Here is a 135,778-nt window from a genome sequence, read left to right as displayed (position 1 = left end):
GGCAGCCCTGACCTCTCTTGGCTTGGACCAGGCTGCAGGATCCACAGTGGGAGCAGCTATGTCCCCAAGGGCCAGCAAGGACTTCCTGGAGCCCCCCCCGGCCACTCACCTGGCCTCTGAGGATGTGGGTTGAAGTGGGAAGCTGCTGTGGTAGCCCAGGACCTTGTCCCCTGGGCTTTGTCCACCCCTGTGCCATCTATGAGTCCTTTTGGGAAAGGGGGCGAGGAGAGAGTAGCAGCCAGCGCCCAGGGAACAGGCGAGCCCCATGCTCACCCTCCTCTGCTGAGTGCTCCTGAGGCAGCCTCCTTGCTCTCCAGCCTGGGCAGGGCCCCCACCAAACCCCCTGGTAAGGACCTGAGCACGCCATCTTCCCCCATTGGCCCATGGTGGCCTTGTCTGTGCCCTGGCTTTGGGCCCCGATCTGTCCTCCGCTCTGATTCCCCGGCATATAACTGTGGCAGGATTGCCCTCAAGTGCTAGTCTCTGGGGCCTGGGATGGTCAGGGCTGGCTTCCTGGGGTGGGGGAAGCAGGGGCCTGCTCTGCCTGGAGTAGGGGAGCCAGCCCCCACCCCCAAACGGCCATAGTCTACCTGAGTGTCAGCGTGCAGGCTCCAGGGCTGCCACACTGTCATGGGGCAGGTCGGAGGACCCAGGGCTTCAAGAGGTGCCAGCTCTTTGTTTTCGCCAACTGGGCTTGCCTGCTCTGCCAGCCAAGTGGCATGTCCGGGGGGGGCCGTTTCCCAGCCAGTGATGCCACCGACTTCTGTGGAAATTCTAGGGGCTGTGTCCTCAAGGGCCCTTTATTTCCCCAAGACAACAGATCACTTGTGCCTTGGACAATGCTGTTCTCATTCCTAGCCCGCACATGGGGCCAGCCTGGCCACTGCCCCACTGGCCACCTTCCTGCATCAGGCACCGTGGGCCAGCGGCGGGCCCGCTGTTCATCTGCACAGTGGCCGGGGGCTCTCATCTTGTTCGGGCCTCCGCTTTCTCACTGGGTGATCCTGGGCCAGGAACTTGGTCACTCTGGGCCAAGTGGCCACCAGCTGTACAAGGCGAGGGATAATATGAACATTTGCTCCTGGGATGGTCCTGAGAACGCAGTCACAAAGCTTTCAGGGCTGGGCCTGGCCCGAGGTGCTGAGGAGATTGTTGGCTAGGCCAGGGCAGAGTTGATGGGACCAAGGCTGGCAAGGGAGGGAGGGGATGGGGGTGGCCATACAGGGCAGAGCCCAGAAGGGACCCTGCTGCTCGTTTCCTGTTCCATTCCCAAGGGCATACGCATCATGAGCCAGCCTCTCCAGCCTTGGCCAGGTCCCCATGGCCATGTGGGAAGGAGGTGAGGGGTTGGGGGTGTGGGTGGTTAGCGTGGGTGAGAGCCACAGGCCCTTGTCCATCTCCACCTCTTTCCATCTTCTCCGAGGTCGGCTCGCAGTCTTCTGTTGGGCACCTACGTTGTCAAGAGAACACCTGCCTTGTTATCCCAGGTCATGGAGGCCAGGTCACATGGTGGTTTGAGGGGAGAGGAGAGGCCTGACTTGAGGGGTTTTGAAGGATGAGCAGGAGTTTACCTACTACTCCGAGGGTCAGGATGCCCCAAATGGTGGGAGAGGAGGAGGCTGGACCCAGATCCCTGAGCTTAGCTCCGGATGCAGGAGACGTGGCTTCAAATCCTGACGAACGACTTTCCAGCCAGGTGGCCCTGGGCAAGTCACAGTCTGGTGAGCAAGGTTGGGAGGTAGGAGCAGGCCTGCAAACAGGCACATGCTCACGGTGCCTTGGGCTCGGCATTCTCCCGCTTCCTCTTGTAAAGGTTACATGAGACTTGTGTGAGGTGGTGCACATCGAGGGCTTTCTTAGGACAGACTCATTAAACATTCTTCTTATTCTTGGTCTTCTGGGGGCTGCCTTATCTGCCCCTTCCTCCGCTGGCCTGAGGATGGTAACCTGGGTGGGGGGAGCTGTGGAGGAAAGGCAGGCAGGGAGGGGAGTGGGCTTTTGAGAGGATGGCAGTGAGGGCCAGCTTCCTCAATCAAGTGCCATCTGAGGGACCACACCAAGGAGGGGAGGGCAGACACCAGGCAGGTACTTGGGCAAGAATGTCCAGGCAGCATGTCCCTGTTTAGCTCTGAGTTCCAGCGAGGAGGCCCCTGTGGCTGGAGCAGAGTGGGTGAGGGGGAGAGAGGGAGGGCAGGGAGGGCATGGGGCAGGTAGTGCAAGGCTCTGTGGGCCTCTGGGAGGATTTGGACTTTTGCCTCTGGGAGGTGGGAGCCCTGGAGGGCTGTGGGCAGAGCAGTGGTGGGAGCCATTCAGGTGCTCACGGGCGCCCTCTGGTGGCCTCCAGGAGAACAGCCTGGTGGTTGGCTATGAGAGTAACCACAAAGGACCCCAGGAGAGGTGCCAGTGTTGTGGCCCCGTGGGGGGGGCAGTGAAGGTGGTCAGAAGCCGCGGGAATTTGGCCATGCACATATACAACTTTCCATCAAGGAAAAACTTAACTGGGGCGGTGGGTGAGCAAACCTACAGCCCCTGTGGCTTTCCACTGGACAGACCCACCCTTGGGTGCCAGAGCCCGAGGCCCACACGTGGGGGTCCATGTGGCTTCTGCCTGGGGTGTCTGGTCAGATAGCCGTTGTGTTGTTTCTTCTCTGCTGCACATATACCCACGCGTACATGGGCAGCTCACACACTGTGCAGACACAGACGTGAGACTCCAGTGTGCCCTGGGTCTAAGGACAGCATCTTGGGCTCACACTCCTCCTGGACCAGCTCACGTGGCCCTGCCACAGAGCCTGGGGCACCTTGGCCCCTAGAGGCAGTGCTTCTCTGGCTGGGGCAGAGGAATACAGGGAGAGACTGGAGGGGCCTGTCCTGCCCTGCTCAGGCGGACTCTGTGCTCTGGATGTCTCTGCAGGAAGGGCTGACTCTGGGGGCGTTGGGGTGGCAGGCTCTGTGCCTTTGCAGATGCATCTAGAGGGCACATTCCTGTTCCGCATGAGCCAGCTCTGACGATGGATGCCGGGGCTGAATGTGGGTTTGCTTGCGGCAACCCTCCATGAGGAAGCAGCGGGTGGGCGTGGGGGGGAGGCTTCTCATTTCCTGACTTAGAGCTCCAGAGACAGACCCCTGTAGGTAGGAACCTAGCAATAACTGTTCCCTGCCTGCCTTTGCATGCTAGATGCTAGTGGAGTTCTGATCCTGCCTTTTCTCCTCGAGTCCCCCTTCTGCAGAAAAGGCAGCCCGGAGAGGTTAAATGACTCGCCCAAGGTGGCCCAGCCCTGAAGCTTTCTTGGCGTCCAGGCTGCAGGGGAGGTTCAGGGGTTGATAAGATCCCCACTCTGCCTACCCGCCGGGATGTCTGGGTGCATACATCGGCACTAGGGCAGCCCTGCTCTGAAGGACCGGAGACAGCGGGGTGTTGCGCTGTCCACAGCGGCTGGATTTCCCGAAGCCCTGAGCCTGTGCTTGCTCTGCACCAGCAAATGTGGAGCCTTGGGCTCCAGGACAGCCCCACTGCTCTGACGGTGGCTTTCAAGTTTGTGCAGCCCCCAGGGTGCCGCTGGCGGTCCTGCAGGTGGGCGTGGGTGGTATATGGGCCTTGGCTCGGGGAGGCCAGCCTGCAGAGTCTCACCTGTCTCCCTCCTGCCCCCAAAGTGGTGCTTATTGGGGACTCGGGTGTGGGGAAGAGCAACCTGCTATCACGCTTCACCCGCAACGAGTTCAACCTGGAGAGCAAGAGCACCATCGGCGTGGAGTTTGCCACCCGCAGCATCCAGGTGGACGGCAAGACCATCAAGGCGCAGATCTGGGACACCGCCGGCCAGGAGCGCTACCGTGCCATCACCTCCGCGTGAGTGACGGGGCTGGGGCGATGCAGGAAGCCATGGGTGTGGGGCCGGTGGGCCCAGAAGGATGGGCAGGAGGTGGGCAGGAGAAGAGGGGCAGCAGCTCCTTGGCCCAGGATGGAGGAACAGGACCTCCAGGAGCTATGGGACCGTTGGGAAGACCAGTGCCCAGTCCTGGCCATGCTGTGACCTTAGGGTAGACATGTCCTACGGTTCCTCTGAGCCCTTGAGTCCCTGTCCCTTGAGGCACTGTGGTTTCACCGAAGCTGGCTGCACCGTGAAGGCTGTTACCCCGGACTGGCTTTGGCCCCTCTGCCCGCTCCCCAGCCCTGCCTCCTCGCCTGCCCTGCCTGTCTTCCCTCAGCTTCCCTCTGCGCTTCAGCTCAGACCCTGTCCCACCCTCGCCCTGTCCTCCCACATAGGCCTGGCATCCCTCGCCTCCCTGTGGTCCCCCGCTACCAGGACCCACTGGGGCTGCCTCTCCCTAGACCCTCCCAGCATCCCGCCACTTTCAGTCAGTCACTTGCGCCCTCGGGACTCCCTCCACTGATGCCTGGCCACCTTCTCATGTCCCTAATCCCTCGGGGTGGATGGGTGTCTGTCAGTCGCCTTGGTGGTCAGACTGGCCAAGCCATGGTGGGCATCAGGGCTTTTGCCCAGCAGCGGCCCTTTCCTTCCCTTTTGTGACTGACCCCGTGAGGGTCTGCTGACCCCAGGTCCCAAACTCCTTACTCTGGCCCCATAGTCCAGAGATGAACCTGGGGAGCAGAGCCAGAACTTGGGGGACACACACCCCACCCTCGAGGCCCCAGTGGCCACCCCTCGGGCAGGCTCTGTGCCTCCTGCCCCATGTGTGGGGGCCAAGGAGCTGCTGCCCACCGAGCCTGGGAGGCCCCTGTGGGTAGCTCACGCACTGCCCCCATAGGTACTACCGTGGCGCAGTGGGCGCGCTGCTCGTGTATGACATCGCCAAGCACCTGACCTACGAGAACGTGGAGCGCTGGCTGAAGGAACTGCGGGACCACGCCGACAGCAACATCGTCATCATGCTGGTGGGCAACAAGAGCGACCTGCGCCACCTGCGGGCCGTGCCCACTGATGAGGCTCGTGCCTTTGCAGGTGAGTCATGCCGGGCCGGAGCAGGTGTGGCTGGGTGGGGGGAGGGGTGGTGTGGGTGTCACACGGGGCCGCATGCCCGGGCCTCCCCCGGGGGCCACATTCCTGAAAGTGGGACTGTGACTGAGGCATCAGAGAACCATCTGGAAGGCAGACCCCTGCCAGCTTCCCCTTCCTGAGGTGTGGGCATCTCAGTCCTGTCTCTTTGGCTCCCACCATTCATTTCTTGGGCCAGGCAAGTGGGAAGCAAGCAGGGTCCCTGGGAGGATGCAGGGTAGCCCTCCCCCCCACCCCCACTGCTCACCTGAGCAACATTCTTTTTGTTCCAGAAAAGAACAACTTGTCTTTCATTGAGACCTCAGCCTTGGATTCCACCAACGTCGAGGAAGCTTTCAAGAACATCCTCACAGGTGGTCACTGGGCCTGGCTGGGGCCACAGTAACCCCAACATGCCCACTGTGGGTGGGCCTGGGAAGGGCACGGTCCACCCCGGTTGCCTGCTCCAGAACACAGTCCCTGAAGCTTTATTCTTGAAACCTGCAAGCCGGTCTGGACATGAGGACAGACACGGTGTGCTTCCTGGGATCAGGCCAGATCCTGAGGACACAGAGACCCCCCTCTGCCGTGGCCGCACCCCAGAACAGCCAGCTGGGTCAGCGGCGGGGGCCCAGGGCCCCTGGGCTCCTGGGCGTTTATTCTGAGGAGGAGGGGCCTCTGATCTTACAGGAGAAGAGGCGGGGCTGGGGGGGTTAGCTCTGTGACCAGACGTGGGTCCCGGCCTCGCTGAGCACCCAGCCAGCACTTGGTGACCGGGTGGGAGCCTCCAGGAGCCCAGCCCCTGCTGTCTTTCCCCCCGACATGATGGGGGGACACACGGGGCACAGAGGGGGGGCCTTTAAGAGGGGTCTTGGGCTCAGCCTGGGGGGGAGCTCCCCAGAGGGCACTGAGGTCCAGATGTGTCACCCCGCATTCCCCCACCCGCAGAGATCTACCGCATCGTGTCACAGAAGCAGATCGCAGACCGCGCAGCCCACGATGAGTCCCCCGGCAACAACGTGGTGGACATCAGCGTGCCGCCCACCACCGACGGACAGAAACCCAACAAGCTGCAGTGCTGCCAGAACCTGTGAGCGCCCCGCGGCCCGCCCGCGTGCGCGTGCACGTGCGCGTCCCCGTCCTCCGCCCGCCCCGCCCCGCGCTGCGCTCCCCTGCCCCGCCCTCTCCGTCCCTCCCACCGAGCTCCGCATGGCTGGCCGCGGCCCCGGAAGAACAGGAAGAACAGGAGTCGTCGAGTGGCAACTGCCGTCCCGGCTCGAGGAAAACCAGACCAGACGCCCGGGTCGCCGCGCCTCCTCTTCTCGGGTCCCAGGGTGCATCTCGGCGGGCCAGGGAGGGTGGCAGGCTGGACAGGGCCGGCCAGAGGCGAGGAGGAGGGGCGTGCCGAGCGGGCTTCTCCAGTTTTCCCCGGCAGACTCCAGGGAGCGATCGCTTCCCTCCCTCTGTGGCCAGTTGGCCCCACTGACCCCCCCCTCCGCCCCCAATCCGCACCCAGAACCCCCTTCCGAGCTGATGCTCGAAGAGCAAGGCGCCAGGGGGCCGGGGCAGGCGGACACTCTTGGCTCCCGGCCCCCTTGCTCCCCCACGCACAGCCAGCAGCGGCACACGCCTTCGACCTCTCCTGTGCGTGCGCGACTCCAGCTCCTGCCTGTAGATTTATGCTGGGACAAGAGCCCTCTCCCCCCTCACCCTCCTTTTGCACGCAGCGCGCTCTCCAGCCCCTTGGGCCCCTCTGTGTCTTGTCTCCCGTCTGGTCAGGAACCTGTTTGCAAGTGAAGCAATATCTCCGTGTTTTGTATATACAACCGCTCTTGTAGCCTTTGGTTTTTTTGTTATTGTAGAGAAACACAGATTCTTTATACACTTTGTAAGATTGACGCCAAACCCCAGCTCTCGACCTCTTATTCTCCCTGTGGCCCCCGCACTGTTGCCCCGATGCCTCATTTCTTCCGCCCGTTACTAAAATGTATAATCCGACTTCCTGTACAGAAACCTGCCGCTGCGCCTTTGTCTTCATTCTCTCCGCCAGGCGGCCACGGCTGGGCCAGGGCTTCCCGAGGCACACGTCCCACTGCGGACTGCGTCGGCCCGGCTCAGCCCCGCAGGGAGCTAGAAGAGCAGGTCCAAGCGCCACCCGGGACAGTGCGGAGGCCCGCGAGCTGACCACAGGGGCCTTGGCCTGCGGGGGAGGGGTGGGTGCCCTCTCCAAGCTGCCCCTGTGGCTGGGGGATGTTATTCAACTTCTCGGCCCAGGAGCTGAGGGTGCCTCCTGGCAGGGGCTGACCTGTGCCCGCTGCTCCCCATTCCCAGCCCTGGGGTTGGGCTGTCCTCACTTCCATCTGCTGCCCACGGCCGCGGCCTCCCCTGGGGTCCCGTCAAGGACAAGCAAGAGGGGCGCGACCAGGGGATGTTGGTGATACCGGCGCCACCCCAGCTCTCCCCATGCCAGGCTGCCCTTTAAGGAGGGCCCAATGGGAGGACGCTGGTGACAGAGGGGAGGCAGGCGGCCTGGAGTTCCTCTGCCTCTCCCCAGGATCCAGCTTCTCCCCTGGTCCATGTAGGCAGAGCTGGCCTGAGGGCCATTTGCCACTATGGTGGAAGTGTTGCTGTCCCCCTCCCCTCCCAGGCCTGTGTGGATCCCTCCCACCCCCAACCCTGCCCTGACCATGTGACCCAGTAACTCCTCTCTCACCTGAGTGCCTGCAGCTGTTCTAGAAGCTCTACCCTCTCGCTGAAGCCACTTATGCCCTTGACCCCTTGAAGAGCCACCAGAGATGGGGGTCTATGTCTCCCAATGTCAGGCTTTGGCCACCCTGCCTGGAGAGCTGGGCAAACCCAGGCAGTCTTTCCAGAAGAGTCCTGAGCCACAGGGGGCTGTTCCCATAGGGGAGTTGGAGTGAGGCAGGGTGTGTGCTCCAGGCCAGGGGGCATCCTGAGCCAAGGCCAGCAGTAGGACAGCGGGGGATCTGGTGGGGCCACAAACACTCCAGGGGCCATTCACTCAGACCCTGGGGGTGCCGAATCTGGATTTGGGCAGGGTGGGCATGGGGAGGACAGAGGGTGGGCAGAGGCTTAGGCAGGCTGGGTGAAGTAATGAGGCACCCTGCAAGGTTTCAGGCAGTCCAAAGATCAGATCTCTCCTGAGCCTCCGTGGATTGGCCGGGCCCGAGGCACATGCCAGGGAACGAGACTGAGATGACATTGTCCCCTTGGGGGTTACAGTCCAGCGATGCTGTTTCAGTTACTCTGATTTCAGTGATGTAGTAAGCCCAGCATGTTCACTCAGTGCCAGGCACTGTTCTTAAGTCTGTTTTTTTTTCAATGGTGATAGAATACACAACATTAAATTGGCCATCTTGACCACTATTCTGTGTACAGCTCAGTGGCATTAAGTATATTCAGTGTTGAGCAACCATCCCCACCGTCCGTCTCCAGAACTCTTCATCTTGCAAAATTGAGACACTGTCCCCGTGAAGCACCATCTCCCCACCCCCTGCCCCATCCCTGGCTCCCATCATCTACTTCCTGTCTGTGCATTTGACTCCTCTAGGGACCTCTAAGTGGAATCCTACAGTATTTGTTCTTTTGTGACTGGCTTATTTCACTTAGTATAATGTCTTCAAGGTTCATCCACGTTGTAGCAGGTGTTAGAAGTTCCTTTTTAATAAAAGGCTGAATGATAACCCGTTGTATGGATAGTCCGCTCCTTGCTTATCCATTCATCCATCGATGGATATTTGGGTTGCTTCCACTTGTTGGCCATTGTGGAGCATGCTGCTGCGAGCACGGGTGTACAGATAGAGGTGTTCAGGTCCCTGCTTTCAGCTCTTTTGGGTAGATAGCCAGAAATGGAATCGCTGGGTTATAGGGTAACTCTGTGTTTAATTTTTCCACAAACTGTGTTAACCTAAATGAATTATGTCATTTAAAATTGGAGAGAGGGGCGCCGGGGTGGCTCAGTCGGTTAAGCGTCTGCCTTCGGCTCACGTCATGGTCTCAGGGTCCTGGGATCGAGCCCCAGGCTGGGCTCCCTGCTCCGCGAGGAGTCTGCTTCTCTCTCTCCCACTGCTCCTGCCCCTGCCACTTATGTTCTCTGTCTCTCAAATAAATAAAATCTTTAAAAAATAAAAGTGGAGAGAATAGTCTAACTCCCATAAGCCCACTACCCAACTTCAACCAATCTGGTTTCACCCCATTCTCTTCCTGTGTGCAAATCCTGGACATATCCCCCCCCCTAAATATTTTTTTTTAAGATTTTATTTATTGATTCGACAGAGCACAAGCGGGGAGAGCAGCAGGGAGAGGGAGAGGGAGAAGCAGGCTCCCTGCTGAGCAAGGAGCCTGATGCGGAGCTTGATCCCAGGACCCCGGCATCATGACCTGAGGCGAAGGCAGGCACTTAACCAACTGAGCCACCCAGGTGCTCTCTTTTTTTAAGGAGATTTTTTTTTTTTTTAATTTTATTTGACATAGAGAGACACAGCGAGAGAGGGAACACAAGCAGGGGGAGTGGGAGAGGGAGAAGCGGGCTCCCCGCCGAGCAGGGAGCCCGATGCGGGACCGGATCCCAGGACCCTGGGATCATGACCTGAGCCGAAGGCAGACGCCCAACGACTGAGCCACCCAGGCGCCCCCATAAGGAGATTTTTAAAAAGATTTTATTTATTTGAGAGAGAGAGAGAACAAGCAGGGGGAGGGGCAAAGGGAGAGGGAGAAGCAGGCTCCCAGCTGAGCAGGGAGCCCCACACGGGGCTGGAACCCAGGACCCTGGGATCATGACCTGAGCCAAAGGCCGACGCCCAACTGACTGAGCCACCCAGGCACCCCATTCATTTAAAAATGTACATCCAGTGGTTTTAGTACATGCACAAGGTTGTGCAAACACCACACTGTAATTCAGAATTTTTTTTCATCACTCCAAAAAGAAATCTCATATCCATTAAGCAGTTCCTCCCCATTTCCCCTTCTCCAGTCCCTGGCAACCACCAATCTGCTTTTTGTCTCTATGGACCATGGTGTTATTTCCCATGTGCCTTTGTCCCCTGCATTTCCTGTAAATGAATAGTTAGATCTAGAGATTGATCAGATTTAGGGCTGAGTGCTCTGTAGGTGGTGTGTGCACACACCAGGAGACAGATGATGTCAGCGTGTCTCTTATTTGTGATGTTTGCAGCTGCTGCAAAGCATCACCTAGATTCACAATCCATTAGGGGTTATGAAATTCAAAATCTAGCTTTCTGCATTTATTTCTGGAATACATCTATAAAGAGAAGTTTCCTTTCATCTAATATGGTTACCCTGAGGTACAGATTGTAAAGGTCAGCATAAACACTTAATTCTTTCTTGTCAATTTCCGAATTTTGTAATTTTCAAGATTTTGAGTTGGTTCCCGAGAGGCCTTCAAAAATGACTGATTATTCTTTTAGTAAAATGCATGGATTCAGCTCCTTTGTTGGGGCCAAGCTTTCAACCAATGTGCCCAATGGGAGTGGAATTCGGTAGGAGGTATATATCTGGGACTGAGTTTTTTTTAAAGATTTTATTTATTTATTTATTTGACAGAGAGAGCACAAGTAGGCAGAGAGGCAGGCAGAGGGAGAGGGAGAAGCAGAGTCCCCACTGAGTAGGGAGCCCGACGTGGGGCTCGATCCCAGGACCCTGGGATCATGACCCGAGCCGAAGGCAGCCGCTTAACCGACTGAGCCACCCAGGCGCCCCTGGGACTGAGTTTTGACGAGTGTATCTAGGAGTTAGGTTTCACATGGGGTGGGGGGAGTGGAAAAATGAGTAAATGCATTTAGGATCACAGGAGTCAGGGAAGGAAGTTAGAAACGTGAAGTGTCTGGGATAAACTTTGGTGTTGGTTTAGAATTAGGGGCATTGGTGTGCACTCATGGTTTTAAAGATGGATGGGTGATGGATGGATGGACAGATAGATTATAGGTAGATAAATGTCTATATATAGGTACATACACATGATTTAGAATGAGGAAAGTAAGAATTGATAACACGATAGCTGTGAGCACACCTAGCACCCAGATCTTGGTTTTTAAATATTGTTCCCCATTAAAACCAGGGCTCCTTAGAGAAATGGTTGTTTCCAGAGCTGAGGCAGGTAAAAATACAAGAAAAAGCCACCTTGGAACATTTTGTTGAGCCAGTATAAAAGGAAAAAAATCATCTTTTGGCAACCATTATCTGATAAAAAAAAAAAGAGAGAGAGACAGCCATGGCTAACACCTCCATGCCACTCCCTTCTTCCTGCCTTGATTGAGGATGTGATGCCTGGAACCACAGCAGCCATCTCACTACCATGAGGAAAAGGCCAAGAGACTCTCAGAGTCATCATTTGACCAAGCCAAAGCCAGCAGCCGTCCTCCTGCAGAATTCTTGTAAGTAAAAATAAAACCCTCTTTGCCAAAGTAATCGTAACAACAACAACAAAATTAAAACAAAACAAAACATTGATTCAGTCAAGTGTCATCAATGGTTAATAAACCTAGTGGGTGAAGGTTTGTTGAGGAACCAGATATTTAATTTAAAGTATTTTCCCATAAAGCACTATTGACAAGTACAACATACTATCTCAGGCTGGAGACCTGGCAGACACCATTTTATTTTATTTATTATTTTTAAAGATTTTACTTATTTGTCAGAGAGAGAGAGAGAGCATGTGAGCACAAGCAGGGGGAATGGCAGGCAGAGAGAGAAGCAGGCTCCCTGTTAAGCAAGGAGCCGGATGCAGGATTCGATCCCAGGACCCTGGGATCGTGACCTGAGTCAAAGGCAGACACTTAACTGACTGAGCCACTCAGGCATCCTGGCAAACACCATTTTAACCAGGCTAGCATACTCAGTAATGGAAGAAATCAACATTCTATTCTTCCTTGCATCTGCACTGAGAACACGTTATCACTTCTGCAGTTCCTGTTCCAAATGCACAAATCCTGACAAAACATTAGACAAATGCAAATTGAGGAACTTTCTACAAAATAACTAGCTTATACTCTTCAAAAGTATCAAGGTCATGAAAGACAAAGATTGACGAACTATTGCAGCGTGAATGACACTGGGAGTAGAAAAATACAAAGTGTGATCGGGAATGGATGCTGGAACTTTAAAGGACTTCATTGGAAACTTTGAATGGGATTTGGGAACTATGTGGTAATATTGGATCAATAATAATTTCCTGATTTTGAAGGTGGTACTGTGGTTATGTGGAAGAGTGTGCTTATACTTTTTTTTTTTTAAAGATTTTATTTGTTTATTTGAGAGAGAGAATGAGAGAGAGAGAGCATGAGAGGGAAGAGGGTCAGAGGGAGAAGCAGACTCCCTGCTGAGCAGGGAGCCCGATGCGGGACTCCATCCCAGGACTCCAGGATCATGACCTGAGCCGAAGGCAGTCGCTTAACCAACTGAGCCACCCAGGCGCCCGAGTGTGCTTATACTTGAGAAATATACACTGAAAAACAAAGAAAAATATACAGTGAAGGGGTTGCCTGCCTGGCTCAGTCGGCAGAGCATGCAACTCTCGATCTTGAAGTCCTGAGTTCAAGCCACACATTGGGGGTCGAGATTACTTAAAAGTAAACAAACAAACAAATTTAAGAAAAAAAGAAAATATTTTAAAAAATCAAAGGGGACGCCTGGGTGCTTCAGTTGGTTAAATGTCTGCCTTCGGCTCAGGTCATGATTCCAGGATCCTGGGATGGAATCCTGCATCCGGCTCCTTGTTCGGCAGGGAGCCTGCTTCTCCCTCGCCTGCCGCTCCCACCGCTTGTGTTCTCTCTCTCTCTCTCTCTGACAAATAAATAAAATCTTTAAAAAAATAAATAAAATAAAGGATTCAGGGTGCTTGGCTGGCTCAGTCCACAGAGCTTGTGACTCTTGGTCTTAGGGCTGTGAATTCGAGCCCTACATTGGTATGGAGCCTACTTAAAGATTTAAAAAACAATTTAATAAAAATAAAAATAGGGCGCCTGGGGGGCTCAGATGGTTAAGCGTCTGCCTTCAGCTCAGGTCATGATCCCAGGGTCCTGTGATCGAGTCCCGCATCGGGCTCCCTGCTCCTTGGGAGCCTGCTTCTCCCTCTGCCTCTCTCTCTCTCTCTGTCTCTCTGTCTCTCATGAATAAATAAATAAAATCTTTAAAAAAATAAAAATAAAAATAAAAATAAAGGATTCAGAAATACTAAAAATTGGGGCATCTGGGCAAAGGGTCTATGGGAGCTCTGCGTATTACTTCTGCAACTTTTATGATGTAAATTTGACATTTTTTAAAAAAGTAAACTCTAGGGGCACCTGGGTGGCTCAGTTGGTAAGGCGACTGCCTTCGGCTCAGGTCATGATCCTGGAGTCCCCGGATCAAGTCCCGCATTGGGCTCCCTGCTTGACGGGGAGTCTGCTTCTCCCTCTGACCCTCCCCCCTCTCATGCTCTCTCTCTCTCTCAAATAAATAAATAAAATCTTAAAAAAAAAAGTAAACTCTATGCCCAATGTGGGACTTGAACTCACGACCCCAAGATCAAGAGTGACATGCTCGGGCGCCTGGGTGGCTCAGTTGGTTGGGCGACTGCCTTCGGCTCAGGTCATGATCCCGGAGTCCCGAGATCCAGTCCCACATCGGGCTCCCGGCTCGGCGGGGAGCCTGCTTCTCCCTCTGACCCTTTCCCCTCTCATGCTGTTTCTCTCTCTCTCTCAAATAAATAAATAAAATCTTTAAAAAAAAAAAGAGTGACATGCTCTACCAACTGAGTCGGCCAGGCGACCCGACATTATTTAAAGAATTTTTAAAAACCCCGGTAAATGGATTTTTTTAAGGTTTTATCTTATTTTTTTAAGGAATCTCTATACCCAACGTGGGTCTTGAACTTGCAACCCTGAGATCGAGATTCACATGTTCTACCAGCTGAGCCAGCCAGGTTTCCCCCAGTAAATGGATTTAAACATTTCATGTGTTTAGATCTACTGCACCCATTACCCTTACTGAAGGGCAAATTATCCCACTTGTGGCCAGTGAGAGCTTTTTCTAGTTGACTCCTACTGACACTACCTTACTAGGTAATGTCTTTGAGAACACCTGTGCTTTCTGGTGTATCAGATTGTGCCAGGTTCATCTTGTACATTTCCTGCCCCAGACCCAGAATCAGGTATTTCCCTGGTTCATTCAATTGGAAGTGATATTTAGAGACTATGATCTGGGCTTAAGGAGTGCTGATGGCAACAAAGTCAGTCTTTGTTTCAGACCTTTTCAGTGGACAGAGCTAGGAAATGTTTGCTTTTTTGCAAAGATAAAATATATTGTGATGCTCCCAATTCAAGTTCAAGATTATAGGGTTTTTACTCACATAATCAACCTTATGTCTGTACCTCCTTCACTCCCTCTGAAAACCCCAGTCCTTAACATGAACGTATTACCCTGGGTGGCTCAGTCATTGGGCATCTGCCTTCGGCTTGGGTCATGATCCCAGGGCCCTGGGATTGGGCCCCGCCTCGGGCTCCCTGCTCGATGGGGAGCCTGCTTCTCCCTCTCGCACTCCCCCTGCTTGTGTTCCCTCTCTCGCCGTGTCTCTCTCTGTCAGATAAATAAATAAAATCTTAAAAAAAAAAAAAACTAAATATGCAATAGGCCTGGAAAAACAATTGCAACATCACCATCAACAATATAGTAGTGGTATGTAGGGTTAAATTGTCGTTTTAAAGTCACTAGACGTTCATCTCTCTGTTGTTTTGTCACCAACTGGATACAGAAGTTTCTCTGTTTTATTTTCGTTTTTAGGGCTACCTTTACACTTTAAAATTTGTTTTATAATTATAAACAATATTTTACATGGTTGTAAAGCCAAATATATAAAACAAGGTATATTTTTAAAAGTCTGCTTGTATCTCTGTCCCCTTCCTCCTTCTTCTAACCTTTTAAACAATGTTATGATTTATCTTTTCACTTTTGAAAAATAAAGCTAGTACAACACAACAGAACGTAACTGAGTTAATCGAATTGCTTCATATGTTTCATAAAGGCAGGGCAGGAGGGGAGAGGAGTACTGAGGGAATTCTCCATCCTACCTCAGGCCCTTCGCATGTGCCTGAACTCTCTGCCTGGGATACTTCTCCCCTCTTTTTTCTTAGTTCACCTCTGCTCTGTCTCAGTTGTCAGTTCAATTGCTTTTTCCTTAAGGAAGTAGTTTTGGACTTTCCAAATTATTCCATGATATGTCCCCCTCACTTGCTACAATTCATTACTTTTGTAATTAAGAATTAATTACAGGGCACCTGGGTGGCTCAGTCGTTAAGCGTCTGCCTTCGGCTCAGGTCATTATCCCAGGGTCCCGGGATCGAGCCCCGCATCGGGCTCCCAGCTCCGCGGGAAGCCTGCTTCTGCCTCTCCCACTCCCCCTGCTTGTGTTCCTTCTCTCGCTGTGTCTCTCTCTGTCAAATAAATAAATAAAATCTTCAAAAAAAAGAATTAATTACACAATTGGTTAATTCCCTAGGGTAAGGTCCACGAAGGCAACAGTATTTGTCTTACTCAACCCTGTGTCCCCAGAGCCTAGTACAGTGCCTGGCTCATAACAGGCCCTCTTTTTGATGTTTATTACATCTAGTGAGTGAACCTATTGCCTGAATGAATGAGCAAGTGAATGATGAACAAATGATGTTGGCTTTAGGCTCTTCCACGGCCCCCTAACCTCTCTCGGCTGCCGTTTTCCCTCTGTAAAGTGTGATCATACGGTTCCTCTCTCTTTCCCTCCCAGAATTAATGAGAAGCATATGGGAGGTGATGAACACTTACAAATCCCTTAGCTGGGTGTCACGTTCAAGTCTTTAACAGTTAGCTAGCACTGGTCGTCGGCAGGTGGCGCCATCAACTCCGCTCGTGCCCCCCGCCGGGATGGGGCGGGATCAGGGTTGGGGGTGGAGCCGGAGCTGGGGGCGGAGTTAAGACGCGGTGGGGGCGGAGCCAGCAGCTGCGGCGCCGCGGGGCCTGTGCGGCCCAGGACGTCCCTGTCGCCTCCGGCCCCGCCTCCCAGGGCGGGACGTGCACGGGGATTGGCTAGTGCGGGCGACAGGCGGTCGCCATTGGTCCGTGGCACCGTCGGGTCGGCGGGCGGTGTCCGGACGCAGGTGCCGGCCGGAGCGGAGCTGGCGGCGCTGACGGGACCGGCCGGGCCGGGACCGGGGCCGGGGCTAGTGGAGGGGCCTGCGCGGCCGCCCGGCCCGGCCGCGGGTCAGGTAGGCACGGGCGGGCGGGTGGGGTTGGGGGGGGGGGGCGCGGGTCCGCGGGCCGGCCCCGGGTTCGAGGCCCGAGCCTGGCTCCCGAGCGGGACGATCAGGTTCAGACCGTCGGCCTCAGCCTTCTCCGGAACGGGGTATCGCAATTACCGTCTCGAGGACGGCGGGAGGTCCCCAGGACCCGGCACACAGTAGGTGCCTCTCCGAGCCTCGGTTTCCTCAGCTGTGAAACCGGGTCATCCCAGCGCCAACCTAATGGGGCTTGTTGGGAGAATTCAGAAGGTGGCGGATGAGGAAAGACCCTTGCACAGAGTAGACTGTCAGTAAGCGCCTTCCTCAACCTCCTTCCAGCGGGGCTCTGCCTGGAAAATAGTAAATATTATAATGACCCAGGGACCGTCTACAAAGGACTTGCTTAGCGGAGTGCCTGGCTGTTAGTGGGTGCTCAAAACGGGGTAGCCAGAATTTATATGATTCTCTTATTTAGTCCTCTAGGGACCTTAATAGGTGGAAGTACTAGAAATGTTCCCTGTTAGATGAAGAAATTGAGGCTCAGAGAAGTCTTTTCTCTTGGGGCCATACATCCAAGGAGAGCAGAGCTGGGCTTAAACCTGGCCTCCAATGCAGGGCCATGCAAGGACTGCAGGACACACAGGAGCCTCTCTCTGGTGAGCGAGGAGGAACGAATGCATTTTACAGGCTCCACATTTCTTCTAAAAATAATAGCAGCATTTAGTGCGCACTTACTGTGTGCCAGGTTCTGGCTGTGCCTTGTCTCATCAAACCCTCTAACAGCTCTGTAAGCTGATGACAGTAATCGTTAAGAAGAGCTAATATATTTACTGACTTCTTAATAATTAGGGGTGTACGAGCGGGGTATGGTTATGACCTTCATTTTACAGGCGAGAAAACTGAGGCCCAGAGAGTGAAGCAGTTTGCCTGAATGGGCACCGTTAGGGCCCTCTGACTCCTCTTCCTGTAGTTTCTTGCCCTCAGGGAAAGGACGCTGGACAGGTTGCTTTGCCTCAGCGCCACCCCAGGTGGGCCTAGACAAGGACAAGCTTTGCCGGAGGAATTGAGCCTGGGGGCTCCTTCTCAAGAGTCCCTCAGCAAAGTCCATCAGCTCCATCAACTTACTTGACAAAAGAGAAGGATGAGGCCCAGAGAGGCCAAGTGGCTTGTTCCTGGACACACGGCATCAGTGACAGAGTCAAGATTTTAAAAAATCCCGGTCCTCTGAGTCCTAGACCCACTCACTGGTCTAAGTTCAAATCTTGGTCCTGTCCCTTCTGAGCTGTGTGATCTTGGGCAAGTAGCTGCCCCTCTCTGAGCCTCAGTCTCTTCACCTGTCAAATGAGGGTAATTATTAGATTTATGTCATAGATTTGTTGTGAAGACTCAGTGAAATCTATCCCCAGGCATTGGGCCAAGTTCACTTGAGGCATCGGCTCACTCGCAAAGCCCAGCAGCCCCACAGCTGAGTCCGGCCTTGAGTTTAGCCCCTTCCAAGCCCAGGCTTCTGTGGTTTGCACAAGCCTCTAGCCTCTAGACATCCTTGATTTCCACCATGGGCCCTGGCAGACCAAGGTATGGGGGTCAGGAGGGTCCTTCGCCCTTGCTCTCACAGAATAGGGGCTGAGAAATGAAACGCAGCAACTTTGTGCCCAACACAGGGCAGACGCCAGGGACGACAGAGTGCATGTCCAACCTGGTCCCCCCTTCCCAGAGCTCACCGAGAGTGAAGAAATAAGAGCGCTTCAGGGAGGGGCACATTCCACGAACACAATAATGTGGTCACCAATGGCACTTTGGCCAGGATGGTCAGGGAAGGCCTCTCCAGGCAGGTGATCTTTGAAGGGGATGCTTAGGGCAACTGTTTAGAGTTCAGCGAGCTTCTCAGTACCCAGCATGCGGTAGGTCCTTAACGAACTGTAGCTGCTGTCATAATTTTGATTTTCAGGCCTTGCTTTAGCAGATTTACTGATGAATCTCCCCCCCCCCAATAGTAACAGAAATGGCAGAGCTTAATATATGGGAGCTGTGATGATTCTCGGAATGCCCAATTCCTTGCAGGAATGTTAAGGCTGATGCTTGGAGGGGTGAGAAGAATGGATTCCCCTCTATGAGCCCAGAGGCTTCCCTGTTGACCTCTGAGCTGGAAGTTCCTCGAGAGGGATAGGAGTGCACACAACATGCCAGGCCCCCCGCCACCGCTGCCCTGGGGATGTTATCTGGGCCAAGCAGTCTTCCTCCCTGCTTCTCCTGCCTCTGGGCTGATATTTGCTTATCTGGCTGGCAGCGGCCCAACTGTGGAGGCTCCGGAGGGCACGGTGGGCCAGGAAGGCTTCTGGCTGAACTGTTCAGAGGGTGCTGCTCCGTGGGCAGATGATGGCCTTGGTGCAAAGAGTTAGTCAATCACTTACTCTGGCTTTTCCCCTTCTGTCTTAGGTGTCAGATTTGGCCGGCAGGGGTTGGTAAAAGCTGACTAGGGGGTGCCTCACTGAGTGTTTCTGGCATCTCTGGACTGCAGCTCCTGGAGACAGAGGCCTGAGGATAAGACCTCAGGGACCCTTGGCTCCAGGGTTCCTGTGTTGCCTCTGTTACTTCCAGGAAGTTCTCAGGGGAAACACACAAGGTCTCACTGGCTCCTTCTGGGACGGGGGTGGAGGCTGCCAAGGGTTACTTTTGGCGGAACAGACCCTAGAGTAGGGGGGAGAATAGTGCTGAAACCCCCCACCCAGAGAAGACTTGAGGTCGCTGCCTAAGTCTCCGGCCATCTCCCACTGCTTCTCCTTGAGGACACGGGCATGGCTTGGATTACCTGCTCCAGTAGGAACAGAGGCTGCCCGAGTCCTTCCCAGCCTGCGTCGTTTTCCTGAAGGCCTGAGGTGTCCAGGAGATATCAAACCAGGATGCCCCATCCTGGTCTGTTTGCCCAGGTTTCTAGCTCAGTTCTGCCCAACTCCAAGGCAGGCTCACATGCTGTGAGCTCAGCCGTGGAAATCCAGTCCAAGGAGAACAAGTGTCTAGGTGGTCAGCGGGCAGGGTTCTAGCCCACAAAAGCCCCAAGCACAAGGCCTGGCACACAGCAGGCACTCAGTAACTGTTCGGGGCCCTTACCGGGTCTGGAGAGGTGATGCTGGGGGTGGCCTACAGGCCTTGAGGGCTGAACCTGGCTGGCCCTTCCCAGGAGGGTTAGAGGTAATAAAACCAAGCCCCTACTGTGCGTCAGGCCTAGGCTGAGTTACAAGTGGCATCTCATTGAATCCCCCATTTTACAGATTGGGCGACTGAGGCTCCGAGAGCTGCATTCAAACCCCGGTCAGCGTTTGGCTCGATATCCTTGCCCTTAACCTCCCTACCGGCCTCTCCCCAGGCTCCTGGGACCATGGGCCTCAGGCCCTGAGGACGCAGGGCTCCCTGTGGCCATGACGACGGGTGACTGCTGCCACCTCCCTGGCTCCCTGTGTGACTGCTCGGGCAGCCCTGCCTTCTCCAAGGTCGTGGAGGCCACTGGCCTCGGGCCACCCCAGTACGTGGCGCAGGTGACTTCAAGGGATGGCCGGCTCCTCTCAACCGTCATCCGAGCCTTGGACACGTCAAGGTGAGTGGCGCCCGAGCAGGGGTCTTTGCCTTCACTCGCTTTACTCTCTGGGCCAAGTGATTTTCTTCCAGTCTGGGGTCAGAAATCCAAACATCTAGAGGGACCAGGTGGGCGAATAAACCAAGGAAAGGGGCCCCAGTCATAACTGCAGTGCAGATACAGAGGCCCCGGCTGGCCAGGTCTGGTTCTCCAGGAAAAGCGGAAATTCCAGATTGTCAGGTGGAATCTGAAGATTAGATGGTGGGAAGTAGCTCATAGTTTGGAGAGGCATGATAAGGAAGTGGTTCACGGTACAGGCTGTGGATTCGCAGCACCTGGGCTCAAATCCTGCCCTGTAGCCCCTCTCCCTCTGGGACCCGGGACAACTTACTTTACCCTCGTCTCTTGGAGGTGGGGACACCTTCCTCATTGCATTGTTCCGAGAGTCCCTTGCTGTGGTCCATATACGGTGTCTGCCCACAGTTTGCCACCTCGTATACATTCGATAAAAGTACTGTATTTAAGCCCTGGTGCGGGCCTTCCAGAACCCCATGTGAGCTGCCCCTGCCTGGTTTGCCAATTTGTCATCATTTCCAAGGAAAAGAGTTTGAGGTAAACCCTTCAAATCTGAATCTGAATCCATTTTCACTCATGTGGATTTAAAACAGCCACCAGGTTGGCTAAGGGAACAAGACTCTGAGTGATATCTTTTTCTTTTTAATTTTTCAAGTTTTTCGCATTGTCATCAGGTTTATCTACTAAGATTTCATTCCTAAGTTCTTTTTCAGTTTTGTTTTTTAATTGTGGTAAAATATAGATAAACTAAAATGTTCCATTGTAACACTTTTTAAGTATACAGTTAGTTCAGTGGTACCCTCACACTGTGGTGCAACCACCCCCACCACCTGTCTCTAGAACTTTCTCCCCAAACTGAACCTCTGTCCCCATGAAACACGGACTCCCCGCCCCCTCCCCCACCCTGCGCCCACCATTTCCTCTCTGTCTCAGCAAATGTGACTCCTCCAGGGAGCTCCTAGAAGTACAATTGCATGGTATTCATCTTTCTGTGACTGGCTCGTTTCACTGAGCTTCATGTCGTCAGGATTTATCCGTGTTGTGGCCTGTGTCAGAATTAATTCATAAGCTGTTCATTCCAACATCCAAAGAAGCAGATGGGAGGCCTTGCAGTGCTTTGGAGGGAGCTCACTGCCATTCACCCTCCGAGTCTTTGCTTGGCGTCACTTCCGGCAGGAAGCCTCGCTCAAGCCCAGATGATATGGAGAGTTTTCCTGGGCCTCCTCCGGGGTGTGGGTTTTTATGCTCGCATCTCCATCAGCCTCCTTGAAGGCAAGACAGAGTCTGTGCTGGGCAAACCAGGCTGGGAGCGAGGGGACATTTGGTAGGGTAGGGGGCCTGGGAAGAGGCTGACCAAGGCTAGGGTGTCCCTACCTGGAGTGCCTGAGGGGCACTGAGTGAGCTGACCCCGCTTTGCCCCACCCTCCTTCCTGACACCTGGGAAAACTGAGGCCCAGAGGGAGGCAGACACCTGCCAGTGTCACTGAGCATTGCTGAAGCTTGAACCCGGGGCTCCTGCTTGGGTTGGAAGGGGAGAAGCTCGTTCAGTCCCACCAGCCAGTCTTGCAGTCCTCAGAGGCAGGGCAAGAGGCAGGGAGCAGAGAGTCCCTCAGTGACCCCCCTGATGGTAAGGACAGCCATGCCCGCAAGACCACCAGGCCCTCTTGATCTGCTCCTTGGCCTCTTTGCTCATGGCTTCTCCCCTCTGATTTTTTTTTTTTAAGTCATCTCTACACCCAATGTGGGGCTCAAACTCATGACCCTGAGATCAAGAGTCACAGGCTCCACTGACTGAGCCCGCCACGTGCCCCTCCCCTCTGAGTTTTGATAAAACTCATCCCAGACCTGCCCAGGCTGGGGACCAGGGCAGAACCACCCTCCCAGAGAGAAGGCTGCTGTTTGTCCAAAGGGTTCTCATCCTCTTGAGCCTTTGGCGCTCTGCCTACCAGCCCGTGAGCGAGCCCAGGCCCTCCTCGAAGCTTCCCAGAGCACATCTGCACCCTCAGCCCTTCCTTCCTCCTGGCCTTCCCCTGCTGCCCTTTCCACGTGGCTTCTGCTGGCTTCCTTGCCCACACTCCCCCCTCTCTTGCTCTTGGAGTGTGCCCTGGGCAGCCCCACTAAGGCTCCCCCTGCCCCACTCCTGGTCCATTTCCTTCTCATCTGTGCCATTTGCGTTATTTTCCTGCCAGAACTTCATGAGTGAAGGCCGTTTCTCTTGTCCTGCTGTCTGGAACGGTGTAGGCAGCGTAGCATGGCCACTGAGGGGGACCCAGGCCCCAGCTTTGTGGGCTACTAGCCGTGTGAGTTCACGCAAATGGGGTCACCCCTTGCTGCCTCAGTTTCCCCATCTGTGAAAGGAGGGCAAAATAGCCCCTTCCTCGCAGGTTCCCTGGGAGAATAACAGATTCGTCCACGTGCTGCCCTTGGAACAGGGTACGGTCCTTAATCAGTGCTCGGCAAGAAGTCAGGTTTCATTTTGTTTTGTTTTCTCTGAAGTGGTTTTTCGAAAAAAGTAGGGTTCCCCGGGACAAACCCCAAACTGACATGGCCCTTCCTCAAGGTTCTGGTTCCTTCCACTTCCTGGGGTTGGCTTCCAGAGCAGGGATTCCTTTCCTGTTAACTCTGGGCAGGGGTGCTGTGGGATCAGGGTGGAGCCCGGTACAGCCTTTTGACATCATAGGGGACGGCACAGGATTGACAAGAAAGTAGCCATGAGAGGTCCGCTCAAGGTTTTGGCTTCAAAGCAGCCAGGCTCTGCCCCACAGCGGGAGACGCTGAGGAGGCAATAGAAAACAGTTTCTGAGGGGAAACTGGTGTTATCTGGAAAATGGCCCTCCTGCTCTGCCTCCTTCGTGTGTTCCTGCAGTCCACTCTCCGGGCAGAAATGTTTGGAAAACAATGACTCATGTGCTGGACAGCCTCTGTGCCCACCAAGGCCACACCCCCAGCCCTGAGCTGGCCCCCCAGGAAGGACCCAGTATCCCTAGAGACCGGGCTGGGGCTGAGGCTTCCCTGAAGTGGCTTCCTGTGGAAGCTTGTTATGTCTGTCTTCTGAGCCTACCTAGGACACAGGAGCAGGGGAACTACTCTCCCTGGATGCACATGTTTCTCAAGTAGTGTGGCCTTCAGGTGAGGCTAGATCCAGGGCCTCTGGTGGTGTCCTTGAGAATCTGTCTTTCCCTGTCGCTTGGCTCTGCTTTCCTCTGTTTGGCATCATTCACAGACTCCACATGGGGACCAGACTGCTGCCATCAGCTCCAGACTTACATCAGCCTTGCTGTCTCTAGTTCTGGAGTTGAGGGGGCGGGGAGAATTTCAAGAATTAATCACAGTGACTCTGATTGCTTCACACATGCCTTTCCCTGAATCAGTCCTGGTGACCAGGGGTGTGTGGTGTTCTAATCGGTCAGGCCTGAGGTCATCAGGGGTGTTGTCAGCTCTGCTCTAGTCCTTGAGGACCGAGACTTGAGAGGGGTTTGGTTGCCCGGGACGGTTAGGGGAGTATTGCAGGGAAAGGAGAAACAGACACTAGATGGGCAGCTGAGATGCTTGCCCTGGGCCTAAAATGTGCCACAGGACCCCTGGGGAGGGAGCACATTGCTGCACTTTTGGGAATTTGGGAAAGCTTTACAAAGGAAAGGAGGTCTGGAGCTGGGCGTTGAAGGATGAGTAGGAGTTTGCCAAGTGGCAGCGCAAAGGCAATGCTGACCTTATGATCCAGTGGGCAGCGAAGCAGGCATAGGCAGGAAGCTTGGTTGTTGCTCATGCGCTCTATCTCTGTGTCTAGCGATGGTCCCTTCTGCCGGATCTGCCACGAGGGAGCGAATGGGGAGAGCCTGCTCTCTCCATGTGGCTGCACTGGCACGCTGGGTGCCGTTCACAAGAGCTGTCTGGAGAGGTGGCTCTCCTCGTCCAACACCAGCTACTGTGAGCTGTGCCACACGGAGTTTGCAGTGGAGAAGCGGCCGCGGCCCCTCACAGAGGTACGCCTGGGGGCCCCAGGTCGGAGCGGGCAGGGGGCAGGCAGACAGGCCTGGGGCTGGAGGAGGGAACTGCCCGGGAGGATCCCTCTCTATGGAGTGGACCTCCTTCTCCCCCACCCTCATGGTAGATTCTGTGGATGGGGATGGGGAACCAGGCCGAGACCCCCTTGTCCCCTCCCTATTCGGTCACCCCTGAAGCTGAGACCTGAAGAATGAGGAGCCAGCAATGCCAAGGACCTGAGCTGGGGGAGGGCAGTCCTGGCAGAGGGCACAACAAGTGCAAAGGCCCTGAGGCCAGGAAGAGTTCGGCATGCTTGATGGTCCATGTGGCTGGAGAGGTGGCTCTCCTCTCGAGTTGCAGGAAGAGGAGAGTGGCCTGGAGGAGGTATTGGCAGCTACTCTGGGCTTTGTGGGCTGTGCCCAGGAGCTTAGACTTTAGCCTGAGCGGCATGGGTCAGGCCCGAGATGAGCATTCTCGGGCGTGGTGGCTGCCGCCCTGTTCTCCGGAGCCCTGCTTGGCTGCACGGGTGCCCTCCGGACTCCTCCGGGCCTGCTTGGAAGGGGGCAGCTGAGCGCTGTAGAGTCATGTCGCTGGGCTGGGGGTGGGCTCTTGGAAAGGCCCCTGGCCCGCCCCGGGGTGGCTGGGCGTTTAGGAGAACAGTAAGGTGGGAGAGGCAGCGCCTGCCTCCACCCCTTCCCCCTTTGCCCTCGCCCTCCAGCCACATGGGCCTCCTCCCTGCTGTACTTTGCCCAGGCCACATACTCCCATATCAGGGCCCCACATTTGCTGTTCTGCAGCCTGGGGCACCGTCTCCCCCGTTCTTCATATGGCTGCTTCTGCTCATTCCGTTCAACTCACGGTCTCCTCCTCAACAAGGCCGTCCCCTCCCCGACGATCCACCCCATTTCATATCTCTTGCACTAGCATGGGAGCTCCAGGAGGGCAGGGACCCTTCTGTTCCGTTGACTGGAATTACCATGAGTGAAGCCCACTTCTCTCACCCCTTCATCTGCGGGGGCCCTGCGACAAGACCCCCCCAGCCAGACCCCCCCCCCCCGGCTTGCAGTCCTGGCTCTGTGGGTGACCAGTGAGTTTGCACAAATGAGTCCGTCCCTCTGTGCCCTCAGTATCCCCCGTCCGTACAATGGGGGCACCTAGCAGGGCCCAGGAGCTCATCATAGGCTCAGTAAGTATGTGAGGGAAGGAAAGTACAGAGGGTGGTGCCCGGTCGGAGGCTGGTCCTGCGGGGCCTTTCCATCCAGATGGGTGTCTGCAGGTAGAGGCGCAAGGCCTGGAGGTCCCGCACCCCCATCCCCAGGCCGGGGCTTGTGGGAGGGCGGTATGAAGCCCGCCTCAGCAGCTCCTCCCCCCACCCCTGCAGTGGCTGAAGGACCCGGGGCCTCGGACAGAGAAGCGGACGCTGTGCTGTGACATGGTATGCTTCCTGTTCATCACGCCACTGGCTGCCATCTCGGGTTGGCTGTGCCTGCGCGGGGCCCAGGACCACCTCCGGCTGCACAGCCGGCTCGAGGCCGTGGGGCTCATCGCACTCACCATTGCCCTGTTCACCATCTACGTCCTCTGGACGCTGGTGAGTGGCTGCCAGCTGGAGGCATCTGGGGGTCTCTGGTTCAGAGCAGGCTGGCCAGGGCTTTGGGCAGAGGCTTGGGGGCCTCCCTGCCTGCCTCTGCCCAGGTGGAAGCGATTCCCAGCATCTCACGGAGCTCCAGATTCTGAGCCCAGCCAAGGCCCAGGGAAGCCATGGGTCAGGGGTGAGAGATGTCCCCATCTACTCCTGAGAGATGAGGACACCTGACTGGCAGTATTGACTGGAGGCCTGCCATCCACAAGCTCAGCAAGACTAGCTGGGGTCAGGGGAGAGGGAGGCTGGGAGGGAGAGAGGAAGAGCGAGACCACAGAAGCCTGGGAGAGAAAGAGCGGGAGAATGAGAGGGACAGACCGACAGGAAGCTGAAGAGCTGGAGAGGGAAGGCCGCTGGGGTCGAGAAGGACCGGGCTGGCAGCCGTTAGGACCCTCGTCCCAAGAGGAGCCCCCCGGCGTCATCTCTTACGTCTAACCACTGTCGTCTAGCTGCGGGAGCGTTCCCGGCTCAAAAAGGATTGGCATCCACTAGCAGGTTTTTTCTTATTTTTTTTTAAAGCAAATAGTATGAAACCATAGGTACTGCTTCGTAGTCTGCTTGCTTTCGCTTTGCTGATGTCCTTTTTTTAATTTTTTTTTAAAGATTTTATTTATTATTTATTTGAGACAGAATGAGAGAGAGAGAGAGAGCATGAGAGGGAAGAGGGTCAGAGGGAGAAGCAGACTCCCTGCTGAGCAGGGAGCCCGATGTGGGACTCGATCCCGGGACTCCAGGATCATGACCTGAGCCGAAGGCAGTCGCTTAACCAACTGAGCCACCCAGGCGCCCCTGCTGATGTCCTTTAAAAAAAAAGGCAGCCACCCAACAGTTATTCATGGTCTGGATGTACAGTATTTATTTAACTAATCCCTTTCGATGGACACCGGGATTCTTTCCAATATTTTCTTCCTCTTCCTTTTTTTTTTTTTTTCCTGTTATGAACAGTGCTTTGAGCACCGCCTGTGCACACGCCTTCTTGGAACTCGCTTGATCAAAGACCCTGAACCATTGACATTGGTTTAAAAAAATTTTTTTTATAGACTTTATTTATTGGGTCAGTTTCAGGTTCACAGCAAAATTGAGCAGAAGATACAGAGAGTTCTCGTATAACCCCATCCCCATCCCCGGCCTCCCCCGCCATCAGTGCGGCATCAGAGGGGCACCGCCATTACAACAGAGGAAACCTACATCGACACCTCACTATCCTCCAGAGCCGCCGTGGCTTACATTAGGGTTCACACTTGGTGCTGTACATTCTATGGGGTTTGGACAGATGGATGATGAATGTAGCCACCATTATGGTATCGTACAGAGTAGTTACACTGCCCTAAAAGTCCTCTGGCTCCGTCTGTTCATCCCTGCCCCGCCGCCAGCTCCTGGCACCACTGATCCTTGTACCCTCTCCATAGTTTCATCCTTACAGAATGTCACAGAGCTGGAATCATGCAGTCTGTAGCCTTGCAGCCTGGGTCCTTTCCCTTCGTGACCTGCATTTGAGGTTCTTCCATGTCTTTTCATGGTCGGAGAGCTCATTTCTTTTTTTAGCACTAATATTCCCTTGTCTGGATGTCCCGCGGTTTATTTGTCCACTCACCTCCCAAAGAACATCTTGCTGGCTTCCGAGTTTGGGCAGTTCTCTGACCCGGTGACATTTAATCCCTTCCAAGAGGCTGTACCACTTCAGTCCCATCCTGGGAGAAACAGAAAGGGAGCTCCTTGCTCCCTGCCGCCGAGCCCTGCACTTTGCAGGGTCCCGAATGCTGGTGGCGAGTTTTTCCAAGTGAGTGAATGGGTATGTGTACACAGCCCGTGTGAGAGATGTATGAACGCTGTCTCTGCTTCTGGAAGCATGAGCCTGGCCCTGGTTTGGGCCAGAGCAGGTGCCACCTGGGCTCAGTGTCCCTCCCCTGGGGTGGAGACCAGTGGCTGGCACTCCCACCCACCCCCACCCTACCCTGCAGGTCTCCTTCCGCTACCACTGCCAGCTATACTCTGAGTGGAGAAGGACCAACCAGAAAGTTCGCCTGAAGATCCGGGATGCAGATGGCTCCGAGGACGCCCAGCACTCCTCACTGGCAGCAGGACTCCTGAAGAAGGTGGCAGAGGAGACACCCGTGTGAAGGCCGGGCCAGCAGGGCCAGAGGCAGCTGGTGACGCCCTGGTATTTGGAAGGACAAAACCGCCCGACCCTTCCTGCACGGCCGGAATGCTTCTTAGGCCAAGAGACACCAAGCGAAGCTGATTTCTGTGATCCCACGTGAAGATACTGTCCAGCTCTTTTGCACACTGTGGTACATGAGGACAGATGGACGTGGCCCTGAGCTGCGGACAGAGCAGGCACCCTGATCTCGTTCTGAGGCCCACCCGGCCCCCTTGGGGGCCAGCAGCCATGGCCGTAGGTGAACCAGGGCGCCCACGGGGCTGGGAGGTTCCGCAAGCTTCTTGCACTTCTCTGCACCTGACAGGCTCGCTTTCCTGGCACCCCTCGACTTTATAAAGTTGCACTGCGTTTCAAAAAAACCCACCCCCGAATGAATAAAAGGAACCCTTGCTGGACAAAACGGACTTGTCAGTTACATTTCTGAACCGAGGCCTCAAAGGGAGGCCCCTGAGACCTGAAGGGAGTCAGGTTAAAAAAAACAAAACCGGCCCCTTAGCTGGTTTTGAGGGATCTGTTGTGTAAGCCTGGAAGAAGCAAAGCCTGGGTTTTTGAGTGAAGAGCAGGTAGCAGGGTTATATAATAAATGATTTAAAGTAAACACACGTAAGAAGAACAGTTTCCATTTACTTTGCATCTAGAGTGGGCCAGATATTATGCTGGGCCCTTTATTCTCCTAGTCACTACACTTAGCGAGGGTTCCCTGGTTCTGAGCCTTCACAGGTGTCCTCCCTCTGCCCATCCTCAGTGGCAGGAATGGCTGTCACCTACAATTTACAGAGAAGATTGAGGCTCAGAGCAGGGAAGCCTTTGTCTGAGGCCCCACGGCTCTAGGAGGCAGAGTTAGGGTTGACCCCCTGGTCCACATGGCTCCAGTGTGGAGCGTTCTGTGTCCCCTTCCGGGAGGACTCAGGAAGAGAAGAATATGGTCATGCTAGTAATAGCATCTACTTCTTTTTTCTTTTTTTTAAGATTTTATTTATTTATTTGAGAGAGAGAGAATGAGAGATAGAGAGCACGAGAGGGAAGAGGGTCAGAGGGAGAAGCAGACTCCCTGCCGAGCAGGGAGCCCGATGTGGGACTCGATCCCGGAACTCCAGGATCACGACCTGAGCCAAAGGCAGTCGCTCAACCAACTGAGCCACCCAGGCGCCCAATAGCATCTACTTCTTGAGCTCTTTCTGAGCTTTGTACATTTGAGGGTTCCTTGCATTGAGCCACATTTATTACTCAGAGCAGATCCAAAAGGTGGGTTCTGGGGTTCTCTTATGAATCCCATTTGCAGATGAGCAAACGGAGGATCAGAGCACTGGGGTTACTCACCCGAGATTCCACATCCTGGTTGGGCCTAGCACAGTATCTGGCATGTTCTCTTGTTTACTGCATGAATGCCCGTCTGCTGTGTGGCTCACCCAGAGAGGGAGAAAAACCCTTTCTGCCCTAGATGAAGAACATGGGGGAAGCCAGCCTGGCCACAGCGGGGGAGGAAGAGCAAAGGGCAAAGGCCTGGAAGCTGGAAACTACATGGCCTGTGGGAGGAGCAGCAGGGCAGCTGAGCCACGCTTGGAGCCCTGAGATTCAGGGGCAGAGGGGCGGGAGAGAGGCAGCTGGAGAGATGAGCAGGTGTCTGCAGAACAGGAGCATACCCGGTGCCCCAGCTCAGCTGGCACTCAGGGCCCTTCTCATCCTTGTGGCTTTTTACGCTACACAGGCCTGGCACCCACCTCTCCAGGCCGACTTTGGAACGTGCTGTCGCTGGAGAGAGTGCAGAGGCCCCAGGATGTGCCATCATGAAAAGAGAAAGCTTTTTCCTTTGCAGATCTCTTCTAACACTTTTATTTTATTTATTTATTCTTAAAGATTTTATCTATTTATTTGACAGAGAGAGATACAGCGAGAGAGGGAACAGAAGCAGGGGGAGTGGGAGAGGGAGAAGCAGGCTTCCCGCCGAGCAGGGAGCCTGACGCGGGGCTCGATCCCAGGACCCCGGGATCGTGACCTGAGCTGACAGCAGACGCTTAACGACTGAGCCACCCAGGCGCCCCAAACACTTTGATTTTTTAAAGATTTATTTATTTGAGAGAGAAAGAATGCATGTGCATGCAAGCTGGGGAGAAGCAGAATGAGGGAATCCTCATGCAGACTCCCCTCTGAACGGGGAGCCCCGATGCAGGGCTGGATCCCAGGACCCTGAGATCATGACCTAAGCCAAAACCAAGGGCTCGACACTTAACCACTTAACCGACTGAGCCACCCAGGTGCCCCGCTTCTGACACTTTCAATTACAGTGAGGAGAAAGTTGTAGGTTGGTGCTAAGCAGTCTTTAATGACCCTTAACTCTAGCAAAAGAGAGAGCAAGTCTTGGGTTCAGAGCTGTTGCTGTGTACACAACTGAATTTCTACTTTAATGGCATCATCCTCTTATTTTTTACAAGAAACTATTTACAGCAAGTTTTCGATATGTAGTGTTATGTAAGGCACAATTTAAAAACATTTCTTTAAAGGAAAAAAATGGGTGTCAAAGGAAAGTATGAAGAAAATCACAGTTCAGGAGATGGCAAAACCCAGGAATGTGGGCACTGTTGGGTTAAGTCAACCAGCCCATAGGAACCTAGCCTGAAGTTTGTCTCCTCAGCCAGGGCCTGGCTTGTTCCTGATTTCCAGTCACACTCACTGCACAGGAAGGGACTGGAGAGACAGGTGGCTTCATGTCCCCACTGCTTTGCATTTGGACTCTTTTCACTCATTCTGACAGACTGTTGTGGCCTCTTCCATCATCTCTGAGCCTTGCTGAGCAAGGGGATTCAGAGGTTCGGTGAGGCTCTGTCTGCCCCAGGGACCCCTCCAGTCTAGGAAAGGTCTAAGGGAGAGGAAAGTAAGCTTAGATACCAGTGCAGCCCCGGGAGAAGAGCTGGTGTGCACAGGGGATTTTAGTAGAGCAGAGGGGCTGTGGGAGGAGGAGGGCCTTGGAGATGGCTGATAGAAGGAAATTCTATGAGACAGAGGAGTTTGGGGAGTATGTGGGAATGGGGGCCTAGCCCCCGTGTCAAGCTGGGCTACTGGATTTCTTCTCTGGACCTGGAATTCTCAGCCTGGGTCAGAATCGCCAGGCTGAATTAAGCACCTAGGACAGTGTGGCAGATGAGATATTCCCCCAGAGCCTGATGATATGTAGCCATTCTGTGGGAGAGGGGGTAAAGAAAACCTTCCTTTTGTAAACCTAGAGAGAGTTCAGTGGTTGGATGGGAACTTCTCCAAGATTCAGTGAAGCCTTTCAAAGTTCGAGAGACACTGGGGAGGGGGGTGCTTTGGGAAAGGGAGCTGGAGGCCTCTGAACGCTTTCCTGGGCTCTGGTTTCTTCCCAGGCCAACGCGGTTGCCCCAGGACACAACCTGTAACAGCCCTTGAAAACCTGTTTCTGGACAGAGCCAATTCTTCAGGACAAAGGGATCCAGGGGCAGACAGAAAGGAGCCCCCGTTAAGGTTAATGGGCTCTCCTGGCCTGTGACTCGTTTCTTCTATCATGTTGGGATTATTGCTTGTTCATTCACTCCAGAAACATCCGTGAGCACATACTAAGTCCCCAGCTTCATGTTTCGGTTGTTGGTTAACGGGTTCAGTGAGAGGAACTTAGGCCATGAGCTCTGCCCTCAGGAGCTCCCAACCCAGTGGGGAGGCAGGCCAGACAGAGCCCAGGTATTCTTGGTGCAGGATGATACTTGCTTAGGGAGACAGCATTTTGCACAGCAGTCCTGTCAAGCCCGGCCAGTGTCCTGCCTTCCTTGTCTAGCTAACTCCTTTATATTCTAGTAAACAAAACTTTCGCAGCCTCTCTGCGCCAGCTCTGATTACAGGAAGCTGGGAGCGAGTAGGTCCGTGTAAGGAGGTGGGGAGGTGCTTCCCCTCCCCGACTTCGAGAGTGGGTGGAGTATCCAGTAGGTGCCTAACGCAAATTGCTTGCGGTAATGAATGAATAACAGCTGCGGGTCCGCGCTTGCGCGCGGCGGAGGCGTGGCCCCGAGCAGAGGCGTGGCCCGTGGCCGGAGGGGACGAGGCGGGAGCGGGCCGCGGCGCGCGCAGGCGTTACTGGTCGCGCCGAATCACGTGAGCGCGCAGGCGCAGCGGCTTGCATCCCGCTCCCTCACACAAAGCCCAGACGCGGAGAAAATGGCGGCAGGGGTCGAAGCGGCGGCCGAGGTGGCGACGACGGAGACCAAAATGGAGGAGGAGAGCGGCGCGCCCGGCGTGCCAAGCGGCAACGGGGCTCCGGGCCCGAAGGGGTGAGTATTACACGGCTCCTTGTCCCGGGCCGGGCACCTTCACGGCGGCTGCCTGCGGCTCCGTTAGGTCTGTTGGCGGCCTCCCACCGGCGCGGCCTCGGCCTGGGCCTTCCCCGCCGGTCCTGCCGAGGGTGGGGGCGGCCAAAGCCGTGAGGAGTGAAGCCGAGTGGCCCCGTGAGCGCCTCAAGGATCGCCCCCTCCTCCCAGGCCGCGGACTTCCGCCCCGCCGGCGCCTGCAGGCCGGGCCCGACGCCGAGGCCTGAGGCCGGGCCCCGGCGCACGGGGATGATGGCGCGGGCCCGGGAGCCGGGGAGTCGCCGAGTCCGCCGCCCGCTAGCCTGTCGGGTGACCTTGGGTTGAGTGGTTTCACAACCCCCATCCCCTACCGCCCGGGGTCTCAGTTTCGCGATCCGTAAAGTGGGGGGAGGGGAGAGAGTGCGCGCGCAGACGTTCGCGCGCGCTGAGCCCCGGTAAACGGCAGCCGAGGCAGGCGGGTAGGTTTCGGCAGGGACCGCGAGGCCGGTTCGGGGCGCCTCCTCTTCCTTTGCTCCTTCCCCCGCCTCGCGGGGAGTGCCTCGGTCGGAACCGCCGCTAGCCCTACGCTCTGGCCCCGGCTCGAATCCCTCGCGGCGTCCCTCGCTCCTCCCAGGTGCGCAGTACGTAATTGTAGAGAGTTCGGATCTGCGGCTCAGTGTTCACCCTTAGAAACAAGCAAACAAAGGGGGGGTGGGGTGGAGAAAGCTCCTCTTCCGTGTTCCAGGGGAAGATTTTTCCCTCCTTAGGCGGCCTCGCCGACTTGCGAACTTCGTCACCTATTCTAGTCCAGCTTGGGGCTCTGTCTTGGGGTTCTTGGTTTTTCAAGTTTAATTAAAGCTTTAACGCATCATCTTGTGTCCCCGTGAAACTCAGCCATTCTGATAGCAGTCACTTGAAAGACGCGGAGAGACGTTGAGGCTACAACCAACAGCTGGGAGGAGAGGGGAGTTCTGGGCGCGTATTTGATTTCCTACAAATTTTTAAAAAATTGTGGTAACATACATAAGCTACGACTTACAGTTTTAACCATTTTTGAGTGTGCGATTCAATGACATTAAGCGCATTCACAGTGTTGTGCTACTATCATCCTCTGTTCACGTCCAGAACTTTTATCACCTTCCCAAACTGGAGCGATTACACAGGAATTTATTCTCCCTCATTCCTCAGCTGCTGGTTACCTCTGTTACAGGTTTGTCTCTTACGAATTTGCCTTCCCACAAATTTTTTAATGTGCATAGTTTGTGGAGATTGAAAGTGAGTGCAGTTAAATTGGCTTTATGTGAATGAGCATTCAATAAATACTGGCTTTGTTAAATTTTCTCTCCTTAGGTGGGGAGGAACAAAATACCATGGTTACTGGTCCTGAGAAAACAGAAAGGCATCCTGGAAGTATTCCCAGCACTTTGTTATTGAAAACTGGAAAGAGATGTGCTCATTTGGACTTTTTTCATCATCTTTTGGGGAGCCTAGTAGGATTTCTGAGGACCATATTTGGAGGCATTTAAGATTCATTTATTTGTTTGTTTTTTTTTTTTCCCTTTCAAAGCATTTATCACAGGATGAAATGCTGATAGAACTGTTAGGTGAGAAGTTTGGTTATAGGTTATAGCAGCTGGGGTACATTTTTCAAATTTCCCATTTTCCTCTGTTCATTTTCAAGTAGTAATTTTGTGGCTGATTGATTTAACATGTGGACTATTAGGAAGAACCTGAAAGTTTTAGAGATAAAACAGCCCTTGTTGGAATGAACCCAGAGTCTAGGACTGCTTAATCGTGGATATTTTGGAGAGGTAGCAACAGATCTGTTTTGTAGGGCCTCTGGAAATCTTTTCTTTCCTTTTCTTCCTTCCTTCTTTTTTCTTTTCTTTCGTATGTGGAAGCTCTTGAAACAGAGCTCTTTAGAATAAAGCCCTTGCCCAGAGGAGGAAGCACTTTACATTTCTGTAGTAGGCTGATTAGGCTGTGATAGAAGTAAAAGGAGTTACCTGGTGGGGAGCTTGCAGGGGCCACCCTCCCTCCAACCTAACGTGTTGGGGTCAGGGAGGTGTATCTTTGGTTGGAGAGGGATGAAAGATGATGATTGGGGAGAGGCTGAGAGGAGAGTGTCCAAAGACTAGGGATTTGGGTGTATGCTTTGCACATTTGTAAAAAATTGATGCTACTGTGGCACTTTTTTTGCTAAAACACTGGGGGCCAGCTGGTGGGCAATGAATTCCAGGCTAAGGGATCTAGATTTTTATCTTGAAAGCCTTTGAAGGATGAGACTTGAGTGAAACTTCGTTCTTCTGACCTGTCTGTACCAGGAGTGGAGTGTGCTGTAAACCAAAAAGGCAATGAGCAAGCAAGCTTGATTGGGGACCCCAGATAGGAAAGCTTATTTTTCAGTTCCTTTTCTTCTGGGTGTGGGAGGAGGATTTGTTTTATTTTGATGAGAAATCTTCCATCTAAAGGCAATCAAGATTCAGAGTTAAGAGTATATTTAGTCAGGGAAGAAGTGTTTATTTTAGAGGACTATAAGGGTTTAGGTGTGTGTCCGTCCCCCCTCCCTCTTAAGGTTGTACCATATATTTAAAATCAGTGACTTAACCTATTCCTTTTCTAAATCTTGTGGCTGAATCAGAAAATTGAGAGATGGAGATTATTTAAAAATAAAAAATTATACCTAGTATAGATTGCCAGGGAGGTAACATTGTGATAACTCTTTTTAGAACTGAGAAAAAAATTTTTTTTAAGCAATTGAGAAAATTCCGGTTAAGGAAATTGACCCAGAGACTAGGGATGACCATCTAGACTCCAAGGCCCTATTTGCTTCCACAGTACTACCCTGGTAACCTCTCTAAACACAGTATTGAAAGTGTTTTATTTAAAGCACATTCTCTGCTTTGCAATGATTTGAGTATTTGCTGTACTTTAAAAAGTGACTGTATACTTGATAAAAAGGATTTTTTGAGGCACATTAGATTGTGAGCTCAACTTTAGAGGGAGTTCTGGATTATTTGAATGCATGCTGCCAGCTCCTGACTTTCCCTTTGGTTTTATTCATGGCTAGGCAAAGAGATACTAGTCTGCAAAGAATAGACTGTTTCTTTTTGGGGTTCTCAGATGGACTCTCCCATGATCATGTTTTACAGTCATGGAGTTGAAAGCTGAATCGCTCCTTTGGGTAGTCTGTCATGCGTACAGTGCCTAGGCATCCTCAGCCACCACCCACCCTGGTGGGCTTGTTTTAATCACTATGTAACGGTAGAAGGCTAGGAGTGAATCAGTCCCTCTCAAGAAAATTACTGGTACAGAAATAGTTCAGTGCGACAGTTATTGTGTGCCAAATCTTCTTTAAACCTGTGGATGTAATAATGGTAATAAGTTGTGGTTCAGACCTAGATGTGTGGTGCTTAGTCACCTGTAATGCTGCTCCTTTGGATATTGTACTGGACATTTACCAAGCTGCTTTTTGTTAGGTTGTTTGTTGATTCTCACAGCATCCCTGTGGCCTCTGTGGATACAGGTTATGCTGGTTTTGCTGGTAAAGAAACAGGTAGAGAGCTTGAGTTGCAAGGATAGTTGAGAGGTGGATCTGGAGCTAGAATAGTGCTATGAGTAGTGCTCTGTGCACTAAATTTATTAGAGGAGCTCAGGCCCTAACATAAGGGATGATTCTCAAGGGGCTTGTGGGGGGAGGAGGAGTCTTTTCCCTCAGGAGATGTGATCAGGATTTCAGGGTGTTGGAGTTGCCACTTCAAACTACACTCTGAAAAACTGAAAGTAATGAGGGTATTGAATGCTGTGAAGCGTAAGAGAGAGTAGGAATTCGGCAAATGGAGCAGTGTTTTGTGGAGCAGGCACTGTCTTTTTAGTTGCGGTGTTTAGGTACAGTATAATTCTCGTTTGGTGGAGCAGTGACATGAAAAATGGTAATTCTCAAAGAATACAGTCAGTGAGTGAAACGGTTCCCAAGCCGTATCAGACATACTTCATTTTCATGACTCGGAAGGTACTTAACAGATATCTTAGGCTTGTTTTTTGATGTATCGTGAAATAGGTTGATAGAATGTTAGAAAAAGATTTTATTTATATTGGGTCTATTTAGACCGTAAGGTGGATGATTGGGTGCAAGAATAGACAATGTTCATTGGCAGTTGGGAATTGAGAGCCAGTTAGCAAGGAGAATATTAGTAAGACATTTAGCTGGCCTAAGTAGGTCTCCTATGGTGGTTTCCATTTCTTTGAAAGATTCCATATTTGATACTTTGTGTTGGAGTTACAAGTAAGTTACTGGAGTTAGATTTGAAATTTAACAAACATAAGTAGAAACTTAATTATATTGTATTATTGGCACAGCCTGCACATCTTAGAAATGTGCAGCATAAGTGTCAGTGTTATGAATCCCTCACTGAGTCAAGGTAATAAATAAATCCATGACCCCCAGCAGTTTTTTTCTCACCTCTGTAATCTCAGTCCTCCCTTTCTCCACTCCCAGGCAACATTTCTGTCCAGGGGACATTTGGAAGCGTCTTGAAGATATTTTTGATTTTTACATTCAAGACTGAGGGATTGGGTTGCTGCTGAGATCTCTTGGGTAGAGGTCAGGGATGCAGGTGGCAGCCCCACATAACAGAGCTTTTGTCCCAGAATGTCAGTGGTGCTGAGGTTGAGAAACCCTGCTATGGATTAGTTTGCCAGATTAGATTTTCTCAAATATAAAATTTTATATGATGGAATCATACTGTATTGTAACCCTTTGGTTTCTTCGAGTGTTTCTTGTTGCATGTAGTTCATTACTTTTTGTTGCTGAGTGGTATTTCAGTTTATGGATCTACTACAGTTTGGTTTTTCATTTACCTGTTAGATAATTTCCGGTTTTGGGACATTACAGATAGTGTTGCTGTGAACACTTAGGTACAAATTTTTATATGGATGTATGCTTTACTTTCTCTTGGAAAAGTATTGGCTGTGGACGATTGGGTCATATGGTAGATGTGTGTTTAACATTTTTAATGTCTATAAATTTGGGGTATTTGGGATTAAGCAATTTTGTCAGTGTTGTCAAAATATAATCCATTTATAAAAACGTATTTCTAAAAAGTTTTTGGAGTTAAGTGTTTACAAATGTCTTAGGGCTGGAGAAGACTACTCCCCTAATTTTATCCTGAAGATAAGTGAAAAAATGGGATTGGACATTTTAAAAAAATGAACTTTTCAGGATACCACTCTTAAAACTCTCACATTAGCTATACCTGAATATATACCTTGAGTGAGATTTCTTTGAGGGTGGTCTACAATTCTTTTAAGAAGGGTTGATGGTGTAGAGATTATTTAAGAAAAAATAAAATTTTAGAAGGGGGCCCTGGCTGGCTCAGTTGGTAGAGCATGTGATTCTTGATCTCAGGGTTGTGAGTTCAAGCCCCACGTTGGGCATAGAGATTACTTAAAAAATAAAAAAAGGGTTGCTGGTGATCATTGGATTTATGAAAATGTCAATTTTTAAAGTGATGAGATAGTTCTAAACCCATTTACTTAGGATGAAACTTCTCAGTGGAAATGATTAGCCAGAGAAGGATTTGGGTAGAGTGCTGTGCTCACATCTTGGACATAATCCATGTGAGCTGCTTTCTTGATGGTGAGCCATGTGATGTGGATTAACCCCAAACCAAATACCCAGCTTCTGTGGTTCGACTGGGTAGCTAGCCTATTCTTAGCCATAATCATCTGCAGAATATGGGCTGGACACTTTGTTACCTGCTTTGACTGTAATTAGTTTATGCATTTTGTAACAGATGAGCTAAGCAGGTCTGTGAAAACACAGACTGGAACTATTACTGTGTCATGGACCTTGTGTCAGAATAATGTTTTTTAATGTAAATTATAGAGTGGGTGGGTTTCAAAAGAAACCAGTTATATTAAAATACGTTTTTATCCGCAGACCCTGTCTGGAGGTCTATGAATGGTGCTCTACATTTTATGAATTTTTACTAACATTTGCCTTCTTATCTGCCAGGAGCAAGAGACACATTGGCAAATACACTGTTTGGCAGACTGGTGTAGGACTTTCATATGGAGTAGACAGGTGGCCTCTGTGATGGTTGAGGGTTTCCTTTGAGATCTGCTTGTGGTGGTATGCAGTCAGCTTCTGGAGGATCTGTTATTAACTTGGGGTAGACAGTAGAATTCTAGGAATTTTGCGGATTAGAGTGGCTATACCCCTCCATATCTGCTAGCCTCTGTGAAGGAAGTCTATTTATTGCCTGTTGGTATATTTGAAATCATGGAGGAAACTGCTTTCCTTTTGCTGAGGAGGATACCTTCACTGGGTTACCTCTTGGCACCCTTGTGTTTGGATAGGAGGAACCAGCAGGGAAAAAAAAGAAAACAACTTTGGGGCTTCAAAAAGTTGCTAAAATTTTCTAAGTGGAGTGGCTGGCTGACTCAGTTGGTAGAGCATGTGACTCTTGATCTCAGGGTCATGAGGTAAAGCCCCACATTAGGTGTATAGCTTACTTAAAATTATTTTTTTAATTCCAAGTAAGTATGTTACAAGAACAAAGTCCTCTTGTATTTGGACATTATGTCTTCCACACAAGGAAGACATATCCTAGAATAAATATCAGCCCTTTAATTAAATAAAGGTAGGTTTATAAATCATTAATACCATAATCTTGGCTTTTTGTTTTTTCCATTTTTGTCATGGATCACAAAGTCTCTGCTAGACCCTGTGGTTTGAGAGTTGCTGGATTTTCACTGGTGGAAAGCATAGGGCTTGGTAAGCAGAAAGTGCGGGACACAGTACAGGAAGTAGAGGAACTTCCTGTCTGCTGGATCCCAGTTGTTCATGGTCACCTCTCAACAGGTGTCTGCCTGTGGTCACCGGGGCTGATATTTGAAATATGAGTGGGCAGCTCATGGAGTAGCTTCACTTGGCCAATGCATGGCACCCTGGCACACACCGGTCTGTTTCTCTTTGCTGTGGCCTAGGCTTCCAGCCTGATACCTGGTTCCGTGCTTTTGGAAGTTTGCTTTTCTTCTGAAACTTATGTCATGTCCTAATCTAAGCCGAATTTGTATCTGTAGAGTTTAGAAATGAAGTGTTAACAGTGTGGAGATGCCTGACACACAAAGGTAAAGAATATCATAGGAAAAGCCATGCCAAAAAAGCATTCACCCTTTGCTGAAGGTGGCATCTTTTCCTCTATTGTCTTTTACCTACCTGGGTTGCTCAGACTTCGGTTTTCGTAGGGTTGTATAGAAAATGGCTTTTTTCCGGTTAAAAAAAAATTTTTTTTAATTGTGAAATATATGTAAAATTTGTCATTTTAACCATTTTAAGTGTATAGTGGCATTCAGTGCTATGTTGTGCATTATACCACTATCCATTTTCAGAACTTTATCATCCCAAACAGAAACTCTCATCCATGAAACAGTAACTCCCCATTGCCACCTCCCCGCAGCTTCTGGTAACCTCTCTTCTGTCTCTATGCCTGGCTTATTTTGCTTAGCATAATGTTTTCAGACTTCATCCGTGTTGCAGCATCTATCAGCATTTCATGCCTTTTATGGCTGAATAATATTCCATTGTATGGCTATACCACATTTTGTTTATTCCATTCATCTGTTGGTGGACACTTGGGTTGTTTCCACCTCTTGGCTATTATGAATAATGCTGCTATTTGGTGTACAAGTATCTGCTCCTTCCTTTCACTTCTTTTGGATCTGTACCCAGGAGTGGAATTGTTGGGTCATATGGTAATTATGTGTTTTAACTTTTTGAATGACTGCCAAAATTTTCTCTAGTGGCTGCACCATTTTATATTCCTACTTAAAAAAAAAATTTTTCCCCCACAACAAAAAGATAGTTTTCTTCATGAAGTTAAAGTTGATTGGGCCTATGTGCACCAGCTCATTTCTATTCCATGAAGTCTTGCAAATCTTCCCTTCTCTTTTCCTGTTTCTGGCATGAAATTGAAGCACCTTGGCCAGGGAGTTGGCCTCTTGCTCCCATCTGTTAAAGCTCCTAGGAATGTATGAAGGCATAGGAGAGCACAGTTTCTTGGGAATGGCTTCTTGATAGGTGGGTTTTAAGGAGGGCACTACTGTACCTTTCTGTTCTACGAGCACTTAAGTTTGAATGTGTCAGATCAAAGTCAATATTAGTCTTGTGTTAGATGTAACTGTGTGGAATTGTAAACCTGGCAAATCAAATACTGTCTTTCATATTGTGCTAACGTATGGACCCTTTTTTTCCCTTCGAATTCAGTGAAGGAGAGCGACCTACTCAGAATGAGAAGAGGAAGGAGAAAAACATAAAAAGAGGAGGCAATCGCTTTGAGCCATATGCCAATCCAACTAAAAGATACAGAGCCTTCATTACAAACATACCTTTTGATGTGAAATGGCAGTCACTTAAAGACCTGGTTAAAGAAAAAGGTAATGGTACTGGTGGTCGAGTAGGGTAAGAAGGTTGATGTGTCATCTTTTCTGTGGCTAATTCCTTGGTTATTTTTTTGTCAGTGGAAGTTGATCTGGGTAGAGCATGTATTCTGTCCAGGCTTGAGAGTTAAGCCGCTTTACCCACCCTCCTTTTTTGTGTGGTCATGCACCTGTGTGTCAAACAGGGTGGTTTGTATGGTCCTTTGGCCTGCAAATGATTTTACTGGCTTAATATGGTTAATAGGGCTTTGATTAAGCTTGAAGGGAGCCTCTTTGTGTTGAGGAAATTTTTTGATTTCTTCATACTAGGTGGGAGAGGTTTTTCCTTTTCTTTAAAAAAATTTTTTTAAGCTTTTTAATTCTGGAGGGAAGGTAGTTTGTTTAAATTTCGTGGATGTCTTCCTGGGATCAAAATTTGGTAGTTGGAACTTGTGCTGCTTAGATTCTAAATTCTAAAACATTAGCTTGTTATTTAAACTGTTAGGCTTTTCCCACCCTGGGAAGAAACTGGGGTTAGATTGGCAATCAGAGAGCTCAAAATAAGGCATCTGCTACATAATGCTGTGCTTTCAGGCGCACTTTAGTAGCGCCCAGTGTCCAGATTCTGGCCTAGGGCAGGGGAAGCAACTGAAGCGCTGCTGCCACCAGGAGGTCCTAGGAGGCTGGTTGTCCCCACGGTCCTCTGCCTTACCCTCTGTGCACACCATATGTATCCTCTTTCCTCCCACATTCTCGCTCTGTGCTTTTGTCTTTCTTTTCTGATTCTTGGCCCTGCTGGTGGCACTCAGGGCTAAAGAGATTGCTCAGCCCTGGTTTAGACAAAACTATTGATAGAGAACAATGTGTCTGATGCCTTGAGGTCTCCCCCAAGGGAAACCTAGAATCAAATTACCCTTAAATGGAGTCTTTTTGAAGGACTGAAAGGTATTGGTTTTCTGGAGCATTCATAATGAAAAGAGATTCAAGCTTGAATTGTCAAATGATTAACATTTCAGTGGCAGAGATGCCACTTGGATAGGCCATTTTGGTATGTGTACTGGTGCTCCCAGCATTGGGTTTTGAAATTATGACTGGCCCACTGCCATCATTGTCCCATCACTTAATTTGACCATGACATGACAGAAGCACTAGGCACCGTGAACTTCTCTGTACATTCATGTAGGCTGCTCCCATGTAGTAGTTCTCCAGATAACATGGATGGAAAAACGTTCGGTGTGAGATTTGTTTTCCTGCCTTGATCAGCCAAATCATTCCTGCCAATGCTCCTAGGGCAAGAGTGAAGTTTCTTCTTTTTGTCTGAAGGGCGTGTCACGTGGCATCCCAGATGCAGTGTTCTTGGTTTTTGGGACTGCTGCTTCAATACAAGCTTAGAATTTCTGTACAGTACAGTTGGGTCTCATTCGAATTAGTTTTTGGAATAACCCCCAAATTTGTGTTCTCGTGATTTGGTTGAACCGCTGAATTGATACTTCCATTGATAATAAGGTATAGTAGTTCCAAGAACCAGGAATGTGGCTTTGAAAACGCAATTGTTAGAATTTTGTAAGAGATTGCAGGCCAAATTATTTTTTTATTTTTAGGAGTGTGTGAACCAGTTTTGGGACATGATGGATAAAGTAGGTGACATTTTTACTGCTTTACCATTCAGTAATTCAGTTTTGGAAGCCTTAAAGCTGGTAGCAGCAGCAGCCATGACGTTTCTGGATGTAGAAGCAGTTCACCTCAATTTCCTATTTTGCACTGTATTAAGTGTGGGGCCAGCCTGGTGGTTTATTTGGATACTTCCAAACTGGTTCTCATATTCCCCTGGCATACTGCTACGAATGCCCTGGCTCAGCCCTTTCAGTGTATTTTTTTGGTGGTGTAATTTAGAATTACAGGTGTGCAGTAAATAAGTTATTTTAAACTAATCTTAAAATGTTCTTGTTTAGAGCTCCCCTGTATAGGTTAAATTAATTATTTTTCTGTTTAAATTGTATTGTGGGTGAAAGGGTTTCATAAGAGGAAGATAATTTTTTTATGGTAATGCTTCTGTTCAGCATGTGAGGTCTGAAGAAATGTACTGTTCACATATCTAGGTCTCAAAAATGTTATTTTTATTATGAGGTTTAAAATTGCGTTTTTATTCATGTCTTGGTATACTGATAGTATGTTTAGGTGGTTATTTGAAATCTGAAGTATTGACTTGAAACCTGTTGCGAGTAAGGTTTCGTTTTTTGAAGACTTGTTACTGAAGCTAGGGTTACTTAACACCCTAAAAGCATCAGTCTCGAGGTCACCTCCAGAGTGGGCCAGCTGTGGAGACCTGGCTTATTACAACTCTGCCACTCTTTACTGCTCTGCATTTTAAGAGTGTTGTTGTTTCAGGAAACCAACAGAATAAGCTAGAATTAGTTATCTTCAACTTAAAGGTCTGGAAAATGTCCTGTCACTGCCACACTGTCTAACTGCCGCCTCTCAGAAGTGGACTAGTAACTTTGAAGTGGCAAGACAGGAGCTCTTCGAAGGCTAATCATGCCTGAGATGCTTCATGCACCCCTCCCTAATTCCTGATCTTCCCCCTTCTTAGCCACCAACTGTATATCTCCGTCTTAAATTTGATTTAGCAACATTCCAGGAGATCCTATTAATGATACATGTATTATGTGAATTGGTCACTTTGCTTTTTCCCCTGGATGGGGTCCCAAAGCTTGTTTGGTGCCCAGCTGTTTGGTGGCACTATCATGAAATCAGCATTGCTGAATTTAAAGAGAAAATGTATTGAGCTTTGCTTTGTTCTGAGCCAGGCTGCCCTTTTTTTTTTTTTTTTTTTTTTTTTTGCCCCCCCCCGCCCCGGGATGTGGATTAAACAGTTTTCACAGCCTGTAGAATCGCCTGGTGAACTTTCCCAGTTTTCTGCTCTAAGTGTCCTGATATGGAACAAAGGAGAGGTTTCTGTTGTCCTTCTGATCATGCTGATTTTTTAATGGCGATAGTACATGGAACAAAATGGCTTCTATGAACGCCAAAGAGTTGCTGAGTTGAAAAAAAAATTGAGAGCCAGTGTAATAGGAGATCAGAATCGGAGATTATCACATAAGTTTGCAGATGTTTTCAGTCTCACAACCTACCTGATTTTCATCACTGGGGACAGATTGGGATCACATGAAAAGTGTTTGACCATAAGGACTGGGTGAAAAAGGTGACCTTGGGAATTTTAAACTTAAATAGTGTTGTGCTACATTACTGCGAAGTCCTGTGTGGATGAAGAAAGCTCGTTATTGGGCTGCTTGTTCTCCTGGCCTAACCAGGGAGTTGGCACCATCGAGGTGGGGCATTGGTAAAGAGACAGGCCTGAGCTGGAGCTGCAGTGAGTAAACATGGAGCACAGTTTGAGGAATAAGAGAACGTCATTGATGCAGTTTACTCTCAATCAATCCCAAGTTTACCAACAGTTTAACTTATGTAAGCAAAGATTTCTTTAAGCACTTAATCCTCTGTCTTCATTTAATGGATTACCTTTTTTTTAAGATATATTTATTTTGAGAGAGAACGCACGAGAGAGTGCACTCGCTGGGGCAGAGACAGTGGGAGAGAGAATCTCAAGTGGACTACACATGCTGAGTGTGGAATACTAATGTGGGGCCTGGTCCCACGACCCTGAGATCGTGACCTTAGCCAAAATCAAGAGTTGGATACTTAACTGTCTGGAGCCACCCAGGTGCTCCTGATGGATTGTTTTAAGTAAATTTCAAATTCCAGCTGACTGAAAACTGAGGCCCAGAGGGCAAACATAGTCCAAGAGTCTCTGTTGGCTCTTGAAGACAACCTACATTGTGGGTTTTATGAAGCCAAACTTTATTTTCAATTTAAGTAAAAATCCATATCCAGTCTATTTGTTCCTTCGTATTTCCCTTTTTTGGGGAAATTCAACCTTTTTGTGAAGACCTGTTACGTGAATGCATTTGTGTCTGTGGGCAAATTGGGTTGAAGCCCGACAGTGTAGCCTGCCTTCACTTTATGTTTGCCAGTTTTTGGTTCAGTTAGAGAAATAGTGATCTCTTTTTTTTTTTAAGATTTTTTTTTTTTTTTTTAATTAGAAAGCACAGAGGGAGAGTGTGAGGGAGAAGCAGGCTCCTTGCTGAGCAGAGAGCCCCGATGCAGGACTTGATCCCAGGACCCTGGGATCATGACCTGAGCTGAAGGCAGATGCTTACCCGACAGAGCCACCCAGGTGCCCCGAGTAGTGATCTTTTGCTTGTGGAAGAAGGAGCAAGAATGGGCTCAGTAATTTTCTAACTCGTCCATAAATCAAGTTGTCCTTCTGTAGAATAATTATTTTGCCAGGTTTCAAGTTGTCTGTATATTAAAGGCACAAGCTTTCCAAATTAAACTATGCATCTGTTCTCTTTAAGAGTGGCCACCTGAGGGGTGAGTGTGTTTGATAATGTGCCTGCTCTTTGGAGCCTTCCCCTTCCACCCTCGCCTTTAAATTACAGGCCTTTTCACATACGAATTCTCTTCAGTGAAGCTTTGGCCTCTGTCCTCCCCCCCCCCCCCTTTTTTGGTCCATTTCAAAGTAAATGAGAATACAGACATGAGTACTGTTTGATAAAAATACGTGCAGGTGTGCCTGACTTCTTTTTGGGTTGCTTGTTCATTCTGCTTATCCTCTTGATGTGTTTTATGCTTGAGGCAATGTTTTTATCACGTAAAAGTTGGTTACAGGTGATTTGTTGAAGCATTTTAAAATAAAGGTAGGTGAAAACATTGGGCATTAGATGTTTCAGTCTTAGCTTTTTCATTTAGATGTTTTGATATTTAAAGCTGCAGTAGAATTTCCTAGCACCTCCTTTTGGGATTCCATGGATCCCATCCATGTTCAGGAAGCGAGAGGAGCAACAGTGTTTTCCATCAATAACCTGCGAGTTCCATTTGGGCAAGACTGTTGCAGCTGCCAATTTATTAACTCTGCCTCTCAGTCCTAACTCATCTGCTCTGGTTGGTTTGCTCTTTTAAACTTCATTTCTTTGGATGTGACCAGACTGTGCATAGGTGGCAAATTTTACCTTCAATGTTTTGTTGCTAGTTGTACTGACTACACTAAACAGGTCTTTGTTTTAATATTGTAGAACTAAAAGAGAGGTGGTCTACTATCATCTTCCTATAGGGAAGTATGAACTAGCACCTCTTGCAGATCCTGTAATCCTGATTTGCTTACATCTTTGAATTGATGCGGACTCTCAGGGTAGAGGTTGGGAATGTATGAGGGACGTGGTTTATTATTGATGCTCCCTTCGGAACAACACTAATGCTGGAGCCACAGCGGCTGCCTAACCTCTGGCTAAACTGATAGGATGGAGGGTTTTTTTTAATGTAATTTTTTTTTTTGTTTTTACTAAACTATACCATTTGGGGAAAAACAAAAAAGGATATTTTAAGCAAAGTTTTGGTGCTTAAGGATTGAAGTTGGATGTATGCCATCACTAGAATGTTTACATGGAAAAAGTCCTAAATTTTAAACCTAGCTTTTTGGAAAAAAAGTTTGGTTTGGACTTGCTTGGTTTCTAGGTTGCAGTGACAGCTTTCTGATAAAGTGTCTTTATGGACACAGACTAGAAACTTACCAAATGCAACAGTATTTGAATTCCAACAACATAGTTGCAGTTGTCTTGAGTTAGATATTGTGATTTATTTTTAAGGTTACTAGATGGTAGTTAAAGCTTGTAGAAAATAAATTTGAGGTCTCTTCACTGTCTTGACACTATTTGGCATTTTTATCAAAGTGGAGATAAGGCTGTTGGTCCTCAAATGGCTGCTGCTGTTGAAATGAATGGCTTTTTGAAAACACGGCCTCGGGAATGGCCACACCTTTTTTGGAATTGCTTTACTTTTGTAAGGGTAAAATAAAGCCAAATTGTTTGTACCTTGGCTGGGATCATTTTCAGTTTGCCCCACTGGAGTGCATACTCCGAAAGTTAAATTATACCAGTCCCTATTTCTTCATTTCTTTGCACTGATTCTTTCTCCTTCCTGTTGTGCAAAGTGCTGGTTTGGTTCTCTAACATTCCAAGAAAGGACAAGGGGAGGTGACTTTGAACACTTGGCCTTCTTGTTGTCAACTGCTATGCAAATATATTACTAATAAATTTGCCCTTCAAATCGTTTATTTTAAAAGTAATTTTATCTTCTATTTAAATCTTTCTTTGCTATTATTTTAAAATCCTTATAATTTGAGTATCCTTTGAGCAAAGGAATTAGCATAGGCAGGACTTGCTGAGGCCGGTACTTTTACCCTTGTACTGTTAACGCAAACTTGATCACAGAGCTGGAGAAGGCTTTTACTATCATAAAAATATTCCCCCCCCTTTAAAAAAAAAAAAAAAGATATTCCTGAGGACAAAAGCACTTTCTTGACTTTGGAGAGCCTGCTTAAGAGATTGTTTTCTCCAATTTTAAATTTCTGTTCTCGTGCCATCTTCAAGTTCAGCAGCCATTTTGGTGGTTGTCTTCCTGATGGGTTCTAACATCTGGTCATGGTGGTCATGAATTGGCAATCCAAACCTTGAGGAAAATCTGCGGAATCTTTTGAAATGCTTTGTTTTCTGCCTCCCTTTGTGTAGTTCAGAATCACGGGAGTCTTCTGAGCTTGTTTAGTTGCAAACTGAGCTCTCAATTTTTCGTTTATCTGTGTCTTTCAATGGGAAGGTTGAGAAAGCAGGAAGAATAAAGCCTGGCTTAATTCACTGAAGAGAATCCAGATGCTGCTCTGGTTTGTGATCGGATACTCAAACATCCTACTTCTGACAATTCTGGAGCCTAGTGCCATGTGCAGGACCAGCTGCAGATTTTGTGGGGCCCTGTGCAAAATGAAAACAGGAGGCCTCTTGTTAAAATATTAAGAATTTCAAGATTAACATCAGAGCATTAAACTAAGCGCGCGGCCCTCCTGAGTGCAGGGCCTTGTGCGATTGCATGGGTTGCACCTGTGTGGCCGGCCACACCGTGTGTGTGCCCTTGAGCATATACACACTTGCACGTTCTTGTAGTTAGCATTTGAGCTCAGTTCAGTGGCATTGCAGCTTGTGCGCTGTTGACCTGCTTTCACCTGTGAGAGTGTATTGTGTAAAACTGTTTGCCTCCCTTCCCCAAAAAAGTGAAGCACGCAGACTTCTTTCCTATAGATTTGGATTGCCTCTAGTCATGAGTGAGTATTCCAGACAGGGAAATTGATATGGAAATCTGTGGAAATAGTTTGTTTGTGGTGGGAGGAAAATCAAGGACATAATTGTTAACGAGTCTCACCTACTTTTACTGCACACCTGTAATGCCTAGTTTGGTGGTTTAGAGAATATGGAGTGTTTCTGGGCTTTCTTATAAGGCAGAGGCTCCATACAAGGTTGCTGATGATTGTTCTAAATTCCCATTGTTTTCTTGGCTTTTCTCCCTTGGTTTATGTGTCGTCTGGAAACTGATTTGTAGTTGGTGAGGTAACATACGTGGAGCTCTTAATGGACGCTGAAGGAAAGTCAAGGGTAAGTGTCTGAGAGAATTTCTTCTGTGGATTTACTACTTGAAAAATGTAACTGTATGGTGGCGTGGAATCGAATGAAATCAGGAAGGCAGTGAGTGCTCATGTTATAGTAGCTATGTTTGATTTTGCCAAACATTTGAGTGGGGTGGGAGGGGATTTGCAAATGGGAGTCCCGCTTTTCCAAATGGCTGGCCAAAGAGCTTTTTGGTATTCTGTTTGGATGCCCAATTTGGATAACTGGGGACCAATAGCAGCATTGTCTCTTTGTTAACAGAGGAATTGGCTGTGTGTGAATTATGCATGGAATTTTAGCGGTGGTATATTAATGTAAAACGTGTGTTCTTGTCTAGAAAATGTTACTCTTGGTTGTTTGCTGAATTTGAAAGTTGTGTGAACCAAAGATTCCGCAAAGTCGCCTTTGTGCCAGTAAATTGTAAAACAAATACTAAAACCTGAACGTTTAAAATTGGCCTAGTTTAAAGAGAAAATAAATTATTTTGTTGTGCAATAGAATGGCTTAGAATAATCAAAGGATGAGCTTTAATTTATGGAAGGGATGGATTTAGGAGGAGTATGATAAGGAATTGACTTGAGTACAGAGAGAAGCAGATCTAAAGTTTGTGTGATTTCTTGGAGAACCTGAATTTAGGTCTGCTTATTATAACTTCAGTAACTATAGTGCAATGCTGGTAATGCGCAGGCAGAGGAGATAATAAGGAGCCCAGCTTTTAATAAGGAAGGCTAGGCAAGACATTCCTGTGAGCTTCCCCTTAGAAGGGTTAATTTAAAAACTAACTTTGTTACATACATCATATTTGTAATTTATATAACTGTCATTGATATTTACTATGTTTTTCTTTTCTTTTTTCCCCCCTTTCCTTGCTCTTCTGACTGGTCTGTGGCTTCCTTCAAAGGGATGTGCGTAAGTATTGTCTAGTTACTTATTGGCAATTGAGCCTTCTAAATTGTAGGACTGGTTTCACTCATTTCCTTTTGACTCTTCATAGCGTTGTTGAATTCAAGATGGAAGAAAGCATGAAAAAAGCTGCCGAAGTTCTAAACAAGCATAGTCTGAGTGGAAGACCACTGAAAGTCAAAGAAGTAAGCTCTTGAAACAATGTGGATACCATTTATAATTGTCGAGTTGTCCTTGTTTGGAATTAGGAAAAGACAGAAATAGTCCTTGGCTACATTTTACGGAGCAGACCAACCTGTTGTTTTTAATGAAGAGGGTCGGTCACAGGCTTCAGTAGTCACTCCTGTAAGAACTTTGGAATAGTGGCCGAGCACATCCTGAGCAACTGCTGCCTGCCTTCCTAACATCTGTGATTGGTCTTAGAGCAGTCTGCCTTGTTTTTTTCAGGGGTACTCAGACTGAGCCCATGGGGTATGCGTGTGCGCATGTGTCTTAAGGGAATCTACGCCTACAGTCTTACCCATCCTGAACCCTATTCTTACTCAGCCCACTTTTTTTTTCTGTGAAGTGAATTTATCATTAATCTACTTTCAAATCTAATCCAAACCAGATATCTTTTCTCCCTTGAGGAAGAGGGAAGTGTTTGTTGATTAGACTTCTCCCTGACTTATTTTGACTTCTTGGAGGAAGATCAGTATATTCAGAACTCAGAGAGGAGAGCATGGTAGGGTTTAAGGTTTCTGTATGTTGAAGAGACACATGAAAGGGCAAAGAGTTTCAAGACTAGTGTCAATGCCAGAGTTTCACAAACCTGTCCAGACCTTAACACAAGTCAAACGCCTGAATAACGTGAAGGACCGGAGTACCTCGGTGATCTAGAACTGCGTTTTCAAACTTTTGGAAAAAATCACTGATGGGGTTATCAGAAATTACAAAACCCCATTGAAAATTAGATTCAACTATACCAAGCCTGTGAAGATCTTATTTCCGTCTGGAAGTGTTCTATGTTATATCAACTAATTCTGTCATCAAACCCCCCCCCCTTTTTTTAGTTAAGTTGAGAGCTAAATTTTACGCTGTTTCTTTCTTCCCCATTCCTTTGGCTGGAATTCTTCCTAGCCTGATGGTTGAGTTCATTTGAATTTCTTGTTATAGATTTCGAGACATGCTTTCCAAACAACCTCTCAATCTCTGGAGTTTTGGGAATATCACTTTTTGTGAGATCATGGTTTTAGTTGTCACTGGGTCAGTTAAATGTAACACTTCTGTGCTTGTTTTAGGATCCTGATGGTGAACATGCCAGGAGAGCAATGCAAAAGGTGATGGCTACGACCGGTGGGATGGGTATGGGACCAGGTGGCCCAGGAATGATTAATATCCCACCCAGTATCCTAAATAATCCTAACATCCCAAATGAGATTATCCATGCATTACAGGCTGGAAGACTTGGAAGCACAGTATTTGTAGCAAATGTAAGTAAACGGAAACATTGTCTAAAGTAGAAAATCAGAACTTTATGAAATAATCTTGTTAATATGTTATAAATTAATTCTGATGTTTAAGAAGAAAAAATTTTTAAAAAGAGGGTTATGCTTGGGGTGCCTGGGTGGCTCAGTCGGTTAAGCATCTGACTTTTGATTTTGGCTCAGGTCATGATCAAGCCCCGTGTCGGGCTCCCTGCTTAGTGGGGAGTCTGCTTCTCCCTCTCCTTTCTCTCTCCCTTTGTGCTCTCCCTCCCCCCCACTCTCTCTTAAATAAGTAAAATGAAAAAAGAGGGTTATGTTCTCTTCTTGATCTGTTTAAAAAAATAACTTTGAAGTTGGACTTTGTTCCAGGGTGACCACTGCAGTGATAAATCGTAGGCCTGACCATAGTCCTATTGAGGCCACGTTTACTGACTTTGCTGGTTACAGAAGTGGCAGCTGAGTCTGCATTCCCTGTGGGTTTAGTTAGGTGCAGGTCAAAAAAGTCTGTGAACAGGGCTGACATTTCCCTCCCTCTTGTTGTGTCTGGGATGAAAGATAATACCCTTGCCATTTGCAAGGGGAAATATTTTTAAAGGAAAGTGAGTTGGGGAGGATGATGGTAAACCAAGGAACAAAAAAAGTTTTTTTTTTTTTAATGTTCACAAAGTAAGCATTAATTTGAAAGGTATGAGGTGACTTAACCTGTTCTTTCAGAGAAAAGAGTGAATAGTAGTTAAGGCCAGGCTTTGTAATCCTATCTGAAGAATTCTACTGCAGGTGATAAATTTTTGTGACATATTTATTTATTTAGATTTTATTTAGTTGCAAGAGCTTGATTGGGGGAGGGAAGGGACAGGAAGAAGCAGACTCCCCGCTGAGCAGAGAGCCTTACAAGGGCCTCAGATCCCAGGATTCTGAGATCATGACCTGAGCGGAAGGCAGATGCTTAACTGACTGAGCCACTGAGGCACCCCATTTATCTATGTATATTTATTTGTTATATATTATTATTTTTTTAGATTTTTATTTTTATTAACTACACTCTACACCCAGCATGGGGCTTGAACTCACGACCCCAAGATTAAGAGCTGCATGCTCTGTTGACTGAGGCTGCTGGGTGCCTAGTACAATAAAAATAACTTGATATTATTTTTAAATGTTTGTTTCCAGCCAAAGCATACTGCACTCATACGGTGAAAATGTTCTTTCTAAAGATGTCTGCATTGAGATTTTTCTCTTACTTTCTCTTGATTAGCTGGATTATAAAGTTGGCTGGAAGAAACTGAAGGAAGTTTTTAGTATGGCTGGTGTGGTGGTCCGAGCAGACATTCTTGAGGATAAAGATGGAAAAAGTCGTGGAATAGGCACTGTTACTTTTGAACAATCCATTGAAGCTGTGCAAGCTATATGTATCCTTTTATCAGAGTTCAACTCTTGGTGAACAATTTGGCCTAAATGTTGTATTAATAATACAGGTTTTTTGGGGGAAGTGGTAACTTTGTGTGTTAGTGTTTCCTAAGTGACTGGAGGGAATGCGTTATTGTGGAGTTTAAAAGTTAGTTCTCTGTGTTGGAATTGATTCAGTACTGCATAGAGAGAGAAGAGGAACACACCCACGAGTGGTCTTTTCCAGCCTTCTCTCTTAGAGAAGTTTGGTCTGAAGGGAGAAGTCTATAAAGAATGTGCCTCTGGAGAGAAAGTCCATTGTTATTTCATATATAAGTCTTTGGCCCTATTTCTCCAAAGGGTTGACTTTATTCTAGAAGAAACACTTCTCTCTGGCCCTAGAGTAATATCTTTGTAGTCACAATGGAGAACGCCACACATGAACACAGTGACTAAACTCAGATAAGGCTGTTACTGTGTCTCTTAGGCAGAAATCATGGTACTTCAAAAGATGGTGGAATACTTGGCCCAGCGGACTCCTACAGAAAACTCATGCCAGTACTTAGGAGGATGGTCTGGTGAGAAGTTAGGGTTATACGAATGAAGCTCTACACCTGAGGAATAAGCTAACATTTACTCCCCTGCCTACCCTTGAGTTCTATTTATTGTTGCTTTTATGCTTATTGTAGAAACACATATTTTAAAAGTATAATGAAAAATCAGAATGGTTCATAAGTTCATTAGGGGCCCTGGTAGTAGTTGGAGTATTTTTCTTCTGTATTTCTCTCCTGCTGTGCGTGTTTTTAGAATTGCAAGAAATAACCTTAATTGTAATATCAGCTATGTTTAATGGTCAACTGCTATTTGATAGACCAATGCACGTGAAAATGGTAAGTTAATAGGATGTCTTTCTGTATAATCAAATAAGTCTAGGAAAAACATGGGATTATTAAAAGTATATAGGCACTCTGCTATATTTATGGATCAGTCTACATTAAATAGGGTGCAGTATGTTGAGCAAATTTATGACAAACAACTTTTTGCTTGCATGTGCAGCTCTTCAGATATTCTTTACGCAGTTGCCTCTTTTTGGCATGGTCAGGTGGTCAGTTGAATATCCTGCTTTAAGCAAGTGATCAGTTTCAAAGATGGTTATGTACATGGGTTTCCACTTTTCATAGTATTGCATTAGAATGTTTAGCCAGTGTCTTGTCTGTTGTGAACATGCTAAGTCTGATTCAGACAGCCTTAAAACTTCTTCTGAAGTACTTCAGTGATAAACTTTAGCCCTGCTGTGGCTCTGCCATGGGTAATAATGAATCAATACAAGCATGACTAACATGCTGAGGACAATCTAGGTAGGGCTCAAATTCACAAGGAAAATAAAAGGAACTGTAAAAGGGTATGGTATCGTAGTTACCTTAAACATTCAGTTTGTGTTTTTGAGTAGATTAATTGCTTAAGTGACTTAAAAGTCAAAAAGCATGAAAAAGATACAGTGTAAGAGTCTTGCCCTTACTTCATATCCAGGTCCCATTCATTCCCCATAGCAATATGGATGTATATTTTTATCTTTCCCTCTTTTACACAAAAGGTATTTCTCCGTAATTTTTTTTTTTTTTAAACACTTGTGTGTTATTCCATGGCATAGGTGGGTCGTAATTTTCTAGCCAGTCCTCTATTGTTGGGAGTTGTTTCCATCTTTTGCTGTTGCAAAGCTTTGCTTCAAGGAAGGAATACTGAGATTTAGTCACTTTCTTTTTCAGGATGAAAGGGCCTTACCAAAGGGAGATTTTTTTCCTCCTGAGCGTCCACAGCAACTTCCCCGTAAGTAGTCTCAATATGGCTTAGGTTTTGAATTTGATTAATACTAACCAGAAAAGAACACCTGGGTGGCTCATTCGGTTAAGCTCTGCTTTCGGCTCAGGTCATGGTCCCAGGGTCCTGGGATCGAGCCCCACATTGGGCTCCCTGCTCAGTAGGGAGCCTGCTTCTCCCTCTCCTCCTTGCTTGTGCTCTCTGCTGCTCTCTCTCAAATAAAATCTTAAAAAAAAAACCAAAAAAAAAACCCAGAAAACTACACTTACCCTTGAGCTTGTGCCATGTTATTCTGCAGTTCCCTTGATCGTTCTTAAGGGAAAGCTTCAGAAAGTGTTTGGTTTTTGTTTTTCTATAAATTTTTCAGGGTGAGAAATGAACAGAGATTCACAACTTAGGAAAGGTTGTTAGGATTACTTTTGTGGTGAGGCAGACTACATCCTAGAGGATGTAGTTGGGTGTTTTGAAAGTATCCTGTGGAAGGAAGAACCAGAAACTGTAAAGGGAATTAAAACCAGGTTGCACTTGGGTTCAGAAGAGATTGGTTAGTACTGTATGGCCCAGCAGTGCCACTCTTAGGTATATTCCAAGGGCCCGAAAACAACGTCCACAGAGAAACTTATATACGGATGTTCCTAGTAGCATGATTTCAGTTGATAAATGAATAAATGTGGTAAATTTATAGAATGGGGTATTACTCATATAAAGGAACAAAGTACTGATAACTGCCACAGCGTGGATGAACCTTGATTCCATCTGTAGGTAATGTCCAGAGTAGGTGAATCCCATAGACCGAAAGTAGATTAGTGGTTGGCTGGGGAGAGGGGTAAGTGGAGAATTGTTCTTGAGGTGATGACAGTGTTTCGGAATTAGATGGTGGCAGTAGTTGTAATGTAACTCCAACTAAGCTAAAACTCAGTGAACTATACACTTTGGATGCATCTTATGGTATGTGAAGTACAACAATCCAAATTTTTATATAGGGTCTCTTGAAACATCCAGGTGAAAGAGTGTCCGACAGGGAAGGCTAAGTGACTGGTCACCTCACAGATGGAAATGGTGCATATTAGTAAAGCCCTAGGCATGTTTTTTGGCAAGCTCACAGGGCTGAGTGAAGCCTGAGCATAGGCAGCGGTGAGAGGGCTTCTAGCAGCGGGAGGGCAGGGGAGTCAGAAGGAAGACGGGGTTGAGTGGCAGGAGAGGAGAGCTTGTTTGTGCTATGTTGGGAGAACTGTCTACCAGGTGGGGCAGTTGGGGAGGATCTTTTCAGAGGACCAGGGACTGTCTCTGGTCTGGAGAGGGACTCAGGCCTAAGGCCCATTAGATTGAATTGAATGGGAGCCTAGACTAGAACAGAAACACAAATGCCTTTGTGGTTTAATATTATGAAAGCACAATGGAGGCAGGTTTTGAGGGGAGGTCAGTGGCTTCAAGAGTAGAAGATGGCTTATCTGTTGAAAATAAACATTTTTTAGAGAAGGACCACATTTCTTTGTCCTAATCAGTGTGGCCACTTGGCAGTGATCACTCAGGATCAGGGCGATGGCTCTTGTTGACTTTTGTGCCTAGAGGAGGTGGGAAGAGGGCTATTTGGGAGCCTTGGCTGGCACACACTAGGCCCTAGGGATCCCATTGTCCATGACTTTTGGTCTCCTAGCACGTTTCAGAGATTGCTTTGGGGAGTAAATAACCTTGGTGATCTCTTGCTGCTGTTTCTGTGCAATTTAAAAACACAGGGCTGTTAAATAGATTAAATATTTGTGAACTGGTATCGGGGGTTGTTGTTGTTGTTGTTTTTAATGAGCTTGGTTTCCATTTAAAAATGTCTCACCCGGTCGTGGTTTAAGCCTCAGACCAGGGTCACTCAGAGCATCACAAATGTGATGCTATCACTATCAGGTTTTGTTGGCTGTTTTGAGACCAGTCTGTATTCTTACATCCCTGCTTGTGTGTGGAGCATGGAGTTGAGAGTGGACTGGGTATTGATCCACAGGTTAGAAAGATTTCTGGGCAGAAGATACACTAGGTTCACTGTTAGGAAAATGGCCCACAGTGGAGTCAGAGAATAGTGTATGCCCAGTGTGTTAATTTGCTGTTCTATAGCATTGTATTTTCTTGGGAAAAGTCCTTTGGGCTACCAGGTTGGGAGGTGGAGGTTGGGCATATTTGCACTGCTGGCCATCCAATGTCCTTCATTGCCTATTTTATTTTATTTATTTATTTTAAGATTTTTATTTATTTGACAGAGACACAGCGAGAGAGGGAAGGAACATAAGCAGGGGGAGCGGGAGAGGGAGAAGCAGCCTTCCCACAGAGCAGGGAGCCTGATGCGGGGCTCGATCTCAGGATCCTGGGATCATGACCTGAGCCGAAGGCAGATGCTTAACTGACTGAGCCACCCAGGCTCCCCTTAATTGCCTTTTTTAATCACGCATTTCTCAATTCGAGATTTAGGGAAACAAATAAGTATCTGTGATTCTTAACATGTGGGTTCATAATTCTTCTCTGTAATTTTCAAGTAACTGATTTTCACTTGTGCTTGTTTAATACATATCACAAACTCTAATCTGTAATTGCGTATGAAAAGTTATGCCTTGAAAGGGATAGCTCCCAAGTGTACCAGTGCCGAATTCTGAATTAGGCCCTGGGTTTGCCCGTGGAGGTGGGTGGATGGGAATGGAGTGTGACATTTACAGCACAGTAAACAAAGGCTTTTTTTCCCTTGGAAGGTTACGGTTTTCTAAGTGGACTCTACACTTACAACTTTCTCTTTTCTTTTCAGATGGACTTGGTGGTATTGGCATGGGGTTAGGCCCAGGAGGACAGCCTATTGATGCCAATCACCTGAATAAAGGCATTGGCATGGGAAACATAGGACCCGCAGGTGAGAACCACAGTGTACTTTGACTGGAGGTGTCTGGGGAAGTTAGTCAAGTGAACTCTTGGGATAATTGGACATTGAGTACTTCAAATGGAATAAAGATTTAATGGGGGCAAAATTCCCTCATTCATCTCTGATTCATTTTGATAAAAATAATATTTTGTGTTTTTACTGAATTGAATCCTTTTTTTGAAAATTGTTATACTTTGCATTTTATCCTTTCATGACCTTCCGAGCTGAGGTAGTTAAGCTGTTCGATAAAAGAAGGCAAGCCAGAGAGTTGGTCTTGCTCAAGGTCACACTATCAGTTAGTGACAGAGACTATAGGTCTCCTGACCATGGGACCACAGCACTGCCACAGTCTTATTACCCAGACACCCCTTGGGCTCTCGCCTGGTGTTGATACGGCATCTAGACTACGGTAGTCTTAGGTCTCTCTTGAAATCCTTTGAATTGCAGGAAGGATGTCCCTTCACCCTGCTACTGTTAGTTCTGCATATCCCTTGTCTCCCTCCCAGATTAAACTCTGGGCTTACCTCAGCGCCCTGGACCATGACCTCATATGGCCCTATCAGTTTGACTGCCACCCCCACCCCCCGCCCCCTAACTAATGCCTAAGAAGAAAGGGGTGGTGGGGAGGGAAGCCTCACTGTTTTTAGGAACTGTTTATTTAGAGAGTTTTATCTTTTTAAACTTAATGTTCCCTAAAATAAGCTTCTAAAAAAGTGAGTGTTCTCCAGTTTGTACTGGCTAATTATATATCATGTTTAAAATGGTCTGACGTAGTTATTTATTAAAACTGTATGTGTAAAGAATTTTGAGTCATGTGGTGATTATTTTGTTAAAGACTTGTTAAAGACATAGTTTCTTGGAATGTGATAGTTTGACAGGTGAGATGGTAGAGCCCCCCCTGTCCTCCTTTGCCTTGTCGATTAAAATATATTCATAACCAGGGATGTTCTTTGTTCACTTGCTGGTTTGGAATTACTTGTGCTTTTTAAGTTCAAACATTACTGCTTTGACATAATTTTAGTTTGCATTGACTTTTTCTTTTTAAGGAATGGGAATGGAAGGCATAGGATTTGGAATAAATAAAATGGGAGGTAAGAGATTTAAAATGAAGTACAAATGTAATCACTTTTAGGTATGGTTTTCTCTCACCGTTCCTCTTTCTTTTCCCTTAAGCCTTGCATGAATTCTCACTTTGGTTTCCAAAAACTGAGTCTAGAAATTAATTTTTCCCGTCACTCTTTCCACTGGGTATCTTGGCTTTTGGTTCTGGCTTTCTCACTAACTGGCTCTGTGACCTTGGGCAAATCACTCCATCTCTCTGGGCCTCTCTTTGCTTGTCTGTTAAGGGGGTTGGATCAGATTAGCTTTTTGAAGATGGTGATTTTTAGGTGAGGGCACTAGCATTTTTTCTCCAAAAGCCCTTACACTTGGTAAGGAAGTTCTTGGCAGAAAATGCCCAGGGTGAAACTTGTGAAAAAATCTTTCTTTTCCTGATGAGTTGGAGCTGTCTCATTGGAATGATGCTCAAATGGGAATGTCGAATGTCTCTTGCAGGCATGGAGGGACCTTTTGGTGGTGGTATGGAAAACATGGGTCGATTTGGATCTGGGATGAACATGGGCAGAATAAACGGTAAGACTTATGCTTCCTTCCTGCTTCCACCTGCCCCCCCTGCTAGCTGTTGGCTCTTGGGTGACCTTGAGGCAGCACACCCATTTTTAATGAATAATTGCCCCTTCCACTTTTCTGTTGAATTCGATGTTTTTGAATTGCCTTAAATGTTATTAAAATCACAAGTTTGTATTCCAGAAGCTAGACTTCCTAGTAGGTGTTAATCCCGTTAGTCACTAAACTGTGTGTTGTGTTCTGAATCTCCCTGATAATTACCCAATAAAAATACTGCTTTTTGTTGTCTCCAGCACTAGCAAGCATCCTGTAGATATCTTTGGTTATGTTTTGCTCATTTTAAAATTGTCTTCAAGTGTAAGGGATTAGTTTTAGTTTCTTTGGAGTTTTTGATCAAATTCATATCTTTCCTGGAGTGATGGAGTGCATCAGTTCTTGATCGTCTGCTCTGATAAAACTCTGAGTTGTGAGCAGAGACGTTGATTTAATTTAGCATTTACATAGTGCAAATTTTGGTGTACTATCACTCGGAGCTTTCATCCCCTTAATAGAAATATACTATCATAGTAACAGTTTGTTTTTTCATTTAGTCCTTGCAAGAACCACATGATTTGTAGGTACTTTTATCACCATTTCGTCAGAAACTGAGGCCCAGAGAGTGACTTGCCTAAGGTCACATGGCTAGTTATAATGGGATATATATGGATCCCGGCTATCTGGCTCCAGAGCCTGGCTCTTAGTCACACTGTGATCCTGCCTTTCAGAACTGACTCCAGCATGGGCATCATCCCCTTCTCAGTGGGCCTGTAGAGTGTGCTTTGAGAAACCCTGTCGACTGTATTTCTGAAATCCTTTGGGGGTTGGTTTGACTCTTTGACCCCCACCTGTGGGGATGTTGCTTCCTTTAAACACAAACTTCCCTGGGATGGAAAGTCATTAAAGATTTGCATTTAAATGTTTCTTTGCTGACCTGCAGTATCTTTACTGTGAAGATAGAATAGAGCAAGCGAGTCTCTTCCTAGGATAACTGTCAAACTGGAAAGAAGGAAAATTCTGATGAATAAACTGCCCTTCTTCATGGGTTTGCCTTGTTCTAGATGATGATAAAAAGATATGAGGAAGTCCTCACCGTTAGGAATGAAAGGGACAAAGGTCTGCATTTCCAGTGTACTTTCAGGCTAGCCTGTAGCTCATAATGTGTATAGGAATTCTAATAAAAGGTGAGGAGTCTGGCTTGGTAAAGTGTTTGCTCAAAACAGATGAGTCATTAGGAAATGGGGTTTTTCGTTTGAGCAGTGGAGTGATGTCATTGAGAAGTGGATGGAGAGGGGTGGGGCTGTGCTGAGCAGTGTGAGCAAAGTCCTTGGTAATCTGGCAGGTGGAGTGCCACAGTCACAGTTCTGGGCCTGGTGATCAAAGGTTCACAGTGCTCATTCTCCTGGAGAGCAACAGTGGGAGGATGTGTTCTGATGCAGTGTTCTTAGATGTTCCGAGATAAAGGTACTTCGAGTCCTCCCTCATCATCCTCTGCAGTAGACAACAGAGAATGCTCTACTTCCACTTGAGCTGTGTTCTGAGCTTTGAGTGCAGTCAACTTTATCAGGGGAAAAGTTGATAAAGATGTTTTGGATTTAATTTAATGTTTAGTTGGTGACCGTAATGCATCCACCAAGGTCGTGGGTGCTGACCTCAGACTGATGAGAAATCAGTCTCGGCCAGTCAACAGTACAGGTCAAGTCCTGATAGAATAGATATTAAAAATTACAAATTAAAAAGTCATCAAATGCCAGACAATGATATGATACAATATTTGGCAAGGAAAACTCTCTTTTTGGGTAGTACATTGGAATTCACAGAGGGTTCCCTGAACTGTAGAGCCTGTTGACCGTTGGGAAGATAAGTTGTTTGGTTTTCTTTTTGTTTTCGTTTGGGAAGATGAGTTCTGAGGGCCTTTGCTGACAAATTAATACCTACATATGACTTCCTTATCTCAAGGGGGCGGAGTGCTGCCTTTTTTATGCCCTTATGATAGGGATTAAAGGAGTACAGCAGAGCATTGTCCATTACAGTGCCGCTCTGGGATTTCCCTTCTGCCTACCACATGCAAGCTTGCGCAAGTTAGTTATATTTTCAGCAGATGGCATGCCACCAACCTATGAGATTCAGTTGGGTCTATTCAGACTATGAATAGCAAGTTCACCATTGCTAAAATCTGTTTTCTTTTCTTCTTCTTCTTCTTTTTTTTTTTTTTAACTAGAGTGAGCATGAAGGGGGTTGGTGCATAGGCAGACAGGGAGAAGCAGATTCCCCGCTGAGCAGGGAGCCTGATGTAGGGCTTGATCCCAGGACCCGGAGATCATGACCTGAGCCGAAGGCAGTCGCTTAAGAGACTGAACCACCAAGGCGCCCCTCTGCTGCATTTTCTAATTAATTCATAATGGCTAGCCTGCTTCCACCCCTTTGGTAGGCTTGTTCACTTCATTGAAAAGTATAGGGACTTGAGCTGCATATAACTATTTTCGGTAGTTATGCGATAAAAGGTGATCATTATATAGCACCTGATTTTTAAGGAGCAACATTAACTAGAGTTTTCAAGGACCTCTCAGTATGGGAGGGAGACACAGTGTGATACACATCTTAAGTCTTGCTTTAGAGGAAAGAAGTAGCCAATAATGGGATCATCAAAGGCTTTCTCCAGCAGTTTACAGCTGTGGTAAGGCTTTTTCCCCATAGAAGCTAAGACCTTTTTTTTTTAAAAGATTGTTGCAAAACATAAGTCTTGGCTGTCAGCATAGAAAAAAAATAATGAAGTTACCAACATCCTTGTGTAGATGAAACTACCTGTGTTAGGAGAGATGTCCCGTTATATACAGGCATGTTTCTATATTGTGTGTGGATGTGCTTTTGTTAGTAGAGCATGGATTTTTGCATCGGGTTTAGGTTCCAGCCTTTGCCTCACCGCTTAACCGGGCATGTGACCTTGGTCAAGTTACTAAGGCATTTGAGCCTCTTTCTTGGTAAAGGGGCAGTGATGTTGCAGGCTCTTGTGGGATTCCATGAACTGTTAGCACACCTAGAGCCCTGGGTGGGGCGGGGCACGTGGGAATTACCGGGCAGGTGGTAGCTGCTACCGCAGTCTGCCTTTGACTCCGCATGCGCCCATGCCGGTTGCTGTAGGAGCAGGTGCTTGGTGTACCTTACTCACGGGGGGCTTTCCTGAAAGTTGTCAGTTAGTCCTTAATGGATTAAAGGTAGGTAGTTTTCACGGATTCACTTGAGGTGACCTTTTTAAGGAAAAAAGGATGAATGATGGTTTCTCTATAGAAAGAGTGGACATGCTGACTTGGTGGCGGCTGTTGTGTGCCTGTAGTATACTTGTCATGTCTAAAACATAGTGGTATTCCTGGAAAGGCCTAGGGTAATATTTTTCTCCACAGAGATGGAGCGTGGCATGGGTGCAGGATTTGAGAGAGACTTTGCCAGAGACAAGATGGGAATGTCTCGAAGCTTTGGCGAGCCCCTTGGCAGAGGAATGGGTAAGAAGGCTCCACGTGGGCGGGGGCTCACCCCCTGGGGTGCAGGCTCACCCTCAGGCCAGAGGTTCTTTCTTAGGCAAAGTCAGCTGTTTTTCCATAGTCTTTTAAAAAATTGAACATTTTTTAGACCTAGGTAAAAACTTCTGGTCCTTGAATTTTTTATTGGTATCAATAGAACCATTTTTCTTTAGTTTTTTCAGGTGGCTTCTTTGGTTGCACTGGTATAAGATGTTTGCTTGCTGTGGGAGTTAGAACTGCTGCGTTACCCAGCACCGGCTCTCTGGAGTGGTAGAGGTTTCGGAGACCCTGCTGAGAGGGGTGTGAATTCCCTTGTCCAGGGCACTGTGGTGGTCTAGTTAACGGATGGCAGGGTGTGCTTGCTGGTACCTTTAAAAGAGGCCTCAGGGAACTGGAGTTTTCTGATGCTGGAAGGCCTGGCGTATTGTGCCGAAGTGCAGAGAAACTCTTGTTTCGGTTTTGGTTAGATTGCAAAGCAGTTTCTTTACTTCTCGGTAAATGTCTCTCCCCTCTCCCGTTTTGAGTTTAGATGTTTCTGAGAATCCGCCAGCTTAATTCTTCATTAGTATGGTGCAAAAGAGATTGTCCAGTTGGGGGCTCTTAAGTTTGTGTCTGTCAAAGGCGATTTGGAGCGTGGATCCATACTCTTCCCCCATCTTCACCTGCTTCTCATTCTGTGCAGATGTGAGGCTTCTAGGTGACCGCCTCAGAGCGCTCAGCCTCTGTCTTTGGGGGACCCATTGAGTTAGGTGTGAGGATTTTAAGCCCTTTTGTGTAAGTTTGTATTAGATATGTTCTTAGAATTTATGAAGGTCCTAGAAAGATTGATCATCCAGCTCATCAGTGAGACCAGATTCTTCTGCGGATTATTTCTGGGACTCCCATCCTCTTTGTGTTGTGTCCTCCATGAAAACCAGGAACTGTTAGAAACCGTGTCCCTCAGAGTGGAGGGAAACAGTTGTTTGGTGGAGACTTGTTTCTCTTTTTCCCTACTGGCAGTTAAGTAGCTGGAAGGACTTTCTTGTGTCTTACTAGGCTGGTAGTGAAGATTTACTTTTTTTTTTTTTTTCCTTGTGCTTGTCTGATGTGACTGACTAGTTTTATTGTAGTTAATCCCAAAGCTTTAGAATTTTGGGGATGAGTTCATAATCCTTATGTGACTAGGTTAGCTGAAAGTTTCTTATTACTATGACTGATTGTGTTTTGGTGTCCTGGAACAGCAGGATATATATATATATATATATTTTTTTTTTTTTTAAGATTTTTTATTTTTTTATTAGGGGGAGTGGCAGGCAGAGGGTGAGGGAGAAGCAGGCTGCCTGCTCAGCAGGGAGTCCGATGTGGGGCTCAATCCCAGGACCCTGGAATCATGACCTGGGCCGAAGGCAGCCGCTTAACCAACTGAGCCACCCAGGCGCCCCGGCAGCAGGATATTTTTAAAAATATTTAAAAAACTTTTCATTTGGCTGCAAAAAGCAATTTGTGGATACTGAGGGTAAGAAGAACAAGATGGCACATGACTTTGCTTCCATAGGCTCTTCTTCCTGCCTTAGGCCTTTAATTCTTTGCCACACTGTGGTGCCTCTCAACCTCTGTGATGAGGCTGGTGGCCTTGTCCTGGTTCGTGGAGAAGGGGTGGATCTAGTGAGGTCATTATGTTTCATGGCAACAGGAAACTCCTCCAGTCCCGACCTGAATAGAAATGTCATCTGTCTCCTGCTACTTTGCCACCTTCTCTCTGATTGAGACTCTCTTGTCTCTTTGTCCTGAGTCCTCCCAAAGTGACATGGGCAAGAGCAAAGGGCTTTGTTCTGGAATTCCCTGCTGCTACTTGTGATCAGACCCAATTTAGTAAAAAGGTGTCTAAGTTTAAGTTGGGATTTCAGACTAGTTGACCTGGATGGGTTTTTTGTTTTGTTTTGTTTATTCAGTTCTTGATTTCTCTCTCCTTTCTGGTTTTCACTTGAAAGTTGAATTGTTTCGGTGCTACTTTCTGTAGTGTCTCCCCATTCAGTGTCCCTTCTCTACTATCAAGGCAGTAGATCTTTGCCCTTGTTTCTGCAAACCACTGTACTTGGTGGTGCAGGGATGTAGACTTGTGGTCCTTGATCTTGAAGAAGGGGGTGCAGCTGAGGAGACGATGCTCAGTGACTCAGGGCAGCACCAGACGTCCGTACATAGAAGTGGCCTAGTGAGGGTGTCAGTGAAGATGTTGGTTCCTAGGCCCTTGGCAGACGGGTGAGCAACACACAAAGGTGATCGTTTTCCTACGTGGCTGATAGAAGTTTTCTGCTGAGAACACTGGATCTGAGCAGAAGTGCAAGACCGTGCAGGAGATGCAGTTGAAGCTGGAGGGGCTGGGTGTCAGAGTTCAGTGTAACTATAGAGGGTGTACTGGCAGGATAGAGAAGGCTGACAGCATCAGGTGCAGAGACTTGGAGGTGAGGGTCTACCTGGGGTCGAAAGATTCAAGTTCAGAGTCAGGGAGGTCTGTGAATGCCCATGAAAAGAATTTTTCCTTTTTCTTCAAATCAGTGGTGTGCCGATTGTGAAGCTTTTGCAAGGAATATTTTGATCTAAGTTCTGATTTAGGAAAGTGAAGCTAGGCCTGGGTATGCTGAGCAGGATCGGTGTCACGGAATAAGTAAGCCCTACTTGTTTGCAGGCTGGAGGTCTGTTGTTTCTTGGTATGCTTTCCCACGTCCTTCCTGTAGCAGGTAGTTGTAGTACCAGAAACAGCTGTGGGGTTAGGGTTAATCTCTGTGGTCTCAGTCATAAAGTTAGATATGCTCTGGGGCTATTGGTCCACATTGCTGAGCACACTTTGTGACCAGAGAAGGGGGGTGGGTACAAATCTCTTTACACGGTGAAGAGCTGAGAAGAAACTTTTAAAAGCTAGTACTAACCCTACAGCATTAGACAAAATTTATAAAGAGGTTTGGATGAATCGTGGGCAAACAAGCAACAGTGTTTTCTGTTTTCGACAACGTGTTGGATGTGGTTTGGATGCGTTGGGGTTTTTATTTTCCTGAAGCTTTGTCTGTCACTTAATCATCATCACACCCAGCTCCTTCCAGGTGGGGCTGGTGGGCTTAGCTTGCTGGAGTCTTTCCATGCATGACTTGTTAATGAGGTCATACTTCAGCACTGCACGCAGTTGCTGCTGGTTTTCAGGGTTTTGGCAGTAAGTATATCCACAGCTTCAGTTTGCTAAAGGATGACTGTGAGGTGTTGATTGGATCTGGTGGGTGAGTGCAGGCTTCAGCCGGAGTACTGAGGCTCTGGACCAGCTTTAGAAAACTGTGCCACTGGCCCCATTCTTGCTCTGATTTTCTAAGTTCACTTCATTGGTGCACACTGGCTCTTACTTAGCTCTGCTGGGCGCATTCCCAGATGGTCTTGCCAACTGGGCTCAGACTCTGGAGCTACATGGGATCCTAGTATCATGACCCATCATCAAGGACTCTTAACAGTTTTCTAGTAAAATGATCCTGTCTGTGTGTGTATTTCTTAACCCCTCCCCCTTCCTTGTTTTATTTTTAAATTAGTAATATTCTTATTCTGGAATCTGTAATAAACAAATTTCTGTTATCATAGAGAAATTTGGCTAATTTTTTTTTCTTCCTGATTTCCTTAGAAATCCTAAGTAATGCACTGAAGAGAGGAGAGATCATTGCAAAGCAGGGAGGAGGTAGGAAACGCTTAGTTTTGATGTTTTGATTTTTAGAATAGGCTGTTATTACTGGGGGATAGTAGAGTGTAGTGGTGGAAAGCATGGGCTCTAAAATAGACTGCCTGGGTGGGAACCAGCTCTGTCTTGTCCTAGCTGTGTGACATTTGGCAAGTTACTGAACCTCTTTGTTTTCCATACTGTAAATGGGGATATAATGGTATCTACTTCATAGGGTTGTTGTGTAGAGTACATGAGTCAATGCATAAAAGAGAATACACAACATAAGTGCTACGTAAGCGTTAGCCGTTGTCATTATTATAATATCCATGTAATTTGGGGTCTTTGTTGTTTTAAATACCATAAAATTGTGAATTCCTGAAAGTAAATACCTAATTATAAAAGTACAGTAGCTCCATTTCTAACAAATGCTTACTAAACTGTACATTTGTACTGATACTCAGAAAATTATTTTTTAAAAAATTATCTACAATCTCACTGCCCAGTGATGAGTGCTGTAAACATTTTGGACTATATCCTTCCATTAATACACACCTTTTTTTTTTTATGGGTACTTAAAACTAAATGAACTTCTTTTGTCAGCTTGATCTCCCCCCGCCCCCCCCAATGGCTCTGAGTGCCTTGGCATTTCCTTGGTAACTCCACTTGCTGGTTATTTCTGTGGTGCGCTGATTCTAAAACTCCACATGGGCACCGTTTTTCCCTTGTTCTCTGCTGCTTTTGGCATCCGGGGGGTCAGCCTGATTTCTGATGTTCTTGAGCATGCTACCTGCCCTTTTCTAGTTATCTTGCCTTTTTTTTTTTTTTAGTTTCTGAGAAATTTCTGCTCTCAGAGCAGAACTTGTGTTTCTTAAATTGTGTTTATATTTTGCCACTTGGTGTGCTGTTATTCAGCATGACTAAGGAAATAGTCCTGGAGGAAGTGGAGTGACACGTGAGGTCAGTCAGAGACTCACAGAAACTTCTGAGTCTCCTTTTCTTGAATTCACATCTTGCACTGGGCCGCTTGGGTCAGGAATGGGCTGGCTGTGGGCTCAGCTGACCTTTTTCAGAGGCAGGTGGTGGTGGTGGTGGTGGTGGTGGTGGTGGTGGTGGTGAAGCTTGAGTGAGAGGGACCTTGATGCTCTGCATGGTGGAAAAGTGGTGGGCTGTGGCCTTGGAGGTGGAGCCATACCCTCCTTGTCCAGAGTTACCAGGTTCACAGGGTCACTGCATTGCTGACATTCCAGCATGTGTCTAGCCGAACCATGGCATTGGGAACTGATCTTAGGCCGCTTCTAGGATCTACTCTGCAGTGCCATTGACTTCTTTTCCTCCAAAGCCAGCAGAGTTACGCACAGCTCATTTGGGGGTATTCCTCACAGAGTAAGGCTCCCTGGAAGTAGCTGTCTGTCCATCTAGACATAGAGGATCTATATTGGTGTTGTTTTCTTTATCTCTTAATTACGTGGCTGTATACTAGCTGCTTTATGCCTGGGGTGCTAAGGAAATGCAGCCATACTGGCCATCAGCAGGGCATCTGAGAGGGACAGGTTGGGAGAAGGGTAAAGGTTGTGAGTGATTGGAATTGTCACATATAATCCATGTAATCCATCACACAGACTGACCAACTGAGGTTGGGGTTTCTGAGCTTCCTTCATCGAGAGCATTTCTCAGTTAAATTTGGTGGGGAGACCTCAGAGTTCTCAGGAACTGACAACCATGGCTCACAAAGGTAGTTACAAGTACTAGCGCTTCTGAAATAACATGGAGAACATTGTTGACACAAGTTCTCCAGGGTGGATTTTCTCCCTTTTAAAATTTTACTATGGAAATTTTAGCTGTTGCACAGTAATAGGAAGAATGATGTCGTCACTACCCCGCCTTAACAGTTGTCGACATTTGAGGGATGTCTAATGATAAATTGTTGTGGGATTTAGTTCCTGAACTGGGGTTGAGCTTGTGAAGTGCCCAAGCCTCTGCACCCAGGTCACCCTCCTGGCATGGTGTGCACACAGGTGTGCAAGTCCCTGATATCTGCCTGTGTTTTGTGTCCCTGTTCCAGGTGGAGGTGGAGGCAGTGTCCCTGGGATCGAGAGGATGGGCCCTGGCATTGACCGCATTGGGGGTGCCGGCATGGAGCGCATGGGCGCAGGCCTGGGCCATGGCATGGATCGTGTGGGCTCCGAGATTGAGCGCATGGGCCTGGTCATGGACCGCATGGGCTCAGTTGAGCGCATGGGCTCCGGCATCGAGCGCATGGGCCCACTGGGCCTCGACCACATGGCCTCCAGCATCGAGCGCATGGGCCAGACCATGGAGCGCATCGGCTCTGGCGTGGAGCGCATGGGTGCCGGCATGGGCTTTGGCCTTGAGCGCATGGCCGCGCCCATCGACCGCGTAGGCCAGACCATTGAGCGTATGGGCTCTGGTGTGGAGCGAATGGGCCCTGCCATCGAGCGCATGGGCCTGAGCATGGAGCGCATGGTGCCCGCAGGCATGGGGGCTGGCCTGGAGCGCATGGGCCCCGTGATGGATCGCATGGCCACCGGCCTGGAGCGCATGGGCGCCAACAACCTGGAGCGCATGGGCCTGGAGCGAATGGGTGCCAACAGTCTCGAGCGCATGGGCCTGGAGCGCATGGGCGCCAACAGCCTGGAGCGCATGGGTCCTGCCATGGGTCCAGCCCTAGGCGCCGGCATTGAGCGCATGGGCCTGGCCATGGGTGGCGGTGGCGGTGCCAGCTTTGACCGCGCCATCGAGATGGAGCGTGGCAACTTTGGAGGAAGCTTCGCAGGTTCCTTTGGCGGAGCTGGAGGCCATGCTCCTGGGGTGGCCAGGAAGGCCTGCCAGATATTTGTGAGAAATGTAAGTGGTTCTTCAGCAACTTGGTGGTGGTGGTGGTAGGCACAAAGGGAGGAGGGGGCGGGTTGGCGTCAGAGTTGGTGCCCTCAGTAGGGAGGCAGAGTAGAAGCACTTAAGGCCACCTTGCTACTGTCCCCAAAGTCTGGTGCTGGTAGGATAAGGAGGGAATGGGAGAGCATAATGAACTCTGTGCAACAGAAGCCCCGGGTTTTCGTACTGCTAGGTGGAAACCAGTGAGCTCAGGAACCCTAGCTTCTTGATTCCCTTAGCTTGAAGAGCCACTACACCTGGGCATGACAGAGACAAAGGGCTACTATATCTGCTTTATCTTTATACCAAATTGACCACCTTCAGTTATTGTTGAATGGTCTGTGGGCTGCTTACCATAGGCGACTGTTCTCTGCATGATTCGCCCTTAGACAGTTAATGCCACAAAGGGAGTGCACTTGGTGTGCCGGTTTCGAACCTCATTCCAGACCGGTGTGTTTTGTTCTCTGCTGATATCTCAGTTTGAAGGGTATTCTATTTCTCGGTGTTACAAGAAGTCCTGAAAGTTCCTCTCAGAGAGACCCTGGTGTTTATGCATTAGGACATTAGGATTTGGTTGTATCACTCATCAGTTTCTCCTTTTCCATTTAGCTCCCATTTGATTTTACATGGAAGATGCTAAAAGACAAATTCAACGAATGTGGTAAGTGTTTGGGAAAGGCTTTCTAGGTGCTTCCATGTGTTGTGGCTTCAGAAGTCTTAGCTTGTTAGTGATGCATTTGAAGGGTGCAGTGGAGCTCCCATCCTGGTCTTCACAGCCACTTGCCATGACTCGAGGACCAATGGGACTTGCCATTTTTCTGCCTGTGCAAGTATTCAAGCCAGTTGTTGAGTTTCCTCTTATGTGTCAGACACTTCTCACCTGTGTTCTCATTTCAACCCCATCCTTCTCCTTTTATGGTTTTTGAAAGGAGGTGATGTCCCCATTTTGCAGATGTCAGGCAAAATCACGTTGCCAAGGTCACATGGCTTCTACGTGACAAAGCTGAATAAAAACAGATGAGGTTGCTTTCTACCACCGCACTGTTGGTTCATGCCTCTCAAAGCACTTCCTCAGAAGTTCCCAGGGGTGAGCTTTTGTGTGAATGAGGCTGAGGGGCTCTCTGGTTGTGGTTTCCTGGCACACCAGGCCACCATTCTGAAAGGCTCATTGTGTGGCTGAAAGGAAGTGAAGTTGTCCCCGGGTGAATCTCTGCCCCTCACTCCCACCACCTCTGTTCTTTTAACCGTGTCAAGTGGGAGCCTGGGACCTAAGCCAGAAGTCTGGGTGGCTTGCTGGGTCAAGGCCTCCTCAGTGTTTCCCATTTCCTGTTTCACTGGTAGTTCAGATTGCACCACTTTGCTGCTTCTCCTGGTTCTTCTTTTGGGGCAGCTGTTGAGCCATAGTGTGCCTTCTTGCCCTCGCCCCACTTAGTTTCCACATTGTAGTAGGTATTCCGAAAAGTCAGGTTGGATCAGGCTGCTGCCCTGCCTCAGATGCCTGGAGGTGCCCATCTGCCAACAAGAGAAACTCACTAGCCCCTTTGTAACTTAGTCCTTCCTATTTCATCTCCCTCCTGTCCCTGAACCCTGAGTTGCAAGTGTCATTCTCCAAAAGTGCTTTATTTCATGCTATTATAGCAAGAGTTTACCTTCTGGTGGGCTTTAGCATTTTAGAGCTGTCCCATGAGAAGCCCTCTAGATGTTGACCTTCCCTTGGGTTGAGTTAATGGCTTTAGAAATGAGGGCCCCCTAGCATAGGCTACACGGTCATGTCCTTAGCTCTTCCCCTATAGACTTGTTTCATGGTGATGCTTGACACATACCTGGATGCTTAACCAGTACTTGAATGAATATGTGAAACCCACTTGTGAGATAGGACGCAGCCTGTGTGTGGACAGTACAGAAGCGTCCATTATATCACGATGGCCTCGTAAATGCTGTGGTGTGGGGTCTGGAAGATGAAGCCTCTGTAAAACTCATGTATAAGGTTGGCTTCACACAGCCCCCTTTATAACTTTATTGAGTGTACGAGTATGCATTTGAAGCTGCCAGGAAGGCTTATCATGGGTGGATTGTTGTCCTGTTGGCAGAAGAATGGCAACATGGCTGAGGGCCATAGTCGCTGGATTCCGGCTGTTGTGTTCTGAGCAGTCGTGTGCCAGGGCCGCTCTCCCTTTTGACTCTGTCCACCGAAATCCAACAGGTGATCTGGACTGAGTGGAGCCCAGACTGAGGCTGAGCTCTGGGTTTGCCTGATGAGTTGTGGTCTCTTCTTCCCTCCCTGTGCCCAGGCCACGTGCTGTATGCTGACATCAAGATGGAGAACGGGAAGTCCAAGGGGTGCGGTGTGGTTAAGTTTGAGTCGCCAGAGGTGGCTGAGAGAGCCTGCCGGATGATGAATGGGATGAAGCTGAGTGGCCGAGAGATTGATGTTCGAATCGATAGAAATGCTTAAGCAGTTGCCTTTTTTAAACATCGATACCAGACCTCTGAATTTGTATTTTTTCTTGTTAACCATTTTAATTTGTTGGCTGGATGTATAAAGATGTTTAAAAAATTCAGTTGCTTTTTGGGGTAATTTGAATTACTTTTTTAATGACTGGGGTTCCATTTGACTGTTTGCATTGAGATTGCAATGTGCGCAATTTTTTTTGTAGTTGTGGCATCTTGTTGACATCGAATATGACTTTGATAATAAATACCAGTTCCTGAAAAGATGCTTGCTTTTTGCCTGTGTGTTGTGGGGCACCCACCTCCGGTTTGGGGAGCTAAAGCCAGTCTTCTTTTCTGCCCTTGAAGCTGTGACCACTGGAGGTCTCATCCCTATTCTTGCTTCGTCTGTGGACCCCGAGGGTGGAGGGCATGGACCCCGGCCACTTCAGGAGAACTCTTTATGGAAACCGAGTCCTGAGTGGACTTGAATTTCCCAGTGCTGGTAACAAAGCACTTGGATATTAGCGGTCCTGAGAGCCGTTCTCTCTCCCTCCTGTGCAGTTGCTCTTTGGGGCACAGACATTGTGTCAGGCTCATTTCCAGTTTGGCTTTTGTCGTAGTCCACTTTGGGTGCTATAACAAAAATACCATAAGCTGGGCAGCTTATAAACAACAGACATGTATTTCTCATAGTTCTGGAGGCTGGGACGTCCAAGATCAAAACACTGGCTGAATCCATGTCTGGTGAGGGGACCTGATCTTGGTTTATAGGTGGTACTTTCTAGCTGTGATCTCACATGGTGGAAGTGGCAGGGGAACTTTCTTGGGCCTCTTTTATAAAGACAGTAATCACCCCCCAGATAGCATCACATTGGGCGTTAGGCTTCCAACATAGGAATTGTGGTGTGTGCTTGTAGTGGGGGCGGGGCGGCATATACTTTCAGTCCATAGCAGCTTTTCTTTGCTACAGTAAGACTGAGGAGGGTGCGAGTTTCTGAGCATATTTAGTCCTGTAGTGGTTTGGGCTGAACGTGATACCTGGGCTCTGTCAGAACTGGGTCACCCCTCCCTTTTCTCCCCCCGCAAGATGTGATCTCATTCATATGTAGGTCCGCTTGGGCTACACAGCTATTTGCAGCTTGTGTGGAGCTGCCGCCACTGCTTGTCAACGTTTGGTTGTGGTGTCCTAGCCTTGCCACCTTCTCCCTGCCACAGTTTCCTCCTGCTGGTGTTTCTCCCTGAGGGGTGAGACCGTGGAGGGACGGGGTCGACCTCGCAGACCCCCCAAGTGTTTGATCATGACTCCACTGTGTGCCAATCAGGAGGGAAAGAAAAGACAAGAAGCAGGAATCACTTTCAGTAGGTGCTTTATGTGGTTCATGTATGTAGGCAGGCATGAGCCTGGGTGGTTCTGTGACTGCCAATCTGGGATCCAAGACTCCTGGGTTAGTGGGTGGCTGGGCTGGCCGGTTGTCCTAGGTACCCACACCTGTGGGCCTTACCGTTCCCGGGGGGATGGTCGGCTCTCCGGAGGGTCTGCCGAGGAAGGGTGATTTGCAGTGACTCCTCTCCCCGTAAACTGATAATGAGCAGCCCTCAGGGAAATGGGGTGAGGGGTTTACCTCCTTCCAGCCTACCTCTGGTCCCTTCCAGCCTACCCAGAGCATCTACATACCCCAGAAGCCAACATCGTCATACACCTCCGTTTCCCTGGCAGAGAGCACAGTTGGGTCAGTAAGAGTCACCTTGGCCCACTGACCACCCCACCCTCCCTGTCACCCCCCAGTCAGGGCCAGCACTCACAGGGGCAGTAGAGCTGTTCTGGGCACATAGCCATCTGCAAAGAGAGTGGGATAGGTAAGCTCCCAGCCCTGGTGGTAGCCTGTTTCCCTAGGACTTTCTGGTCTGTCTGACTTACATTTGCCCTTGGTGTCCCGGCATAGCATCTCATCCTTGTTGGTGAACTCAATCACCTCCAGGATCTCCCCGCGCCGGATCCCCAGGTGCTTGCCACCCCCACGACGTGTCTTGGCGTTGGGATCGATCATCATCCTTGTCTGAATCACTATCTCCCCCTCAAACTGGGGAGGGATATGTTAGAGATTTTGTTTTGTGCTTTCACCCCAGGAACCCCATCTTTCTGAGGATGGGATTTATGGGGCCTTGGTCAGTTGGGGCTGTGCCCAGAACTCCAGGGCTCTTGTGTCGAGAATTCTGGTGTTCACACCTTGAACTTTTTCCGGAACTCCCTCTCGGCCTTCTCTGCCTTCCGGATCTGCTTCAGGGTCTTTGGGTCTGCCGGTGGCAACTGCTGTGGCTGGGGGGCCTTTTCCTTCCTGAGGAATTGGATGCTCCTAAGGAAGATGTGCTCCTCAGGGGCCCCCTCCGTGTCCTCCCAGAGCTCAGCCCCTCCGTGGTACATGCCCTTTGCCCTGTGGTACCTGAGTTCGGGATCTTGTGGTGGCCTGGGGGGTTGCTGGGTAGATGGCACGTCATCTGGGAACAGTCAGAGCGCTGAGTTAGGGCAGGGACCGTTGGCTCAGCCTCCCTTTCGACACTGGTGGCTTGATCTTGAATGAGCTTTCCCTGGGTCAGTTCTCGGGACATCCACCCCCTCCCAAACGCCACCCTGCCCACCTGCCCATCTTCTCCCCAGGCCTTTCTCCTGGGTTGTGAGTTCTAGTGGATTGGCTCTTGTTTTCGTAACTCCTGCATGGCAGGCGTGGCAGAAACTGTTTACTAGAGTAACTCATTTCAGCCCTCACAACAACCTTCTTACTTAGGATAGTAGGCAATATTGTCATTCCCAGCTCATTGATGAGGGAAATAAAGGCTCTGAGTGGTAAAGCAATCCTACTCCAAGGTCATCTGGCTGGAAATGATACAGGCAGGATTTATTTGCAGGCTTTTGAGGCCATTTCATGTCTGTCTCCTAGAGTAGATTGGCTTCTGGGAATTGTCATGGGATCTGGGTCAAAAATAAGGCAAAAGCATTTCTTAGAGTGGACGAAGTGGGCATCTGAGAAGGGGCTGGTGGGGTGGGGTTCCTGGACTGGCCTGGCTGGTGCTGAGACCAAATTGGGGGGGGGGTCTGCCTGGTGGGGGATCTGCCTGGTGAGGGCTGACTTCCTGGCAAACTGCCAGCCTTCCAGGGAGGATTCTGATGGCCAGGGGTTTGGCTTATGGCGAGAGCCTCATGAATACCAGTTGAGTGAAGGATCCAGAACCTGAAGCCCCCAGCTTTTTGCTCCAGACTCCAGCCTCGGCCTGGTGCTCAGATGTGATGATGCCATCTACAGTCTCACCCAGGACATTCCCTCTGGCTGCTTCCCCTTCTCCCAGAGGCACCCTAGGGCCCCTGCAAACCCAGCACAGTGTAGAGCACGCCCCCAGGCGCCGTGGTGCAGGGCAGACTTGACATATCTGCGGCTCAGACTTTGGCAGTGTGACCCTAATCAGGCCATGCAGGTAAGGCAGGCTCTCAGGGGGACCTGTTGAAATCCTGGGTAAGAGCTAGGTCTGCTGGCCTCAGCCCCTTCCAGCGGTGCAAAGAACCTCTGGAGTGGGGCCGAGTGGGCAGTTAGACTTGAAAAGGGCAAAGTAGCCTTTGGGACAATGAGTACTACCAGTGAGGGCCCACACAGTGTTTCAAGAAGGGAGAGATCTGAGAAGTGTATTTGATTGGAGTCTTGCAGAATGACTGGCATGGAATGGGGAGACGATTGTCCATGGGCACGGACAGTGAGCAGAGCTGGCGTTGTTCCTGGTCTGTTTGGGATTGGGGAAGGGGTGGGCCAGTTACTGCCTTTCCCCATGTCCGTGGCCCCAAGAGTGGCTCCCAGACCCCAGCCACAAGAGCCTCACCAGAGCGGAAGCAGGAGGAGCCCTGTCAGGAAGCTCTGCTAACAGGGGGTGTTGCAAGCAGCCCCTGAGGAAAGCCCAGGAGAAGCAGAAGGGGCTCAGGAAAGAGTAGTAGAGGCAGCAGACCTGGTGCAGGGGTGGAGGGTGGGTGGTTGCGGGGGAAGCTGGAGCATCCCAAAGGCACCCTTAATAAAAGGTTCCCCTGTAAGAAGCCCTTCCAGAGATAGGGCCAGGAAACAGTCTGGAAACTCAGGGCTTGGGCAAGTTGCTTCTTGGGTCCTCAGGCTTCCACCTGAGGCCTGTCCGGAACAAGGGGTCAGCTGTTGCCGTGGGGGCAGGGGCGGTTGTGCATGTTCGGGGATGGTCACGTACAGGCTTGCGTAAAAGTCACTTTTTTTTTTTCCCCCACTCAAAATTGGTAAAGGCATTAACCCTGCAGCTGGGCTGGAGACATGTCTGCTTTGCCATTATCCTGCTCTCCAGGAGCAGATGCTTGGAAGAAGAGAGAAAAAAGGGTCCTTAGGAACCCCAGAGCACAGAGTGTCTAGGACTACAGGCTCAGGGGTCTTTGTCTCCACCCCATGCCTGAGTTCAGGCCCAAGTCCGACCTGGACATCCAGCAAGCACCTCCAACACAACAGGTCTGCTGTGGAAACTGACACCTTGTCCCCGACTCAGGGATACCTCCAGTCTGCGCCCAGGCGTTAGGCTTGGTACTCGGGCCTCATCCGTGTCAGGAGCTGGCTTGCTCCAGCTCACCCCTGCATCGCATGCCACGAAGTCCACTTCCTGATTCTTCCACTGCTCTTTCACACCTTCTCCCACCACCCTCACCCCCCCGCCCCCGGCCACACCATGCTCACTGGCTGTTGGCCTTTAGGCTGCCCTACCTCCTCCTTTTCTGCCCATCAGGAGCTGATAGGACTTTTTTGAAAGGCCCTTCCTGCCCTCTACTTTCTCCTCTGGCACTGCCAGGGAGATGGGTTGTCCCTTGGCTTCACACCAGCAGCATGGCAGAATATGCCCTTGCAATGAATGGTCCCCAGGGGCCTGGGCAGGATGGTCTGAGAGCTCAGCCCCACCACCAACAAACCTCTGCCCTTGGGGCTGGGGCTGGCGTTGTCCATGGGTTCCACATCGTCATACAGCTCGTAGACCTCGTCCTGGTCCCTGTGGGAATACCCGAGATAGGGGCCTCTTCCAAGCCTTTGACCTGCGCCAGGGCCCGCTTACGCCCCACACTCACTGCAGGATGTCTTCAGTCTGTTGGGCCTGGGAGTGGATCCCAGCAGAACGGGTCCTCCTCAGAGCTGTGGAGGGATGAGAGCAGGAGGGAGGCAGGCCCTGCCAGGGAGCGTCTTCCCCAGCTTTCTGCATGGGTTGCCCTGACCCACCTGTGGCTGCGGCTGTGGCTCTCCGGAAGTTCTGGACATCCCTGGGGCCAGGAGGCAGCGGGGGCTTGGCTGGAGGGGGTCCCAGGCTGCTGACTGGGGGCAGAGGCCTCCGCCGGGGTGGGTAGCTGGGTTTGAGGCCCAGCCTCGACCCTCCATTCTGAGTGGGAGCTCCTGACCTCTGCTGCCTGGCTCCAAAGCCAGGGCTGAGTGGGAGCCTGGGGCGGGAGGCTGTGACGGCAGTGGGGAGTGAGCTCTCCGAAACAGAGCCGGGGAGGGGGGGCTTTTTAGGGAGATCACCAAAGAAATCAGCGTGCAGGTGCTTCTTGGGCAGAGCACTAGACTCGGGCTGCGAGAACTTTCCCGGGGGGCCCTGGCACTCAGGCTGCAGAAAATTCCTGGGGAGCAGGCCAAACTCGGGCTCCGAGGACACCCTAGGGAGGCTCCCCAGCTCAGGCTGCAGGGGCTTCTTGGAGGGTGCTTTGAATTCAGACTGCCGTGGCCGCTTGGGAAACACACTGACTTCAGGCTCTGAGGACCTCCTGGTGAGGTCACCAAAATCAGGGTGCAGGAGCTTCTTGGGGAGGTCATTCAGCTGAGGGGCTGGGATCTTTTTGGGAAATGCATTGAAATTGGGCTGTGAGGAGTGGGGGTGGGGCTCACTGGGCTCAGGCTTCCAGGGGGGTGTCTGAGGGACCTCACTAAACTCAGGCTGTGGCAGAGATTTCTTAGGGAGGCCACCACCCTGAGGCTGCGGGGGTTTTCTGGGGTGCACACTGAACTCAGGCAGTGGGGGCTTCTTGGGAAGTGTACTGAAGTCGGGCTGGGAGGAGTGGGGCTGGGGCTCCCTGGACGTAGGCTTCCAGGGGGGCATCTGAGGGAACTCACCGAAATTAGGCTGTGGCAGGGATTTCTTAGGGAGGCCACCGACCTGAGGCTGTGGGGGCTTTCTGGGGTGCACACTGAACTCAAGCTGAGGGGGCTTCTTGGGAAGGGTACCGAAGTCAGGCTGGGAGGGGTTTGGGGTGGCCTCGTTGGGCTCAGGCTGCTGGGGCTTCTTGGGGAAGGCACTGGATTTGGGCTCTGGTGGGTTGTTGGCAGGGTGGCCAGGCTCAGGCTGCAAAGCTTTCTGAGGGGCCTCGAGCTGTGGGAACTTCTTGGAGGGTTCACTTGGCTCAGGTTTGGGGGACTTCCTGGGCAGATCAGTGCAGCTGGGCTGCAGGGGCTTCTTGGGGTGCTCGCTTAGCTCAGGTGGCGGAAACTTCTTTAGAAGTTTGTTGAACTCAGGCTTTGGGGTTTTTTTGGGGTGTTTGCTGGTCTCGAGCTGAGAGGCCTGGAACTTTGCTTGAAGGCTCCGGAAGTCCTGATGGCTCCCCTAAGGGACATGGAGCCAATCAGGCAGGGACTCACACAAGGGTTCTCCTAGCTCCTCTTTGCCACCCTTTGTCATTGGCTCGCTCTCCTGTTGGCTGGGGCCTCCCACATTTGTCTCCAGGCTCCCTGGAGTCCTGACCTCTCCACTTAGGCACTGCATATGCCCACAACCTCATCCCCATGAGGACCCAGGCTCCCGAGGCTCCCCCATAGCCTCTGCTCCCACAGTTGGTGGTGCCTTCTAAGTGTCCTTGAGATACCCTGTGCTTTCATGCTCCACATCCCTAGTGCCTTCTGTTCTTATTTCAAAATACATCCAGAATCTTACTGCCTGTACCACTGTCATGCTGGCTGGAGGAACCCAGGCTCCTCCCCGGTCTCCTGCCTCCCCCTCTGCCCCCCACACCCCCGTCTCTGGCCAGGACCCTCCCCCACAGCAGCTGGAGGAAGCCCCTCTGCTCAAAATCTGGCAATGCTTCATTTCCCCATGGTAAAAGCTAAAGATCTCATGAAGAAGGCCTTAAACCATCAATCTGCCTCTCTTACCCAGTTACTTGGGTCTGGCCTCCGCCTCTCCCCTGCTCTCCCCCCGCCCCCAACCCCTCTCGGGCCTTTGTCCTGCCCTTGCCTCTTCCACCTCCAGGTCTCTGCTGATATTTAATTAGAGAGGCCTTCCTCCCAGACCACCCTCATCTAAAAAAATTGATTTCCCCTTCGCAGAACTCTCCATTCTTCCCAACCTACTTTTTTTCTCTCAGTACCTGCCACTATGTATCATACAGTTTATGTTATTTCACATATGTGCCTTGGCTTGTTTGTTCTCTCTGCCCCCCCTCAGCCCCTGTGGAAGGTCAGCGACTTGGCTCACTCATTGCTGTCCTCCCAGGGTGTGGCACACTGTTGGTGCTCAGTAGATGTTTGCTGAAATATACAGGATACAAAGGCGTATACTCAGCCACGTCCAGTCTGATTGTCACAGACTCATGTAGAAAGACGTGGAGAGACACAGACCTGGAGGCAGTTGTGGGCTCAGAGTCTCACGGTCCCAGACACCCTTTGTTGACAGTCAGGGCATTCACAGTTGACAACACCCAGGAGAAGCGGCAAGCCGGCCCAAGCAGCGGCCCGGTCAGGCACGTGCACCGTCTGTGGTGCACTTAGTCCATCCCAGGTACCGTCTCAACTGGCCCCATGCTGTCCGTAACAGACGTAGGCAGGTGCACAAGTAGGCCAGGCCTACTCTGATTAGGGGGCCTGCTCTGGCCTGCAGGCCCCCAAGCCTGGCTTCACCTGGACCCTTGGAGACTGGGGAGGGGGAAAGGGCAGAACCGTGGAGACTGTGCTCCTGTCTGTGCCCCACCCAGAGAACAAGGAAAGGTAGTGGTCCCTGCCTCGGGCCTGAAATGCCTCTATTAAAGCCCCGCTCCAGGTGGGTCGGGGGAAGGATTCCCGGGTCACCCACAGGACCAGAGAAATCAGGGTCAGCAGGTCATGTCTTGGGTGACTGCTGGGGTCGGGGGTGGGTGGTGGGTACATGACCCACTTTGTCACCCGCAGGAAGCCCCTCTGTTCACCCTGGCCTCCTGTCCCCAGGTTGCTGTTCATGCTGACCTGGGAGGAGAGTAGTCTGGGCCATCTGCCTGTTCTCCCTATTCAAGTCCCAGCCCCAGCCTGGGCCACAGGCCCCTTGGGGCCCCAGCTGTCCCAGTGATGCATCCTGGCTGCTCCCACCTCTGGGCCTTTGTGATGGCCCTTGCCATTTCCCCGGGGATGAGGGGACTCTCCTAGGGTTGGGGGTTCACTCACCATGCCTGCAGGCGGGTGATGGGCCACAGGGCAAGTGGGACCTGAGCTGGGCCGGTGCCTTCAGGAAGTGACTGTGGCTTCTGCTCCCTGGGCCCCACGGGGGTGGGGGATGCTGGCGGGGTGGGGAGGACAGAGGAGGAAGGAAAGGAGGCGGAGACAGCCGCTGCCTGTCCCCAGATCCCTGCCTTGCACTTGAGTTCCTGTCCTGCCTGCTACTGTCTCCATGGTCTCCGTGCTTCGTGCATCGGCTGTCAGCACATGCCCAAATGTGGCCACCAGTTGTTTGACTCTGTTTCTGGGGGCTGGCTGACTTCTGGTCTCCAGGGAGAACTCCGTGCCAGGCCCTGAGGGCCTCCTTGGGAGGGGGAGTTCTCTGGGGGTAAGGGGCATGGTCAGCTCTGGGCCAGGAGACTCAGGAGTTGGAAGAGCGTGATGGGTGAGGCTCTTCTGCCGGCTCGTTGCCTCATCCGCCTGCCTCATTTCCACACTTCCCTACTGTCAGATTCTCAGCTCTGAGCAGGACTTCCCTATTATAGGGGCAGATGTCACATGGGTCGTGGACGGCTGTGGGGAGGCAGAGGGCCCCGCTGGGATGGCAGATTTGGGGGTGGGTGGGTTGGGTGGGTAGTAGCTAAGGCGTTGCCCTCCCCCACCCCGGGGAGGGAGGGAGCCTGAGGGCCAAGGGGGAGAAAATGGAGACAGCAGGGAGAGCAGTGAAGAGGGGCAAAGGGGGTGGGTCGAACTAGCGCTGTGGGGGCATGGGGCCCAGCCAGAGAGAGGTGAGCCCTAACCACAGGGCTTGGTCTGCAGGAGGTCACTGACTTTGGGCACAGACAAAGGGAGAGTGCAGAGCCCTGATTCTCAAGTTTTAGCTATACATGGAAATAGCTTTAGAAGTTTACGAAAAGATGGAAGCTCCTGGAGATTCTGAATTGGCCTGACCCTGGGGATTTCTTTTTTTTTAAAGTGACCTCTACACCAAACTCGGGACTTGAACTCACAACCCCGAGATCAAGACTCCTACTCCTCTGAGCCAGCCAGGTGCCCTAAGCCTGGGGAATCTCTTAAACACTCAGGGTGATTCTCATGTGCCCAGGAGTCGCCCTGAGACCCCATGAAAGTGCAGGTTCTGCCTCAGGTCCGTGGTGGAGCCTCAGGTTTCTAAAGATCCCAGGTGATGCCCTGGAGTGGCGGGGTTGTAGACGGATCCAGTCTGTCTTGAGGACACTGCATCCGTGGCTGGAGCCATTCATTATCTCCCTGCCATGGAGGCCACAGGCTGCACAGTCGGAAAGGACTCTGCCTGTTTGTGTCTTTTAAGAGGCACAGCTTGAGGATTCTGGAGCCTCTGTGCCTGCCCATCCCCATCCTGCACTAGCAGGCGTGCACCCTGGTCACATTCCCAGATGTGGGGTCCCCTTGGAACAGGAGTCCCAGGAGACCAGGGATGATGAGAGTGGGTCCTCCCTGGGTCTCTGGGACAAGCCAGCACAGGCTGCGCACAGGCTGCGCACAGGCTGCGCACAGGCTGACTGACCCTCCCAGAGTTTGGTGAATGAGGGAAATGAATGAATGAAACAAGTGATTATTGGCCAAGAGCATACAGTAGGTGCCCAATCAAGGTAAGGTAAAGGACTGAACACTGGTGACAAGCTGGTGACTTCCCAGGCTCTAAGGCCAGCCACCCCGTGTGAACCGCCCCCCCCCCCCCAGGCCTGGAACTCAGTTTGGAGGGTCCCACCCTGGCAAGCCCTATTCCTCCACGGTCCCCAGGAGGTGTCCCCCCCCGCCCCTCCCCCCACGCCCCTTTGTGTTTGGAGCCTTCCAGGTGGCTCTGGGCTGGACTGCAAAGCGCGGCCATGAACTTGGGCAGGAGGTTCCGCAGATGGAATTGAGGAACCTGAAGCCCGAAGTGAGCCTGGGCCACAAGGGTCTGCCTTGGGGTTTCAGTGGTGGTGGGGAGTGCGGGGAGGTGTTGGCTTCAGGGAGCCTGTGGAACAATGGGCTAAGGAGGGGTCCCGGGATTCTGAGCACATGGCGGGGCTGGTGAGCCAGAGCAGGCGCAAGAGCAGGGACATGCACCTGGTTGCCCTGGGTCAGGGGACAGACACGGTGGTGGTCTCCACGCTCAGCCACATGTCCAAGTGCACGCAGTCGAGGACTGAGCACATGGGCAGCCAATCCTGGGGGTCGAGGGGCGCACGGAGGATCAGGGGCCTGGGATGGCAGTGCTCGCATCCAGGTCAAAGGCAGGGCTTTGGGACATGCACCCGGGAGCCTTGCTTCCCCTTTCCCGGTCTTGTGATGGGGCTGGTCCTGGACAACTGCTGGACTGGCACCTGGCCAGACTCAGCTGATGTAAGCTGCCTGGAGAGGCTCGGCCTCTTCAGTGCAAACCTGCAGTCTCTTATCAACCAGCCCCCCGTTGGGCTAGCTGGGCAAAGTGGATGACTGCCCTGATCCGCTGGCCTGTCCTTCCATCTTCCTTCAAGACTGGCACTCCTGGGCGCCCTCTGCTGGGCCGAGCTGGGGCAGAAAGAAGACTTGGCGGTCAATCAGGCTTTTTGCAGTCAGGGGAAGGGGGGCCGTCTGAGGTCTCACTTTGGCCAGAGGGAGGGCAGGGGCTGCAGAAGCCCAGGAGAGACACTGGGAGATTTCCCAGTTAAGCTGAAAAAGTTGGACATGAGTTGGGAGGGGGCGAGGGTAGGAAGTTGCTTTTGGAGTGAGCAGTGTGCCCAGGCTCCTTTGGCCTCTGGGCAGTTTCAGGTTGCTGGGCTGGGGGAGGGCAGGGGACACTGTCCCCTTGGTAGAAGCTGTTGCGTTTACAAGGGTGATGGGGTGGGGTGGGGTACCTGGGCCAAGATACTGGCTCTGGGACTCTCTGGAAAGGTCCTGAGAGACTGGGAAGTGGCATTGCCTGGATTTGGGGGTGGCTGAATGAGAGTCCTGATGGGGGAAGGGCCTCTGACACCTTGGAGACAGGTTGGGTTCCTGGGGGAGAGGGAACCCTGAACCCTGTCCCCGGAGATGTGGGAAAAGGGGAGGTGTCCTTTGGTCCTCACTGCCTGGGTTTTCTTATAGATGGGAACCGTTCCCAGCTTCTAGGGTGGTACAGAATCAGTGAGGGAACTGGAGCTGGGCTTGGCTCAGTCATCCTACCCCCCTAGCCTCACCTCTAGCTGTAAAATGGGCCCCTTGATCCCACCCCACTTCCTTCCTGGGTTCTTTGTTGGGGGGTGTTCCAGGCAGCCATGGGCTTGGTAGCCAGAGGGATGTGAATCACTCACAAACATTTCTCAAGCCCCCACCCTCTCTTCCCAGTCCCTGTTTGAATCTTCACAAGGACTCCAGAGGGTAAGCATCCTGACACCCATCTTAAGGACTAGCAAAGTGAGATGCAGGGAGGTTGAGTCTTCTCCAGGGTCACAAAGTCCTGGCTTCAAGGCTCCTGGCTGGGAAGAGGAAAGCTCGGGTCCTGAAGCCCTAAGGTCCCCTGATGGCTCCGCTGGCCCGACAGCAGGTGCTGAGCGATATCTGCCTCAGCACGGGCCCGGAGGTGCTGGCAGACCAGACACCTGGCCTGAGCCAGCTGAGTCTCAGCTCCGACCCGGCAATGACACTGCAGCCCTGAAGCCCCGCGGGTGGGCTCCTGGGTGCAGGTGGGCCGGTCCTAAGGGCACTCAGATCAGCACCCCCCTCCCCCCCCCCCCTCAGCTTTCAGGAAAAGCAGAAGGGCCTCTGGAGCTTAGAGCTGTTCAACTGCAAGGAGGCTGGGGAGTTCTTGCTCAAAGACGGTCTGTGTTCCCCAGAAAGAGGATGATGAGGAGGAGAAGAGGAGAGGGATGAGGGAGGGGGTGGGTGTGTTCGAGATGGAGCCTCGTGGGTTATTAGAACAAGGTCTCCACTACCAGGCAGTAATGAGAAGAGACCCGTTTTCTGTGTTCAGACTTGGGGGGAAAGGCAGGAAGGGTTGCTTCAGGTACCTGAGGAGGGGGAAGAGGGTCAGGAGCCTCGGCTAGGGGACCCTGGGGCTGGAAGGGAGCAAGATGCAGGAGGTAAAACTAGCTTCTGAGGGGTGGCTGCCAACAGCACGCCTAAGACTTCCACGTTCAGGAGGCTTGGCCCACTGGGTTTGGTGACAACAGCGCTGGGACAGCAGTGTGGCCCCAGATTTTGAACCCTGACCCAGGCCCGATTCCCCATGACAGAAGGGAAAAGGAGATCCTCATGGCTGGAAGACAGGGGAGGGGTGAGGAGGGAGAGAGCCCAGGCTCCCTAGGGCTGGCTTTGACCCACCCTCCTCCTCAGAGCTGACAAAGGGACAGAAATGAAAGCAAGCAGCCAAAGATGAGGGTCTGGAAGACAGTGACGAAGACAAAACCAGAGCCCCTGGGGGCCCTGGCTCCAGCACCTCAACCCTGTCACCTGCGAGTCTGCACTGGCTTCAGGATTGGGGGGGGGGGGGCGCTCCAGCAGGGTCAGCCCCAGCACTTTCTCAGGACCAGCCTGTCTTACTGACTCCTGGGACTTAAATAAAAGCGATGTTTCCATCCCATCTGGTTTCTGGAAATGGGACAGGAGGCACTGGCAGCCCCAACTACAGCTGGATAGGATAGCACTGGGCTGGAGACCTGGGTCCCAGTTGTTAAAGTGACAGGGGAGTGGTGAGGTTGAGGGGAGGCTTGTCCCCTCTCAGGGTGTGAGCACCCCAGGACTGCTAGACCGGCTGCTGTGCATCGGAGGGGCAAGGGACCCAGACACAGCACCGGCTGGCTCATCGCGCCTCCTTTATTAAGTCTCCCCACCCCCTCCATCTTAAGCCTCATTAAAATTACAAAACTACCCGCATCCTACAGTCCAGGCCCCCCCCCCCCCCACCGCGGCGGGATTCAGAACGGCGAGAAAACCGGACACTCCCCCTCTGTCAGCAGCGGAGACACCTTGGGTGCAAGCGGGACCGGGTCTGGGTGGGGCAGAGGAGGGGGCGCCTGAGCCTCGGCCCCGCCCCTCGCCTCGGGGCCCCCGCCCTCCCCACCGGAGCGCTCCTCCGCCTTACCCGCCGGCGCGTCGGGGCGCGGCTGCCCGGGCCCCGGGGCCGCGGGGGCGATGGGCCGGTGGTCCTCCAGATGCAGTGTCATGGCGGGCCGCGAGGCCGTGGAGAAGGCGCACTGCATGCACGAGTAGCGGCCGCGCGTGTGCTCCCACACGATGCGGCTCGGGGCCGCGTGCCCTGCGGGCAGGCGGGACCCCGTCAGTCCCGGCCACCCCCAGGGACGGTGGACGTGGACGAGTGCGGGTCAGACCTTTCCCCGCCTCCCCATCAGCTCCCGGGCACCTGGCTGGTCTGGCCTGGCTGATCCATTGCTCCCGAGCGTGTTCCCTCCTGTAATTGGTGGGGGGGGGGGGGGCGGGCACTAAACTTGACTTATCCGAATCCCCCACTCCTATCCCTGGAACCACCGCAGAGGGAAGGACTTGGGAAGCGGGCGCGGGTTTTACACGGAAACGCCGGCGCAGATGAAGGCTCAGGGGCCAACAATTTTTAAGGCAAAAGTCGTGTATTTCGGGGGTGGCAGCTCTGGCCACCTGGGAAAGGGCGGGCAACGCTGCCTCCCAGCATCCCCTGGGCCCAGCAGGGCGCAGGACAGAAAAATCCCCTCCACCCCTCCCTGGTGATCACCTGCACGCACCTGAGGGCGCGTCGGAGCCGCCCTGGGGTCTTCGCGGGCTGCCGCCGGCACCTGAGATAAACAGGCGGGTCAAGGTCAGAAGTCTGGGTGAGCCCACCTCACCCTTCAGGCGGCCCTGCTCCCACACTCACCTTGGCTTTTTTTCCAGACTGCGGCGCTGGAGGCGGGCGGCCCGGGCGCCGCGGCCAGGAAGGGGCGCAGGCGTGGGGGACTTAGGCCAAAGGGCGCGGGGTTCAAGTAGGGCAGAAAGGGCCCGGTGGGGGCAGGGGCGGGGGTCGTGAAGGGCTCGAGCAGCGGGAACGGCAGGCCCGGCGCCGACACAATGTCGGACTCCGGGGGACGCTCGGGCGCGGGTGGCTCCTTGTCTAGGGCTGGGGGTGGCGGCGCGGCTGGGCTCTGCGCATGCTCGGCGCAAACATGCAGATGCTTGAAGAGCGAGCGGTGCGTGCGGAAGCGCAGGAGGCAGTTCTCACACCTGGGGGCAGGCACAGGGCTGGGCTGGGTCTCTTGGGGGACGAGGGTAGGGCCTATCCGATGCTACCTGGGGAGGCGCGGCGCGAGGGCGGTAAGTAAGGGAGCCTAAGGCCCAAATCACAGATTCCCCACTTGCGGCGGGGGGTAAGCTTGCCCTAAGCGCCCCCAAATGTGGCCGCGACCCTCCCGGACCCCTCCGGGTCCTTGCCCTGGGAAAACGAGGAAGGAAGTCTCAATTTTGACTTAGACGGCCAGTTTTCTTCTAGGGAGGTCAGGAGGAACTGGGCGGAGACGCACGACGTATGCCCCGCCCTTTCCGAGCTCCGCCCTCCGGGTCTCTGAGACTCGTTCCAGTAACCAGTCTCTCTTTTTGGGCAGGTAAGGGCAGGGCTTGCCCGAGGCCACGCCCACTGCCAGACTCGCCACCTCCCCCCCGACCCCGCGCCCCACCCCCCCAGGAAGGACCCCAGGTAGTGGCAATCAAATCAGGGGTGGGAGGAGCTGCCAGAGGCCTGATCACGGAGCACCAGTGGAAGTCAGGAGAGTAAGGGTCTCACTTGAAGTAGCGGTTGGGTTTGTAGTGCAGCTTGCCATGTGCCACCAGTTCTTGCATGCTGGGGAAGGTCTCGGTGCAGCTCAGGGCGGAACAGCGGAAGAGCTTGCCTGGCAGGGCAGGGATGAAGGACAGAGTGGAGAGGGGTGGCCAAGGCCGGCCTGGAGGCTCTGCCTGCCTCCCACCCCAAACTGCCTCCGCACCACCTACTCTGGCCCTACCTTCCAGGGACTGTGTGGGTGGGCAGTGGGTACGCAGATGCTGTGCCAGATCACGAACACTGGGGAAACTGAGACAGCAGCCAGGGCTGGAGCAGGGTATCTGCTTCCCTGCAGGATGCACAGAAAGGAGGGTGTCACCCACTCTTCCCCCGTCCACGCTGTCCAGAGTTCTGCCCCAGAGAGGCATATATGAGGCTGGAATTACCCTGCTGGTTTCTTACCAGGGCCTTTACCATCTTCTTCCCCCACCAGACAGAGCTGCCAGAGGACAGGGGCTGGCTTGGCTGGCTCACATCACTGTAGCCACAGCCTGGCATACACTTGGTGCTCAGTAAATGGTGATTCCCTCTTGATGGGGCCCAAGTTTGGAGATACTCTGTACTCCTCTCAATTGTTCCAAGGCCTGTGACCACCCCCAGAAGGCTCCATCACATATCACCTGGTTGTTGGCGTCGTCTGGGAGGCCTCAGGTCCTCGCTGGTCCCAGAGACTGTGCTGGTGGGGCCAAGGCTGGATCCGGGACCAGGCTGAACACTGTCTGGGGCAGAGGGGGCACCCTGCTGGGTCCCTCCAGGCCCTCCTCGGTCCCACGCTGGGGGCGTGGCTGCCCGTTCAGGGCCTGGCTCCTCCCCCATGGAAGAGGAGGTGGCTGCTGCGGCCACAACTGGGGACAACACTTCCTTGTCAGTCTCACTGAAGCTGGGCTCTGCAGCGGCCGGCATGTCCGGGCTGGGCCCCGAGGGTTCCTCCTCCTAGTGGAAGGAAAAGGCAGGGAGAACCCCTCTGGGCCCAGGTCGGCCTGGGCCAGCCAGGGGAACCCCTCCCACCCCGCCAAGACCTTTGGACATTCCTGAAGCAGCGAATGCCTTTGAGAAATCACCTGGTCAGCCCCCATCCTAAGGAGTCACCATCAGGGGAGGGCAGGGGATGAGTGGATTGAGCCTCCTGTGTTCCAATCTCTGGGAGGGAGCTGGGAGGTGTCCCAATTGCAGAAGGGGGTATCTGTCAGGAATTACTATGAAAGTAGCAGTCCTTCGTCCCTAACTTGGGACAGTGGGACGCCCCTTACACGGCAGGGACGTGGCCTACGGAGTGTGGGCGGGACGAAGGTTACAAAGACGGGGCTCCGAACAGGGCGCCGCTGGGAACATGCTGGAGGGGCCAGAGGGATCAAGTGGACTGTTTGCGGACGGAAATACATACACCGGCCCGGCTCGAGCTGTGCAGTCGAACCCGGAGGGGCTAGGGGCCCCGATGTGTAAGGAACAGGGGCGGAGCTCGAGTCCTGTAGGCGTGGCCCAGTCGAAGCCGGGCCAGGAAGCCGGGGGTGGGGTGTTCCCCAAGTGACAGCCAGCGACGGGAGAGTGCCCGGATGTGGGGGCGGGGTCGGCCGGAGGGTGCGCGTGCGACAGGGCCGCGCCCCGCCAGTACCCGCTGCTTCGCCGCGCCCGCATCCCCGACGCCGCGCTCACCATCCTCGACTCGGCTCAGCCTCTTATTCCTGTGGCTCCGGCGGCTCCGGCTGAGACTGCGGCGACTCCCTGGGCGGCCGCGGGCTCGCGCTCACGTCGACGCCATTTTCCGCCTCCCAGATCTCGCGAGAGCGGGGGCAGGGCCTGCGCACAGCGCCCCTCGAGGGGGTGGGGCCTGAGATCTGGGTCCTCCAGGAGGCGAGCTCGGTAGGGGGTGCTGCGGGTTTGCAAGCCCAGACCTATCAAAGAGTGCACCTTTAAAGACCTTGTGCTCAGAGATCCTGGCGAAAAATCCTTCGGGGCCTCTGTTCTCGTCTGCTAAATGGGTATCTTTATCCCCTCCCGTCCCATCACCAGCTCTCAGCCGCTCTCCTTTTTGAAGAGGTGATGTTGTTTGGGCCGCCTTTTTGGAGAGAAATTGGCAGTGATCGTCAACATTGTCAATGCACGGAGCTCTGAAGTTCTAATAGGCTCCTTGTGATAGCCAGGGGCAGGAAGCAAGCTGTCTGTCCTCCGGACAGGTGTAGCCTAAGGATGGAGACCCCTGGGTGGGCCGGCGTGGAATAAGGCACCTATCCATCCTACATTCCTTGAGCGCCTACTGTGTGCGAGGCGTTGGGGACCCAGAGGGGAACAGGACAAACATCCTTGCCCTCAGGGGCCTGCTCACATTTTAAAATGGGGAAACAGACAATGAGTCAACAAATGCAGAAAACCACCTTAGGGATATTAAGTGCTACAAAGGAAAACGCACACAGAAGGGAGAGAAGTCTCTCTTGAGTTGACTTTTGAGCTGTTACCTGATGGTCAGGAAGGAGTGAGCAAATGGAAGGTCAGGGGACTCTGGGAAGTGGATAGCTGTGCAAATGTCCTGAGGTGGGGAGGGACAAGCTTCTCAAGGACCAGTAAGGAGATCAGCTCACTGCTGGAACAGAGTGGAGGCAGAGTGTGGAGGTCAGTAAGTGAACTTGGTGCAGGGAAGGTCACACAGGACCTCATGAACCATAGAGAGGAGTGCGGTTTCTGTTCTCATCATTGATGTATTTTTAGCAGGGGTAGGTCCACCATCTGATTCTTGGGTGGTGTTCGAAGGATGGGCAGTTGGGGGGATGGTAAAGTGGATCTTTGATCTCAGGTCTCTATAATACATCATTTAACATTCAAGAGGTGTCTGTTGAGTTCTGAGCAAGTATAGACTTTATGTGCAGCGTATTTTCATCTGTGTACATAAGATGTACCTATGTGCCTTTATATGTGGAGAATATCATTAGAAGGCGACATTAAAAAAGTGGGGAGGGGAACAGAGATTTTCAAGTGAGGGAGAGACTGTCTTTTCATACTTTGTGCTGTTTGAATTTAAAAAAATGTGGTTTTGATTATCATTAATACAGTTAAAAACTCTTTAATCTAAAAAAAAAAACCGGATCGTTTGATGCAGGGTGGAGGTGTGTTTGTGTGTGGAGGGGAGGTTGGTGCAATCTGGGGAAGGGTGGGGTGAGGCCTCAGAAGGACATGGACCCAAGGAAGGGAGAGGAGGGGCCAGGCTTAAGAAATTCTATAAGTCAACAGGATGTGGGGCTGTGGAGTGGGCAGGGCCAAGGTGATTCTGAGGTTTGCAGTCTGAAGATGCTGTAACCTAGATGTGAGGCCCAGAAAGCCCTACTTCCTGTAAATGGGGTGACCGCCATGGCAGTGGGGCCCTGGAATTGTACCCCAAAATGTCAGGGGGCAGGCAGCCTGCATGGTGAGTTCAAGGAGAGAGGAAGGAGGTAGAAGCCCCAATTCCTCTTCAGCACCAGGAAATGCCCAGTTGATGAGGTTGGTGGCTCATGCACTTCCTCCCCAGCCTGTCCTAATGTCTAAGTGTTGCAGAGAGAGACATGCACAGTGGTGGTTGGGCAGCGGAGGGGCGAAAATCAGAGATGGAGGAAACCAGGGACATTCAGGGGACTGGTTAAATGCTTTTGTGTAATGACTGGCTAATAAAAGGGTTGCTGAGACCCAGTTGTGACCTTGGGATTTTTTTCGGCCACGCTCAGTTTCCCAAAGCAGGGACAGAAGAGAGAGGTTCAGATCCTGCAGAAGGTGCTGCTGGCCAGTCTTTCTCTGATACCTCATCTCCCATCCTCCAGTTGGGTAGGGGTCCTCTGCCTGGAGTTCTCCTGTCACAGCGCAGATCGCTGTATGTGGTGTTTGCCAGTCAAGATCTGCTGACCCCAAACCCTTTTCTTCCTTCTTGGCTCCTCCAGCAATGCCCACTCTCTCTCTGCATCCCCTTCCCCTGCCCCAGCCCCTGTCTCTTCTCCGGCCCAGTCCTGACCACCACCAATTTGGCTGTGTCTCTCCCAGACTGGCTGCTCTTTGAGGGTCTGAGCCCAGAGTGGGTGTCTGTTTGGAAAGTCGGGATACTTAGGCTCAGACCATGGTGGGATCCCCAGCAGTTCCACCTGCATCTGCAGGGAGTTCTGAAAAGCTCAGGCTCCATCACTGGCTTGGAAAGATCTGGGGAGTCCAGTGGCCAGGCTGACCCCCTAAATCCATGACAATAGGTGCAGAAAGCCAGGGCCCTTGCGTATCAGAACTGGTTCTGACTCCAGGTGAGTGAGGGCTAAGAAAGCACAGACATGGGGGTGGTGGTATGGGGGCCAGGGGTGGCCCAGGCTGGATTGTGAAGGACCGTGTGGGACCTGCCTCCTTCCTCAGGGTCCAGTCAGGTCCTGGATGGGTTTGGGGGCTGCAGATTCAAAGATGACAGGACCCACCAGACTATTTTCTGCAGGAAGGCCAGGATGCAAATGGCCAAGAGTGGGTGAGCAGGCAAGTGGGACAGACACCAGCTTTGGGAGATGTGGGGTGGGCGTATATATGAGTTCAAGGCTTGGCTCTGTGGGATCTTGGGCAAGTGGCAAAACTTCTCCCGGCCCCCAGTTTTGCACCTGTAATGGGGTATTTGCGGCTTTTCCCTCAGCGTCTGGTTAGCGCTCAGTAAATTTAATTCACACTTTCACCTGGCAAATGTTTATTGCCTCAGTGATGACAGAAGAAGGGGAGTCTCACTTGTCAAGGTGTCCCCAACTGTGCTTGGCACTTTGCCGACAGGACACAACTCATATATACTCACAAGGCAGCTGGGAGGTAGATTCTGCTATTAGCCCTGTTTGACACAGGAGGCGTGTGACATGGGGGATGCCAGGGCCCTGGGGTGGCTGCAGTGGTGACCCCCAGACCCAGACCCAGGGCCTGGGCTGGGCTGGGCTGGGCTGGAGGCCCCAGGACTGGACCTTCTGGCTAATGTGGCCAAGGAAAACCAGGCCCTCGCCAGCAGGGCCTGGCTCCCTGGCAGGCAGGCAGGCGGGCAGGAGGCCGAATCCGGGCCCCCTCTCAGATCTTCTCCACGTAGTTTCCTGGGAAGAGGCCCTCCTGGCCGTGCAGCCGGCCTTTCCACCAGCCTGAGGAATCTGTGGGCGAGAGGGGAGCGTGAGGCGGTGTGCGGCCCACCCAGGAGGAAGCCTTCGTGGGGCTCCCTGCCTGTTTTATTCATCACCACTGGTGTGGCAGAAGGCAGATGCTGAAAAGAGAACTGTCATCAGGTGGAAGGAGGGATGGATGGACGAACTCATGGTTTTTCCTGCCACTGCCTCACACTCTGTCATGTTCTAAACCGTTCTCTCGTGCTCGTCCCTCATCTCTTCCTACGGGTGCCTCCCCTCACTCCACATGATGGACCAGTGAATGACCCCTTTGGGACTCCCCACTTACTCGCAGAGGGTGCTGCTGAGTCCCAAGCCCTTCTGGGAGGGGCGGGCAGCCCAGGGGGCTAAGGTAGGAAGGTGGCCTGGGCCATCCAGACATGACCGACCCATTTTTACTCACAAGGGGTCGCTTTGAGGTGGGTTCTGCTATTAGCCCTGGGCTTCACGGGAGAGAAAAATGAGGCCCAGGGAATTGGGCATGCTGCTGTGAGGCCAGGCCCCCAGAGAGCCTTAGGAGGGAACCTCCAGACCTGAGGACTTCTAGCTTATGCAGCCACTGGCCCGGAAGAGAGTATCTCTGGTGGGGGCTGGTTGCTTCTGTTCTCTTCCGGAAAGGTGTGCAGGAATGGGGGGTTGCCAAGCAGGGTCTGACTCCTCCCCGCTCTGCCCTGGGACACACACCTTCCATGAGGATCTCGATGACCTCGTTCACGTTGAAGCTCAGCTCGTCCACATCTTGGCCCACATACTGGTACAGTGCCCGGCACCGCGGGCCATGGATCCGAGGCTGGGGCTTGGGTCGGCCCACGCCCGGCACAGGTCGCTGCCCCACACTGCGCTTCCTCTGCATGCTGTGGGTACAGGGAGCGCTCGTCAAGGCCCAGACACTCCCCTGCCCCCTGTCCACCTCCTGGGGCTGCCCTCTTTCATCACTTACCCTGCCACACCCTGGTCAGGTACGTTAAGGAATTCTGTGTTGTGCTCCGAGGGGGGCCGTGCCCGGGGGCGCCTGCTGACCCTCAGGGCTGAGGATGGAGGGCCCCGGAGAGGCTGCTGGGAGCCCCCTCCAGATGTGATCTCCAGGGGCAGGGGCCCCCTTCTGGCAGAAGGAGGCACTCCATTGTGGTCCAGGCCTGTGGCAGGAGCAAGAGTTGGGTCATTTATCAGGGTGATGGTAGGAGGATTTGGGGAGGACTTAGCTCCAAGATCCCAGTGTGAGGGGGGAGGCAGCTAGTCACATGCTCAACCCAGCATGGTAAGGACTGGCCCAGAGGGAGTCTCTGCAGGGTAAGATCTCCCCTATCCTCTTCTGTAGGAGGGCTTTTGTTGGTGGGTCTTGGAGGATGAATAGGAGCTCAAGCCAAGTGGGAATCTGGGAGACAAGAGGAGCAAACAGCCTAAGGAAAGGCTTGGAGATAAGAACAAATTTGTTAAATTGGCAAAATAAGATGTAGCTTGTGTGACAGGAGTATAAGATGGGAGGAGAGAAGAGGTTGGTGGTTAGCTGGGTTTGGCTTCTAAAGGGCTTTGAATATCAGACTAAGCTTAGTCTGTATTCTGTGGAAGAGGGGGAGCTGTGTAGAGTTCTATCTGTTGACAGCAGGCATGGCTTGGGTCATGGAGCACACAAGAGGCAAGGGAAGACACATCCTCCTCACCTCTGGGAGGCGCAGGGGCTGCCCGGGTAGGGGCCTGGGCTGGCCTTCGAGGTTTTCCCTGGGCCATTCCCTTCCGTGTAGGCTCTGAAAGGGGAAAAGAAATGGGAATTTGAGTGGTGACCAGACCACAACAGGCTCTTGGGCCCGCCCACAAGTCCAGGCCACTCTGTGGCCCCGCGCCAGACTCCGCCCCCTGGCTCCCTGGCTGTCCCATCGGCACCGCCCCGTAGTTACTGGAACAGTGGCTCTGCCCAGTAACTGGCCCCGCCCCCCAGGGCCCACCTCTCATTGGCGCGGCTCTCTAGGCCCGCCCACCACTGGGGGGCGTTATGTCCCTGGTCACGCCCCCTCCACATTTCTCTCCCATTCATTGGTTACCTCGCTGACCCTGCCTTCTCCGTGACAGCGTCCTTGCCATTACATCTCTCTCGACCCACCCCTCCACGGCCCTAACCCGCTCCGGGCCAGCCTCACTGGCTCCGCCCCCACAGCCTTGGTTAGTACCCCCTCGCTGGCCCCGCCTCCATAGGACCCGCCTCTTTGGCTCCGCCCCCAGCTTTGCGCAGACTCACTGGAGCTTTTGGGCAGCCCGTCGCCCACGCTGACTGTGAGGGTCCGGCCGCTAGCCTTGAGCACGGCCACCTCGCCGGAGCCACGGGAGAAAGTGACGCTGCGGGTGCCACCTCCGCCCCAGCCCTCCTTCTTCACTCGGAACTGTAGTCTGTGGGGAGAGGAGGAAGCTGCGGGGACGCCCACTCCCCAAGCGGGCCGGGGCCGCGGGGCGGGAGAGGGGGAGCTGTGCCCAGCCCAGCCCGAGGACGGTGGCGGGGGAGGGGGGGCGTACGTGTCGCTGAAGGTGAGGGGCAGGGCCCTCCGCGCCGCCTCCTCGAAGCGCTTGCTCAGGAGGCTGACGAACTCGGTCTTGAAGATGCTCTCCAGGAAGCTGTCGGCGGCGTCTTCTTGGAGGATGAAGAAGTCGTCCTGCCTTGTGCTGGGGGAGGGGTGGGAGGAAAGGCCGGTGAGGGTGGCAGGACTGACATGTGAGATGCGACGGGGAGGGTCGGGTGAAGGGAAGTGAGGGGTGATGCGAGAGGGGGCAAGGAGCTGGGGAAGGTGGTCATAGAGAAGCGTCAGGTGAGGGAACAGGTGCTCTTGGCACATAACGATCATGAGTGTGGGGGAAGGGGAAGGTGACACGGAGGGCCAAGAGAGGGTTACAGGTATAGCGTAGGTTAGAGGATCAGAGTGACAGATGGGGTGAGCAGTGCGAGGGTAGCTGAGGATGACAGGAGGGCAGATGAGGGGGCGGGGGCAGGGGAGGGCCTGGCCTCACCTAAGGGAAACTCCTCGGAGGGCCTGGATCTCCAGCTTCTTCTTCAGGACCTCACGCACCTGGCCCTTCTCTGGTCCCTTCTTCACCTTCTCCCGTCCGATTATATACACACACTTGGGCGTCAGGATCAAGTCCCTTTTGATGGGCTGTGAGGATGCAGGAGTAGAGCTGGTGGCTGGAGCCCTGGGCTTGGGCCACCTGGCTCCACGAGATCAACCTCAGGCAGGGGAGTGGTGCTGGCAGGTGAAGGACAGGTCAGCTGAGTGTTTCCCTCCATGTGAAGGTATATGAGGAGTTACATTATATAAGAAATAGGAGGTTGAGTAAGGGTATATTGGCTAGAGAGGGGTTTCTGGGCCAGTGAACAGGTACAGGAGAGGTGGAGGTATACCTGCTGGACGTGGGTGCCCAGGCCAGATGAGAGTGTACATGTGCACAGGTGTGTCTGGGCCAGATGAAGATACAGACGTATTGACAGATCTATCTAGACTGGCTGAGGGTATACCTAATGGATAGGTGTGTCCAGGGTAAGTGGGGGTGGCCCTATGGTCAGGGCTTCTGGGTGAGGGACGTGTGTAATTGTGGAAAGCTCTGTCTGGCCAGATGAAGATGTATGTGATGGACAGGTATGTCTGGGCTACATGAGGGCATATTTAATAGCCAGATGTATCTACACTAGTTGAGTGTACAGTTGTGTCTGGCTCAGTGGAGGGTGTACCTGTGATGGGGCAGGTGTATCTAGGCTAGGTGAATATATACCTGTGGACAGGTGTATCTGGGCCAGGTGAGGGTGTACCTCTGGTAGGGGTGCCAGGCTGGGGCCAGGATCCCGGACGTGCCCACCTGCTAGTGCCTCACCTTGAAGCGGCGGTCGTACTTGATGACCGCGTCAGCGAAGTCCACGCGTTCCCTCTTGCCCAGGAACTGGCGCAGCTCCGGCCGCTCCTCTAGCCCCAGGTAGTCCCCGACGAAGTTCCGATTGATACTGTTCCGTCTCCGCTCCTTCTTGTTCAGCAGGATGTTGGAAGCTGTGGGGACACCGGGTCGGGGGGAGAGGTTGTGGCCTGGCTCTTCCAAGTCCATCTGTCCCCACCCTGAGCCTCCCATCTGCAGCCTCTCACCTTCCTCCCGCATCTCCTCGTACTTCCGGACTGCCACATGGCGCCTCCAGGCCTTCTGGATGGTGCGGGCAAAGCCATCGAACTTGCGCTCCCGCATCTCCTCCAGAAGAAAGAGCTAGGCGAGAGGGAGGGGTGGTGGGTCTTTCTCTGATCCCACCCCACCCACTTGCTCTTGCTTACAGGCACCTGCACACATGCTCATACACTATGGTCAAAAAACTTTTTTTTCTTCCTCCAAATGACTGGACCCAGGCTTCCCTCCCCATATGGGGCACAAATCCCTGCATTACATGAAACTGTGGGTTGGTCTTGCAGGGTTCGAATCCCAGCTCTCCCTTTTCTAGCTGTGTCGTCTTTGCCAAAAATGGTGTGACATCACAGTTTCTCACACTGCTAGTTAAGTTATGGCACGTCACCCACGTGAGGTGCACCCCAATTTCAGAGATATTAGAAATGTGAACCAGTGTGCATCTTAGAAAACCAACAAAATACTGTAAATGTGAAAACCTGGTGTATAGGACTGTGATGTACCTGGAGACCAGGTAGTTGTATAGTGTGCAACCTGCCCAGCCATACATGCCAGCCCTGGAAGAGAAGTTTTTGCAGAGAGCAGACTTTTTGAGTTTTAAGAGTCTCAGTCCAGAGGAGACTTAAGGTATAAACTGTATTAGAGCAAGTCAGAGTTGAAATGCCATGAAGGATGTCCCTTCACTTAGAATAATAACAGTGAACATATCAAGGAGAGGAGCCCACTGGATATGAAAGTTATAAATCTCAGTAATAAGAACAAGGGGGTGCTGATCGAAGAACAGAATAACCTAGTGGGATAGGACAGATGACTGGGGAACGTAATTCAAACAAATTTATTTATTTGAAGATTTCATTTATTTATTTAACAGAGAGACAGCAAGAAAGGGAACACAATCAGGGGGAGTAGGAGAGGGAAGAAGCAGGCTCTCCGCTGAGCAGGGAGCCCGATGCGGGGCTCGATCCCAGGACCCCAGGATCATGACCTGAGCTGAAGGCAGATGCTTAACGACTGAGCCACCCAGGTGCCCCTAATTCAAACAAATTTAGCGATAGAAGGGACAGCATTGTCAATCAGGGAAATACTGAAATGGGAAATACTGTAAATGGGGCTTTATTTAGAAAAATAATTAGCACTTCACCCAGAGGGATTTGTCAAATACACAAATATTACATCACTGCTAAAAGGCTGGCTGCCTGCTTTGCTGAGCAAGGTGGTTGATGTTTCCCAGAAACCCCAGGGTTCGCCGCAGGGACCGAAGTAAGTCTGTAGATACTTGGCTCAAATGCACTTTAAAAAAATATATCTTGGAGGGGGTACCTGGGTGACTCGGTTGAGCGTCCGACTTTTGATCTCAGGGTCGTGAGATCGAGCCCCAATGGGGCTCCGTTCTTAGGGGGGAGTCTGCTTCTCTCTCTCCCTCTCCTTCCGCCCCTCCTCCCCGCTCATTCTCTCTAAAATAAATAAATCTTTATATATCTTTGAGAACTTTTAAAGCTGTGGGTGTTTATAAGTGTTCATGAAAGGTGGGGATCTTTTCACCAGGAAGGAATCCTAACCCCACCAAGGCTATAGTTTCACAGGCTGCAGGGAATTGAGTGGAGTTTCCATATTCCTTTGTTTCTCAGACCGATATTGTATGGGTCAGTGGGTCTGTGTGCAAAGCATGCCCAAGTAATGCCTTGTATGGGGTGTCTGGACGGCACGGAAGTACGTTCTGCAGTTTGCTAAGAGGACATCAGGTATGAATAAAGAACTTGCAGAACTGGGGGTGGGTCAGTGAACCAGGAGTCCTCTCTGCCTTAGCTGTTTAGGGCAGATGGGACGAGTGTCCTGCAACCTCGTTATTTCTGCTCAGGGAAGGGAATTCGTTTTCAATTTGGGAAAGGAATCTTCCTGTCTGCAGAGTTTAAAATTCGTCTCTTTCGGGGCGCCTGGGTGGCTCAGTTGGTTAAACAACTGACTTCGGCTCAGGTCATGATTCTGAGGTCCTGGGATCGAGCCTCATGTTGGGTTCCCTGCTCAGTGGGGAGTCTACTTGTCCCTCTGCCTGCCCCTCCCCCTGCTTGTGCATGCGCGTGCGCACGCTCTCTCTCTTAAATAAATAAATAAATAAATAAATAAAATCTTTAAGAAAATAAAATAAAATTCATCTCCTTCAGGGCACCTGGGTGGCTCAGTTAAGCGTTTACCTTTATTTATTTATTTATTTATTTATTTATTTATTTATTTATTAAATATTTTATTTATTTATTTCAGAGAGAGAGAGAATGAGAGATAGAAAGCACGAGAGGGAAGAGGGTCAGAGGGAGAAGCAGACTCCCCGCTGAGCAGGAAGCCTGATGTGGGACTCGATTCCGGGACTCTAGGACCATGACCTGAGCCGAAGGCAGTCGCTTAACCAACTGAGCCACCCAGGCGCCCAAACGTCTACCTTTAGCTCAGGTCGTGATCCTAGGGGCCTGGGATGGAGCCCCGGGTCGGGCTCCCAGCTCAGCAGGGAGAGTCTGCTTGTCTCTCTCACTTTGCCCCTCTTCCCACTTGTGTTCTCTCTCTCTAATAAATAAAATAAAATAAAATTCATCTCCTTCATGTGCAGAGGGCAGAGCTGCATGTGCTTGAGGTGGGTAGATAGGCCCTAAATCCGAGCTTATCCCAGTGTACTGGCTTGAATAGTGTTCCCCCCCCCACCAATTCATGTCCACCGGAACCTGTGAATGTGACCTTCCCTGGAGAGAGGGTCTTTGCAGATGTAATCAAGTTAAAATGAGGTCATACTGGAGTAGGGTGGGCCCTCAATCCAATATGACTGGTGTCCTTCTAAGAAGAGGGACATTTGGACCCAGACACAGAGGAGAAGGCCTTGTGATGACAGAGGCAGAGACTGGGGTGATCAGGAGTGGCAAGGATGGCTAGCGGTCACCAGACATTAGGGAGAATCAAGGAAGGATCTTCCCTGGAGCCTTTAGAGGGAGCGTGGCCATGCTGACACCTCATTTTGGATTTCTAGCCTTCAGAAACATGAGAAAATTAATTTCTGTTGACTTAAGCCATCCAGTTTGTGGTAGCTGCCCGGCATGACAGGCAGTGAAGGCCAGCAGGTATGTAAAACACTGAGGATATTTTGAGTCCATGTTTACAAGGCACAGAATCCAAGTCAGAATCATCCCAGCGTAAGTGCATTTATGGTTGAGAAAGTCCCCAACTCCATTAGTTCTTTGCTCAATTTCGATACAGCGCAGTTACAAACAGTCATAAAACTGTTCCCATGTTTCTTCTGTTTTCATTTTACTAAAATGATTCTCATCAGGATCAGTTTTGTCCTGTGCAAATTTTCAGTCTTTCTTTTTTCCTTACAGAATGTTTCCACGAAATGTTTCCCTTTGTGAATTTCATTATTTCGAGCCAGTTCATCTTCCCCACCTCAAAATGTGCAGACTGCATTTTTTGTCAGAATTTGATTGTACCTTACATAGTCTTAGCCAGTGCTAGCTTTGTTTGTCTATTTTTTTCAGTGTCAATTTTTAAAATTAAAAAAAAGATTTATTTATTTGAGAGAGAGAGACAGAGCGGTGGGGGGAGGGGCAGAAGGGAGAGGAAGAAATAGTCTTCAGCAGATTCCGTGCTGAGTGTAGAGCCCGACACGGGGGTCCATCTCACGACCCTGAGATCATGACCTAAGCCAAAACTAAGATTTGGATGCTTAACCGACTCACCACCCAGGTGCCCCTAAGACTGTTCTTATTTCTTGGGGCAAATGCATCTATAGGGAGAAGTCTAGATGTAGGTACAGACAAGTTTGGGGGGACCAAGAGCCCAAACTCCCAAGACAATTTTCTTCTTTCTCTCCTTTCCTTTCCTTCCCCCATCCTTCCTCCCTCCCTCCCTTCCTCTCTCTTTCTCTTTCTTTCCTCTATGCCCAATGTGGGGTTTGAACACATGATCCCAGATTAAGAGTTGCATGCTCTACTAACTGAGCCAACCAGGAGCCCGACGGACTATTTTTGTAGCCATAAAATCTCTAGAATCTTCACCCCAGTGTTATGTGTTTGGTTTGATGAGAGAACAGTTACTTGTAAGTTACAGTAACATCAAGGGAATCATCTGGACAATTTCCCAGTTGTCTTCAAGTCCCTAAGGTGCTAGCAGAGCAGGTGCTATGATCATGCAGGTGGTGAGGCACCTAGCGAGCCCTGAGCAGGCAGCAGCCCTTCCCCAGTGCTGGAGCGCGGCCCCGGGCTGGGGGCCATAAGACTAGCGTGGGACTGTGGTGAGCTAGCACAGTTCATCCGGACGGCCGGCTCCTGGTTTGCTGTCCAACCCTTGCATAGAAGCAGGTGGCCAGGCAGGCCCCCAAGGGGATTCCTTGCCCTGCCTTTTTATTTATTTATTTATTTATTTTTTAAGATTTTATTTTTCAGTAATCTCTACACTCAACGTGGAGGCTCAAACGTCCAACCTGGAGACCAAGGGTTGTGTGCTCTGTGGACAGCCAGCCGGACGCTCCCTCCCCGCTTGGCCCTGCTTTTATGTGCTCTTTGTCATTGTTGCTTTTTGAAAAACTACCCCCACCCGGGTTTATTGAGATATAACTGACATATAGCATTGTGTAAATTTAAGGTGCACATGAGCTGATGCAATGTACGTATATATTGCAGAACTGTTAGCTAGCGCCGACAGTTACCATTTCTTTTTTGTGGTGAGAACATGGGAGATCTACTCTCAGCAAATTCCAAGTATACAACACAGCATTGTTAACGGTAGTCGCCATGCTTACAGTAGGTCCCCAGAACAGATCTGTCATTGTGGCTTCGTTTTTTCCATGCAAGCAGAGGCAGCATGGAGCTGGTGGTGCTCCCAGCTTTCGCTAACAGGCTAAGAGCTGATGATGACGTGCTGGAGGGATCATTTGTGCATGGAGGATGCGGAATGAGGTTTGTCTGTGGTAGATCAGGACCCGGGGGCAGGTCTTGGGATCAACCAACCACCACTTGGATGTGAGTCTCAGGCCCAGGGACTCAGTGTGTTCGTGAAGGAAGGACGGAGGGAAGATGTAAGAAAATGTAAGAAAGGAGAAAGCGCAGAAGGAAGTTAGTTTCTCCACCTGCCGCCTGGCCGCCAGGGACTATCCGGCTAATTCAGGTTTTTCTGAGCACTTGCTCACACTGCGTAGCGGACTTCCTGTTTTGTCTGAGCCTCACCCCAATCCTGCAGGGGGGCTACCACTCTCCCCACTTTCCAAGAGGAGAAACGGAGGCTCCGAGGGGGTAAGGCAACATGCCCGAGGCCTAAAGTGGTCTGAAGAGCAGGACCTGCGCCTGTGCGGTGATGCAGGTGTCTGCCTCTCTCTCACACTCACCGACTCAGGGTTCTTGACAAAGACCTTGGTGCTCCCCATCTGGTACTGGTCTGGCTCCATATTGACCGCCCGGAGCAGGTGCTGGACCCCCTGACGTTCATCCCCACGCCACTGGGGCCACGTCTCAGGGGTCAGAATGGCGTACCTGGAGGCAGAGGGCGTGGGAGGCTTTGGGGTCCATGCTGGCAGTTCCTCTGGCGGGTGGGTGGGGAGGGCCGGGGGCAGGCAGGGGTGCCTCACCTCTGTAGGAACTTGGAGAACTGGCGGCGGTAGGCGAAGCCAGCCCGGCGCACCCTGATGTTCTCCTTCAGGCCCAGGTACTCCACCTGGTGCTTGACCCTAAGGGGGAAGGCACTGTGAGTCCCCTGGGGGATACTTCCTGGTCCTGGGCGTGAGTGGGTGCTGCTGAGCAGGGCTGGAGAGGGCAGATGTGAGACCAGGGGGGTCTGGATTCATGCTGGGGGCAGTTTGGGGGGGTGACTTCAGTGTCTGGGAGTCAGTTCTGTGGGGTGGGGACCTAGCTTCTGGGGGAGGGGTCTGTGTGAGTTCTGTGGTCAGTCCCAGGGTTAATTCTAGGGGTGTGTCCTAGGGTCTGGGGACAGAGGGGACTGTGCTAATCCTTGGGTCACTCTACGCTCAGTTCCGCTCATCCCTGCAGTCCGGAGGGTCTTGGTCGGTGCTAGGTAGAACCCCAGGACACTGAGAAGTTTTGTGCTGGTCCTAGGGGTCATCCTTGGTTAGTCTTGGGATGGGTCCCATGACTCTGGGTGGGCTCCCGAGGGAGGGTCAGTCTGGGGGGACAGGCTGTGTGCATTGGTCCAGCTGGTAGTCACCTGCTCTCCTCCCAGTCACGGGGCTTCTTGGTCTCGTTGGGTTTGATGCAGCGGATATAGTGGGGCGTACATCTCTTCAGTGTGGCCACCAGGTCATTGGCTTGTTTCTGAGGTGGGGGAGAAGGCGGGGGTGGTGCACAGATGGGACCCTTGGACCCTCTCTCCTCCCACCCTGGACACAGGCTCAGGAGACAGAGACACACTGAGTGCCGGGCTGACTCCAGCGAGCCAAGGGGTCGGGTGTCCCTGGTCTGTGCATTCTTCCATTAGCACACACCATGGGGCTTGATAATGTGTGTGTACCTGATCCTTGAACCTCAGACTAGGAGCTCTCCTGTCTGCAACACTCACTGCTTAATCTGGCGCATAGTAAGTGCTCAGCAAATGTTTGTTGGTGGAGTAACTGAGCACTCAAGACAACATGTTGCATAGAACATTTCTGCCTGTCCTTCGAGGGGGACCACTGCTTTGGGAGTAGGGAATCATGTGTGTGTCCCTTGGGTTGTACATTTTAGTCCCTTGGAGGAGACTAGAAAGGACATTGTTCCAGGTGGGGGGATTGGAGAGAGGGGCATGAGAGACCTCGATGTGGGGTGTGCTCTGCTGTGTGGTCCGGGCCAGTGACTGCTGTTGTGAGCCTTGGTCTCCCCATCCACCCGGTGGGACTAGTCCCATATGTGTAAAGTGTCCCATGTTTGCAGCCAGCCCTGGCAAGGGCTCAATGCGTGGTTATGAAGAGGTTTTTTTAGAATGGGACACCCAGTTGATAGCAGCACTATTCATAATAGGTTAAAGGTAAAAACAACCTAAGTGTCCATCCACAGAGGAATGGATAGGAAAATGTGGTCCATTCATACGCTGGGAGATTTTTCAGCCTTAAAAAGGAAGGACATCCTGACACCGGCTACAACATGGACGAACTTTGAGGACATTATGCTGAGTGAGGTAAGCCAGTCACAGAAGGACACATCCCGCAGGAGCCCAGTCCCAGGAGGTCCCCAGAGGAGTCCCGCCCACGGAGACAGAGAGGAGAGGGTGTGAGCCGGGGCTGGGGCAGGGGGTGGGGAGTCCGTGCTTCGTGGGGACAGAGTCTCCGTGTGGGGAGATGGAAAGTTCTGAAGAAAGTTCTGGAGACAGTTTGGGGAGATGGAAAGTTTGGAGACAGATAGTGGGGGTGGTGGCACAATGGGAATGTGCTTCATGCCACTGAGCTGTGCACTTAACAGTGATTAAAATGGTACATTTTATGTATATTTTACCACAATTCAAATTAAAGTGGTAAGTAACCAAAAGACCAAAAAAATTATTGAGATGATGGTTCACTTTTGGATTTAGAGAGTTAGGGGGGACTTCAAGGAAACTGGTCCAACCTCCTCACTAGCCCCAGAGCTGGAAGAAGACCCTGCAGCACAGAGGGCGCCAGAGAGAGGAGTGGAAGCTCCAGGACGAGAGAGAGACAGACCCCAGCCCTCCCCATGTGCAGCTTCTCCTCTCCTGCCCCAGGCCCACCTTGATCTTGGAGCCAGCCGTGCTGGGGCGGCCCTTCTTGTCTACATCCAGCTTCTCAGGAAAGAGCATCCGGAGGAAGGCCCTGGGCAGGAGGACAGGAGGAGTTAGAGGTGCAGCTGAACCTTGGGTGCTAGCACAGTTGTCCCTGCGTGTGGGGGGTGTAATGGTGAGAACCGCAGAGTTCATTTTGTCCTTTTGGTTCCTTGATGTATTTGCGCTGTTCCTTCTGCCGCTATGACCCTGCACGACTTGGGTAGCAAGTAAAGTAGAACAAAGGTCGGTTCAGTAGGAACATCCCTGTAGTGCTGCAGCATCTCGGCATCTCGGGCTTTAGGGGCAGGTCCCCTTGTAGGAACGATCCTACACGCACAGGCTCACGTGTGAGCGAAGAGGTACAGACAAGCGTGCTCGCTGCCTGTGGTAGTCTTAGATAGGCTCAGTCTAATTGTCCATCAGCAGGGGATTGCTTCGACATTCTTTGCTCCAGTCACAATCCCCTCCCTCATCTCCTCAGCAAGGTCTTCTCCGACCGCCATGACACAGAACGAGTGCACTGCTCATCCATACATATTCGGGAGGATGAAAAAGTTCTGGAACGAGGGAGTGGGGATGGTTGTGTGGCATTGTGAATGTGCTTCACGCTACTGAGCTGTACAATGCAAAATGGTGAAGAAGGTGAACTTTATAGTGTGTGTATTTTATCACACTTAAAGTAAAAAAAAAAAAAAAAGAGTGAATGATGCCCACCACACGCTCTAGCCCTTTATCAACGTAGTTCTTCTATCCAGTGCTTGCCCCAGTGGACACCAGAATCACCAGGAGAGCTTGTGAAAACACTGGGCCCCCACCCGGTTCCTCTCGAGTTTCTCATTCACATATCTGGGCTGGGGCTCAGTAATTTCTAATGAGTTCCCAGGTGGCACTGCTGCTGCTGGTTCAGGAACCCTACTTTGAGAACCACGGCTCTGTGCTTTCCAGTATGGCGGCCCCTGGTCACTGGTTATTGAAGCCCTTGAGACTTGGCCTGTCTGAATCATGATGTGCTGGGAGTGTTAAAATGCATACCAGATTTCAAAGAGTACCGCAGTATGGGGCAAGAGAATGTAGTCCATTCACTCTTAATTGATTCATATTCATTCATTCTTAATTTTTGTATGGATTGCGTGTCGAAATGATATTTTGGGTATATTGGGTATAAGAAAACATTTTTAAATGTCATCTATTCACCTCTTTACTTTTTTTAAAGTTTATTTATTTAAGTCATCACTACCCCCCAAGGTGGGACTCAAACTCATGACCCCAAGATGAAGGGTTGCGTGCTCTTTTGACCGAGCCAGCCAGGCGCCTCTCACCTTTTTACTTTTTAACTGTGCTTATTAGAAAATTTAAAATTACATGCTGGGACGCCTTGGGGGCTCAGTGGGTTAAGCATCTGCCTTCAGCTCAGATTATGATCCCAGGGTCCTGGGATTGGGTCCCGCATCGGACTCCCTGCTCCGCGGGGAGCCTGCTTCCCCCTCTGCCTGCCATTCCCCCTGCTTGTGTTCTCTCTCTGACAAATAAGTAAATAGAATCTTTTTTTTTTTTAAAGAAAATTTTTAAAATTACACATGTAATGGGAAGAGGGGTCGACCGCCATTTGGCACGAGGGATCTTTTGGGTGTGATGCAAATGTTCCCAACTGGGTAGTGGTCATGGTTGCACAGCTCTATACATTTCCAAAAAATCACTTCTGAAGTTGGGCACGTTTCATGGCATGCAAATTGTACGTGAAGATGGTTGTTTTAAAGTCATGATGTACATAGCCTGGATTCTACATGGATGTGGAATGTAAGGCAGTGAGGCTCTAGATCGTTGAATCTCAAACTCAAATGTGCACGTGGTTCTGGAGGAGGCACCGGGGGCATCTTGTTACAGTGCAGATCCTGATGTCGTAGGTCTGGGGCGGAGCCTGAGATTCTGCATTTGTACCCAGCTCAGAGGATGCTCCTGTTGCTGGTCCAGGAGCCGTAATTTCAGCCTCTTACTGACCACCGTCTTATGCCTTTCACGCGATGCTATATTCTATTTGCCTTTTTTTCTTCCAGTTCCATGCCTGCCTCCCCACTTGGCTCTCCACTCAGTGAGAGCAGCCGTGTTCTCTGACCTCTCCAGTCTCCTTCCCCACAGGTTCCAATAAATGGTGCTTGGCACATGGCAGAGCTTGAGTAAAGTTTGGAGGTTAAAAAGGCAGAAAATGGAACCCGGTATGCCGCTGTGGTCAGGGAGCTGGATCCATATGTGTTAATGCGGAGAAATGCAGGGTGCGATGTGTTTTCACGGTGTACCAGGGGACACCGTCTACACCCTGCATGGACTGGGCTTGCATGGGGGAGGACTGGATGGGCCATAAGGAACCACCCCTAATGCTGTCCTTACTTCTTCCTGTGGACCTTGGGCTCCTGTTTAATCAGACCCGGTCACTAGAAACACTGTCCCTGCGGACAGCCACCCCCCACAAAGCATAATGGGAGCTCCCAGGAAGATGGAGAGCTTCCCAGCCTCCCCCCATCCCTAAGCGGATTTGTGCCCGGAGGCCACTCACTGCTCACTGGTCTGCATCAGCTCTATGAGGTCAGAGAAGAGAACGTCCCGGTTCCTCTCACAAAAACCGTTAACGTCGTAGGAGACCTGGAGAGAGACAGTGTTGGGGGAATGAGGGGCTGAGGCCTGGGGGGCTGCTTACAGCCCAGGTGGTCAGGGGTCCCGTGGGGACCTGCCCTAGGTGACAAGATGGAGCGGTACTTATAGTTCACAATAAGGGGCAGGAAGCTGCAGCATGGGCTTGGGGTCCCCGGAGGTCTGATGTTCAAGTGCAGATTGGAGGGCTGGGGCTGCAGCCTGGGCCGGAGGCAGGGGGAGGCGGCAGTTCTAGCCCAGAGTGGGGGATGAGGTGCTGCAGCCTGGACAGAAGGTCCCTGGGGGTCTGCTGTTTAATTTGAAGTCAGGAGGTCAGATTGGGTATCTGTGTTGTGGTCAGCTGAGGGGCTGGGGTTGGTGTCAGGAGGGTTCCAGCACTGGCTGGGGATCCATGGGGGGCTTCAGTCTGGCTTGTAGGCTGGGTCCGCCATCCAGGGTGGGGGGCTCTCCATACTCCTGGTTGCTGCTATTCCCTGGCTGAAGGAGCATAGGAGCTCTAGCCAAGTTTGGGGATCGGAGCGCTGCAGGATGGCCAAGAGACCCCTGGGGCTGTCTGCTGCCCACCTGAGGTCAATGGGAGCGTCTATAGTCCTGTCAGTTGGGGAGAGGACTGTGGCCAGGGTCAGAGGCCGGCGGATTTCTATAGTCTTGGGTAGGGGTCTGTAGGGGGTCCCAGCCCATTTTGGAGCTTACAGCTTGGGCCTGGGGTCTTTGAGTTTGGGTCAGAAGGCTGTGTCCTGGGTCAGGGGGTTAGTGGGGTCTGCAGCTCAGATCGGGGTGTGGGTCTGCTGCCCAACGTGGGGGTCAATGGGAGGGAGTTTCTGTCCCGTTAGGCGGAGCTGTCCTGTCAGTAAAGAGAACTGTGACCTTGGTCGGGGGCGAGTGGGGGTCTCCGCAGCTCTAGCTGAAGGAACAGGGTGTGGGGCCAGGCCAGTTCCTGGGGGGTCAGTGGGAGGGGTGCAGAAAGGGGTCGCGGAGCTCGGCAGCTCTAGCTGGGAGGTCCCTGCGGGCTGCTGGGGAGGCGGCAGCCAGGTGGGATGGGCGGGGGGCGGGGCACACCGCGCACCTTGCCCGCGTAGTGGTGGATGACGAAGCCCGAGCTCCAGCTGTTGAAGTGCTCGTGGGTGCCCACTGCCGCCTGCAGCTTCTGCAGCAGGGTCTGGTCGGCGCCGCCGCCCGTGGCGTGCATGGTGGCACACACGTCGTCCAGGACGCTCATGATGCCCGGGGGGCTCTGTGGGTGGGGGAGGCAGGCAGCAGCTCAGCCTGGCCCGGCCCTGCCCCCATCCTGTTCCCAGAATGGGGAGGGAGTGGAGGAGGTGGGAGGTGGGGGGCAAAGGGGGTGTGTGTGCAAATACAAGAGCAAAAGTGCAAATACAAGAGAAAGGGGCGTGCAAATACAAGAGCAAAAGGTGCTCTTTTGGTGTGCCGGACTGCTGTGGAAGCTAGTTGGGGTGAGGAGCCCCATAAAGGACCCATGCTCCTTTCCCCTCCCCAGACTGGGATGGCCTGGTGGGGCACCTGTCAGGGTTGACCCCTCTGTCCCTGAGCAGGCTGCCCTGGGGAAGGTTCGTTGAGTGAGTGGATGAGGTGGCTGGTGGGATATTTCAGTGTGCTCCATCTGCCCTTAGCGGGGAGCAGGGGTAGAGAAGGGGCCCTAACCCACCCCCTCCTCTCCCGGGCCCAGCTCCAGACGCAGCAAGACGTGCAGAGCTGGCCCAGTCCTCACCAGCTTGTTTTCAATGAGGTCGCACACGACTTTGTTGTTGAAATATTGGATGGGGGTCCAGCGGATGCCCTCCTGTACATATTCCTCCTGGGGAGCAGCAAAGGGGGCAGGGATGGGGGTGGGTGTCTGGACAAGGATGTGCATGTTTCTAGAATGTGTGCCTCACAGGGGTGGGTGAAGGAGGTGTGGTGGGTGTCTCCCTATATCTCCCTATCTCATCACTCAGGACCGTCTCCAGTAACAAAGCCCGTTGCCCTGTATGGGGCAGGCTGGGACCGCCACCCCAGACCGCCCTTGATCACCAACAGACAGGAGCTGGTGGATAAATATCCTGGCTCCGTTGCTTCTGGGCTGGGTCAACTCGGGTCTGTGCTACAAAGTGTCCCCCCAGGGCTCAGCAGAAATTGGCCTCAATTGCCTGCAGTGTAACCTGCTCATCAATACACCTTATTCTGGCTTTTTTTTTTTTTTAAGATTTATTTATTTGTTTGCGCGGGGGAGGCAGGGGCAGAGGGAGAGGGAGAGAGAGAATCCCAAGCAGACTCCCCACTGAGCACGGAGCCCGACCTGGGGCTTGATCCTAGGACCCTGAGATCCTGACCTGACTGAAATCAAGAGTTGGACGCTTAACCAACGGAACCACCCAGGCGTTTCCCCCCCCCACAACTTTTTTTTTTTTTAAATATGTCTCCCACTTCCTCACTCCTCTCCTGATATTTGCCCTGAATCCTTGTCTCAGGCTCTGCTTCTGCGGGATTGGATTGGATGAAAACACCAGGAATTTTTGTGCCTCTCTTGCATGGCGGTCTCCCCAACACTGCAAACAGTGCCTGGCACACAGCAGGTGCTCAATAAATAATCATTGGAGGAATGACCAAAGAGGCTATGCCACAGCCCTTGTCAAAGTTTTAGAGGCAGAAAACTGCTTCCATAGGAAATGTCATGACGGGGCCTGGACAGGTCAGCAGAGAGAGGTGGGAATGGGAGGCTTGGGGGGGGCGTTTCCCCTGGTTGCTCAGCAACCTTCATGGTCCTGCCCCCACCCTCAGTGCCCCCTGGCTCCTGGCTGCCCCTGCCCACCTGCTCAGCTTTCAGGGTGAGTTCGATAAAGATCTGCTGCAGCTTCTCGTTGACAAAGTTGATGCAGAACTGCTCAAAGCCGTTTTTCTGCCAAGGGAGGCGAAGGGTGCTGCCATCAGTGAGCTAATGCTGGAGCCTGCTGGGGCCACTGGGCTACCGCAGGAGGCTCAGGGAGGCACGGGGTGCGGGCTGGGGAGCAGAGGCCATACCTGGAAGATCTCAAAGCCATAGATGTCAAGCACACCAATACTGTACTCCTCCTGGGGCTTCTGCATAGCGCGGTTGATGGCCTGCAATGTGGGCGGGGAGAGTAGGGGAGTGCCAGCTTGTCACACTCTGTGTGTGCTCGTGACCATGTTCGCAGGCTGTGTCCTCTCTTGTCAGCTCCTCTCCTGCCTTCTCCAGCTCTCTGTCCCCCGCCCCCAGTCACCGCACAAGAAACCCAGGTGTTAGAAATCCGGGTTCCTACCTTGGGAGCTCGCTTTGCCTCTTAACCATTCTGCACTTCTATTTTCCCATCTTTAAAATGGGGGTAATAATGGCAGCCACTCTGTAGGGCTTTATAAAGGCATTAAATTGACGCATGTAAAGACACTTGGAACGGTAGCTGGTGGAGGCTAAGCGTTCTGTAATGTTGGCTCCTAGAGTATTGTCATCGTGTCTGGCCTTGACACGTCCAGTGCATCCCTTCGTCCTCCTGACAGCCCCCTTGTGGCTCTCAAATGCACCCATCTGTCTCTGTCCCCACAGCCCTGACCCCAGTCCAGGCCTGGATGGTTCCAGCAGCCCCCTTCCTCCCGGGCTCCATGCCACAGCCAGACAGAGCCTCCTCCTAAATCTTCCACCTGATCCCCTCCTGCCCCTGCTTGATGCCTCCCATTGCCGGGAATTGGTCAGGTGACTGTCAAGCCTGCCTTCCCCACTTGGCTGGTCTAAGCCCAGGGCACTGTGGGGCAAGGCCTCTCCCACTCCCTGGCCCTGGCCCCTCTCACCTCCACGAGAAAGTCGAAGAGACGGGCATAGAGCCCCTTGGCCAGGGCATCGCGGGTGTAGGCCGCCTGCTCCACGTTGAGGGTCACGTCGATGGACTCGCTGCGTCCGCCCCAGCGGCTGTCCATCTTGCGGCTGGTGAGCTTCTCCTGTAGCCGCCCACTGTCGATGCCCAGCAGGTAGGCAGGAAAGGCCAGAACTGCCAGGGTTGGGGGGAAAGAGAGCAGCCAGTTAGGCTCTGGGGCCTCCTGTGGTACTTCCTTTGCCCTCCTTTGTGCCCAGTGACACAGATATTGTCCTCATGGGTTCTAACCCCCTGGGGCCCTTCTTAGGAGGAAGCAGTTGGGATACACACATCCACCCCACCCTCCCCAGCACCCACACTCACGGTCCACACTCTCCACCCGGGCGTAGTTCCCATCTTCACAGAAGCTGATGTTTCCCAAGTGCAAGATTCCCGCCACCAGCTGCAGGACCAGCTGCTGGATGTTGGGCGGGATCCCAATGACCTGCATGGCATTCTGCAGGCACAACAGGGGCAGAACCTGTACCACGGATCGCCACCTCTGCCCTGCCCTCCTGGGTTAGGCTTCTGGGGCCACAGCACGGACGCAGGGAGTCACCTGGATCCCTGTCTTGCCTATTTCACCCGCTTGCTGTGTGGCCTGAGGCAAGTCCCTGCCCCTCTCTGGGCCTCGGCTTTCTAGAGTGGTGGTCACTGCTCACCAAAGTCTCACTGAAGTCGCTCAGGTCATCGGTGCCATCCACCTTGTAGGTGTCTGATTGGAGGTAGTAATAGTAGTCGGGGGTCATGAGCCCCAGGTTCTGCCGCTGCTCCTGGGAGGCTCCTTCCAGCAGCTGGAGGGCGAGCAATGCTCATGCAACTGGCATTGGACTGGCACAACCCTTGTGATGCCCCGATCTTCACTGTCCTGGGCTCCGGGACACTAACCCTCCCATGCCTCCCCTTGGGCTCTCCCTCTGCCCCATCCTCACCCTCACGGCCCCTTTCCTTGCACCTGATAGTAGATGTGGAAGTTCCTCTCGTTTTCGTTCTGCATGACCACACGGGATTTCTCTAGCAGGAAGTTGGAGATCTTGCCCCCGTCCGGCTCCCCGCCACGGCTGAACTGGATCTCAAAGTACTTGCCCTGAAGCCGAGAGAGCCAGGTGAGGTGCCCAGGGTTCCCCGGGGGTGCAGGTAGGGGAGGAACAGAGGATGGGTCTTAGAAGCCCGGCCTCTTTCCCACATGATCTCAACTCTCCTCTCTCCACCTCCCACTTATGGACTGGTCGCTCTCTGCATCAGCTCCTTCCCCCCAGCCTCTGTTTAAGCTGCTCCTTCTCTAGTAACTTCCCCTCATCAGGGCACCCAGCCCTGTGCCTGGCACATAAAAGTACCCCATTTTATTGACCACTTTCCTGGTCCTTCGACCACAACGCAGAGGCCTCCGTGTCCCTTCGGGCTGCTGCTGGTTTCAGTGATCCTGGCTCTCTCTCACAGGTTGTCCCTGAGCCCCGAGCGAGGGCCCCACAAGCCCTTTCTTTGGTCTCTGACAATATCTGGGTTCTACTCTGGTCAGAGGTTGGAGGGCAGAGAAGCCCCCTTACTTTTTCCTTTCTGCCGCTGTCATGCAATGACAATACCCATTACATCATCCCACTACACAGACACCTGTAATACAAGACATATACCTATTTTATTGTACAATAAAATAATATAAAACATAACTATATGTTGGAGGTTCATCCATGTTGTTGTGTGTATCAGTAGTTTGAAAATATATACTGTGTGATTCCATTTATATAAAGTTCTAGAACAGCTGAAAAATGGTGGGAAAAAAAAAGACCCAGAGGAGTGGTTGCTTCTGGGATGAGGTGGGAATAAAGGTTGACTGAAAAGGGAAGGAACTTTCTGGAGTGACGGTGATGTTCTATGTGTTGATAAGGCTTTGGTTGCACAGATGCATGCATTTTTCTAAACTCAGTGAATGGTCCACTTTAGATTTATGTGTTTTGCTCTATGCAAATTTTACTTTAAAAGAAATGAAAGAGCACTGCAAATTTATATTGGACTATAATTAATGATCTGCATGCTGATGTGTTGGCAGGGCAGAAAGTGTGGTGTCTGCTCTCTTACTTTTTAGTGCATCAAAAAAAAAAAAGATGAATAGGGGCGCCTGGTTGGCTCAGTCAGTGGAGTGTGTGACTCTTAAACTCAGGGCTGTGAGTTCAAGCCCCACATTGGGTGTGGAGCTTACTTAAAAAAAAAAACATATAAACAGATGGAGTTATGATAAAGTGAGCATAGCAAAATGTTAACGATAGATCTCGGAGATGGGCAGCAGGTGTTCATTATACCATTCTCCCAATTTTTCTGTGTTTTATTTTTTTTTAAAAGTAGGCTCCACGTCCCTTGTGGAGCCCAATGCGGGCCTGAACTCATGACCTTGAAATCAAGAGTTGGATGCTCAATTGACTGGGCGACCCAGGTGCCCCATTAAAAATTTTAATAATAAAATGTTGAGGAAAATACTTAAAATATAATTACATGATGAATATGTTAGAAATAAAAATATAATTAATAATATTTAGGGGAATAAAAATCTTATTAGTGTATGGAATTTATTAAATCATTTCATGTGTAGGTATTGGACTGGAATTATTGAGGTCTGTGAGATGGGTATTAACATCATCCCCACTTTGTGGATGAGAAAACAGGAGCCTCAGGAGGTTTAAGCTACTGAAACATTGTTGTTGTTTTTTTTTTTTGTCCAAGCCACAAATCTAAATAGTGACAGAATCAGACCATAAATCCAGATCTGTTGGCCTATTCTGTCTTCCATTAGGCTCAGCACTAACACCTGACACAAAGAAGGAGCCCAAGAACAATTTGTTGAAAGAAAGAATGAATGGGAGAATTGGGAACTGAACTGTGAATAGGAAGGGATGTAGCATGGTCACAGCCAGGGAAATAATTAAGAATGTTACGAGTCCAGGCTTCTACAGTTCAGCTGATGGGGGAGGCTTTTTCAGGACTACAAGCAGGAAGTGAGTCTCCCATCCAGGAGCGGGGCGCGTGCGTGTGTGCGTGCGTGCGTGTGTGTGTGTGTCAGTTGCTCCAAAGCGGGGCTGCAGACTCACAAAGCGGCTGGAATTGTTGTTGCGCACGGTCTTGGCATTGCCGAAGGCCTCCAGCAGCGGGTTTGATTGTAGGATGATATCCTTCACGTGCTGGGAGCAGAGGCAGGTGGAGGTGGGAAGAGGTCAGGACGAGGTAGGTTGTCCTGGGCGTTAATTACTGTGCCCCTGGGGAGACCCAGCCCATCCTTCTGTTCTCCCCTCACCTGGACCTTCTCACCCCCGCCAGACACCTTGGAGATGTAGCCCATGATGTATTTGGCTGCCACGGTCTTCCCAGCTCCACTCTCTCCACTGGGGGTGGGTGAGGGAAAGAATGATCAACGGCCATCGGGGAGGGAAGGTTGGGGGGGTAAGTGCCCTTTCTAGTGCCTGATCATTCATTCATTCATTCCCTACTATGTGCCAGGCACTATACCAGATTCTGGGGAAACAATAGTGAACAAGACAGACAAAAATCCCTGCTGTCTCAGAGCTGACATTTTGAATGGACAGGTGGACAATAACAGAATGAAAGAATAAATATATCATGGGTCAGGGGGTGACAAAGAAAGTAAAGCAGGGCCAGGGGCAGAGAGGGACAGTAAGGTTCTGTTTGGATCAGGAGTTCTGAGCAAAGTTCCCCAGGGTGCTGAGGCTGTTGTGGGCCCTGGGCAGGAGGGTGTTGAACCCCCTCCCCCCCACTCTCTGTACCTGATGATGACACACTGGTTCTCACAGTCAATGAGCATGTTGCGATACATGTTGTCCGTGAGGGCATAGATGTGCGGGGGATTCTCGTACTGAGCCTGATGGGGAAGGTCAGGTCTTAGCCCAGGGCTAGAGGCTGGGGGTCCCGGGGCTATGCCTCCCACCTGGCCCCGGTCTTACCGCGCCCTGGTAGAGGTCGATCTCGCGGTCAGTGAAGTAAGGCATCTGCTTGAAGGGGTTTACGGAGATGAGCACGGAGCCAATATAGGTCTGGGGTGCCGTTAAGGGCTGTGCGGTGTTCTGGCTGGCTTTGTTCCTCATGGGCCCCCGTCCCCTAAATCCTAATCTCCTGGGGCCTCCAGAGCCCCATTGCTCAGAGCAAGAGAGGGAGATACTCAGATGTGCTCTGGGTCTTTTCGGGAAAACACAGAGCCAGGTCCAGAAAGGAGAGATGGAAGGTACTGTGGCTGAGCTACCCAGGGCAGAGGGAGCAGTGAGGACCCCAGCAGCCCCCAAGCAGAGCCCTGCTGTCACTCCCATCTGTCCCCTCCTCCTACCCGATGCTCTCACTGCCCATCCCTCCTTCTGCTCATTTGCTCAGGCATCTGTCCATCCCTTCCGTGCTGCAGTCTCTCTGCCACCCTTCTCTGCGTGCATCCACGTGCCATCCCTCCCTCCACTGGTCAGTCACCCTCCTGTCCCTGTCTCCATCATCTGCCCGCCCCCGCCCACCGCGCAGGGTACAAAGATGTAGTCGTCCATGAAGCGCTTGCGGAGGTTGCCCACGATGGCGTCCTCGGTGATCTGGGGCAGCAACACCATGTCATCCACGCCGCTCTGCTTCACGTTGTGGCTCTGCCAGTGGAAGCGCTCCTTGCTGCCCTGGGGTGGGGGTGGCCAGATGGGAGTGAGCCCCTGCCGGGCAGTGAGGGGGGGGTAGGAGCGGGGGGTGGGGCACGGCGGGGGTGGTCCTGATGTCTCAGCGCCCTCGCCTGGCTCACCTCCATCACCTCCCTCTGTCCACCCGCCAGCCTCCTTCCCCAATTCGGGGACACCCGGGGAGGTGGGGGAGGTGGAGTCCGGGCTCCCTGCCCCAGAGGAGGGGGCTCTGTCCTCCCATACCTCCACCTAGTGTCCCACTGTCACGGATGCCAGGCCCAGGGCAGGGAAGAGTGTGCTCGGGGCTCTGGTGGCTGTGAGAGGGGAGAAGGGTCGGGGGAGGCTTGTTTGGGGGGGTTGACTCACCCTCTTTCTCACTTCTCTGTGGCATTTTGACCTGCCACCCACCCTTCCACCTCTAGATGGCCTGCTTCCTCCTCCTCTCCTCCTCCCTCATGGTCATGCATCCTAGCCTGTTCTGGCTGTCACCTCTGTCCTCTGTGCCCAGCCGTGACCCTGCTCCTCGGCCCCCACGGCTTTCCCTTCTCATTTCCTCCCTCAGTTTTTTTTTTTTTTTAATCATGTGAGACTTTCCTTAGGCCCCTGGGAGGGGACTCAGACACAGGCTCCCTCCCAACAGACCCCTCCTCCAGGAAGCCTGCCTGGAATGTTTTCTCTTTTCAGCCCGACTGAGCTCATCCAGCGCCTCGGACACTTAAACATACTGGCTGTCTCAGGTGCGCTCTGTTCGCTATACCCCTGCCATGGAGGAGTCTGGCAAACAGGTGAGTGATGGCGGCCCAGAGCTTCCCTGGCAGGCGTGCTCATGCCTACATGAGATGTCCCCCCTCCAGGAAGCCCCTCATTCTCAGACCAGGAGCTCTTGGAGGGCAGGGACTGGGACTGAGTCCTTTCTCAGCTCTAGGAGGGATGACCTGACGGATGAACAGGGAACAGGGGCAAAGAAAGAAACCCAGCTTCAGAGGAACACCCCAAGAGCAAAGGATGCTGGGAATCAGAGGCAAGTCCTCAAAGCTGACCAGTGTTTGCCACACAGATTCCGGGGAAGAGAGATGGTGCGTGGGGCGGAGAGGATGCAGGCAGGCGTGGAGCAGGAGGACCGTGTAGGACAGAGGTGTAGGAGGGGCTGGTCTCTCTTGGGGACCCTGGGGAATTCCTGAGCAGGGGAGTTGCAAGGTCACATTCTGGACATGCTGACAACCAGAGCAGTGTTCATTGAGGAATGCCCACAGACATTAAATGAGGCCAATTTTTGGTGGGGGGTAGATCTGGGTTCCAATCCAGGTGGGGTGATCCAACACCGCTCTGAGCCTCAGTGGCCTCATCTGTACAATGGGAGAAGCAGCCTCACTTTCCAGGGCTAACAGGAACAAGTAAACTGCTCTGGGGTACAAAATCCAAAATGGGGTGAGGGGCTGGCACTCCTCTCCAGCCCAAGGAATGGTGACGATGGGCCCTGGGCAGAGGGGTACTGGACGGAATTAACATTCACCAAGCGCCTATGACATGCTTGATGCAGGGGGGCCAGGGGTGAAGCCAATATTATGAGCAGTCCTCATGGCAGCTCAGGGGAGTCTAGGGGCAGAAAGTGAGGCTCGAGAAGTGTTTGACACTTGACTACGGACCCGGCTCAGTTGTCTCCGAGGGTGTGGGACTGGAGTGTGGATCCATCTGACAGCAAAGGCCAGGCTCTTGCGTCTACACCCACAAGTGGCTGGGGCCCACGGGGTGTTTGGGCTGGGCCTCGAAAGTCAAGAAGGGCTTTGGTCAAGAGCTGGGAGAAAAGGCGTGCCAGGCAGTGTGTGGGTGCAGAAGCAGGAGCCAAAAGCAGAGGACTGAGCCTATGTGGGGGCTTAGGGCTCGAACCCCTTCAAACTGCTTCCAGCCTGAGCCGTCAGACTGAGTTTTTCATATGGCAAACCTGGTCTCCTTGCTCCGGGGCTGAGAAACCATCTGTGGCTTCCCATCATGCTCCCAGCCATCCCACAAAAGATTCTGGGGCACTTACTCTGTGCTGGTAACTTCGGCCCCCAGGGAAACACCCTTTCAGGCCCTAACCTGGGTGCCTCCGAGCTTTGCTGATGCTCAGGCCTCTGACCAGAACACCTTGTCTGGCCCTCACACTTGGCTCAGGTGACGTTTCCTGTAAGAAGCCGTCCCCAACCCCAGGCCAGGTGGAGGTTCCCTCTGGACCCCCACAACCTCCGGGGCCCCTCACCACAGCCCTGGCCACATGCTGGACACCCTGTACGTTGGCTGCATCTTGTGGTGTGTAAGCTCCTGAGGGCAGGGGCTCGTGCAATGCCTGGCTGCACATGGCGTGGGGGCTCATTTGAATGAGCGAGTTGAAGAGTGGTATAGCCCGTGAATGAATGCAGGGGAGGTCAACCAGGGCCAGGTCCCGAAGGGCCTTGAATGCGGAGCAAAGGAACTCAGCCTTGATTGTCAGCAGCTTGGAGAATTCTCAACAGGGCTCCTGGGGACGCTCTAAGAATTGTGAGAGCATTTTCGGTTGTCCCGGGGATGGGGACTGGCTGGCATTTGGGCTGCAGGTGCCAAATTGGCCCACAAATTATTGCCCTGACCACAGCCCCCACTCCACCCCACCAGCTGCTCATGTAAGCGACAAAACTGTTTATAATCATTGGAATCTACGATCAAATTCTATTTTATGTCTACACAGAAAAGCTAGGTATGTTTTGCATGGCTGACACCCACTCCATCTTCCAGACTACCTGTATCAAGGGAGATTTTAGTGTTACTCAGATTGCACTAAGACTTGCTCGGCATTTGGAAGCTCAAGCTGCTCATGGTGTTAGTGTGGCTGACGTGTCACTTGGCATCAGCTCATTGAGATGCTCCTGTGTCCCCACGTGAGCACCTCGGGGCTCCAGTGGGCGTTCATGGGCCACTGGCCTGAGCATCTTCATCTTTATGTGCATATTTTCTTCCAAGTGACTTTCTCCTCCGCATTACAGGAAATCACGTTGTTTTTGAAACATGGGAGTTGGTGTGTTTCACTGTCTGTGAATTTCAATGCAGGGTTTCAAGGGGGTGCCTGCCAAGGGGTCTGTTATAAGAAGGGGGTGCTGGGTGTGATGCACCAAGAACCCCGGGGTGCAGTGGGAAGGGTGGTGGGGAGGACAAAGCTGTGGGAGCAGCATTGTGCAGGGGTTGGAGGGGATGCCTATGGCAGAGGCTGAGCAGGGCGTCAGCTGGGAGGTTGGAGGCAGCCAGGACCGGTGGGACCTGGAGAGGACAAGGGCCAGCTGGGAGAAGCAGGGAGCCATCGACCGGACCCCCGAGCTGCTGAAGAGTGTCCAGCTCACCGGAGGCTCAGAGGGGCCCCCGTGGAGAGCACTGGCGACCTCATTCAGAAGCCAGATTGGGAGGTCAGGAGGTGTAGACAGGGAGTGAGGATGGCTTTCAGACGGTCTGGCTGAGAAGGGGAAGAGGGAAAGATGCTGTGGGAAGAGGAGGGGTCAGGGAGCAGGTTTCCTGTTTTCAAGATGGGGAGTCCAGAGCGTGTTGGTAAGACGGGATGAAATCTGGGAGCAAAGTGGTATCCTTCATGGGCTGCTGTCATCCAGGGGCTGCAGGCGGGGGTCTGCTCTTTCTCTGAGCCAAGGTCGGTGGGGAAGTGGGTGGGTGGGGGGCTGATGGGGGGACAGGAAGTGGATCCTCTCTCTGAAGACCTCTGAGGGGTGGGGCTTCGGGTGGCAACTATGGTAACCAACAGCCGTCATAAGGAGAGTTAACAGCCCACTGGCACGCACTTACTGTGTGCCACACCGTGGTCTAGGCTTCTTCGGCGAATGACCTCATTTATTGTGCTGAGATCAGTCCTGTGACCAGGTCCGCTTTGTGGAAGAGAAAACTACAGCACAGAGAGGTTCATTGTCCTCTCCAAGGTCACACAGCAGGAAGGGAGGATGGCTGCCCTCAGTCCCATCTCAGGTCAGAGGTGGCTGGGGTTGGTGCTTCAGATCAGATGAAGATGGGGCGGAGAGAAGATTGGTCCTGTCCAGAGCTTCCCGTGGGGGGTCAGTCCGGTCTCTACCCTCAAGCTGGGCCGAGGCTCAAGGCCACTTCCTTTCTGTGATGCTGGCTATGTCTGGCTGGTTCTCTTGGCCCCAAGGACTTGGTTCCTCTTCCTTCTTCCCCCAGCCAGCTGAGTGGCCCTCTGCCTCTTGCAGCCCCTGCCATTCTGTCTCTCTGTGTCCTGCCCCTGGGGAACCTGGAGCCTCCAGATCCACTCCCAGCCCCCTGTGCGGACAAAACCATGGGTTGTTGGTGGTAGAGGGAGAGAAGGTGTTGCTCAAGTGAGTGCGGTGTGTGGAAGGACAGTCAAGAATTTTGGCATAGGACCAGTTGGGTGTGAGGCCTGGCTTGATGGTTGACTGACTATGTGACCCCGGGGAGGCCGCTTCACTTCTCCAAGCCTCGGTTTTCCCATCTGTAGAATGGATTCGATAATAAACCTCCTCCACTGGTTCTCTCACTGACAGGAGTCAGTGAGCCAGTGCAGAGAGGAGGTGCACTGGATGCCTCAGGAAATGGCAGCTGGTGACCCCAAGAGCACTTAGTGATCGGTGTTTCACAGAGGATACAGGAGCTGGTGGGTAGACGCTTGTTGAGGGAGTGAAAGAATGAATGAGGTACAACTGGGACGAGACTGCCGCCTCCTGCCCTGTGTCATAAGTACCCATCTCCCTGTGGCTCCCCAGTCTCCTAGATCAAGTTGAAACTGAATTTCTGAGTCCCTTCCTTGGGGGTGGGAGTGCAATGAAGATGTTGTGGTCACAGTTGACCACAAGCCAAGTATGACTCAACCTGATGGGGCTCTTGTGAAAGAGAGTCAGGGCTGGGGTGGGAGGTGGGAGGTAGCTTCTAACTTTGGCTTTTTGGAGAGACTCCCCCCCAGTCTAAGACAGAGGGCATGTGGAGTGGGGCTTCTGGTTTCTTTGGAGTGGAGATTCCAGGCCGAAATGAGGCTGGAGGGTTGGGCAGCTTGGGGCATGTCAGTACCCCCAAGTCCCCACAGCTCCTCATCTTGTAGGGAGGAGCAGGACATTGCAGGTCAAGGTGGCTGTTAAAAGTGTGACTTTAGGAGTCACTGAGTTAACATCCTCTGCCACTTTTGGGTTGTCCAGCAGCTCATGTAACCTCCCTGGAAGGGAAGGTTATTTCCTCATCTGGAAATAGTGATGGCTATTCCCTCATCGGGAAAGTGGGAACACTGAGGGCTATAGGCCTCATGGGGGCAGCTAGCCGTGCAGATTGAATGAGGTCAGGCTTGGGAAGCAGAAACACTAGCTGTCCTCACCATGCCCAGCGGCAGCAGCCTGAAGCTGGCCGGTCCCACAGGCTCAGGGTGCAAGGCCAGGAGGAGGGGCTGGACGCGGGAGCTTTTGCAATTTGCCCTAACTGCTCTGGCCTCCTAGCTCCTGGGTGCTGATGAGAAGAGCCCCAGATGGAGAGACTAACGAAACAGCCACTTCCTTCCTCGTTGGGGTCCTGTGAGCTGTGGTCGCAAGCAGGGAGGAGATGTGAAGCTGCCATGGCAGCCGCTGCTGGGGCCGGCCCCCAGCTGCTGTCCCCCATCCCCACCCCCCACCCTGGCATGTCCCTGCAGCCTTGGTCCTGTCCTCCCCCAACTCAGTGGGGTTCTCGGGCCACACCCTGCGTCCCTGCACTGTGCAAACAGCATCCTCGCCTCCAAAGGCTCTTGAGGTCCCTCCTCCCTTGGGGGGAGGGCTCTCAGTTTCCTTTTGGCCTAACTGGAGGGGACAGGTGGGGACCCTTGTCCTTCTAGAGTCCTCTGCCCCAACTCTCTCTTGGCCAACAGCCTTCTCTGTCCATCCCCACGGCTGCTGCCTGTGCACCAAGCAGCCACATCACTGTCTCCCTGCTCTGTGTCTATACTTTACAATCACCCTTACCCTCACCCTGCCACCACCACCACCAACTGGGGACGGTCAGTTGTTGCCTTCACCCACCTTGCCATCAAAGTCAAACAAAAACTGCTGAACCTCAGTACCAGCCCCAGCAGTCAACATCAAACAGGAAAACAATGATGAATCGCACCACCAATTTCCCTAGCATCACCCACTGCCGCGACAACCACGCTCACAATCCTGGCCATAAATAACCACACAGGACCAGCTACCATGGAAACAGCCACTCCAAAACCAACATGGCCAACCAACAGCAGAAGAATGCTATACCATCCCCACACAACTCCGAAGGACAGGGACCACCAACTGCCATCGTTCCACGGATCAACCCTGACAATGACCCACCACCGACTGCAAACATTCCACACTAGCTGGCACCAAAAGCAACCATCACCACCACCAACACACCCATGAGAACTAGTCACTGCCAACTTGCAACAACAGACAGCAATGAGCACCATCCCCGCCAGTGGCACCAACAACCCAACAACCAACAGCGACTGAGAATGAGTCACCTCCACCCACCAACATCACTAACTCCAGCAATGACCAAGCATCACCCACAGTGATGGTTACTATATAGAGTGCCTAGTAGGTGCTCTGTAAAGCACTTTATGAACATTGTTTCATTGAATCTTTCAACACTCTTCCTGGCACTTGTCATCATCGCTCCAGGAAGAAATCAGCACCCCTAGATAGAAGTATTAGCCTCGTGGGTGGGGTCTGCTCTTTTTTGCCCCCTCTGTGGTCCTCTTGGGGGAGTTTCTCCTCTCCCACAGCCCGTCGGCGTAGCAAACCATTGACTAAGCATTTCATATGGCTTCCTTGGGAGGGGTTGCTTTTCTTTCAAGTAGCAAATCATTTCCTGTGTTCTTTTGATCAAAGTCGGCCCATCTGATCCCCTGAGCCCTCCTGCCTTGGCTCCTTCTTCGAAGAATTTCCATCCCAAGCCCAGAGCTCTAGCTGATGGTTTGGTTTGTGAGTTACCCAGAGGGGTCCTTGGCCAGCGATGCCCAATGTATCCTCGGCTTTCTGAAGTCAGGAGAGGTTCTCTCTCAGACTAACACAATCCCTGCCGCTTGGTCTACCACCCAGCCTCCTCCACCTTGGTCAGCAGCTACCTGCTGCAACTGCCAGGAAGACTGCAGTTGTCACCACTGGCTCTGTGACTGTCCCTGCCACATGCTCTCATTGACAGACTGACAAAAAATGAAAGCTGAAGTGGCTTGCAGGAGCGGTGGGGGCAAATTTTCTAGCAGCCCGGGCTCTCTCTTCATGTGTGTCATGATGCTGCTGGGTCTAGACCTGTGTCAGTGACAGTCTCCTGAACCCTGTCACCTAATCATCATCGAATCTCAACCTCACCCAGGTGGTGACACCTCTGGCCGCAAAGTATCCCCTGACATACATGCTCAGAAGGGTACCAGTGGTGGTGTGGCCGTGCCGGGTCTCACCGTCTTCTGTTTCTGGGATTGCTATGACCAGGCCACCCCTACACAGGCAGGATGTCACCACACCATCGCTGCCCCCCATTGCCCATTCGACCCAGCTTCTGCTCCCAGCTGTGGACTCAGAGCGGTGGAACCGACAGACTTGCTGAAGTTCTGAGACTTTCCCCGACTACTTTCTACATCTCAGCTGACTTCCAAATATGACATATGTGGGAACCGAGGCCAAGAGAGGGGAAGTGACTTGCCCAAGGCCACACGGGAAGATGAGGGACCCAGCCGGGCTGGAAACTGGTTCCCGAAGCCCCGAGAAAGGGGTCTGTCCTTGTCCCTGCAGATACCGTGTGATCCCACAGGGTCCTCCTCTGTCCTTCAGTTACTGGTCCCTCCTTGGTCCTCCATCACTACTCTGGCATCCTGGCACCACCAGATGTGAGCTTGGTCCCTGGTGAAGGATGCTGGGGGCACCTGAGCTGCAGTGAGGGACCCCCAAAGGGTCTGCTGTGCCCATCCCCACGGCCCCACCTTCTGATTGGTGGCATCCAGGTCACCTCCACCTGGCTGGTGCCCCCCACCCCTGCACTTCAGGGCCCACCCTTGAAGGACTTACCATGGTCGGAGGTTGTATCGGGCTCCTGGGGAGTGCCTGGATGGGTCGTGGCAGTGGTAGAGGCTCAGGGTGTTCTAGGGGGTGGCTCGGGCATGGCCTTGCTCCTGCTCCTGCACCAGACTCCCAGCCCTAGTTCCTCTTAGAACAGCCCCTGTCCCACTTCCTTTAGCGGGAGGGGCCACTGCTACAGGGGAGGGAAGCTGGGCTAAGGGCGGGGAGAGAGCTCCAGCTGCAGCTCTGGGGCTGAGGTTGCTGGCCGTTTGGGGCTCTGCGCCTGAAGGGAGAGGTCGAGGATTGATGGCAGCGGCTGCCAGGTTCCGGAAAGGTCCTTTCTCCAACTCCGTGGATAGGGGCTGCAGCAAACAGCACGCAGGTCAGCTGGCTGCAGGACTGACTGCTTGTTCAGAGCAACCTCGGGAAGCACTTGGGCTGCTCATGTCTCTTCAAAACCACTTCAGATGTGCGTCTGTTCCAGCGTCCCTAAGCAAACTCCCTCTTCCAGAGCCGCCTCTGCTGGTCTTTTCCCCAGAAAGGCCAGTGGGGAGCCACGCGGGTTGGGGTCGGGGGCGGGGGTTGGGACGACCCACATCGCGAGTGGAGGTTACCAGGAACCAGGGGAGAGCTGTTAGATCCCAGACTTGGGATGTTAGCTCTGGATTTAATACCCCCCGGCTCTGCTACTTCTGGGCCCCCCACTTTTTTATAAAATGGGGGTGCAGGCCCTCGCCGCAGTGCCCGGCACACATAGGATTCATCAAGTGTTGGCCCATGTCCCGATCTTGGGAGAGCAGCAGGCCACGTCCTGGTCTCCTCTTGACATTTAGGAAGTGGCATTTCGGACAGGTTGTCACCTCCCGTGCCACACAGCGGGGAGGAGGCGGACGCCGACCCTGGGAGCCTGGCAGGGAGGCGAGGACCCGGGTATCCCTGCGCTCCGGGCGGTACACAGCGTCGCGCCGGGACGTTGGCAGGGCGCGGCGCCCCCTAGTGGGCCACATCGGCGGAGGAGCGCGTCTCTCCCGGAATCTCTCGCACGAGGTTGCTCGAGGGCGCTTGGCGCCTGCCAACCGCACCCATGCCTCCAGGCACCGGTGAATGAGCAGGCAGGGGCGCCTTCTCCTTGTTGGAGGCTTCCGAAGGGGCTTCTGCACGGAGGGGACGCCGGTGCTGAGGCTGCAGGGTGAGCTGGAGTTAACCAGGTGAAAAGGGGAGGGGAGGGTACACCTGGCAGAGGAAGCAGCTCTAGCAAATGCCCCCCCGCCCCCGCCCCCGAGATGGGAAGATGGCGGGAGACTGAGGAACTTCCGCGAAGCCCGGGAGCCCCGTGCGGCTGGAGCGTGCAGAGGGCCTGGGGATGCGGTGGCCGGGGACGGCAGGTGTCAGACCGGGTAGCTTTGAGTCCCTCCTTGAGAAGCTGTAAAATCACTGGGCTCTGGTCTGTGCTGGTGACAGGCCCCTTTGGACTGATGGGGACCACCTGCGGGAGGGGGGAAGCACGGCCGCTTCCGTTCGGTGGTGGGGACTGCGTGTGACTCAGACACACTGACACGCACCCAAATCAACACGCGGAAATCCACACAAGACAGAACTTTATTGATGGAGGGCTTCCTGGCGAGGGGTGGGTGGGCCCCAGGGCAGGGCCTGTAGCACCATGATGGGGGCGCCTGGATGTCGGGGTCCCCCTGGGGCAGGCAGGGCAGAGGTTGGGGCAGGTCTTGCCAACTCTGCCTCAGCCCTGTAGCTAGTCTGGTCAGGGGGAGGGTGTCACGGGGGTGGTGCGAATCCCCCTCCCCCATAGCGGACATAGACGCTCCCCCTCCCCCTTCCCCGCCAGCTCAGAGTGGAGGGATAAGGCAGTGCTGGGGGCAGGACGCAGGCAGACCCCCTCCCCACCCCCACTCTTCACAGTACATATTCCGGTCAAAGGGGGGGCAGTATTGGGGGCTCCCTAGGAGTGGGTGAAAGGGGCGCTAGGGCGAACAGTTGTTCCCTCCTCAAACCCACCCTGGAGGGGGTATCACTGTGAACTGGGAGAGGGGATGAGGAAGGGGCCCTGGGGTGGCCAGCCCCTCTCCAGCCCCCAGCCAGGGGCCCTGCAGGGGTTCCCAATAAATAACTTCCGGCTTCGTCTCACCCTTTACTCCCAGCTCCCGCCCCCTCGGGCTCCTTCAGGCTGGCCAGCTGCGGGCCGGGTCCCCTCCAGCCGGCGCCCAGCTGTAGCTCCGGGGCCGCGCGCCCCCTAGCGGCCCTGGCAGGTTTTGCAGCACATCTGGCGGAAGTAGGCTCTGCTGCAGAACTGAAATTTGAGCACCAGGGGGCAGTAGGCGACCTTGTTCACATCCTTGCATTCTGGAGGGGGGCGGGAGAACGGGGTGGGGGGGGAGGGAGTGATCAGATCTCAGCGCCCCTTCCCTCCGGGGCGCGTCTGCAGCCTGCACTGAGCTTCCTAGCTTTTCTGCCTCAGTTTCCTCGCTTTTCAAAGGGAGCTTATAACTGTTAACTCAAAGGGGGGCTTGTAAATCGGTCATTATTAGGCTGTTGGGAGGACTTTGAGAGAGAGACAGTGCTGGGTCTGGAACTCAGAGCCAGCATTAAATCACGAGAAGAGTATTCCCTTTCAGTTATCCTTTAAATCCATTTGGGGCTGTAATCCTTGCTCGTTATCCTTTGTAATAGACGGAGGACCCTGAGCTCCAGAGAAGGTGCTCCTTTTCAGGGTATTTGAGTATTTTGTGTTCACGGTAATCGACCATCTGTTTGCGACAATGATGCGGGCTTCCACTTGGCCAGTGATGTAGGACAGGGCCTGGTGCCTAATAAAGGGTTTCACGTGGATTGTTTTATTCCATCTCCCTCATGCAGTACCCCTCTCAAGTGAGTATATTATTTATCCCCCTTGGCAGATTAGAAGGCACAGAGGAGGGAGCCCAATCCGGGCAGTTTGGTTCCAGTGCCCGGAGTAAGCGATCTATTGCCCTGTATGAAAAATAAATTTACTTAGGTAGAAAAAAAAAAAAGGACATATTTAAAGCAGCAGTTCTCAAGGGAATGCGATTTTGTTCCCCAGGAGACATTTGGCCAGATCTGGAGACATTTCTGCTTGTCACCACTGGGGGGCAGGAGCGCTACTGGCATCTACCGGACACAAGTCAGGAACGCTACTGAATATCCTACGTGCATTGGGCAGCCCCACTCCCCCAAGAATTATCTGGCTCAAAACATCAATAGTGCCCGAGGTTGAGAAACTCTGAATTAAAGAAAAAAAATTCGGCAGTTGATGGTATAGGTGGAGATGAACAGAATGAGGGTCATGGAGGTGGCTGCGGGAATGACCTGAGTTTGGGTGCCCAGAGGGATCAGGTCCCTAAAGAGCTTGGCACGCAGTGGCACTTAATACATGTCTGCAGGGAGAGGGTGAAGAGCCTGGAGGGGACAGAGAAAGGCACTGCGGTGGCTGGAGATGCTCCAGGCCAATGGTCAGGACTCCCACGCTCTGGACAAGGCCCTCTGGGTGCCCCTTGGCCTCCCGTCCCGCATACCTTCGGGGCCGTCCCCAGGGGGCGCGCTGTCGCACTTGGCTTCGCACTGCTGCGTGGCCGGGGGCCGCAGAGCCTCTGCGCACTCGCGCGACGGCTGGCCGGTGTGGCTGGAGCAGCGCACCGCGCGCTGCTGCTGCCCGATCCCGCACTGTGCGGAGCACTGCGGGGAGTCGCTGCTGAGCCTCGGCTGGGCCGCCCCGGCCCCCGCCCCCGCCCCCAGGGCGCCGGCCTACCTCGCCCCACTCGCCGGTCACCCAGCGAGCCGGGGGACAGCGGCGCAAGTTGCAACGCATGGTAGCTGGCGGCTTGGCTGCGGGCGGGCAGTGCGCCGGGGGCAGCGTGGCGCGGTGGTCGGAGCTCTTGCACAGCACGACGCGGTGGCGGAGGCCTGGCCCGCAGCTGGGGGTGCACTGCAGTCGGAGAAGGGGTTTCATGCAGTTGGGCGTTCCAGTCCCCTCACGCACGGGGGTGGGGGGGAGGATGGTGGTCCAGAGGGAGGCGAGGAGGGGTCAGCTAACCTCGGGCCGGTCGCGCGCGCGCACGGGGCGGGGGGCACTAGGTCTAGCAGGAGGGGCTTGTGATTGCGGAAAGGTGCCTCGGTGGGCACCCACTATGGGCATCCCAGTCTCCACGCGCCGCTGCACAGAGAGCGGGTTGTGCGGGGTCGGGAAGGGGCGGCTGACCTCTGACCAGTCCAGGGCGGCCCACTCCGGCGGGCAAGCGGGGCCCTGGCAGGCCTCCAGAACCGGCGGGCGCGGCTGTGGGCACGCGCTGTCGTCCAGCGCCTTCTCCTCGGCGGCTGACACTCGGCGCTGGCACACGACCGAGCGGCTGCGCACCCCCGCATCACAGCTGCGGCTGCAGCGCGACCAGTTCCCTACAACCCAGCTGTGGGGAGGGGGTGGGTCTGAGAGAGTATGCAGGGGAGGGCACCCCGGGTCCGGGGAACTGGCATATCCTCCTCCTCCGCCCCAATAACCAGCATCTTTACGGAACTGGGCACAGGCATGCCTGCTGCTTCTGCAGGGAGCACCCCCAGTGCGCACGGGGAATGTCATCACCCTGCACCCACACTGGGGGAGGGGAGGTGCATCACACCGCTGGAGATGATTTCCCCCGACTAGGCTAAGGAGCGTCATGGTTCTGACTCCCCCTGCAGGAGAGCCCTGACCCCACCCTGGGGAGCACTGTCACCCTAATCCTGGGAGCATTGCCATTCCTGCTCTTGTCACCCTGACCCTGCAACCCCCGCGGGCACTCACTCCGGCGGGCAGGGCTCCGTGTTGCAGGCGCGCTGCCTCTTGGGCAGTTTGCTGTGGGCGCTGCAATGGTGGGGGGCCACGGCGGAGCTGTCCAGCTGATTGCGGCACTCCACGGCCTGCACCTGGCTGCCTGGGGGTGGGCGAGAGACCCGCTCAGCTCTGCTGGGACCAGCAGGTGAGCCCAGGGGACCGGTGCCTGTCCCTGACCCCACCCCGACCTCACCGCCGGCACATTGGGCTGAGCACTTGGTCCAGGGCGCATAGTGCCAGGAGTAGGGGGGCAGTGCATCTCGGGCGATGGGCGCATTGAAGCGGTAGCGGAGGGCTGCCAGCTCTGTCCGGGCCAGTACCTGAGGTGGGGGAGGGGGCCATCAAGTGGAAGCCAAGCTCCGGTCCCCACAAGGATGCTAATGTCTTCCGGCACCTTGCTCCCACTATCGTTACCATGACGATGAGAGATGCATTTATGGGTCCCAGGGCTTCTAGGCTCTGCGTCTGATCTGGCCCCTGTCGCAGCTGAAAGGTGGTCCCAGCCAGGGGCAGGCGGTGGGGCTGGGGGGTCCCGGGCAGCCCCTCCAGCAACAGGGACTCCTGGTCCCCCTTCAGGGCTGGGGGGACAGCATCGGGGTCAGAACCCCAGCAACGCTGACCCCCTGCTGTCCCCCAGTCCTCATCCCTCCATCTTCAGCTCACCCAGGTGACTGAGGGAGAGGTTCAGGTCCTGGATGAAGATGTGGACGGAGCCTTTGGGGATCCAGACGACTTCCTCATACCCTGGACGGTGGAGCTCAGATGTCGCCCACTTGACCCTTCCCCCACACCTTCCTACCTCCCCCATTCCTGGCCCTTGATGATAACAGCTAACCATTACTGCACTAAGTGCTTCCAGGGACATCACACTGCGTCCCCAGCTCTGGCCCTGTGATGTAGATGTGTCATCACGCCCATTTTACAGACAACAAGACTGAAGCTCAGAGAAGCTAAGCAACTTGCCCAGGTTTGACAGCTAGGAAGTGGCTGGGCTGGGGTTTGAACCCAAACTTTTCCTGCCTCTGACCACCACAATGGTCTGATCCACTCCCTATCCCCCAGCGCAGAGGGACGGGGGTGCTCTGGAGGCCCCAACCCACAAGGTGACATGTGGGGCTGACATGAGCAGGGTGACATTAGCAGAGTTAGGTTTGGAGTGGGCTCCACCACTTCGACCTGGGTCCCCTCCCATCCCCTGAGCCCCACACTGGGGCCTCACTGTGTGTGTTTGCTCCCAGGAGCCCCCCCCACCCCCTCCCTGGGGTCTCTCTCCTTCAGCCCAAGGTTGGAAAGCATGCTCAAGTTCACCACACCCTGCAGATATCCCTCCCCTAGTTGGCCTTTTCCTCCAGCACAGAGCCCCTCAAGCCCCTGGCTCAGACCATGGAGAGCGGTCAACCCCTCTCTGCCTCCAGCCCAGTACCAGGCTCCCAGGATGGGGGAGGAGAAAGGTTTAGGTCACCGCCCTCTTGGCCTGTTAATTGCCAAGGTTTAGGCACCAGAGCCCAAGCTAGTCCCTGACCCTGATCTGGGTCATTGCTAGGCCCCTGGGACTTTCTGGGGTCCCCACTGGGCCCCTGGATCTGAGTAGCTGATGTTGGCTACTGTGATGGGGCCAGTCCTGCCCCCAGTCACCAAGTGGGCAGAGGGAGAGGGAATGGGGATCTCTCACCGGCTGCAGGAGAGGCTGGGCTGAAGACCCCCTCAATGGTTTCGCAGGCGCTGCCGTCACCACCGCAAACCCGGCACTTGTCCTCTCTCAGGTCGGAGCCCAGGACCCGGTCGCAGCCCACGTGCTGGAGAAGTGGGGGTGGGGTGGGGGGTGGAGTGTCAGTGAGCCCCCCTTCCCTGCCTTCACTCCCCCATCCCCGGCCCTCTCTAGGAGTCCCCTCCACCTTGCACTCGCCGCTGACGCAAATGTCCACCGTGTCGGGGCGGCAGGGCGTCCCGTCCACCACGGCCGCCGCTCTCTCCGTGTAGAAATTGAAGCCTTCGGCCAGGCATGTGAGTGAGCAGGCCTTCACGCCCCCTGGGGGGCACAGCCCCGTCAGACCGAGGGCCAGGCCACCTGGGACTCCCTGCTAGCTCCCGGGGGGAGGTGAGGCAAAGAGGGACAGACCCCAGACCCAACAAGGATGGGCAGGTTGGGCAGAGGGCGTCGGGGTTCCCGGCGTCCAGTCAAGGAACTGTTGAGCCACATCCTGGGCTCTTCGGCCCCTTGAGTGAGGGGGCGCTCAGGGCAGACCCCACGATGCTGTATCCAGCTGCTGCCCTCCACTGCCCCATGGCTTCCTGGGTCCCTCACTCACCTCCTCGGTATGTCTTCCACGTGTAGAATTTTCCACGGAAGGGGACGCTGTCAAATTCGGAGCACTGCATTTCCCTGAAGTCCTGGGAGCCCGGGGGACAGTCCTGGGGGCAAGAGAGGGGAGCGGGATGGAGGCCAGCTATGGGGGATGGAGTTAGGGCACGGGCCCAAGGATGGAGGATGGATGATCCGAGTAGAGATGGCTTGGAAGGGTGAAGCTGAAGGCAGAGAGGCCAGGGAGGAGGCTGTGGAGGGCCAGGTGAGACTGGTTGGTGGCCGGGGCTAGGTCCAGGCAGTGGGGCTGGAGGGACAAGTACATCTGAGATGAGATGGAGCAGATGACTCATTAGAGTTTGGGGCAAGCTGGGGATGATGGCTGGGTTTCTGGTTTCAGACCACGAGGCCTTTCTTGAGAGCAGGCCTAGAAAGGAGCCAGGGACACTCATTGGGGGGGGGGGCGCGCACGCGTGTGGACTCCCTGGAGACACGAGCCCCTCCAGGTGGGGCTGGGAAGACCACTCACCCCCCACTCCAAAGCTCTCCCTGCCCTCTGAGCAGCCCCTGCTGCAGTAAGCCTTGTGCTTATTAGGTGTGTACACAGAAGACTCGCTCCCAGTCAGAAACGCCAACCGGCCATGGGGAACCCCAGCATTTAAATACGGGACAGCAGTGGAGAACAGGAGACAGAAGGTGTAGCAGGAGGAGCGTCAGCACCGGGGCAAGGTGACGGCAGCAAGGGGGGCGGGGGTGGGGTGGGGAGTTCTGGACAGAGGCTGTGGTTCCTGGTCGGAAGGGAGTACAAGTAGTGGACCCAAACGCGACCACTGGGTTTGGTGACAGCGAGCTCAGCGACGGCTTTGGGGCGGGGCTGTGGGGGGGAAGTTTGGGGAAACTGGGCTTTGAAGGGAGGGGGTGGGCGCGCTATAGCTGGAGGAGGTTGTGGAAGTCAAGCAAGTTCAAGGTGGGAGAGTCATCTGAGAATTGGAAGGAGCCAGCCGCTTGCAGGGGAGCCAGGTCCTGTCGGCACCAGGGCCCAGGGGCCGGTGTTGGAAGGGCAGGGCAGGGCAGGGGTGAAGTGTAAGAGGGGCCGAGGATCCCGGCCTGGGGTCCTGGGGGAACTCACGTCGGTATTGCAGGAGCGGTGCCGCCGTCTCTCACCAAGGCAGTACCTGCCCCCGATTGTTGGCCTGGAAGGGGTGGGGGTGGGGGGACAGAAGAGATGTGGGGCCCGGGGGGGGGAGATAGAGGGGGGCCGCCCCGCTCTCTTTACAAAGGGGCCTGAGGGCTGACCTGGGGCTGTCGCAGTGACGGCTGGAGGAGGACACGCCGCCGCCGCACGTCCGGCTGCAGTCGCCCCACGGGGTCCACGGGCCCCAGGCCCCGTCCACGCCCTCCGGCCGCGACCCGAAGGGGACGCACACGCGCTTGTAGCACCACTACCGGAGGTCGGGGAGGGGGGGGGCGGGGAGAGGGAGGGGGGTGAGTCCGGCTCCGTAGACTCCGGGATCTCGGCGCTCCTTCTTGCCCCGCCCCTCCCCCCAGCCCGAAGTCTCAGCACCCCTGGGATGGGACGGAAGGGGCGAGGGTGGAAGTGGGGTCTGGGCACCCGGACCCTGGCAATACAGGGGCGTAGCCTAAGCCTACGGTCGCCGCCAGGAGGTGAAACTGGCGCGGGGACCGGCGCGGCTGGAGTAGGGGCAGGGGGGTGGCCTCAGGCCATGTGCGGGACCGGCGGGCAGTAGGCGTGACCAGAGCCGCGGGAGAACCCCAGCGGCCGCGCGGTGGGCGTGGCTCAAGGGCAGGAGGCGGGGCCCGGCTGGCGGCCTTGGCCGGCGCTCACCCCCTTGTCGATGGTGTGCGTCTGGCACAGCGTGCCCTCGGCGGCTGGAATGCTGTTGGTGATGCACCGGTTGCTCTTGCTCAGACACCACAGCTCGCTGCAGACCTCCTGCGGGCCAAGGCGCCCGCTCAGGCTCGCCCCCCGCCCTCCTCCCTCCGGCAGCCCGCCCGCCGGGCGGCGACCCGCTCACTGCCGCTTCGCAGTGGGGCCCCGGCGCTCCTCTGCTGGGTCTCCGGGAGCCTTCTTGAATCCTCCTGTGGGGCATGGCCTGAGACCTCCCCTCTGCCTTATGAGCTGCACTTATCCAACGTCCGCGTGTGCCGTAAGCTCCTTTAGGCATTATTAGCCCTATTTCACTGTGAGAAAACCAAGGCTCAGACAGGTAAAGTCACTTGCGAGGGGCCACGCAGCTTCTGAGGGGCGGCCCAGGTTCTAACCCGGGCCTTTAATGGACCGCTCTGCGATCTCATCACTCTGGTACCTTCTGAGTCTCCAGACCTGCTCAGGAATGGAGACGATTCTGCATTCCTTGTTGGGATGGGTGCAGGGGCCCCCTGGGAGAACAGGAATTCTGAAAACTCGGGCCTGGAAGATGGCTCAGGTCAAAGGCCTCATCTCTAATTTTTTCCAGCTGGTGGTCCTCCTTGTTGCGCCCCCCCCCCCCCCCCCCCCCGCAACTGAGGAAGCTCCTGGAGCTTTTACTCTATGGAAGGCTGGGCAGGAACAAGGTCAGGCGGATCTGGGTGGGACATTTCCTCTACTTCCCCCACTGAAAAATCTGCCCACCTTCCTGTCCAAATCCTGCTTGGGCTGGACCAGTCCCAGGAAGTCACTCTTGACCCTTCAGGTGAATATCCCTGGACTAACCCCACTGGGTTCAGGTGTGGCCAAATCTCTGACCCTCTAGTCTATATCCTGCCCCACCTCCCAGGATCTCCGCCGCCCCCCCACCCCCAAGTAGAGAGCCTTCATTCTCCTTTTTATAACCATGTGCCATTTCCTCTTTGAACCTAATCTTTTCAAGTTTTGACGCTCTGGGATTGGACCAATCAATGGCTGTAGGAAGGGCCAGCCTCTGAGAGACATGTGCACACACTTGAGAAGTTCGGAAGTTTTTCTCAAGTCGGGCTCCCTCAACCGTCCTCCAGAGTCCCTGCCTTCTGCTCCTTCAGAGGACATGTCTCAGCTAAAAACTCCAGCCTGCTTTTCTGGCTTCTCTTGGCTTGTGTCCTCCCGGCCATTTGTAAAAATATCACGGGCCCCCTCATCCCACTTCGGACCCCTCTTAAAGAGAACTGGCTCTTCCAGTCCTGCTTTTCCTCCTCTCCACAAGGAGGCGCTGTGGTGCATACGAACGGGCTCTGGGCCGCTCTGGGAGACTTCAGCTCCAATGGGGAATTGCGACACAGGCCCCCTCTCTCTATTTTCTCATCTGGGAGATGGGCCTTGCCTACATAAAAGGCTGAGAGGCATGCGAAGGAGATTGCATAAACTCCCTGTTATTGTGTAACAGTGACCACAGCTATCTCTGGACTAGGCACTAGGCCCAGCTCTTTACACACGTTAGCCAAGTTAATGTAGTCAATAATTTCCCCCTTTGCCAGGGGCGCCGGGAAGATGTTCCTTGGAGAAATAAAAGAAAGAATCAATTCAACATACAGCCAGCACTGGTCCATGCTCCATATTCTGACACTTTCTCCCCTCCCCCACCTCATTATAAAATTTGGAGTCACAGAGAGACCTGGATTTGAGTCCCAGCTCTGACATGTTCTTGAACTGTGACCTTGGGCAAGGCACCCTCCCTATGCCTCAGTCCGTTTATCTGTAACGTGGGAGTAGCAGGATGGTCAAGAGTTTAAATGAGATGATATGTATCACATGCTTAGCACACAGCGCGTGCTCAGTAAATGTCAGCCATTGTCATCGTTCTTCAGATACCTGGGACACAGCAGATGCTGAAGGGTGGCTTCCAGACTCTTGGGAAGTTCGTTAAGGGTGCTGCAGTTAGTTACCAGCCAAGTTAGGGGAGGGTGGGCAAGAGTAGATTAAATGGAAATGACTCCCGGGTTTGTCTCCTTCTCTCGCCCTGGGATGAAGGGAGGCCATTTCAACAGTTGCCTTTTCCTGTGTTGAGTGAACATGGCCTTAGCTTGGACGTGGCCGTCCAGACTCTGATCTTTGGAGTCTTGAGGAAGCCAGCAGGCCTCCAGCTTCCTGGGGGTGGCTGGGAGTGGGACCCCCAACTTGCTTCTCTACAAAAGGACGGGGCTTTGGGAAGTCAATCTAAACCTCACAAAGAGTGAGGGGTGGTCCGGAGGCTCCGAGCTTGTCTAGCCAAGCATCAGGGCCAGGCGATCTTGTGAACCAGTTGGTGGGGGATGTGGGGAATGAAGACAGGGTGTCCTTGGAAGGCTCTGCCCGGTTCTTTGCCAAGTGGGAAAGATGGTCCGTCCCCCACGGAACTATTTCCACCCCATTTGGAATGTTTGGTGAAAAACTGCCCAATTAGGGGGCTTGGGACTTTAGTCCTGCTGCAGCCCACAGGTGGCCTGATAGGCTGGACAGAAGGTGGTACCCAAGGTCTCCCCAGCCCAGCCCCCAAAATCAGGGGTCTGGAGGACCAGGAGATCCCATTCTTCATCCCAGTCACTGAGTGCATGGGACATTTGTACACCCGTGCACCTCTTTCCCCCTGGCCCCTGCGGGGGCTCACCTCCTTCCCGGCTCTCCCACCCCCTGTGGCCCCTCCCCTCCCAGGAAGGAAAGCAGGAAGGCTCTCTCTACCCCGTATTTACACTGACGCGATTTGACTCCATGTTGGAAACGGCACTGTTCGTCTGCGTCGTAGGCCTGGCCAGGTGCCACCGTGGGGTACACGAAGTCCTGTCTGGGGGGCCGGTTGTTCAGGCACAGCCCCAGGCCTGAGCTGTGGTGAGAAGAAAGGAGCTGTCATGTTAGGGGGCTGCAGGCGAAGAGCTCAGGGGCCCCGGTGGGGTGCGGGTCCTAGGGTGCAGCCCTGCAGGGAACAGGACCCCCCTTCTCAGAGGCAGCTCTGGTTTCCAGACCCTTCCCCCTCCCCCCCAGCCAAGGTGAGTGGGAGTGTGGGCGGGCACGTGGGCACGTCCTCACTCCAGAAAGCTGGTGATGTAGTCACGGCTGCAGGACGACCACACAAAAGGGTTGGTCTTCATGGTGATGTGGGCGGCCATGAGCTTGGCCGGGTCCTGGCCACGGGCCCCACAGCTGTTCCCCACACCGTCGTGGTTCATGCCAAACCTGGGGAGAGCAGCCTGGTCAGCTCCACCACCAGGGCCGAGGAACCTGCCCTCTCCCCCCTGCCCCGTGGTGTCCCCGGCCTCACGTGTGTCCAATCTCATGGGCGATGGTGAAGGCAGTGGCCAGGCCAATGTCCTCGTTGATGCTGCAACTTCTCTCCCGCTCGCACATGCCGCCCACGGGGGCCAGGCCTGGGGAATGGGCGCGTGGGGCGAGGCTGGGCTCAGGCTATGCTGGCCAGCCCAGCCACCCTGCCAGGTCCCCACCCCACCAGGGCCAAGCCGGGGGCACCCATCCGCTGCCTTCACAGGTGCCTGAAACCTACAGGGGTTAAGTACCTAGTGTGCCGCAGGGTTTGTTCCTATAGATGCAGATGTCATAGCTGTGGAAGGAGAGGGGGGCGGTCAGGGGCTGGGCTACCTCCCTAAGCCCTGCTGGTGCCACCGTAACCAGCTCTGGAGGCTCCCCTCTGCCTGAGAGGCACTACCTGCCTCTCGCCGGAGCCCCGCGCTCTGCCCCCAGCGGACCTCGGGGATGCTGGGGTGCGTATGTGACTGACTGACTGCATCAATGAGACAGTACGTGAACGAGTGTGTCTGTGTCCAAGCGGTGGCCCAACTGTCCCTGCCTCCCCTCGCCCCCCCGCACCGCGGCTCTCAGGTTCCCAGCAGCCCCTCCCCACCCCTGGCTCCCCAGCCTCTCCCATCTCCCGGCAGAAGTGACCCCTGCCTGGACCTGGATGGTCCCCAGGACCACTCGTTCCCCCGGCCCACGTCCTGGAGGCCTCCCCGCCCCTCACCGCGTGATGAGCACCGCTGTGTCATGGTTGGCCACACCGTTCTCCGGAATGGCGTTGCCATGGCCGCTGCGGTTCACGATGGATTTCTGCCACTTACAGAAGCTGTCCAGGGACTTCCCGGCATGGTGGGTGATCTCCAGGGTGGGCTGCAGACAGACAGAGGGGCATGGGCGCCAGCCATCCCGGGGGGCACGTGTAGGGTCAGGGGCGGGTGGGGGGGCCTCGCACCTGGTCCTCCGTGAGCAGGATGAGGCGTGTCACCAGGATATTAACGATGTTTCCCAGACTCGAGTCCTGGAAAAGTTTGGCAACCTGACCTCCAAGAAACAAGAGAGACCGAGTCTTAAGAGGGGCCCAGAGCAAGAGACAAAAAGCGAAACAACGGCAACAACTCTCCTTCACCAAGTATCTCCTGTGTGCCGGGCCTCGGGCTAAGCCTGCTGTGCAGATCTTCGCACGAGTAGATCCAATGATCATTTCCGTTTTACAGAGGGGCAGACTGACACACAGAGAGGTTAGGACACACAGCAGGTAAGGTGCCACAAGTGGGCTTCGTGTCTGGATAAGGCTGCCTACAAAGCGCTGGTTGCTTACCAGTACATTTCTTTCTGACTCACCCTCATTCAGCTTGTCCATTTGTCCTCCATCCCTACCCACCCCTGCAGCAGCCTCAAGTGTCTCTGCCCAGAGGCGGCCTGAGGGAGTACACATTTGGTCTCATTCCATGGCTGTCTGAAGGTATCAAT

At 52.6% G+C, this 135,778-nt stretch overlaps 7 protein-coding genes across 24 annotated transcripts in view; 3 read left to right on the top strand and 4 right to left on the bottom strand.

Moving 5' to 3' along the window:
• The window catches only part of RAB11B (RAB11B, member RAS oncogene family), a 12,291-nt gene extending 3,590 nt beyond the window's left edge, over positions 1-8,701 (top strand). The window contains exons 2-5 of the mRNA XM_027582334.2: positions 3,655-3,850; positions 4,771-4,964; positions 5,291-5,371; positions 5,946-8,701. Of these exons, the coding sequence (XP_027438135.1) occupies positions 3,655-3,850; positions 4,771-4,964; positions 5,291-5,371; positions 5,946-6,091 (617 nt within the window). The 3' untranslated portion in view covers positions 6,092-8,701. The remainder of the gene's footprint in view (positions 1-3,654; positions 3,851-4,770; positions 4,965-5,290; positions 5,372-5,945) is intronic.
• Positions 8,702-16,113: 7,412 nt separating this feature from the next.
• On the top strand, positions 16,114-28,094 carry MARCHF2 (membrane associated ring-CH-type finger 2). 3 transcript variants are annotated; one of them, XM_027587724.1, is made up of 5 exons: positions 16,114-16,249; positions 19,626-19,853; positions 23,695-23,890; positions 25,273-25,482; positions 27,495-28,094. In XM_027587724.1, the coding sequence occupies exons 2-5, from the start codon at positions 19,678-19,680 to the stop codon at positions 27,651-27,653; spliced, it is 741 nt and encodes a 246-aa protein (XP_027443525.1). In that variant the 5' UTR covers positions 16,114-16,249; positions 19,626-19,677; the 3' UTR covers positions 27,654-28,094. The 3 variants fall into 3 exon arrangements, with proteins under 3 accessions (XP_027443525.1, XP_027443528.1, XP_027443527.1); XM_027587726.1 differs by having other exon boundaries at positions 16,119-16,249; positions 19,531-19,853; XM_027587727.1 differs by lacking the exon at positions 25,273-25,482.
• A 3,722-nt stretch (positions 28,095-31,816) lies between these two features.
• HNRNPM (heterogeneous nuclear ribonucleoprotein M) lies at positions 31,817-70,884 on the top strand. Of its 9 annotated transcripts, XM_027583724.1 has the most exons (18): positions 31,817-31,971; positions 40,256-40,425; positions 47,890-47,942; positions 48,856-48,863; positions 48,949-49,042; positions 50,138-50,176; positions 50,294-50,329; positions 51,579-51,732; positions 52,550-52,599; positions 53,476-53,536; positions 56,310-56,411; positions 57,467-57,511; positions 57,975-58,052; positions 61,484-61,582; positions 65,238-65,291; positions 67,336-68,138; positions 68,775-68,826; positions 70,457-70,884. In XM_027583724.1, the coding sequence occupies exons 1-18, from the start codon at positions 31,859-31,861 to the stop codon at positions 70,618-70,620; spliced, it is 2,175 nt and encodes a 724-aa protein (XP_027439525.1). In that variant the 5' UTR covers positions 31,817-31,858; the 3' UTR covers positions 70,621-70,884. The 9 variants fall into 9 exon arrangements, with proteins under 9 accessions (XP_027439525.1, XP_027439529.1, XP_027439520.1 ...); XM_027583728.1 differs by lacking the exon at positions 61,484-61,582; XM_027583719.1 differs by having other exon boundaries at positions 50,138-50,329.
• Positions 70,885-71,956: 1,072 nt separating this feature from the next.
• PRAM1 (PML-RARA regulated adaptor molecule 1) lies at positions 71,957-79,620 on the bottom strand. 3 transcript variants are annotated; one of them, XM_027581687.1, is made up of 10 exons: positions 79,031-79,620; positions 75,854-77,225; positions 75,706-75,769; positions 75,553-75,629; positions 73,040-73,094; positions 72,826-72,934; positions 72,517-72,679; positions 72,402-72,435; positions 72,274-72,308; positions 71,957-72,134 (listed from the first exon to the last, which is right to left on the bottom strand). In XM_027581687.1, exons 1-10 carry the CDS (start codon positions 79,031-79,033, stop codon positions 72,097-72,099), a joined length of 1,950 nt encoding a protein of 649 aa, XP_027437488.1. In that variant the 5' UTR covers positions 79,034-79,620; the 3' UTR covers positions 71,957-72,096. The 3 variants fall into 3 exon arrangements, with proteins under 3 accessions (XP_027437488.1, XP_027437489.1, XP_027437490.1); XM_027581688.1 differs by having other exon boundaries at positions 71,995-72,134; positions 72,236-72,308; XM_027581689.1 differs by lacking the exons at positions 71,957-72,134; positions 72,274-72,308; positions 72,402-72,435; ... (1 more) ...; positions 72,826-72,934; positions 73,040-73,094 and adding an exon at positions 73,384-73,566.
• A 1,218-nt stretch (positions 79,621-80,838) lies between these two features.
• Positions 80,839-87,616, bottom strand: ZNF414 (zinc finger protein 414). Of its 5 annotated transcripts, none has more exons than XM_027585010.1 (9): positions 87,441-87,615; positions 86,408-86,720; positions 85,969-86,076; positions 85,752-85,857; positions 84,852-85,195; positions 84,721-84,771; positions 84,366-84,413; positions 84,087-84,260; positions 80,839-81,556 (listed from the first exon to the last, which is right to left on the bottom strand). In XM_027585010.1, exons 1-9 carry the CDS (start codon positions 87,441-87,443, stop codon positions 81,441-81,443), a joined length of 1,263 nt encoding a protein of 420 aa, XP_027440811.1. In that variant the 5' UTR covers positions 87,444-87,615; the 3' UTR covers positions 80,839-81,440. The 5 variants fall into 5 exon arrangements, with proteins under 5 accessions (XP_027440811.1, XP_027440809.1, XP_027440810.1 ...); XM_027585011.2 differs by lacking the exon at positions 80,839-81,556 and adding an exon at positions 83,904-83,993 and having other exon boundaries at positions 87,441-87,613; XM_027585008.2 differs by lacking the exon at positions 80,839-81,556 and having other exon boundaries at positions 83,900-84,260; positions 87,441-87,616.
• A 2,826-nt stretch (positions 87,617-90,442) lies between these two features.
• MYO1F (myosin IF) lies at positions 90,443-122,116 on the bottom strand. The gene is made up of 28 exons (XM_027584576.2): positions 121,979-122,116; positions 113,808-113,945; positions 113,244-113,333; positions 113,067-113,161; positions 112,580-112,667; positions 112,377-112,466; positions 110,252-110,383; positions 109,959-110,090; positions 109,621-109,753; positions 109,235-109,431; positions 108,452-108,532; positions 108,243-108,329; positions 107,163-107,249; positions 106,500-106,667; positions 105,339-105,424; positions 102,755-102,836; positions 101,246-101,352; positions 100,653-100,751; positions 100,413-100,557; positions 95,026-95,140; positions 94,763-94,932; positions 93,905-94,050; positions 93,416-93,562; positions 93,144-93,292; positions 92,572-92,655; positions 91,851-92,046; positions 91,595-91,764; positions 90,443-90,898 (listed from the first exon to the last, which is right to left on the bottom strand). The coding sequence occupies exons 1-28, from the start codon at positions 121,979-121,981 to the stop codon at positions 90,822-90,824; spliced, it is 3,294 nt and encodes a 1,097-aa protein (XP_027440377.1). The 5' UTR covers positions 121,982-122,116; the 3' UTR covers positions 90,443-90,821.
• Positions 122,117-123,553: 1,437 nt separating this feature from the next.
• Positions 123,554-135,778, bottom strand: part of ADAMTS10 (ADAM metallopeptidase with thrombospondin type 1 motif 10) — a 19,539-nt gene continuing 7,314 nt past the window's right edge. For both annotated transcript variants that reach the window (XM_027584574.2, XM_027584575.2), the window contains 20 exons: positions 135,261-135,344; positions 135,033-135,178; positions 134,572-134,615; positions 134,319-134,424; positions 134,087-134,233; positions 133,742-133,883; positions 130,958-131,065; positions 130,408-130,553; positions 130,241-130,304; positions 129,119-129,221; positions 128,705-128,838; positions 128,482-128,605; positions 127,473-127,553; positions 127,224-127,387; positions 127,003-127,129; positions 126,780-126,909; positions 126,201-126,405; positions 125,751-125,927; positions 125,518-125,677; positions 123,554-124,327 (listed from right to left, as the gene is read on the bottom strand). In XM_027584574.2, coding sequence (XP_027440375.1) covers positions 124,218-124,327; positions 125,518-125,677; positions 125,751-125,927; positions 126,201-126,405; positions 126,780-126,909; positions 127,003-127,129; positions 127,224-127,387; positions 127,473-127,553; positions 128,482-128,605; positions 128,705-128,838; positions 129,119-129,221; positions 130,241-130,304; positions 130,408-130,553; positions 130,958-131,065; positions 133,742-133,883; positions 134,087-134,233; positions 134,319-134,424; positions 134,572-134,615; positions 135,033-135,178; positions 135,261-135,344 — 2,502 coding nt within the window. In that variant the 3' untranslated portion in view covers positions 123,554-124,217. The remainder of the gene's footprint in view (positions 124,328-125,517; positions 125,678-125,750; positions 125,928-126,200; positions 126,406-126,779; positions 126,910-127,002; positions 127,130-127,223; positions 127,388-127,472; positions 127,554-128,481; positions 128,606-128,704; positions 128,839-129,118; positions 129,222-130,240; positions 130,305-130,407; positions 130,554-130,957; positions 131,066-133,741; positions 133,884-134,086; positions 134,234-134,318; positions 134,425-134,571; positions 134,616-135,032; positions 135,179-135,260; positions 135,345-135,778) is intronic.

This window comes from Zalophus californianus, chromosome 1, assembly GCF_009762305.2.
Source record: "Zalophus californianus isolate mZalCal1 chromosome 1, mZalCal1.pri.v2, whole genome shotgun sequence".
Taxonomy (NCBI): domain Eukaryota; kingdom Metazoa; phylum Chordata; class Mammalia; order Carnivora; family Otariidae; genus Zalophus; species Zalophus californianus.
This window is presented reverse-complemented; position numbering and strand designations above follow the sequence as displayed.

What these genes read in the sequence shown, in the direction of transcription:
- ZNF414 (XM_027585008.2), bottom strand. An exon ending in AAACCCAACCGCTACTTCAA is followed by an intron (nt 85,196 to 85,751) that starts GTGAGACCCTTA and finishes GCCTGCCCCCAG; the next exon opens with GTGTGAGAACTGCCTCCTGC. An exon ending in AGTCTGGAAAAAAAGCCAAG is followed by an intron (nt 84,772 to 84,851) that starts GTGAGTGTGGGA and finishes TGTTTATCTCAG; the next exon opens with GTGCCGGCGGCAGCCCGCGA.
- PRAM1 (XM_027581687.1), bottom strand. An exon ending in AGCCACAGCCGCAGCCACAG is followed by an intron (nt 75,770 to 75,853) that starts GTGGGTCAGGGC and finishes ATCCCTCCACAG; the next exon opens with CTCTGAGGAGGACCCGTTCT. An exon ending in AGTTCCGGAAAAAGTTCAAG is followed by an intron (nt 72,680 to 72,825) that starts GTGTGAACACCA and finishes ATCCCTCCCCAG; the next exon opens with TTTGAGGGGGAGATAGTGAT.
- MARCHF2 (XM_027587724.1), top strand. Translation starts at nt 19,678, where the DNA reads ATGACGACGGGTGACTGCTGCCACCTCCCTGGCTCCCTGTGTGACTGC. An exon ending in CGAGCCTTGGACACGTCAAG is followed by an intron (nt 19,854 to 23,694) that starts GTGAGTGGCGCC and finishes CTCTGTGTCTAG; the next exon opens with CGATGGTCCCTTCTGCCGGA. An exon ending in TCTACGTCCTCTGGACGCTG is followed by an intron (nt 25,483 to 27,494) that starts GTGAGTGGCTGC and finishes CCTACCCTGCAG; the next exon opens with GTCTCCTTCCGCTACCACTG.
- MYO1F (XM_027584576.2), bottom strand. An exon ending in TCCACCACTACGCGGGCAAG is followed by an intron (nt 105,425 to 106,499) that starts GTGCGCGGTGTG and finishes GTCTCTCTCCAG; the next exon opens with GTCTCCTACGACGTTAACGG. An exon ending in CTCCGAGGAGTTTCCCTTAG is followed by an intron (nt 93,563 to 93,904) that starts GTGAGGCCAGGC and finishes CCCCTCCCCCAG; the next exon opens with CACAAGGCAGGACGACTTCT.
- HNRNPM (XM_027583719.1), top strand. Translation starts at nt 31,859, where the DNA reads ATGGCGGCAGGGGTCGAAGCGGCGGCCGAGGTGGCGACGACGGAGACC. An exon ending in TGAAGCTGTGCAAGCTATAT is followed by an intron (nt 51,733 to 52,549) that starts GTATCCTTTTAT and finishes TTGTAATATCAG; the next exon opens with CTATGTTTAATGGTCAACTG. An exon ending in GACCAATGCACGTGAAAATG is followed by an intron (nt 52,600 to 53,475) that starts GTAAGTTAATAG and finishes TTTCTTTTTCAG; the next exon opens with GATGAAAGGGCCTTACCAAA.